The following is a 108,035-nucleotide window of genomic DNA, read 5'->3' on the forward strand; positions in this document are numbered from 1 at the left end:
TTCCACTCTTTCACCCATACGCTATCGCCAGCCTGGAACTGATGAATCGGCTCGGCAATGCTGCACGGCGTGCGCTCGAGGGCCCACCTGTTAAGAGAAACAAAAACACGGGAGAGAGATTGCACTTGTCCCTGTGTCACATAGTCTCCTATTTGTTTGAGGTCAGCTGGAATATCCTGAACAAAGGAGGGCGGCCTCCCATACAGGAGCTCAAAAGGTGACAACTTAAGTCTTTTTGTGGGTGCGCACCGAACACGAAACAGTGTTATGGGTAACACATCTACCCATCCCAATCCTGTTTCCTGGGTTAATTTTGCCAATTGGGTTTTCAGAGTCCGATTCATTCTTTCAGTTTTCCCTGAACTCTGAGGCCTATATGCTGCATGCAGTCTCCACTTCACTTGTAGGACTCGACATACTTCTTGTACTACTTGATCAATGAACGCTGGCCCATTATCACTTCCAATGCATCTAGGTAATCCAAACCTTGGGATCAGTTCAGTGAGGAGTCTCTTAGTTACCTCTCGTGCCTTTTCAGTTCTGGTGGGAAAAGCTTCAACCCATCCAGTAAGAGTATCTACAAACACAAGGAGATACTTGAATCCCTTAGAAGGGACCAGCTCTGTGAAGTCCACAATTAGGCTTTCCATGGGGACGTATCCCACATGTTGGATTCCAGGAGGTTGTACCGGTCCCTGCCTGGGATTGTTTTTAGCACAAAGAACACATTTCTGGGAAATGCAAGTTGCTAATTGTGATAGGTTAATAATATACAACTTCCGACTGAGACTCTCTCTGGTTGCAGTACCGCCAAGGTGAGTAGATTCATGATAATTTCTTACAATTGTACCTGCTAGGTGATGAGGTACATAAATCCTATTGTCTGGCAGGATCATCCAACCGTCCTTCACAATCGCCCCTTCCTGTTCAGCCCACTTCCTCTCTTCTGGGGTATAGTGAGGTTTAACTTCTTCTGGAACTACCTCTGGTATGAGGGCTGCTATAAATCCTCCCACAGGCTTTTGGGCTGCCTCTCGGGCTGCTTTGTCAGCAGCATGATTTCCTCTGGTTATTGGATCCCTTCCACGTCCATGACCTTTGCAGTGCATTACAGCAATCTGTTCTGGAGCCCATACTGCTTCCAACAGGATTTCTACTTCAGGTCCATATTTCAAGGCCTTCCCGTGGGCTCCGATTAGACCTCTTTCTTTCCATAGAGCTCCATGTGCATGCAGGGTTAAGAAGGCATATTTAGAATCAGTATAGATGTTTGCCTTACATCCGGCTGCCAATTGCAGAGCTCTAGTTAAACCTATAAGTTCAGCTTTTTGTGCTGAGGTGCCAGCAGGCAAAGCTTCAGCTTCCACAACTTCCTCATTAGTGACCACAGCATATCCTGCTCGTCTGGCACCCTCATGCAGGTAACTGCTACCATCAGTATAATATACAACATCTGGATTTTTCAATGGTTCATCTTTCAGATCGGGTCTACTGGAATAAACTTCATCCATTATTTGGAGACAATCATGTGATTCTTCATCATCTACCTCTGGTAGGGGCAGCAAAGTTGCTGGATTGAGCATATTCACTACTCGTAGATGAATCCTGGGATTTTCACACAACAGGCCTTGGTATCTAGCCATCCTTGGGTTTGTTAGCCAATAACTACCCTTATATTCCATAAGTGTCAGAACAGCATGAGGTACATTCACATACATCGTCTGGCCAAAGGTAAATTTATCAGCTTCTTTGACAAGGCTTGCAGTGGCCGCTACTGCCCTTAGGCATGGAGGCCATCCTTTTGCTACTGAGTCCAATTGTTTTGACAAATAAGCTACTGGACGGTTCCAACTTCCTAATCTCTGGGTCAGGACTGCCGCTGCAATCCCATTCTGTTCATGTACATACAGCTGAAAGGGTTTTTCCGAATTAGGCAGTCCAAGGGCTGGGGCCTCCATAAGTCGTTGTTTGATAGCTAAAAAGGCTTGTTGCTGCTCAGGTCCCCATACGAATGGGTCCTTTTCTGCACCTCGAGTGCTTTCATGTAAGGGCTTGGCCAGACTGCTGAAATCAGGTATCCATAGTCTACAAAACCCTGCTGTTCCCAGGAATCCTCTGAGTTGTTTCCTTGTGGTAGGTTCCTTAATAAGGCAAATAGCTTCTTTCCTCTCTGGTCTCAATGCTCGTTGTTGGTGTGAGATGTCAAAGCCCAAATATTTGACCTTTTCTAAACATAACTGTGCCTTTTTCTGGGAAACTCGGTAGCCAGCTTCCCAGAGCAAGTGGAGCAGTTCCTCTGTCCCTTCTTTACAGGTATCAAAATCCTTTGCCGCTAGTATAAGGTCATCTACATATTGCAGAACCACCTTTTCTCCAGGTATTGAGGGGTAACTTGTTAAATCTTTCGCCAAGGCAGTACCAAATAAAGTTGGGGAATTTTTGAATCCCTGGGGCAATCTTGTCCAGGTTAGCTGGCCTTTTGTTCCTGTCAAAGGGTCTTCCCACTGGAAGGCAAATATAGGTTGGCTCTGTGGTGCCAGCCGGCAACAGAAGAATGCATCTTTCAAGTCCAATACAGTAAAAAATGTTGCTTCTGGTGGGATCAAACTCAGCAGGGTATATGGGTTTGGTACATTTGGGTGCAAGGTCTCGATAGCCTGGTTTACGAGCCTCAAGTCCTGTACTGGCCTGTATTCATCTGTCCCAGGTTTCCGAACAGGCAAAAGGGGTGTGTTCCATTCTGATTGGCAGGGCTTAAGCAGACCATATTTTAATAGGCGGTCCAAATGTTTCTGGATGCCCTCTGCTGCTCGCCGGGGTAAAGGATATTGTTTTACAGATACAGGGGTAGCCATAGGTTTTAGGGTTACTACAATTGGAGCTATATTCTTAGCCATTCCTGGTGGGCTATTTTCGGCCCATACTCCTGGTGGCACCTGTAGGGTTTGGAGGAGCTTGTTTAATTCTGTATCCAATGTGGGTTGGACTTGCAGGGCTGACATTAGGCGCCATGATTGTTCCTTAGGTACTGAGAGGGTAATTATTCCTGCTGCCTTTGATGGCAGTTTCATTTCTGGACCTTGAGGAGTGAAGGTGATTTGGGCCTGCAATTTGGACAGCATATCTCTACCTAAGAGAGGTATTGGACACTCAGGTATATACAAAAACTGATGGGTTAAACGATGTCCCCCAATCTGGCATTCCAAAGGTTGGAGGAAAGACCTCTTAGCTGACTGACCAGTGGCACTTTTAATGACTACACTTTTGGATGCCTTTTTCTGCAATAGTTCTGGGAGTACTGAGTATTCAGCCCCAGTATCAATCATAAAGTCTATTAAATGGCTCCCTAATTGAATCGTGACCGTGGGCTCCTGGAAGCCTAACTTTATGGAGTCCGGTCGTTCCTAGTCTTGGGTAAAATCCTCCTCTGCCAGTCCAATGAAATTGTCTCTACTCTGTCCTTGTCCAGGTCTCTGATATCTTCCATTTCGGATCATTCCCCGTCCCCGTCCCTGGTTTCTTGGGCCGGAGCCTGGGCCTGGACCTGGGCGTACTTCTTCCAACCTCAGGGGTTCAGGACACTCCCGCTTCCAATGACCCTCCTTCTTGCAATTCGCACATTGATTCCTTCCCAGTGGTGGATTCCTTCCCCGCCCTCTCCCTCCATTTAAAGGGCGGTAGTCTTGCTTCACTGCTGTGGCTAGCATCACCATCTTTTCCTTCTGCCACTTCTTCTTCTCTTGTTTCTCAGCCTCATCCCTATTCCGATAAACTCGACGTGCAATGGCCATGATTTGGCTCATCAGCATCCCTTCCCATCCTTCTGATTTCTGAATTTTCTTACGAATATCAGAAGCACACTGGGCCACAAATGTAGCAGTAATCATTCTGCTGTTTTCAGGGGCTTCAGGGTCAAAAGGAGTCCATATACGATAGGCTTCCTGCAGCCTCTCTAAAAAGTCTCCCGGACTCTCATTTGGTTTCTGTTCTACTTCTGAGACTTTAGACATATTAGTGGGCTTCTGGCATGCCCTGCGGATACCTTGCACAAGCGTCTGGCGGTAGGTGGTAAGCCTGGCCAGGTGAATTGCATTGTTTGGATCCCAATTAGGATCTTCCAAAGGAAAGTTATCCTGGAGATGACGGTCAATATTAAAAATATTTCCCATTCTGGCCTGCTCACGCAAATATATCTGTGCCTTTTCAATTATATCTCTTCTTTCCTCAGTGGTGAACAGAGTATTCAGGAGTTGGCGGCAATCTGTCCAAGTAGGACTATGAGTATTTACTATTGAAGTCACCAAGTCCATCATAGCCTGAGGTTTTTCTGCGAAAGATGGGGTGTGTGTTTTCCAATTCATCAGATCCGTAGTTGTGAATGGAATATACTGGAGGGTCGAAGTTCGAGGTGGCCGTGGTCCGGGTTGCCCGTTAACCAGCACAGGCTCCTCAAGTGCATCAAATACTCTTCTAAGAGGGGCTACTACGTGACCTTTCTCTTCGCTTTGCTCTAGGGGCCTCAAATCATAGGGGATGGTATCTGTCCCAAGGCGTTCTTTTAGCAGCTTTATACGCCTTGCTGTATTGCTTGCTGACCGATCAAGGTCTTCCTGTAACTTCTGTAATAGTTCTCTAGGATTTGGATGTACAGGGGTTTGGGGTGGGCAATTGGTTGTTCCACTAAAGGAGACTGTAGATGGAGTTCTACTGGGACTCACAGGTGGAATAACCACTTCTGCTTGGGCTTTATTATAGGACTCCAAGGCCTCCTGAAGATATTTATCATAATCTATCAAGGAATCAAGTTCTGTGACTCCACCCCCATTATTCGTTCCACTTTCTTGCCTTGGGGTTACAACTGGTGGAGTATTTGGATTAGGCTCCCTTCGATGTGGAGCATAGGGTGGAGGTGGAAGCACCTCTTCCTCTGGTCCCTCAAAAATGGGTTTGAGTTTATTTGGCAAGATTCCTTTCCTAGCTTCGGCTTTTACAGCCAATAATTTGCATCGTTGGACTTTGCATTCCCTTATCCATGGAGGATTTTTATTTAATGTGCTCAGCCAAGAATCTATATATGAAAATTGTTCTGGGCATCCTCCCGTTTCTTTGGCGATGTTAGTCCAAAGTTTGCTTACTAAATTTATATCAAAGGTTCCCTGAGATGGCCATTCAGCATTTTGTTTCGGCCACTCTAATTCACATAACGTTCTCAAGCGCTCTGGCGTCATTTTGACTCCATATGCCCCTGAGAAGGCTTTCTTAAAATTATTTAACATACATTCAAGAGGTGTATTTTCCCCCTTTGAACCTCCAACTCCCATTGTATGGCCCTGTGAAGTATCCACTCAGTCACTTACACACTCGCTTCGTGGGGTTCCTTGCCCAGTGAAGTCGCCTTACTGGGAACCGAAGTACTACCCACTCCACACTCAGGTTGTACTTTCTCACACATACAATGCGCTGGATACTTCACCACACTCTACCTCCCAACCTTTCCCTTTTCCCTACACCAGATCACCATCTGATGTACCCAGCCATGTAGCGTACTCAGTTTCCCCTTACTGAGACGCAGAAGTTTGATCAAGACTTCTCTTCCTCCCAATTAATTGGAGGGCCAAAACCCCTTTGTGCACTTACCCTTAGCGGATCCCTCTTTATTTCTCTGGTTCCCCCCGGTCCGTCGCCGTCGGTGAGCAGGGTATCAGACAGACGAGACTTCTGCGTTCCCCTGGAAAAAATGTTCCAGTGCGCGCTGGGTAAGCAGTTAGTGGTCCTCCCTCTTGTACCCTGCCCAGTAAGGCGAAGGGGCTGCGTTCCAGCAGACCACTTATCCGAGTCACAGAGGCACCATAAAATGTAGCACCCTGCTTGTGGTTAACGCTTAGCTGGAATGAAATATTCAACGCAGCAATAGAGAAATTAAAATAATAATTTATTTGTCAGACAAATAAATGAGAGGCACAGTGGTATATGGTTACCAAGCTCTGGCCTGCCTTCCTGCCCTTATGGCCAGCACTTATATTCCCTCAGCTCAGCCCCCTTGCTCCTCCTTTGGCTGCCTCTGTCCAATCAGCCTGGTTAAAATTCCTATTGGCTGTTTGCTAGAACCAATCATAAAAGATACACCCATTTCCTATTACCTTTTATGGGAGACAAAGAGCTATATTTCCTTCTATTTATAATTGGCAAATAAATAGCCATTAACCTCTACAAGGCACCTTAATTACCAAATAACCTTTTGCCCTAGACTAGGCGCCTTAACTAACATTTCATCTTTTGCCCTATTGCCCTATTCACTCCAAAACAGATGGTGGCTAATTTTATCTTTGGAGGTCATTAAGCAGAGGCTTGACAACCATATATCAGGAGTGCTCCGATGGCATCTCTCTGTCTGGCAGGGGTCCGGACTCAATGGCCCTCATGGTCTATTCCAACTTCTTCTATGATTCTATAATTTCTTACTTTCTAAATCCTTTGCATAATTACATTTAAGCCAATATATTTCATACATATATAGTTTTTTTAGAAGAAAGGGAACTTAGTAAAAGCTAAGCTAAATTCTAAAGATTCAAAGCAGTTTCAGAGAGAGAGAGAGACCTCTTCCCTTGGCCAGCTGCTGTTTGTATTAGCTCTTGCCCTTTTAACCTTAGGAAGATGTGGCTCAAGTTTAATGGGAGGCATCATAATTAATTACTATTTTTGCAACCTTGATTGTATTCTATAATTTGTATGGTCAGTGTGACCTTTTGTTCCCAGGCTTTAATTTCCTTTTACAACCCTGAGACACTGCTATAAATCAGGGGGCCCTTGATCAAGAAGATAAACAGCTGCCAGAGTATGGTTTCTGCCTGGCATGAGAGATACAAACATTTACAAATATATATTTCTTTAAGGTCATTTTTAGAATACAGGAATCTGATCAAAATATAAGCCTTGATTAAAAATGCAGGCTATGATCAGATGCCTCAATGCCACACTCTGGGCTTAGGTCTCAGGTATTTTGGCTGCAGGCGGGTAGAGGTCTTTACTGAATGAGGCTGGACTTTGCGTGGGGGTGGAGTCACAAGAACAGCTTCTCAGCAGGGAGGAGAGGTGGGCAAGTGGCCCTGTCTTTTGGGGACGAGGGAGGGGCAGGTGGCTTCCTCTGGGCACAGTGGGGTGAGCCTGCGTGTGGGTCACTTGGCTCCACGGAGTCTCCCTCACAGGGGCTGAGGGAGCAATGGATGGGTGGCTGTTCTCCTCTGGGATTGGGCTGGACCCCCAGGCTGAGATTTATGGCCCAGAACCAGTGCTAGAAACTCAGATAGATAAGCGAGGCGCCAAATGGCTCCTGAAACCAGGGTTTGTTGTTGTTGTTTAGTTGTGTCTGCCTCTTTGTGACCCCCTGGACCAGAGCACGCCAGGCCCTCCTGTCTTCCACTGCCTCCCGCAGTTTGGTCAGACTCATGTTCGTACCTTCGAGAACACTGTCCAACCATCTCGTCCTCATCTCCTCTTCTTGTGCCCTCCATCTTTCCCAACATCAGGGTCTTTTCCAGGGAGTCTTCTCTTCTCCTGAGGTGGCCAAAGTCTTGGAGCCTCAGCTTCAGGATCTGTCCTTCCAGTGAGCACTCAGGGCTGATTTCCTTCAGAATGGAGAGGTTGGATCTTCTTGCAGTCCATGGGACTCTCAAGAGTCTCCTCCAGCACCATAATTCAAAAGCATCCATTCTTTGGCGATCAGCCTTCTTGATGGTCCAGCTCTCACTTAAACCAGGGTTACAGTCGCCAAAACAAAACGCCCCTGGTTGCCATTTGGGGGCCGGACGGCTCAAAAGTCATGTTTTTCGATAAGACTTTTCCACCCCTGAAATTCATTCTGATTGTGCAGATAAAATACAACTGATAGAATTCGTCAGGGTGTGCTGTGAGTATGTGTGAAACAGTCAAGAACCAAGGATCGCCAGGGATGCACCTCCAGGTGGTGGAGACGTCGGGCATCATCCTGGCGCCTGGACATCTTCACTGGGTCGCAAGAGGCCGATAGCCAGGTGCAAAATGTGCCTGGTGAATTTCAAACCCTGCCCAGGACCCTCTGATGATGATGTCAGACACCAACCGCTTGTTCGTGAGTTACAGAAAGAGACAGGGGCAGGATTTGATCTCCTTCCTCAGTGAAGGTGGCCTTCCACTCCAGTCTTCTGGCCATGGGAGGGTTGAGAATCAGCGTTGGGGAAGTTGATACCCAACTTAAAACAGTTAATTTTAAACTGTTATTTCACCAGCCACCCACCTCTTGCGTTTCTGCTCTTCCCACCGGCGAACAAGGCAACACCTCCCTCAGACGGCCTCCAGGACATTTAAATGCCATCGCAACTTTGGCCTGATGCAAAGGATCCTTATTTCATTCCTTCCCTACCTTCATATCCCACCTTCCTTCTGGGGGTGGAACCCAGGGAGGCGCAGACCGGGGTGGGGGGCTTGGTGGAGGTCTCCCATCCAGGCACTGACCAGACTCAGACCTGCTTAGCTTCAGAGAGGTGCTGGCTCTCCCTTCAGAAAAACAGGTGGTCCTTTGACTCCCCTGCATTGGAGCTTTTTATACAGAGGTTGGGGGGGTAAATATTAGGGATCCATTCACTGTGGTACCTGCATTGCAGGGGGTTGGGCTGAATGACCTTTGGGGGGTCCCTTCCACCTCTGCCATTCTGATTCAGACATGCCACTCTCTCCCCTATTCACAGCCTCACGTATATAACCCCCAAAGCCCTCTGGGGCCTTGCCTGCCGAGACCTGACTTTTCTCCCCTGCCCTTTGACCTCCCTCCTTGCCCCCCCCAATGCCACCCAAAGCACCTGTGTCCAGCCCTCTTCTCCCCTCCCAGCTCCCCTTTTCTGTGAAGTCCTTGCCCCAAGGCCCCTATCCATGCACTGGCTCCTGGTGGAGTACAGAATCAGGTTTAAGGTGCTGGTTTTGACCTTTAAAGCCCTATACGGCCTAGGACCCTCGTACCTACAGGACGGCCTCTCCTGGTATGCCCCGCGGAGGAACTTACGGTCTTCAAACAAAAACATCTTGGAGCCACAGAGAGGTTAGGCTGGCCTCAACCAGAGCCAGGGCTTTTTCGGCTGCGGCTCAAATCTGGTGGAACGCTCTGTCCCAAGAGACTAGGGCCCTGCGGGACTTGACATCTTTCCGCAGGGCCTGCAAGACAGAGCTGTTCCACCAGGCCTTTGGCCAAGGCACAGTCTGACCCCCTCCTTTGGCAATCCTCACAGAACTCTAGCCCAATGGTTGCCATTAATATGATTTGAGCTGATTTTATAATGAATTGATTTTAGAATGCTGTGTTACTTTTATTGTTGATAGCGGCTCTGAGCTTGGCTTCAGCTGGGGAGGGTGGGATATAAATAAAATATTATTATTATTATTATTATTATTATTATTATTATTATCATCATCATCATCATCATCATCATCATCCAGAAACGCGGCAGACCCTGCCCTGCCCTGCTCCCGACACCCCTTGCACTTGGCACCTCAAGAGTTGCGCCCGCGTGGCTGTCAGGCCGTCCCCGGGTACGAGCCACGGAAGGGGGCGCAAGGGAAGAGAAAGCCTTGCTGCCCAGACAGAACAAAGACCCCCCCCCCGCCTCTCTCTTGGTGCGGGTCCTGCGTCCTCAAGAGACAGAGGGGCAGAGATGGAGGGAGCGGACGGAGCTGGAAACTCAGTTCTAGGGGGAGGCACTTGGGGGGTTTGCCTGCAAGGAGGGGGCTGGGGAGCTGCAGCCAGGCTTCCCTGTCAGGCTTCAAGAGGAGCCCCCGCCCCGTCGACACGATTCACAGTTTACCTTGGAAACCAGGAGTGACTAAGATGCTCAATCTTTTCAGAGGCGCTGCAGCCCTTGTCGTCTCTCTTTCAGAGCAGGTGGAACATGCATTGTTTGTTCCCCGAGGCAATTTCAGCTCCGCAAAAGCTATTCTTCTCGGGGGTTTTAAAAAAAAATTTGATTGAAGTGCTTTGCTTTCAAGCTGTGTTTGAAGTCGTGGTTCTCCAAGCAGCCGCGAACGCAGCCGGAACGGAGGCAGGAGTGGCCGCCGGCTTGGTGGCACGGAGACGGATTAGTGCGCCCTGGATGGCACGCAAGGACCCACCCATCCCCAGCAGCCCGGCTTGGGGGGCTCCTCAGATGGTGCCCCCTTCCACAGCTGTCAACTTTTCCCTTTTCTTGCGAGGAATCCTATTCGGAATAAGGGGATTTCCCTTTAAAAAAGGGGAACGTGGACAGCTATGCTCTTCCCTGCCTGTCCTGGAGGGGTGAATCTTGAGCACTTGTTCGCTAAAACGCAGCAATGTGGCCCTTTCAGATCGAGCCATTGGGCGCTTTTCAAAACCACTGTCTTACTTCATCTATTTTTCTTGAGGTGACAGAGGCCCCCTTAAAAAGAAAAAGGAAGAACTAGACTAAAAGCTCCCCCCGCAACCCGTTTTGTGGAGCATAAGTTATGTTATTTATTCATATTCTTTAAATGGTTCTTGTAAGAGGATCAGGGCTACTTACTCCCGAGAAAGAGAATAATATTAATAATCTATTATTTGTATCTCACCCATCTGGCTGGGTTTCTCCAGCCACTCTGGGCAGCTTCCAAAGAGGAAGAAGAAATGGTCTCTTATGACCAGTGTTTTTTTCCGGGGGGGCGGCATACCCCTAAACATTTTGTGAATCTTTGTACTTTTGTCCATTTACTGTATTTATTTTTCCTGATTTGAACTATAAAATGGTGATTTCCTTGAGTCAAAATGGGAGTACCCTAAACATTTTTTACTAGGAAAAAAGCACTGCTTATGACCAGATGGAACCTGAAGCCACAGCAGAGTCTAAGTTGGGGAACCTGGTGTGTACCCTCCAACATTTCTCTGATGCCATTCCTCTAGCAAAAGAGGTGCTGGGACTCGCCATGAATGCTTCTCTCATTCTCTTAGAGCAGGGCTAGGCAAACTAAGGCCCAGGGGCAGGATGCGGCCCAATCACCTTCTCAATCTGGCCCACAGACAGTCCGGGAATCAGTGTGTTTTTACATGAGTAGAATGTGTCCTTTTATTTAAAATGCATCTTTGGGTTATTTGTGGGGCATAGGAATTCGTTCACCCCCCAAAAAAATATAGTCCAGCCCCCCCACAAGGTCTGAGGGACGGTGGACTGGCCCCCTGCTGAAAAAGGTTGCTGACCCCGTCTTAGAGGGAGGTGCCGCAACAGAGCTCCTGTGAGCTCCAGCTGGGGAAAAAAAGCCCTGGGGATGTCCTCTTCCACACCCTCCAACATTTCTCCCATGAAAGGGGGGGGGAGCAGAGACATCACCTTGCCAACAAAGGTCCGTATAGTTAAAGCTCTGGTTTTCCCAGTAGTGATGTATGGAAGTGAGAGCTGGACCATCAAGAATGGATGCTTTTGAATTCTGGTGCTGGAGGAGACTCTTGAGAGTCCCATGGACTGCAAGAAGATCAAACGCATCCATTCTTAAGGAACACAGCCCTGAGTGCTCACTGGAAGGACTGAAACTGAGGCTGCAAGACTTTGGCCACCTCATGAGAAGAGAAGACTCCCTGGAAAAGACCCTGATGTTGGGAAAGATGGAGGGCGCAAGGAGAAGGGGAAAACAGAGGACGAGATGGTGGGACAGTGTTCTCGAAGCTACGAACATGAGTTTGACCAAACCGCGGGAGGCAGTGGAAGACAGGAGTGCCTGGCGTGCTCTGGTCCAGGGGGTCATGAAGAGGCGGACACGACAAAACGACTCAACAACAACAACAAAGGGAAAATGGGACAATCTGGGATCAAACCAGAAAAAGGGTCAGTTTCTGTAAATCTGGGGTGGTGGGGAGAGACACACCTGGGGTAGGGGCCTGCTGGTGCCCCTGTGGTATTGCTGGGCTCCAATTCCCATCAGCCCTAATCACTGGTCTGCTGGCTGCAGAGACTGCTGGGAGATGGAGTCCAGCAACATCTGGAAGGCCCCTGCCTTAGGTGGAGAATGCAAGAACATAAGAAGAGCCTTTAGCTGGATCAGGCCAGTGGCTCATCTAGTCTGGCACCCTCTTCTCACAGTGCCAGCCAGATGCCCTTTGTGGGAAACCAGCAAGCAGGATTCAAACACGGGAGCTCTCTCTTGCTGACTCTGACTGTGGAGGGCCTTGAATTGGTCTCATTCTCTTTTAAAACCATCCAGCTTGGTGGCCATCACTGCCTCCTGTGGCAGGGAGTTCCCCAGCTTAACTCTGTGCTGTGTGACGAAGGGCTTCCTTATATCTCTCCTGAATCTCCCCGCCTTCAGCTTCACTCAATATCCAAGTTCCAGCATTATGAGAGTGGAAGAAAAAACATTTCTGTAGCTACTTCCTGGCCTTTTCTCTAAACCAAAAAGTCCCAAAAGCTGCAGCTTTTGCTCTGTCCCCTCAGTCACTTTGAACCTTTTCCAAATCTACAATCTCCTGTTCATAGCTGTCAACTTACAGATTTGAAAATAAGGGACCAGCAGCCTTGAAAATAAGGGATCAGCAGCCAAAATAAGGGATTTTCTGGGCACAGGTATGTTCGACTTCTGAGCCCCTCCGAGCCAAAGGCAGAAAGCCCAGCCAGCAGCCAAACGAAGCCTCATCAATGAGGGACAGCAGCAGGACTGTCCCGCCAAATAAGGGACACTTGACAGCTATGCTCCTGTCTGAGGTGAGGTGACCAGAACGGCACACAGTGTATTCCAAATGTTGTTGCACCTGGTGAGCTGGGGGAGACAGAATACAGACCAGCAGCAGCAGCCCCCCCCCGCATGCCCAAATCGCAGAGGAGGAGGCAGGGGCCAGACTGTTCCCTGAACTAATTTTATTTTCCACATTGAGCAGGACGAGACAAGGCAGATTGGAGGTTTCCCCCTTTCACAGTGACTCTGCCCACTGCAGCCATCAGCTCCCAGACAAGGCAGTTGTGGGGGGAGAGGAAGGGGCACACGAGAGCCTTGGCCAAGCACTGGGGGCAGGGGGCTGAGGACACCCAGGCTGGGGGGCCCCTGCTGAAAAGCATTTCGAGGGGAGAGAGAGGCTGCGGGGGCTCCCTCTCAGCTGCGGCTCCAGTCTGTGGGGTCAGAGGAAGGGTCTTCCTGCCCTCCCCCCTCAGCGGTTCCAGGAGCTTAGAAGTCTTCGTCCCAGCCAGAAAACTCCTCTTCGGGCTGCTGCTGCCGGGAGACCGAGAAGCGCTTGAAGTTGACGTAGGGGGAGCCCTGGAGGAGGAGGGGGAAAAGGAGGCAGTTGTGAGGGTGGACGGAAGCTGGAGGGGAGTCCTTGCTGCCCCAAATGAGCCCCTCGCTCCCACCCAATACCTGCTTGAGCAGAACGGTGGTGGGGGCCTCGATCTGACGCAGCGCCAGCTTTTTCCAGGAGAGGGAGCTGAACCACCTGCGGAGGGAAGGCAGGGCAAGGGTCAGCCGGGTGGAAGATTCAGATCAATGAAAATCCTTCTTCACCCAACACAGTCAAAACTGGACAAATGGTCTGTTAAGTATACAGTGGACGCTTGGGTCGCGAACATGATCCGTACGGGATGCACATTCGCAACCCACAGCGTTCGCAACCCACAGTGGTGCAGGTTGCAATTCGGCACTACTGCGCATGCACAAAGCACGATTTAGCGCTTCTGCTAAAACCTGGAAGTAACCCCTTCCAGTACGTCCAGGTTTTGGTGGGTCCGTAACCCAAAAAAACTCAACCTGAAGCATCTGTAAACCGAGGTATGACTGTAATTGTTTAATTGTTCATTGAAATGGAAAAATAACTCTGTATGTTTACGGTGGTACCTTGGTAGTCAAACGGCTTGCCTCCCGAACAAATCGACTCCCGAACGCCGCAAAAGTGAGTGTTCCGGTTTGTGAACTTTTTCGGAAGCCAAACATCTGACGCGGCTTCTGCAGCTTCCAATTGAGTGCAGCAAGTTCCTACAGCCAATCAGAAGCCGCGTCTTGGTTTTTGAATGGTTTTGGGAGTCGAACGGACTCCTGGAATGGATTAAGTTTGAGAAGCAAGGTACCACTGTACTGCTAAAAGCATAGCATGGTATGGAAAGTTCCATGGAGCTGAACTAAACCTCTCAGAGTGTCTAACAAGTTAATCATCAGGTGACAATGTGTCTCTGCTAGCTCTCAGGAGGTGTTTAACTTAGGTCACATGAAGTATTCAGTTACAAGTCTCCCTTTTGGGTGTGTTGGTCTTCGTTCTGAAAGCAGCTAAGGATCCTCTCTGTTTAGGCACACAGCCTCTGGCTAATGCAAACTGGGTTTGGAGAGGCGGAGCTTTGATTTCAGCTCTGGAGGGAGATATTTCATATTTCTAAGATGTTCTATCTGTGCTAGGATCAGCACACGATATTATGCAACTATCCGGATGTAACGTTATCAATTTAAGTTTGTTTTGCTGTGAGTTCTGTTAGTCAAGCTTTTGAACCATATTTTTTACCTGGACAATTTTTATTTCAAGAACAGTCAGTTTTGATTCATCCTATGGCTTCCAAATGTGCCATAATCACAGCTTCCTATGTCCCCGCCCCTCGCCCTGGTGCTGGCTGGGGCTGATGGGAGTTGTAGTTCAAAACAGCTGGAAGGCGCCAGGTGCAGGAAGGCCAAAGGCGGGAAGAGAAACCCTCGGCCTCTCCTGCGCCTCCTGCTGGCGGAGACAGGCACTGCAGCTTCTGCCCTGTGGACTCACCTGTGCTTACGGATGCCACGGATGCCGCTGCTGGTATTGCCCAGGCGCTGCCCTGGCCGGCGCCTGCCATAAAGACCGGGAGGGGAGAAGAAGAGGAGGTTCAGCTTCATTCCTTTGCGCATGGCGCATGCACTTTCCATGCGCTAAGAGGGGAGGCCCCCCTGAAGCTGGTGGGGAGACGCACCTGCACAGCTTGGCCACGAGGGAGCAGGCAGACTCGCTCACAAACACCGGGAAGGAGAAGATGCCGTCCATGATCTTGCTGTAGATTTTCTGAGGCTCAGCGCTGTGGAAGGGGGGCCTTGGGGTTGGGGAGACGGGGGAAGCCGGCGTGAATTTTCTTCTATCAACTACACCGTTGCAGAATCTAAGGGGGCTTTTACTTGGGCAGCAGCCTCTGGGAACCCCTAAAAGCAGAGATCAGGGGCAGCGGCGGAGCAAGCCGGTGCAGGACGCTCCGTGGGGCCTCCAAGGAGTCTGCCTGACCCCTTCCAGTCAGCTGCCCTCCAGCTAAGGGGGAGGCAGCGGGCGGACCGTTTGGGGAGTGCGGAGCCTGCAAGCACCACAACCACTGCGTCTCTCCCAGGAGAGATGCGTGGCCTGCGCCGCGGTGAGTGGTACCCAGCATTCTGTCAGCCCCCTCTGTGGTGACACCCAGGGCGGACTGCCCCCACCGCACCCCCTTTCTCCACCCTGTCCAGGGGTCTCCGAGCCACAGTGAGGCAGGCATTCTCTCACCTTCTCTGCGCTTCACACATGCAGAGAAATTAAGTCGCCTTCCCAGAGGAGGAAGACAGAGCTGGGTGCCTGGTTCTGAGAGAAGAACATCGTGTCTCGTTTCTCTCTAGCTCAAGGCTAAGAGTTTGTCCTTTGCAAACTTTCTCAGCTCATCGTTAATACAGTTCTCAGAAGGAGATTCTCCAAATCCCTGTTTTCACATTTCTTCCTATCTAGGTTGCCTCTCTGTGTATGTACAGGGCTGGCCTGCCCCATTTCACTGTTTTGGTCCAGCCCATGGGTAGGCAAACTAAGGCCTGGGGGCTGGATCCGGCCCAATCACCTTCTCAATCCGGCCCACGGACAGTCTGGGAATCAGCATGTTTTTACATAAGTAGAATGTGTCCTTTTATTTAAAATGCATCTCTGGGTTATTTGTGGGCCATAGGAATTCGTTCATTACTTTTCCCCAAAAAAGATAGTCTGGCCCCCCACAAGGTCTGAGGGACAGTGGACCGGCCCCCTGCTGAAAAAGTTTGCTGACCCCTGGTCAAAACTGAAGCGGGTGGGTTCTAGCGAGATCTCACAAGATTTCAAGGAGATCTTGTGAGGTTTTGGCAAGATCCTACGGAGCGCACAAGATGGAGCAAGACTTCTGCAGCCTCTCGCCAGGAGCTGTTATCGCAGTGGGGCTGCCCTTGGGGTTGCTGCCTCTTGGGGTTCCCCACCTGCAGTGGCTGCCTCAGCCTGCCCCATGGGGGGGGGGTCAGCCCTGAATATGTTGATGCACCAAAAAGCCAGGAGGTGATGCTGAGCACCTCTGTGGTCCCCAAAGCCACTCCCTGACCACCCAAGGTTTCTCCTTCCTCGCAGCTGGCTCCCATCCCTCCCCCAAACCACAAGAGATCCCTCTGCACCAACTAGAAGGAGCTGAGCGAGAGGGTGCTATGGCCTTCCTTGAGGCAATCTGGGGTGCCCCCCCTGCAGCACTGTAGCCCCTTCCCCTGCTGGGCTCCAGCTTTGTCCTTCCTGTGTTTTCTCCCCACTGCCCCGCCCCACAGCTGCTGGAGGTAGTGAGGAGAACACAGCACAAGGGGACCCCCCATAATCTTGTGCATATGGGGGGGGGGTTCCATGTCTCACCGCCCGACAAGCATCTCAAAGATGAGCACGCCCAGGGTCCAAAAGTCCACGGCAAAGTCGTGCCCCTCGTGGCGGAGGATCTCAGGAGCCAGGTACTCGGGGGTCCCGCAGAAGGAGTAGGTCTTCTCCCCCCGCCTCAGCGCCTTGGCAAAGCCAAAGTCCACCTGCAGAGAAACGGGGTGAAGAAGAAAGCGGCTGGATCAGGCCCAGGAGTCCAGCATCCTGTTCTCACAGTTGCTGACCAGATGCCCCAAGGGGAAACCCGCAAGCACTCTCCTGTTGTGCCCCCACTGTCTGGTATTCAGAGGTAGACTGCACCTGGGTATGGAGGTTCTGCTATCGCAGTAGTTGTCCTGATGGATCATGCCAACGATCCTTTCTCTCAGTGGCCGACGAGGGGCCCCAATGGGACACCAATAATGCACAGAGAGAGAGTTATGCTGACACACACACCCCGTCGCCGCCCGGACTGAAGGAATGGGTTTCTGTGCAGTCAGTTTAAAACTGACTCGAACCCCCCCTTTTCTTCTTAGCATTCCTAAAATGCATAAACTTGAGCTCTTGAGCCAAAACCCAGCTGTATAAACAAGTGCTCAGAGCCCTCTCCTTTATCAGTTTGTGACGGCAGGGATGGCCTTGACTGTACCAGTAGAACAGAGAAGACACATCAGTGCCTTATCTTACGTCCTGACCACAAAGACGCACAGACCCAGTCTGGGAACAGCGCCAGAGTGTGTTCTTGGAGATGGTGACCTCTTGCTCCAAGATAAGAGTAGGAACAGGAAGATCCTTTTATGGTCAGAAGTACAGGAAGGAATATCCTTTTATGGTTAAGAATACCAGAGCAGGAACATATGTGATGTCAACCTGCGTACATAGGCTGACGTGGTTGGATTCCTGGGGTAGGAGGGAGAGGGTGCCTGGAGGATATATATACTGCATGAAACTTCTCATTTCTTTGGACTTGCTGTGCACTGACCACACAAGTGTCTTCTGCTATCTGGAGAGCAGAAATAAAGAACTCTTTCCCTGAACCAAACCTCGGTGTCATTTGACTTCCTTCCTCCCGTCCGGGAGCAACGCAGAGCCCACCAATCGGTAAAGTCTAATAAGGCTACAGGACCTCTTACTTGAAGACGGTTGGACTTATTTCCAAATAAATGTGCAGAAGGATGCACTGTTACTGGGTAATGTCAAAACCAATTTTATTGGAGCTGAAGCTGCCCACTCGGCCAGACGCAGGAAGGGTTTATCCTCAACTGACAGGTGTGTCCACGCACAGGTGTAGGGGAGAAAATGGCAAGCTGTGAGGTCAGATTTGCATACATGAATGGAGGTGCCACATTTGACCTCACCGCTTCCCACAGGTAAGGAGGACACAGCGACCATTAACTGTGGCTAATGCCACCACCCTTCCATTGCCAAGCAAGTTGGGCATCGCTGTCCCTGCCCTTTCTCCCTGCTGGCATCAGTGTCGCACTTCCCAAGCGGGTGCTCTGCCCCATGGAGGGTGGCGGCGTTACCTGTGGGGACCGAAAAGGGGGCAGGGGGCTGCGGCAGGTGTAAATGACTATCAGGCATTGGAAAAGCTGGTATCGCTGGATCAAGATGATCAGTTAAACTAAATGGTTTTAATTGGATTTTTGAATAAAGGTGGGATTCATTGTTACGGTTTTGAATTTTGCTGTGCTCTTATTTTCCTTAATGGGTCATGCAAACCCACTATTCTGAATCATAGAGTTGAAAGGGACCTCCAAAGTTCTTCTAGACCAACCCCTTGCAATACAGGAATCTCAACTAAAGCACATATAACACTTTTTATAGGGGAGGGGGCACTGGAGCCAAGTGAAAAGTTTGGGAGTCACTGATCTAGAGGGCATTTTCTTCCTGCAGAGCTTCATTATTTCACATGGAATGTTTGACTGGTGAAAAGCACCTCTGAGCACATGCAGAGTGTGCTCCCCTTTGCCACCGCCAATGGCCCATCCCTCCACCCTCAGAGGTCAGGGGTTGGGGGGGGCTTGTTCTGAGGTGGGGTGGCTGCCCCCACCCACCTGTCCAGAAACCCCTCTGGGTCGCCCTCCCCGCCCCCCCTCTCTGTTACCAGCTTGACGTAGCCCTTGGCGTCCAGCATCAAGTTCTCTGGCTTCAGGTCGCGATACACAACCCCCTGGGCATGCAGGTAGTCCAGGGCCTCGACCACGCAGGCGGAGCAGAAGACGGCCACCGGCTCCGAGAAGCAGCGGCTGGAGGGGCGAGAGGAGGCGGAGCCACGCTCAGAGGCAGGACAGCTGCTTGACATGCAGAAGGCCTCAGGCTCCGTCCCCAGAGGCCCTGGGCAGGCTGGGGTCCCAGGAAGACCATTGCTGCCAGACCGTGAAGGCAATACTGAGCTTGGTGGACTTGGAGTAAAGCAGCTTTCTTGTTCCTGCTTAAACCAACCCTTTAATTCAGAACGAGGAGGACTAGAATCTTGCTTTGCCTTTAGCTGAATAGGCCAGCGACAGGACAGCTGCTTTAGCATGCAGAAGGTCTGCCTGCGGCTCAGTCTCCTGCAGCTGCAGGCAGGGCTGGGAAAGGATCTCGGAGTGAAGCTGCTGCAGATACTGAACTGGAGGGACTCAGAGTCTCGTAGAATTGTAGAGATGGGAGGTACCCAAAGGTCATCTATGCCAACCCCCTGAAATGCAAAGGGTCTCCAATGGTGGAAGGTCGGTTCTTAGGATCAGGCATGATCAGTGTGGGATGTAATTCACTGGGAGCAGTCAAGTACAACATTCCTTGTTTTCCTAGAGTGGACATGCGAAGGAATGTTTGGTCCAGCCAGTCAAAACTTCCTCTTCCTCCTGGCTGGATCATCCTTCCTTTGCATGTTGGTGCCGACCTTTAAAGCCCTAAACGGCCTTGGCCCAGTAGACCTGAAGGAGCGTCTCCACCCCCATTGCTCTGCCCGGACACTGAGGTCCAGCTCCGAGGGCCTTCTGGCGGTTCCCTTCCTGTGAGAAGCCAAGTTACAGGGAACCAGGCAGAGGGCCTTCTTGGTGGTGGCACCAGCCCTGTGGAATGCCTCTCATCAGATGTCAAAGAGAAAAATAACTACCAAACTTTTAGAAGACATCTGAAGGCAGCCCTGTTTAGGGAAGGTTTTAATGTTTGATGTATTACGGTATTTTAATATTTGGTTGGAAGCTGCCCAGAGTGGCTGGGGAAGCCCAACCAGATGGGCGGGGTATAAATAATAAATTATTATTATTATTATTATTATTATTATTATTATTATTGAAGGTGGGCGTGACCTAACCTGTCCAGGTAACAAAAGGACAAGTCACACAGCACTCTCACTCTTTTCCTTCTTTTCCATCTTCCTTTCGTCGGATGAACTGCTGGCTGCCAGCCAAGCAGTCCCTCAGATCATCTCCCTTATGGGGTAAACCTGTTTTTATACGTTTCTAACTTTAAGCCTAAAGGCTGCCTTCAGGGATCAGACTGCTCTGCCTGATTGTGAGTAAACTATCTTTTTATTGCTTACGAATAAGATTGTGGCGTCTTTATTCTTTTAAGAGGGAGTCAAAGGGAACTTACCCGGAACATACAGTTCAATCTGAGGCAGACTGTATACTAGTGAGAGGCTCACAGGAGCCTGCAACCAGCTATCTGCTGTGCATGTAAAAAGGGGAATGTAACTCTGCTACATAAAGAAACTTGCTAGCACAGGTTTGGAAGGATATAAATAAAGAATATATCCTCTCCTGCCACCCTGAACGTTCCCACAATCAGGAGAGGTTAATAACCCTTAGCTTCATTATTGGGGCCACCAGGACTCCCTGCAAGGGTGCTTTGCTCTCCTCCCCAAACCCCTGCAAGAAACTCCCAGGGTTAAATCCAGGACTGTAATGCACCCCCAGGGCCCCTCCTGCCAATGGGGACAGCTTGGGCTTGGGGGGCCTGGCCTTCTCCCCTGGGGGCGGGGCTTCTAGTGGCCAGGACCCCCTTCTGCCATCTATGGTTCCATTCTATGATGTGTCCCAAGCAGCCTCCTTTCCGGGTCACAGCCCCCACCCGCCTGTTGGCACAGCCTGCCCCACATCCCCACCCCTCCCTCCACCCCCACTTACGCCTCGCGCAGCTTGGCCCACAACTCGCCCCCCTGGCAGAACTCCAGCAGCAGGTAGACGTGGCGGCTGTCCCGGAAGGTGGCAAAGAGCCTGCAGGGGAGAGAACAATAGAAAAAAGACAGACGCGGAACTGAGATATTGCACAAAACAAATGAAATACCATGAAACGAGAAGTAATCGACTAGAAATATTATTTTGTGGAAATAAACTAAATAAGAAGAAAAATCAAAAAGCTTAGGGAAAAAATTAGAAAAACCTAAAATTGAACAAAGCCTTAACGGGATGCCGGCTACAAACCTCGTTCCACTGAACTATTCAGTTTCCTCAGAAGGAAATAGAGAAATCATAAACTTTAAATGACAAAAATTCAAAAAAAGGGTAGAACCCCCCTAAAATTCTGAAGTATTATAATTCTAGCTCAGCCTAGGTAAAGCAAAGCGCAGTAATAAAGGATTGAGGACTCAAAAGTACAAATACTGAATTTACAAAAAGGGTTTGGAAACCTAAATGGCAAGTTTTAAACAAAGCCCAGCTTGAAGAAAGCAAAGCACAGTAAAAAAGGGTTGAGGAGTCAGCTGTGAAAATTCTAGTGCTGCCCCAGGAACCGGCAGATATAAAACACAATAAAACAGCAACAGCTTCCCTAGACAGGGCTGCCTCCTAAAAGTTGTACAGTTGTTCATCTCCTTGACGTCATTTGATGGGAGGACCTCCTTGGGCCTGATCCAGCAGCCAGGCCCTTCCTATGTTCCTGTGGAACCTCCAGCTCCAGGGACAGTCTACCTGGATCCCAAGGTCCTTAGGGGTATTTGGCCACTGCGAGAACAGGAGGCTGGACTGCTGCCGCTGCAGGGATTGCCTGACGTCCATCTCTGTGGACTCCGGGCCCCAGACCCCCACCCCTTGCCCCACACTGGAGATGGGGAGTGGGAAGAGGAAGAGGAAGGCGCCAGACCTGACGATGAAGGGGCAGCGGCTCTGCCGGAGGACCTTCTTCTCCATCAGGACGTGCTCCTGCTGCCGCTTCTGCACCACGTGGTCCTTCCGCAGGCGCTTGAGGGCGAAGAAGAGCTCCTGGCCCTCCTCCACACGACGGACCTGCGAGGTAGGCAGGGAGGGGAGAGAGGGAGAAGTGGGGGGCCACTGGCACAGCGCAGGCCGAGAAAGCTCCGTCGGCAGAGCGCGAGACTCTTAAATCCAGGGTTCAAGCCCCACGGAGGGCAAAAGATTCCTGCATTGGACCAGATTGCCCTCGTGGGGTCATCTAGAACGTTACAATTCGAGGATCCCATAGATCCCCTGCTGGTGAGGCTCGCTGACCTCCCAGAAAAGCAAAAAATTGACCTTTTCCTGTTAGGCAAAGATCAGAAGACGACCCGGATGGTCGCCAGATTCTGTGCAGGCACAGACCATCCCCTGACCCAAACTAGTTTGTTCAGAAAATCCCAAAACTCGGTTCCATGGGTGACTCTGGTTCATCTCTCTGCGGTAACTTATCTTAAAGTTTTAAGTGTCTATATGCTTATTGCATTTATAAATTGTAAATTTATTGTTGTACATTGTTTTAAATGTTTGCTTTCCTTCTGGGATTGTACCCCCAAGTGTGTTTTATAAGCTGGTCTCCGACCGTCATAAATTATCAAAAAATTCTAGGATTCTTCAAGCCTTGTTGGAAGATTCAGGATAGATGAAAGGAAGTCCTTCTTCACATGTCGATCTAGAGAACTCCCCGCTGCAGGAGGCAGGGAGGACCAGCAACCTGGATGGCTTGGGAGGAGGATGGGATAAATTCATAGAGGAAGAGAAGGCTATCGATGGCCAGTAGCCAGGAGGGAGCCATGCTTCTGAATCCCAGTTGCTGGAAACCCCAGGAGGGCAGAGCAGCTCTTGCACCCAGGTCCAGCTGGCAGGTGTCTGGTCGGCCCCTGAGAGAACAGGGTGCTGGACCAGATGGGCCCCTGGCTGGATCCATCAAGCCCTTCTTAGGTTCTTTCTCTTGTCCCCACCCTGGTGGTGCTACAGCCAGACCCCAGCAGGGCACTGAAGGTGGCATTGCCCAGGACGGGCATTTGATGGAAGGATAAAGGAAGGAGCAGAACCAAAGATCTGTAGAGTCGGAAGGACCCTGAGGGTCATCCAGTCCAATAAGCAGGAGTCACAGCTGGAGAACCACTGGCCAGATGGCCTCCCAACCTCTGCTGGAACCCCTCCGAGGAAGGAGAACACGTCCCAAGTGAGCCCATTCCTCCCCCAGCCCTTTGTATATAATTCTCTTTTACAATTTAGAATACTCACTTTTACATCCTTAAGATATCAGTGACTTCCCTTCTTCTCTTCTGTGGTTCATTTTACATATAATAAATCCCTGCATATTTTACATAAACTATACCGTTCACTATTCCATTATTGCACCCGTCAAAACTTATTTATGCTGTTGAATTTATCTTAATGCTGTCAACCTTTTCAGCTATATTATTTCCTATATAGTACATTCAAAAACGTTTTCCAATCTTCTCTGAACGTTATGTTCTTCTTGTTCTCTTATTCTATATGTTAAGCCTGCAAGCTGCACATATTCCATCAGTTTAAGCTGCCATTCTTCTTTAGTTGGGCTAACTCCATTCTCCATTTCTGGGCTAACAAAACACGGGCCGCAGGAGCAGCATACATAAACAACCTTTTTTGACACCTGGGAATTTCAGTCTGAATTATCCCCAACAGAAAAGACTCAGTTTTTTGGAGGGCAGTACTTTTAAACATTTTTTTTCAATTCATTCTTGATCATTGCCCAATACTCTTTTACCCGCATTCCTCCCCCAGACCTTACCAGCTCCACGGTGCCAAAGCCCCCAGTGCCCAAGATGACTGGCTTCCCTCGCTGATCCCCATCTTCGTAGAAAACAGGGAGGAGGTCCTGAAGCTGCAGGGGGTTCTGAGCTCCCTCTAGGAAGGACCCCCTGGAGAGAGGGAGAGGGAGAGAGAGAGAGAGAGAGAGAGAGAGAGAGAGAGAGAGAGACTGGGTGCCCAGCAGCCATGAAATCTTGCTGGAGGCTTTCCCTCCCTGGGGGGTGAAGATTCAGGTCCCTCTTCTGCGTGGGAAATGAGGTCCCTCGCTCTCGTTGCCACCATGGCTAGCTGGAACAGCTGCCTTCTTTAGGCTGTGCGTATGCCCCTGATGCCCAGACCCTGGGAAGGGCAGTTGCAGTGCCCCTGCTGTGGGCCCATCGCTGGCCCCTTGCCAAGCCCCTCCCCACGTCTGCCGCCAGCCCTGCAGTGGCGCCCCAGAGTCAGAAGAGACACAGGAGCAGAGACAGCTCGGCAGAGCCAGGTCCCTCGAGCGCAATAGTGCTGACACCGGCTGGCAGCAATGCCACTCCAGGGCTTCAAGGTGTCTGTCCGCCCAGCCTGACCCGCAGATGCCGAGCTTGGCTGGAGGTCAGGATGAAAAACAGCTGCTCTGTCGCTTCCCTCCAGCAAGGGATCCCACCTCTCTGTGGAGGGGGTCTTTCAAAAACAGGGAACCCCAGAGGACTGGCCACTACCCAGGCAAGGTGAGGCACCTGCCCAGGCTCAGGAACGCAGGGAGAGAGTGGTCAGGCAGGGGGAAGGCTGCCCTGGCGCTCCCCACCTGGACAGAGGGCAAAGGGCCTGGCTGCTGTCAGGTAGAGTTGGAAGGGGTCCAAGGGGTCAATCTAGTCCAAAATGGGGGCTTCTTTCTTTCTCCACATCTGGGCTCCCTGGACCACCACAGCGGCCCCCATCAGCCCCAATGCCCCCACCCAAACCGCAGGAGTGTGAGCACTGACCGTCCGGGCTCAGAGAAGGGGGGAGCCTCCTGCACCGCCGTTTCCCTGCGGGGAGGGGGAAGAAAAGGCGAAATCAGCAAAGTGAAAGGTCCCTTCCCATCCCTCCCAGCTCTTCCCAAACATGCGCCCACAAACACCCCCAGGGCTGAAGAAGCCCCACCCCACCCCAAACCACCCTTCCTAACTATTGGCGACTCTCTTCCCACAGCCTCTTCCCGGGTCAAGGGAGTTGTCCTCCTCTAGGGCTCCAAAGAGCCCACTCTGTCCCAAAGGGGGTGAATTGAGTACACAGGCAAAGTGCAGAAAGCGGGTCACAGAATCATAGGATTGCAGAGTTGGGAGGGACCGTGGGGGGGTCATCTAGTCCAGCCCCCTGCAATGCAGGAATGGGGCTCAAATCCGCGCCCCTGAGATTAAGAGTCTCGTGCTCTACCGACTGAGGGTCACTTAAGCAGTTCTCCGGTGGAGACTTGAAGCCAACTCTACCTCTTGGCAACATTCACCAAAGGGACTGAGCCCATTCGTCTTGACAGCGTGGTGTAGCGGTCAGAGCGCCAGACTAGAAGCTGGGAGAAACCAGGGTTCAAATCCCCATGAAGCTCGCTGGGGGCGACTTGGGCCAGTCGCTGCCTCTCTCAGCCTAACCTCCCTCACAGGGTCGTTGTGAGGATAAAATGAGGAAGGGGAGAGCCATGCGTGGCTCCTTGGAAGGACATTGAGGAAGAGGAAGGACCTTGATGGGACCCCACAGGCAGAGCCCACCCAGTTCCGTAGGAAGAACCCCCATCCCAGGTCCTGCCTGAAGGACGGGGCAACCGGAAAGGGGTCAGAGGCCCCAAACACCCCCTTGCAGGGTATCGGAAGACCCTAAATGCAGACCCCACAACCTCCACCACCTGAGGGAGTTCAACAGCCCAAGCCCCATTCCCGTCCACCTGACAGAGTTGTATTAGATTCCGCAAGAACAACAGAACATGGCGATGGCCCTCCCAGGACACATGGCAACTTGTGGAACGAGGCCTTTGTTTGAAAACCACATCGATTTGGAAATTAAACGCAATCAAACAGACATTTGGTGCTTCTGCTGGGAGTGGATGGGATTGCTGAATATTGATTGTTGCTTCTTGTATAAATAAGGGAAAACAATAAAATACGTTTTGGGGGGGAGAACGAAGAGCATGCAGGCAAGACCAAGAGCCCGCTGGAGGAGAGGGACTGGGAGCCACATCCTGCCAGCCCTCTTTCCGTCTCTCAAGCCCCCTTATTATTTTGCCTATTGAATGCTGGATGTTGCTTATGTAACCTTGGTATATTTCTAGTATTGAAACATGTTTTTTCGTATGCTATTGTATTTGCCATTGTGTTGTTTTGCTGTGTTATTAAGGAATGGCTTCTTGCCTTGTTTCCTTGTGTTCCTGAATCACACTTTGAGCATGATTTTCAGCATATAAAGAAAATGAATGAATGACAGAAAGGAAGGAAGGAAGGAAGGAAGGAAGGAAGGAAGGAAGGAAGGAAGGAAGTGGGGCCAGAATCTCCTCCTGCAAAGTCTTGCTGAACCCCAAAGACAGCTTGTGTTTGCCTGCAGCTTCTCCACACCCAGGGCCAGGGAACCCCAGATTTGGGTGGGGAGTGGTCTTGATACGGAGAGAGGAAGGAGGACAGGAATGCGACTCCTTCCACATGGAAGCCCCTTTAAAGGGGAGCCAAATACTTACGTCTCTTGGCTGCACATGGGGCTCAGTTCCTGAAAGTCCCTGTGGGGAAAGGCAGGAGAGAGGGGAGATGTCAGTTTGAGATCCCACTTGGAGACCCACCAGGGCTCAGGTGCAGACCTGCCCCCAGGAAGGCCAAAGGTGGCGCTGGTTCTCAGCTCCTTCCTGGCAGTCAGGATTGAAGGCAAACTCTGATTTGGGAGTCCAGAGACCTTTGACCTTCAGTTTTCTGAATGAGCTAGGCTTCAAACACCCATCCATGCAAAGAGCTGAGAGCTGCGCCATTTGGAGAACTGCTATAAGCTCAGAGGCTCCCGAAACTTTCAAGCCCCCGTCCCCGGGGCTCCATAAACTCATCCCCAGTGCCTCCGACCCTATTAAAAAGCATTATTCAGAAGAACAGCAGTTTGCACGGCCCACTAAGGAAGGTACTAGCACAGCAGAATTCACAGCAGTAACAATTAATTGCGCATTTATCGAAATCCCAATTAAAAGTACTTAGTTTAACTCGACAAAATGGATGAACTCAACTCCGTGATACCAGTTTTGCAAAGCGTGGTACTCATTTAAACCTCCAGTGCCCGCCTGCTGCCCCCTTCCCTCCCAGCACCCCCTAGGGAATCCCCAGGGCGTGAGACCATCCACTTTGGTGCACATGGATGGGGAACCCTCCTGAAATGTGAGGATGACCCCAAGCAGCCCCCTCGGCCCCTCCCCTCCTCCCCACAGACAGGCTCAACCGGATCCTGGCTTACTCCTTGGCAATTGCAATGCAGGTGACCTCCTCCTGGGCCCGGCAGCTGGCTGTCCGGCGGATGTTGCTGCAAGCGAGGAGAAGAAGCAGAGAAGGCCGTTCCCATGGAGAGAAAAAGACAGAAGAATTAAGTCTACGCCAGGGATATTTTTTTGGGGGGGGGGCGCTGTAGGTTAAACCACAGAGCCTAGGGCTTGCCGATCAGAAGGTTGGCGGTTCGAATCCCCGCGATGGGTGAGCTCCTGTTGCTCGGTCCCTGCTCCTGCCAACCTAGCAGTTCAAAAGCACGTCAAAGTGCAAGTAGATCAATAGGTACCGCTCCGGCGGGAAGGTAAACGGCGTTTCCGTGCGCTGCTCTGGTTTGCCAGAAACGGCTTAGTCCTGCTGGTCACATGACCCGGAAGCTGTACGCCGGCTCCCTCGGCCACTAAAGCGAGATGAGCGCCGCAACCCCAGAGTCGTCCATGACTGGACCTAATGGTCAGGGGTCTCTTTACCTTTACCTGTGGCTTTATTGACGACTGCCTGCCAGGAAGGTGGGTCCTCTCCAAAACAGAGGGCCACCAACCCCCCTGCTTGACCACTTACTGCAAAAGTTTTCAACCTTTTTGAGCCCCGGCTGCCTTGACCAACTAAGTTCTTTCTGCGGCACCCCTGGGTTGCGCCATCCCTCACCCTTTTTCGAACACCCTCCCTTGGGGCGTGTTCTCTCTCCTTGGGAGTCCTCTGGGCAGCCGCAGCCACCATCCCTCGTCTCTGAGGTGCACCCCCCTGCCCCAAAGAGAGGTGCCTCCTCACACTGCCCCACAGGGACCTGGGAAGCACCCCCTGGCCAGCCCCAGAGGCACCCTTCGCCTGGGGAGCTTGCAGCCAGGGCTGCTGCAACAAACAGCCGTGCAAGTCTTGGGGAGGCAGAGATGCGAGAGGGCATCAGAGGAGGGAGGGAGGGAAAGAGGGGCAGAGTGTGGGGGTGCAAATGTCCAGAGTGTGGGGGTCGGGGGGGATTGCTATGAGGAATTATGAAATATGGAGCAAGCCATTGTGTCAGCAATGAAAGCATGGCGTTGACTGGGTTTGACTCATTGACAATAATTTCTGATCGAATCCCACAGGCCTCCGCATCTCTGCTATTTGCTTTCTCTGCACCTGACAGGCACGTATAAGCCTTCTAAAACACAGGCCAGTTGCTGCATCAGGCATCCTGGGTCATCAAGATAGAAGGTAGGTTTGATGTTTAGGTAGTTTAATCTTTAGGTAGATCTTAAGGGCCAGGAAGAGAGTTCACAAAGAGATGGTAAATATTGCCATTCTGCCTCTCCTGTTTATGACCTCTGGGTTTGCTAAAAGCATTCCTCCTTGTTTCCTATTTTATTTACTCTGAACTACATATATGCATGCTCAAGTAGGAAATAGTTTCTTTGTAGTTAAAATAATTTCTTCTGATCTGACTTTGGCCCAGTGGGGTTTTTGAAATGCTCAGAGGAAATCTGATTGATTCTTATGAACACTGTGTAAAAAGTTCTTTGTGAATAAAACGACCTGGGCCGAGGGGTGGAGAGGATTATTATTGGCACCTCCTCCCAGAGTCTTGCTGGTCAAGCCTCGTGTGTATTCTGTTAATCAGAGTCCAATCCTTCCTTGCTTTGGGAACACTACCACAGAGGCCAGAGGATATTTCACCAGGGTTGCCCGCAGCACCCCTGACCATCATTCAGGGCCCCCCAGGGTGCCAAGAAGGCACACGGGTTGCAAACCACTGGCTTACCGGATGAGGGACAGCTCCCCAAAGTGGTCCCCGGCCTTCAGGACTCGGATGTGCTCCTCTTTCCCCTCCACGCTCCTTGTCACCTCCACCTGTGGGTCCCAAAGAGGGCATGAAGCAGACTGGGCAGGTGCATGGCTGGCCTCCCCAGCTCCCCTCTGCCCCATGGCCGGGGAGGGGGGCAGTCGTCTCCCCGCCTGTCAGTGGCCCTGGCATGGGTGTGGCTGGCCAGGGACTGCCCTGGAGGTCACTGCAGGAGGCCTGCCTATCCTGCTGCTCTTTGGAAGGGACCCCCGAGGGTCATCCAGTCCAGCCCAGGAAATGCAGAGAGACTCTTGACCCTGCCAGAGCACACATGCAAGAGCCCAGCTGGGGCAGAGGGCGGGGGAGAGGCACACCCTCAGCCCCACACATGTGGAAGGCTGTCAGTGAAGTTGTGGGGGGCGACACTGGGCATGGAGCGGGGAGGGGGCAAGGATGAACTGGGACCCACCTGTCCACTGAGAATGAAGAAAAAGGTCCTGCCCTCGTCTCCTTCCTGGATGATCATTTCATCCTGGGCGAAGGTGCGCTGGAGGGGGCAGAGAAAGGGACGCTGCGACTGGGCACCAGTTTACCCACAAGGTCGCCTCAACCCACTTGTGAGCCCCACTTGGCTGCTTCAATCGGCGGCACTGGAGCTGCCTCAGGTGCCGCGGAATACCCATCCCACCTTCATAAGAACCTCCGGAACTCCCTGCCCCTTGACGCTAAACAGACGGCTTCACTGTACTCCTTTTGGCGCCCGACATTCTTGTTTAGACAAACCCACCCAGATGCAAGATCAAAATAAAGAGCAAAAATAGAACAAATCAATAACTCCTGGTCCCCCACACACTTTAAAAAGCATATCGGATGTCAGTCAGCCCAAGGCCTGGTTGAAGAGGAACGGTTTTGCCTGGTGCCTGTATCATGAAGGTGCCAAGCGAGCATTTCACAAATGGGGAGCCACTGCAAAAAAGGCCCTGTTCTCCTGTTGCTGTGAACTTTTGTTCTTTAAGTGTTTTAACTTTTTTGTATTTTAAAGTATTGTTGTAGATTTTTCTGGATTTTTAAAAATCTTTTTGTAAACCGCTCTGAGGTTGTTTTATCCCCTTATTTCTTTTATGAAATGAAGAAACAGGCATGTACAGAGGGAGGGGATGTAGAAGTGGAGTCTGTGTGCCCACTGCCCATCCGTCTAGGTACTGGAGATCACAACTTTGGCAAGCTGCAGAGCAGGGCACTGACCTCCCATGCCAGGCCAGTACCAGAGGCCAGAGGGGGGAGCATGGCTACCCAGGCCATATCATTTTCCTGCCCCCACACCCTACATTTGATTCCCAGAGCCAGATGGAGCAGCAGCTGAATCCTACTGGGCATTTGACAGCGGCAAAGGAGGCCCTGGGCGTGCCAAGGCCCAGGACCTCTGTGCCACCCCCCCGCCTGCCCCCTGAAGCAGCAGGCTCCTCCTGCCCAAGAGAAGGACCGGCCCTTGTTACCTCCTCCGCAGAGTCCAGCAGCTGGGACAAGGCAGCATCTGACAGGCCTTGGAGAGGCTTCACCCTGGAAGAGAAAACAGAAATGCCCCGGATATCCCAGACGTGGAATCATAGAGTCAGAAGGGTCCCCCAGGGGTCATCTAGTCCAACCCGCTAGGACTCAGGGATCGCAACGAAAGAACCCCCCAGACCAAAGGCAGCCTGCAAGCCCCAACACCAGGTGGGGTTGCTCAACTGTGGCGAGGAAACGCACTCGCCACATGCTCAGAGGTACCCTCTCTTCACTGGGCAGTCAGTTCTCAAGCCCTGAAGGGAGCCCGTCTGCCCTCAGGCCACTTGCTTGTCCTCTGTCCCCACACCATCCCAGGCAGGCAGCAACCAGACGCCATGATGGGCGCTGCGGAAGGAGGAGGTGTGCGATTGTGTTTGAGAGAGAGAGAGAGAGAGGTTTCACAACAGGTTTTCCCAAAGAAGGGAGCACCAGATTCCTGCTTGGAACAGCCAAGGGGTGGGGGGTGTCCAGCCGCTTTAGGGGGTCCCTGGCCACCCTCACCTCCGCAGGCCAGCCAGCACCTCTGCCCTCTGCCGCTTGGCATTCTCAGTGATGATGGTGCGGTACGTCTGGCGGTCGATGGCCCATAACTCCACCAGGGTGAGCGCTGGGGGGGAGAAAAACAGGACTGGGGTTGCACTGAGGAGACAGGAGACCCTGACCCCCCCCCCCGGACATCTAAGCCCCTCCCTGCCAGGCAACTCTGCACTGGCCCCGTTTGGAAAACAAGAAGAGGCAAACCGCCCCCTGAAGAAAATGTGCGGCTGAATAGCTTAAGAAGAGCCTGTTGGTTCTAGGAATCTTGGTAGACTGCCTCTGGAGCTGGAGGTTAATAATAATAATAATAATAATAATAATAATAATAATAATAATAATATATTTATATCCCACCCTCCCCAGCCAAAGCCAGGCTCAGAGCACCTAACAACAGTAAAATAATACAGCATTCTAAAATCAATTTATTATGAAATCAGTTCAAAGCAAATTAATGGCAACCATTGGGCTGGAGTTCTGTGAGGATTACAGAAGGAGGGGGTCAGGCTGTGCCTTGGCCAAAGGCCTGGTGGAACAGCTCTGTCTTGCAGGCCCTGCGGAAAGATGTCAAGTCCCACAGTGCCCTAGTCTCTTGTGACAGAGCGTTCCACCACGTCGGGGCCAGTACTGAAAAGGCCCTGGCTCTGGTTGAGGCCAGCCTAACCTCCCTGTGGCCTGGGACCTCCAAGATGTTTTTGTTTGAAGACTGTAAGGTCCTCCGTGGGACATACCAGGAGAGGCGGTCCCATAGGTACGAGGGTCCCAGGCCGTATAGGGCTATGAAGGTTTAAACCAGCACCCTGAACCTGATCCTGTACTGCACCAGGAGCCAGTGCAAAGAGGCCCCCATCTAGTCCATCACCCTGTTCTCACTGTGGCCGACCAGATGCCACAAAGGGAAACCTGCGAGCAGCATCTGAGCACAAGAGCATCTCTCCTCTCCTGCAACTCTGCACTGGCCCCGTTCGGAAAGCAAGAAGAGGCAAGCCGGCTGTCAAGGAGTGTGGCGGTTGCTCGAGAGTAACCAGGCAAGACTCTGTCTTTTACAGGCTTTATTCTTGGTGCAAACTATTTACAGTGCAGAGCACCATAAGTTCATGTCTGGCTCAATGGCTAGCAGTATCCGGGAGTGGTCGGTTTTTGTACCTCCCCCAGCATAAAAGTCGCGTCACCCCCAGCCTTTTCCGCCCCTCCCTGCGCCGCAGACTACTGCGCAGGGTGGGCGCTGGCAAGGGCACGCTTCCCGCCTCTCCGGCTTGCTCAGGCTCAGTGTTAAGGCTCTCCCTAGCCTCCTCTGGCCCTGCACTTCTTCCCCACTGCAGGTGGGGCTTCCCTCCTCGCCGGAAGAGATATTTTCGAAAGCTCCCTATAACACAACTGCCCTTCCACCTCTTGCCTCTGAGTTGATGGCAGTTCCCTGACACCGTCCCCTGAAGAAAATGTCTGGCTGAATAGCTTAAGAAGAGCCTGCTGGTTCTAGGAATCTTGGTAGACTGCCGCTGGAGCTGGAGGTTCCATTAGACCCTCAGAAGGGCCCTGTTGGATCAGGGCAAAGGGGGCCCCATCTAGTCCATCGCCCTGTTCTCACTGTGGCTGACCAGATGCCACAAAGGGAAACCTGCAAAAAGCATCTGAGCACAAGATCATCTCTTCTCTCCTGCAGTTTCCAGAAACTGGGATTCGGAAGCACGGCTGCCTTTCAGAGGTGCCTCCATGACCCACACGCCAGTGAGCCAAGGGGCCTGGCTGCCCACATCCCTTGCCCCGATACCTGCCCTTGATGGGGGCCTCCCCTGCGCAAGAATGCCCCCTGCTTCACCATGCGCCTCTCCCCACTCCTCACAAAGCGCAACTGTCACATGCCGATGTCATAAATGCGCGGGAGGGTGTTGCGGAAGGGAACGGCAATTTCCAAGACGCGGCGTGGGCAGCTCTATTGCCATTAACTTTCTCAAAAAAAAACCCACCACCGTTGCATCTCGACTGGCAGCACGCGGCATTGCAAGAGGCCTGCCGCGCTTCAGATGGATGATAAACATGGCACCGGAAAGTCTTCGTTCCGGAACTAAAGCCAAGGGCTGGAACTTAAAAAGCAGGGCCCCCCAATGTTTCTGATGCCCCCCCCCAGCAATCTTCCGGAGACACGAGGGACGGGAGAAACAGGGGAGACTGATGCAGCCTCTGTTCAATAGGTAGAGGATGCCATTGTATCATCGCCATGGCAACACGAGAAGGATGCCCCAGTCGGCTTGGCTGGCAAAGGCAGGACCCACGGAGGAATTTGCTGCCTCCTGGGCCCCAAACAGGCAAGGAAGCCGACACTCGTGGGCAGGGATGGCTGCCCAGGGCAGAGCCCCACTTGGGACAGGCCCACCGCTAATGTGGGGGGCGGGGGGCTTGCTAAGTGGGTCAAGTCTTACCCAACACTTGGTTCCCTCCCGGCTCTCAGCCTCATTATTTCAGATAAGTGGAAACCGCTTCCCCAGCTGCTCCGTCTTATGAGTAGCTGCTACCGTCAAGTTATTACATAAAAGCTCACACTCCCCCTTTTGTAGTGCATTAAAAAACTTGAGTGGTATCTGGGGCACAAAAGCTTCTGCCTCAATATATTTGTTCATTTTTTAAGGCGCCGCAGGAGCCGGGATGACGTGCCGTGTTTGGGTTATTATTCTGGTTATTATTCTCTTAATTAAACCTTTTCAGGGAAGAGCAGCTGCGGCCACGGATGATGCCCTCGGCACCACACATCCCCTGCTCTACTCGGGGGATCCGACAAAAGAAACGACTTGTTCCTGCAGCGCGGAGTGAAACTGCGGAACTCCCTCCCAATGGGGGCAGCCATGCGCTCCAGCCGGGACGACTGTAAGAGAGGATCGGGCAAATTCATGGAGGAGGAGAGAGCGGCCCATGGCTAGTAGCCAGGATTACTACTATTATTTACAGTGGTGCCCCGCAAGACAAATGCCTCACAAGACGAAAAACTCGCTAGACGAAAGGGTTTTCCGTTTTTTGAGTCGTTCCGCAAGACGAATTTCCCTATGGGCTTGCTTTCCAAGACGAAACGTCTTGCGAGTTCTTGCGACTTTGTTTCCTTTTTCTTAAAGCCGCTAAGCCGTTAATAGCCGTTAATAGCCGCTAAGCCGCTAATAGCCGTGCTTCGCAAGACGAAAAAACCGCAAGACGAAGAGACTCGCGGAACGGATTAATTTCGTCTTGCGAGGCACCACTGTATTAAATTTGTATTCTGCCCTGTACCCGGGCAGGTCTCAGGGCGCTTCACAACATCCGGTACGCAGGATGAGACCCTCCCTGCCTGCAGACTGTCTGGCCAGAGTGGTGCATGCTCTGGTTATCTCCCGCTTGGACTACTGCAATGCACTCTACGTGGGGCTACCTTTGAACTTGACCTGGAAACTACAACTAATCCAGAATGCAGCAGCCAGACTGGGGACTGGGACCACATAACACCGGTCTTGAAAGACCTAGATTGGCTCCCAGGACGTTTCTGAGCACAATTCAAAGTGTTGGTGCTGACCTTTAAAGCCCTAAACGGCCTCAAAGGCCCAGTAGACCTGAAGGAGCATCTCCACCCCCATCGTCCAGCCAGGACACTGAGGTCCAGCACCAAGGGCCTTCTGGCAGTTCCCTCCCTGCGAGAAGCCAAGTTACAGGGAACCAGGCAGAGGGCCTTCTCGGTGGTGGCGCCCGCCCTGTGGAACGCCCTCCCACCAGATGTCAAAGAGAACAACAACTACCAGACTTTTAGACGGCATCTGAAGGCAGCCCTGTTTAGGGAAGCTTTTAATGTTTGATCCATTACTGTATTTTAATATTGTGTTGGAAGCCGCCTTACCTGTGACGGTGGCCGTGCGCCGGCAGTTGTACAGCACAGCCAGCTCCCCAAAGACGTCCCCCGGGAGCAGGCGGCGGAGTTGGCGTCCTTTCTGCGTCACGCTCAGCTCCCCTTCTGCAACGGGAGAACAAGGGCGGGTTCACACATGCACACACAACACGCCTGTTCTTGCCACTTTGGAAGCTCAGCACTTGTAGAAGCCGCTGCTGGGTGCCAGGTGGTTGGAAAATGTCTTGGGGGGGCTGGGCAAAGGGTGGGAAAGAACCACAGAATGGTAGAGTTGGAAGGGACCCTGAAGGTCATCTAGTCCAACCCCCTGCAATGCAGGAATCACGGCCTGGGTCCAGTATACCTGAAAGAGCGTCTCCACCCCCATCGTTCTGCCCGGACACTGAGATCCAGCGCCGAGGGCCTTCTGGCGGTTCCCTCGCTGCAAGACGCCAAGTTACAGTGAACTAGGCAGAGGGCCTTCTCGGTGGTGGCAACTGCCCTGTGGAAACCCTCCCAGCAGATGTCAAGGAAATAAGCAACTATCTGACTTTTAGAAGACATCTGAAGGCAGCCCTGTTTAGGGAAGCTTTTAATAGCTGATAAATTATTGTATTTTAATCATAGAATCATAAGAGTTGGAAGAGACCACAAGGGCCATCGAGTCCAACCCCCTGCCAAGCAGGAAACACCATCAGAGCACTCCTGACATATGGTTGTCAAGCCTCTGCTTAAAGACCTCCAAAGAAGGAGACTCCACCACACTCCTTGGCAGCAAATTCCACTGTTGAACAGCTCTTACTGTCAGGAAGTTCTTCCTAATGTTTAGGCGGAATCTTCTTTCTTGTAGTTTGGATCCATTGCTCCGTGTCCGCTTCTCTGGAGCAGCAGAAAACAACCTTTCTCCCTCCTCTATGTGACATCCTTTTATATATTTGAACATGGCTATCATATCACCCCTTAACCTCCTCTTCTCCAGGCTAAACATGCCCAGCTCCCTTAGCCGTTCCTCATAAGGCATCGTTTCCAGGCCTTTGACCATTTTGGTTGCCCTCCTCTGGACACGTTCCAGTTTGTCAGTGTCCTTCTTGAACTGTGGTGCCCAGAACTGGACACAGTACTCCAGGTGAGGTCTGACCAGAGCAGAATACAGTGGCACTATTACTTCCCTTGATCTAGATGCTATACTCCTATTGATGCAGCCCAGAATTGCATTAATGTTTAGTTTGAAGCCACCCAGGGTGGCTGGAGAAACCCAGCCAGATGGGTGGGGTACAAATATATTATTATTATTATTATTATTATTATTATTATTATTATTATTATTATTATAATAATAATAATAAATAATCTCTGACAGGTGGCCAGTCAACCTCTGCTTAAAACCCTGCAAGGAAGGAGAGGCCACCAACTCTCAAAGGAGCCCATTCCACTGCCAAATGGGTTTTACTGCCAGGAAGTTCTTCCTGATGTTTAGTTCAAATTTTTCTTGTAAGTTGAATCCATTGGTTCAAGTCCTCCCCTCTGGAGCGGGAGAAAACCAGTTTGCTCCATGTGGCAACCCTTGAGATATTTGAAGATAACTCTCATATCTCCCAAGAAAAGACCCCGGGAACTTTGGTTTCCCTTTGCTGAGCTACAATCAGAATCACAGAATTGCAGGGACCCCCAAGGGTCATCCAGACCTACCCCACTGCAATGCAGGAATCCCAGCTGAAGAACCCCTGACAGGTGGCCATCCAACCTCAGCACCCTAAACAAAGTACAGTTCCCAGGATTCTCTGGGGGAAGCCAGGTGCTTAAGGGAAAGCACTCTGCAGCAGCTCAGTGGCACTCTCTCCTCTTCTTTTCCATCCACGGAGAAGGGCCTCGGAAGAGGAGCACTGTAGCTGCTCTGGTTTCCCAGCAGAGCCAGGAAATTGCTGCTGGTGTTCTTGTTCTTGTTAATTAAATGCGTATACGGCCCTATTCCCATAGATCTCTGGGCGGTTCACAACATAAAATCACAATATAAAAACCACAAAACACAGAATAAAAATAAGAACAAAAACAGACACAAAAGAATCCCCCAAATACATTTTAAAAGGGCAACAAGACTTCCATCAGCAAAAGGAACTTTTTCACCTAAAGGTGTCTAATGAAGGCGATTCCCCTTTAGAAAATCAAATGGAGCCCCTCTCCCTTTGGGGTGCTTCCGAACTCTAAAATTCTGTGATTTTATTGGTTTTAGGCAGGCAGAAAAAACCTCTTTGGCCCTGGGTGCGAGGAGGTGCAGCCAAGAATTTAGTGTGTGGAAGGGCCATCCCAAGGCAGGTGCCCGGGGGGTGGGGGTGGCGCTGCCTGCGGATCATCAGTCCTCCTTTGGGTCTGGGGTCTTCCAAGCCAAGGAGGGCGCTGGGCTCCGGAGTGGGGCCCTCTGCCGCCTGCTCACCAGCCACGATGTACATGGTGTGCCCGTCGTCCCCCTCGGCCACCACGGTGCCCCCAGGCTGGTGCTGCTCGGGCACAAAGCTCTCCACCAGGGGCTGGCTCTTCCCGTCCCCCAGGCACCGCAGGAATTCGCTGCGCTTGACCGCGTCCAGGATCAGGCCGGTGTCCCTGGGGAGGGAAGAGGAGGGAGTTGGTGGCCATCCCATAATCGCAAACTCGCCTCTTGCCCTCCATGCTTCTGAATCCCAGTTTCTGGAAAACACGCTTGCGGGTTTCCCCCAATGGGCATCAGGTTGGCCCACGGTGAAAACAGGATTCTGGACTCCTTGGGCCTCATCCATGCACCAATTCTCATGTCCTTCTCATCTCCAGCTCGGCCGCCACCTGCCTGAGCAGAGCAGCCCCACCTGGCCAGGCCACCCAAGCCTTACCTGGGGGACTTGGGAATGCAGGGCAGCTGCCAGTCGCCATCAGAGTCCAGGGGCTCGGGGACGATGCCATGGCCTCGGCTGCCCCTGCGGGCGTCTTCCACCAGGGACTGGTCCAGAGCGCTCTCGCCCGCGGGGTCCCTGGCCTCCTCCAAGTCCTCAGCTGCGGCCAAAGAGGAAGCAAGAAATGATAAAATTTTTAACTTATCTTAAGGTAAAGGTAAAGGGACCCCTGGTCATTAGGTCCAGTCATGGCCGACTCTGGGGTTGCGGCGCTCATCTCGCTTTACTGGCTGAGGGAGCCGGCGTACAGCTTCCGGGTCAAGTGGCCAGCATGACTAAGCTGCTTCTGGCGAACCAGAGCAGCGCACGGAAACGCCGTTTACCTTCCCGCCGGAGTGGTACCTATTTATCTACTTGCACTTTGAGGTTCTTTCGAACTGCTAGGTTGGCAGGAGCAGGGACCGAGCAACGGGAGCTCACCCCGTTGCGGGGATTCGAACCGCCGACCTTCTGATTGGCAAGTCCTAGGCTCTGTGGTTTAACCCACAGCGCCACCCGCGTCCCCACTTATCTTAAAGACCATTGTAAACAAGTGAAAATTGTTAGTAGGGTTGGAATATCACTTGTAGTTTGATTCTGGACACAATGGAAGAGATAAAGGGTTTGGATTATCATAAAAGATGTGGCAGGAACTGATTAATAATTAGGACCCACACAGGGGAGGATGGAAGTCCAGGAGATTCCTTGGAATCTTGTTTTTATGATTTATGTTTGATATATCTATGTAAAATTGTGCATTGAAAAATCAAATAAATAAATTAAAAAATAAGAATAAAAGTCTGTGCAAAGCAAAAGAAAGAAGGAGGAAGCAGAAATAAGCCTTACTGTGCTCCCCCCACCAAGAAAAACACCCCATTCCAGATCTCTCCTTTGTTCCCCCAGAGGGGCTCCAGGGTCCTTTTATTTATAACTGGATATGGCTCTTTCCCATAATGGTCACACACACACTGCATTGCCTGAAAGCACACTGGGAACCGTAGCAGGGGAAAGGGACCTCCAGGGGTCTTCTAGTCGAACCCCCCACAGTGCAGGAATTGCAGCTAAAGGATCCCTGGCCGTCTGAGCTCTGCTTTCAAACCTCCAGCGGAGGAGAGCCCATCTCCTTCTGATCCCCACCCCACGCTCCGAGAGCCCCATTTCAGAGCCAGCAACGGACAGCCACAAAAACCACACTTGGGCCGGTAACAATCTCTCAGCCAAAGCCTCTACCTCGCAGGGATGTTGTGTAGGGATAAAACAGGGGTGGGAGCAGAGGAACCCTTTGCATCCTTCTTGAAAGAAGCTGCTGGAAGGGCCACCCTGGCTTGAGGGGGACACACCACCTGCCTTGCAAGGCCCCAGGTCCAGCCCCACCCCCAGGACATCGCCTGCAGGGTTGGGAGGGGCCTGAGTGCGAAAGCCTGGACAGCCGAGGCTTCCCATCACTGTGGACAACATGGAGCCGAACAGACTGAGGATCTGACTCAGTGCAAGGTGGCTTCCCGTGCTTCTAAAATCATAGAATTGCAGAGCTGGAAGAGACCCCCAAAGGTCATCCATTCCAACCCCCTGCAATGCAGGAATCTCAGCTAAAGCATCCATGATAGGTGGCCATCCAATCTCTGCTTAGAAACCTCCGAGGAAGGAGAGACCACAACCTCCTGAGGGAGACTGATCCACTATTGAACAGCTCTTACTGTCAGAAAGTTCTTCCTGATGTTGAGTCGGAATCTCCTTTCTTGCAACCTGAAGCCATGGGTTCGAGTCCTGCCCTCCAGAGCAGGAGAAAACAGGCTTGTTCCCTTTTCTCTGTGACAGCCCTTGAGATATCTGAAGATGGCTCTCCTCTCTCCTCTCAGCCTCCTCTTTCCCAGGCTTAACATACTCAGCTCCTTCAACCACTCCTCATCAGGCTTGGATTCTGTGCCTCTCCTAGGTGTGCCATTGAGGGGAGTTCTGCTTCTGAAGATGGGGGGGGGGCATTTGGGCAGCCTCAGTAGGGGCTCCTATGCCTTAAAGACCTATGGGACAGGAAGAGCTGGGGCCAGGCACCTGTTGAACTTACTGCTCCAAAGAACATCAGAAGAGTCCAAAGGGGGCAGCCCCTATGAGAGAGGACAAAAAAAGGTCTCTGCCCCAAAGCGGAGGCAGCCTAGAAATCCAGACAAAGGAGCCAAAGGCATTCAAGACAGTTGCTGCTTTGACTACAAGGCAAGGTCTGGGGTGGGCAGATTACGTGGGGCACCCCCTAGGCGACAGGCTGGGTGATGGACAGATCTGACCCACAGGAAGAGCTTTAAGAGCCACTGGGCAGCAGAAGGGGCTCCCTTGGAAGGTGGTGGCTTCTCCTTCCTTGGTCGGTAGCCCATCTGCATCGCAGGGGGTTGGGCTAGATGACCTTTGGAGATCCCTTCCAATTATCAGTTCCACGGTTCTGCAATCCATTGCAGATCTTTAAACAGACACCTGTCAGTCAGGGATTCTTGAGCTGCGATTCTTGAATTGCAAGGGGTTGGGCGAGATGGCGCTTGAGGGTCCCGTTAGAGCCTGAGACATGCCCATCTCCCCCCCCCCCCCAGGGAACCCTCCTGCACAAGCCCCATTGAGATGAACGCGAGCCCATGACGGCGTGCTTGTGCAGGAGAACTTCCCGGCAGATCATGTCCCATTGCGATGAACGGGAAGGCGCAAAGGTGCCGCCCGAGGTTTTTGCCTGCGGAGCTGGAGGTCTCGGAATCCCAGAATGATCTTCCGCGACTCTGTGCAGAGGGCGGGATTCCTCCACAACCTGTTGCTCTTTCAGTGGAACTCCAGAGAGAGAGGCAGAAAGGGGGCACCCCCACCTCTTTCTGGGGCCCCCTCTCCTCTGACCCACACAAACCCCGCCACCACCCTCTGCCCCAGGGTCTCCTTACCAGCCGGGGGCAGTGCCACGCTCTCCAGGAATTCCTTCTCCTCTTGCAAGCGCAGATCCCTCAGGCGGAGATCCATCTCCTTTTTTCAGGGGGGGGGGCAGATTTCAAGAGGCGTCAACTCCGTTTTCTTCGAGGCTGTCAAGAAACAGAAGAGTGCTGGGGAGGGTGAAGAAAGACGCCCCCCATAGTTCCCCACTGCCATTGATGCCAGCTGGGGGGGCCAGTGGCACCATTTATGCCAGGGACCCTCATTTCCCCCAGAATCTCTGGGACACCCAGCCAGGTATGGGGTATGGGAGTCTCCAGCAGCAGCGCCCCACAGGCTCTCTCGGTCCTGCCAGCATCCAGAGCGCCCCACACAGTCCTGAGCCCCACACTCCTTGCCACCCTTCCCAAGGCGGCACCTGTAGCCCAGCTCTCAAGCGCTGCCAAGCGCCCGGGTGCCTCCGCTCTGCCGCCGCTCCAGCTGCCGAGTGAGGGGCTGGTGGGCGAATGAGTCACCCCAGTTTCTGGGGGAGGGGGGAGGGGGCAGGGGGGCGTGCCAACATCCTCGCTTGGGCATGGCTGCCGCGCCGCTAGGTCCCTGCCCTGGCTCCTCCGCCAAACATGATGCCAACCTGTTGCCAGGGCAACCAGCCCAATTCCAGCGCCTTTCACTCAAGCGCAGGATTCTCCCCAGAGAATGCGGGGGGGGGGGGAGGGGAGGGGGAGGGCAAAGCAAAGTGGGGGGAGCTGGGGGAGGGGCTGGGCGAGGGGGGCATCTGTCCTGGACCGGGGGTTGGGGCAGGGGGGGCAAACTCCATCGCTGATGGAATAGGAGTGGGGAGGGAAGGGAGCGTCGAGCAGAGCCAAACACTGTGCCCATTCAGTCATATCGCAGAATCAGAGCACTGTGGAGTGGAAAGGGACCCTAGGGGGTCATCTAGTCCAACCCCCTAACTTATCCTAAACCACCCAGCTCCGCAGAGAGAAAGGCAAGGCAGGGGGGACCCAGGAGACACAGCAAATCCTCTCTTCTCCCCAGCAGGTGGGGTGAGGCAACCCTGAGGCAAGTGGCAGATGCCAGGCTGACGTGCCAGGGCCACAGAGGCAGCCACGATTCGTGGTCTCAGCCTGGCCAGCTCCTCCAGGGTTTATTCTGAGACAGAAAATGGTGCAGGAGACTTCCACAAGTCAGCCCAAAGGAAGGGCCAGCGGTCACTCAGGCGCAGAGCACCTGCTTGGCATCCAGAAGGTTGCCAGGTGTGCAGGACCAGGAACTGCCCCCACCTGGAACCCTGCCTGGGAGAGCTGTTGCTGCTCCGGTCAGTGCGGACAAGACTGAGCTACGCGGACCAAGAGGCTTGACTTGGTTGAAGGCAGCTGGTAGCGAAGGAGAAGAGGGTGCCTCTGAGCATGTCAGAAGCACGAGAGCCATGGGGCAACCAGGTGGCAGCTTCCAAAGATCTGGAAGGGGCTTTACGGGGGGGGGGAGGCTAAGTCCCAGCACCTCCTGCCAGAAACAGATCTGGCCCTGGCTGGGCAGGCAGATGAAACTCCCCTTGGGGCCAGCTGGATGCCCTCAAAGGAGCCCTCAAAGCTCTGCTCAGCTCTGGGCAAGGGGTCCTTCCAGAGGGCCAGGCCAGGAGTGGGCACCAGCCACGGGGTGAGGGGGCACCTCCATGCCCTCCAACCTTTCTCCAGTGAAAACAGGGACATCCCATAATATTCAACATCAGGAAGCATCTTCTACCTTTGATCATATACACACAGACACCTGTCGCCTCTCTGCCTCCTCGCAGGATTGTTGTAAAGGAAAAATGTGCGAGCGAAGGGAACGTGTACAAGACCTTCCACAGATAAATGGAATGAAATAAAAACGTAGTGGTGAGCTGCCTTGAGGCTGCCAGGGGAAAAGGTGGACTATATTAATAATACTAATACTAATGGAAACTGTGAGAATGAGCGTTTCCTTCATCTGGAGCACGGAAGTTATTTTCAGGAGAAACAGGACTCCACTTTCCCACCTACACACCCAGCCACCACTTTGAATTGTTCTCTGTGGAGGAGGAGGAGGAAAAAAGGAAAACCAAGATATTCCGGGATCAAATCAGAAACTGGGACAGCTTCTGTAATTCCGGGGCTGTCCCTGGAAAATTGGGACATTTGGAGGGTCTGCACCCCCCCACAAGAACATGAGGAGACCCTGCTGGATCAGGCCAGGGTCCCATCTAGTCCCACAACCTGGTGTCACAGTGGCTGATGGGATGCCTATTAAAAAGGTCAAGGACCCCTGGACGGTGAAGTCCAGTCAAAGGCGATTATGGGATGCAGCACTCATTTCGCTTTCAGGCTGAAGGAGCCGGCGTTTGTCCACAGACATCTTTCTGGGTCATGTGGCCAACAGGACTAAACCACTTCTGGTGCAACGGGACACCGTGACGGAAACCAGATCATACAGAAACGCCATTTACCTTCCCACCACAGTGGTACCTATTTATCTACTTGAACTGGTATGCTTTCAAACTGCTAGATCTCTCAGCGGCCTTTGACACCATCAACCATAACATCCTTCTGGGCCGTCTAGAGGGGCTGGGAGCTGGGGGAACTGTTACACAGTGGTTTCGCTCCTTCCTCCTGGGCCGTGTTCAGAAAGTGGTGGTGGGGGTTGAGTGTTCAGACCCCTGGGCTCTCACTTGTGGGGTGCCTCAGGGTTCTGTCCTCTCCCCCATGCTTTTCAACATTTACATGCAGCCGCTGGGAGAGATCATCAGGAGGTTTGGGCTGGGTGTTCATCAGTATGCAGATGATACCCAGCTCTACCTCTCTTTTAAATCAGAACCAGTGAGGGCGGTGAAGGTCCTGTGTGAGTGCCTGGAGGCGGTTGGAGGATGGATGGCGGCTAATGGATTGAGGTTGAATCCTGACAAGACAGAAGTACTGTTTTTGGGGAACAGGGTGGGCAGGTGTGGGGGACTCCCTGGTCCTGAATGGGGTAACTGTGCCCCTGAAGGACCAGGTGCGCAGCCTGGGAGTCATTTTGGACTTACAGCTGTCCATGGAGGCACAGGTTAATTCTGTGTCCAGGGCAGATGTCTACCAGCTCCATCTGGTACGTAGGATGAGACCCTATCTGCCTGCAGACTGTCTGGCCAGAGTGGTGCATGCTCTAGTTATCCCTCTTGGACTACTGCAATGCGTTCTACGTGGGACTACCTTTGAAGGTGACCCAGAAACTACAACTAATCCAGAATGTGGCAGCTAAACTGGGGACTGGGAGTGAACGCCGAGACCACATAACACCGGTCCTGAAAGACCTGCATAGGCTCCCAGTACGTTTCCGAGCACAATTCAAAGTGTTGGTGCTGACCTTGAAAGCCTTAAATGGCCTCGGTCCAGTATCCCTGAAGGAGCGTCTCCACCTCCATCATTCTGCCCGGACGCTGAGGTCCAGCGCCGAGGGCCTTCTTGCAGTTCCCTCATTGTGAGAAGCAAAGCTACAGGGAACCAGGCAGAGGGCTTTCTCGGTAGTGGCACCCGCCCTGTGGAACGCCCTCCCACTAGATGCCAAGGAAATGAGCACCAGAGTCCTCTCCTCCCTTGTGGTTTCCAGCAACTGGCATTCAGAAACACTGCTGTCTCTTTTAAAGCCATCTAGCTTGTTGGTTATCACTGTCTCCTGAGGCGGCGAGTTCCATAGGTTAACACTGTACTGCATAGAGAAGCAATTTCTTTCACCTTTCCTCCATCTTCAGCTTCATTGGATGTCTGTAAGTTTCAGCGTTAGGCGAGAGGAGGGAGAACAACTTTCCTCTGTCCACGCCTTGTGTAATTTTAAAGACTTCTAACATGTCTGACTGAGAGCTTGACCAAATTCAGGATGGCTGGGGCTTGGTTTTGAGGATGCCCAGCTGGGCAGGGGGCTGGAAGCTGCCCAGTGTGCGTTGTGCCCTGAGAGAGCAGCGCTGGGTCTCCTCCTCTGGGCGTGAGCTTGCTAAGCAGGCTCCGAGTTCTAGTTCTCCGTCAGGAGGACTAAAATGCCCCTCTGGCCCCTATAGGCGTTCTAGGAAATGGTATATGATGAGTTAAAGAAAATGTTTAGAAGGACTTTTGTTAAAAAACCAGAAGCCTTTTTATTGGGTGAAGAGATACCAAGGGAAGCTAAAAGACAGTTTATGTATGCAGCAACCGCAGCAAGAATTCTTTTAGCCCAAAAATTGAAACAACAAGACGTACCAAGGAAAGAAGAGGGGCAGAGGAAGATGATGGACTTTGCGGAACTGGCAAAGCTGACGAGAAAAATCCGAAACCGGCAGGATCAAGTATTCCAAAAGGACTGGAGTAAATTTATACGATATTTGAAAGATTGTTGTAAGCAATTAACATCGCTAGCAGGGTTGTCTGAAGACTTGTAATGAGAAATTTTCTACCTTTCTACATCTGTTTAAATTTTGAGTCATTCTGTAATGAGTGCAATTAGAATTGGAAAACGTACAAAATGCAATGATATAAATTTAATTTTGAAAGCCACGAGGAGGGAGGGAAGGAAGTTGATAGAGCCAGGGTGGTAAAGTGGATAATGATGATGTGAATGTATATAATTAAATGGAAAATAAATAAAAATTATTTAGAGAGAAATGCCCCTCTGTCCCCTCCCCAGGCTCCCAGCTGCTTGCCTTCTGTTGCCTGGACCAGGGCAGAGACCTTTTAAAGGCAGGCTCTTGGCTGAGACTCCCAGCCCCTGAGAAAACCAAGCTGTGGGGGCACCCCCCCATACACATAAGGGCTCTCCTGCACATCTAAGGAGAATGTCTCAGAGACACACAGGGGAGACCCCAGGACCCCTGGACCAATTGGGGAGGGGACACCTGCCCCCCACCCAAGAGACCACCAGCCACTTCTGGGAATTTCAGCTCCAAAGCCTGAGCCACATGCGCCTCTGAGGAGCCCTGCAGCAGGGGCTGGATCAGGCCCAAAGGGGCCCCTCTAGTCCAGCCTCCCAGCCCGCCAGGTGCCCCTTTGGAAGCCCAGAAGCGGGGTGCAAAGGCAACAGGCCTCCCCTCCCCGCCTAGTCACCCCCAGTCTCCTGCCTCGGACCCTGGAGGGCGAGAGTCTGCCCTGGGGTGGAAGTGGGGTGCCCTCTCTCCCCCCTGCGCCCACCCCTCCCTCTTCCTCCAGCCCCCCAGCCCCATTCCCTGCCCTGAGCAAACCTGGGGGGGTGCCATGTCAGCGCTGGAATCTTCCAAGTGTCCCTGAGCTCCTGGCCAGACACACCCTGCCTGCAAGTTAGGCATTAACTCAGGAGGTGGACGGCCTCTCCTCCCTCTCAGAGATGCCTCTGCAGGAAGAGCTGCCTTCTCTGCTCCCCACTGGCGGCAAGGAAAGGGGGCAGGTGCCAGGAGCATGGCGGGACCCCCCCCCACAAATGGCAGAACCAGGAAGGGCTGCCATGGCCAAGCCCAGAGGGGGTGGCTCAGGCTGGGGAGGGGGGAAGGGGTCCCAGCTCCCTTCTGACTGCAGCAAGTTGGGGGTCCTGCCCCACAGCTCCACTGCCATCGTCCAGCCTGCCCTGCGCTCCAGAGGAGAACCTGGTGTGTCCAGTCCAACAGTCTCCTCTCACCGTGGACAACCAAACGCCCATTGCAGGAAATTCGAACACAAGACCAACTCTCCCGTCCTGCCATTTCCAGCAAGCGAAATTCCAGAAGCATCGCTGCCTCCGACCGCAAAGGGCTTTACTACACACTGCATGAAAAAGTCCTTCCCTTTACCTGTCTTGAATCTTCCAATGTGCTTTACCGGCTTGTGAAAGGGTCTTTTCTGTGGTGGCTCCTCAAATGTGCAACTCCCTTCTGACTGAGGTGTGTCTGGCCCAAATCTCTCTGCTACTTAAGTCACCTCTTTTTCCGCAGGTGCCGGCAGGAAGGGAGGCCTGATTGCTGCTGCAACGGCTGCTGTTTGCAATTGCTCTTCAGTGAATTGCCCTTCCTGGCTGTTAAGGATTTCATGGATTCTACGTATTTTTTATTTGCTTGCCTGTTGTAACTCTGAGGCTTGGGCAGCGGGGGATATAAAATAACTAAACAAACAAATACAAAGGGCAGGCAGCCCAAAACACACAGGTAATATAATCAAGTGTCCAATATAAACAAATAGCATCCTAAAAAGGTGCTGGCTACTCTTTCAGTTACGAGCATTTTTGGTAATACAATATATTTTCATTTGCCCCACAGCCTTGCAGGACGTCTCCAGAAGAAGAAAAGGCTCAGGAGTGAACCCTAGAGTGAACAAGTCCAGAGTGGAGTCCCTAAGGCATAGCTGTCAACGTTTCCCTTTTTTTAAGGGAAATCCCCTTATTCCGAATGGGACTCCTCGCAAGAAAAGGGAAAAGTTGACAGCTATGCCCTAAGGCGGTTGGGTGGCGCCTTGTGCACCTCCTTCCGGCAATTCATGCAGCCAAACTGGTGCCAAATATCTGGCTCTGCTTTCCTTTGGACCACATCAGCGAGGCCGAGAGGGGGGTCTTGTCGCCTGAGCAGCCCAGGACCTCCCGACACACAGCCCAGGTCCCTTGGGTGCTGCCATTTCTCCCTTCTCTCTCAGGACAGACAGCTGCCAGCAAACATATTCTCATCACCATGATATATTATGCATGCCGTTCTTCTGCATTCTGTTATTAAACGAGTTCATCTGTCTCCATGTGTGTTTTCTAACGTTCTGAGATTCAAAAGCCCAAATTGCTTCCGTTACTCATTTCAGTGGGGAGAAAGAACAGGGAAAGGATGGGTGCCACTGCCGCTTTCTAGAAATCCCAAAACGGTGCACAGATCTCTCAGGCAACTGTTCCTTTTCCAACCTCCCTCTTCTTTCTTGTAGGGGAAATCACTCTGTTAGTTTCACCAGGGTTGCCACAAGACACCCAGAGGGCTCAGCATCAGTGGGTCGGACTACAGGACCCTTCAGATTTAGGATTCTCTTTTTCTCTGCTCCCTTCCTGAAATATACTCAGAGTCGCAAAGTGATTTCATGCTCTTTATTCAGCTCATAGTGGTGAGGAGGAATGAATGAAAGTCCCTTCAAAGTATCTGCTTTATATACATTATTTACACAATGGGCTGCACATGATTGGCTAATTCCGGAATTCTACTGTAAGCCAATCAGGTTGTGGATTCACTTCTATCTGGAGCATGATTGGGTAGTTCCTGCCAACCAATCATACTGCTGCATTGTTCTAGGACCAATCAGACTGCTGCATTCTGAATCCTATTGTTCTAGGACCAATCAGACTGCTGCAGTTTGGATCCTATTCAACTCAGTACATAGCATTTCCTCAAAGGGAGGGAGGCACCTGAGTTTTCTGGATCAGGCACAGAGATGTCTATGGCCGACCGAGATGCCCCTGGGCCTGTCTCTCAGCACACGCAGAGACGGCACACAGCAATGTCTGGTGAGTTTAATGCCAATTTCCCCCCTTTAAGAAGTAGCCAATGGACTATTATGTATGACTTTTGTGCAATGGCACTAGATGCTCAGGGTTACTTGAATATGCAAAGAGTTTCCAGTTTCAGATAACCGGACTTGAGCTTTTGACCAAGGATGCTCAAGGAATGAAGACTTAATTAACAGCTCACGGCTGATTTGATGGTGCAAAACTGTTTTGCTCCTTTTTGCTTTGGTTTTGTACATGAGCTGGACTTTGTGATAACAAACTTCCAATATAATAATGGTTGAACGTTTTGTATGTAATAAAGTTTTATAGTTGAAATTTAACTAGTATTTCTAATAGTTTCTAAAAATGAGAATTGTATTGGATACTTCATTTTATATAATCTTTAGAGAAGCTCTCAAGCCAAGTGAAAACTAATAAAAGTGTAAAAGGAAAAAAAAAAGCAATGTCTGGTGAGCTTTCCTACCTGAACAAAACTCTGGTCTTCAGGCTCTCCTGCAGATCCAGTTCATTTCCATGGGGCTTGCTTTTCCCCCTCAGATTTTGGGCATCTTGGGAGGCAGTTCTGGAATGGGGGGCGGGGAGGTGTGAGGTGTGCTTACATTTTTATTGTTGAGTAACTAAACTCTGTATAGTTAAAGCTATGGTTTTCCCAGTCGTGATGTATGGAAGTGAGAGCTGGACCATCAAGAAGGCTGATCGCCGAAGAATGGATGCTTTTGAATTCTGGTGCTGGAGGAGACTCTTGAGAGTCCCATGGACTGCAAGAAGATCCAACCTCTCCATTCTGAATGAAATCAGCCCTGAGTGCTCCCTGGAAGGACAGATCGTGAAGCTGAGGCTCCAAGACTTTGGCCACCTCATGAGAAGAGAAGACTCCCTGGAAAAGACCCTGATGTTGGGAAAGATGGAGGGCACAAGGAGAAGGGGACGACAGAGGACGAGATGGTCGGACAGTGTTCTCGAAGGAGGCAGTGGAAGACAGGAGGGCCTGGCGTGCTCTGGTCCAGGGGGTCATGAAGAGTCGGACACGACTAAAGGACTGAACAACAACAAACCCTATACAAAAATGAACATTAAAACAAAACAGAGAGGAGCAGGTGTGTGCCTAGAGGCTGGCGCAGTCACTGTGTCCACAGACAAGAAGATGCAGAACAGGAGCTTTTCTTCCACGGTTGAAGAGAGTTTTAAAAGGTGTTGATTGCCATCCTTTTCATTTCTGCAAGTTATGCAGCCGTGCCGCACAGAGCAGAAATCTAAATTAGCCGCCGCTCTCTTGGAGGAGAGGATCTTGCGGGTCAATTTTTCAGCAATTGCTCCTTGCCATAATTTCTGGTGCCAGGGAGCCAAAGTCAAGTAGGCAGCCACCCTCTCATTCTCCACTGAGACCTCCTGAGCATCAGAAAGTCTTGGGATTTAGCATCAGCCCTGACCCTTTCTGAGTTGCCGATTCCAAGAAACGGGATCTCATTCCTGTACGTTAACAACCCCTTTTTATTGCCAGGGTCTGTCTGCATAGCTAGTTGTTTGAATAAGTTAATAATAATAATAATAATAATAATAATAATAATAATAATAATGGCTAGTTGCTTGTTTGCATGCAACTATGGGAGCAGAGCTAAGCTCCTTTTTGCCCTTAAACACAATTTGATGGAGCCAGAAGACCAAAAAAACTGCACTTATTCTTTATTTTTATTTTATTTTAATTTCTATACCACTTAAAACCTTTAAGCGGTTTACAAAAGCATAAAGCATTAACATAAAGAGGTGTTTAAAACCATTCAAAATATTATTAAAATCAAATAATAATAATAATTTATTATTTCTTCCCTGCCCATCTGACTGGGTTGCCACTCTGGGCAACTTCCAGCATATATAAAAGCACAGTAAAACATTAACCCTGAAAAAGCTTCCCTATATAGGGCTGCCTTCAGATGTTTCCCAAATGTTATAAAAATATTATACCCAGAACAAACTTAGTTAATCTCTAAGGTGCTATTGGACAATTTTTTAGTTTATTTCGACTGCGTCAGACCAACATGGGTACCTGTTGTTGTTATTTAGACATTTAGTGGTGTCCGCCTCTTCGTGACCCCCTGGACCAGAGCATGCCAGGCCCTCCTGTCTTCCACTGCCTCCCGCAGTTTGGTCAGACTCATGTTAGTAGCTTCAAGAACACTGTCCCACCATCTTGTCCTCTGTCGTCCCCTTCTCCTTGTGCCCTCCATCTTTCCCAACATCAGGGTCTTTTCCAGGGAGTCTTCTCTTCTTAACATGGCTACCTACCTGAATCCTAAATGTTATATTACTCATCTCCTTAACATCTGATTGGAGGGCATTCCACAGGGTGGGCGCCACTACCGAGAAGGCCCACTACCGAGAAGATAAAACACGCGTATTATTATTATTATTATTATTATTATTATTATTATTATTATTTTATCTGTACCCTGCCCACCTGACTGCGTTGCCCCAACCACTCTGGGCTGCTTCTACATGTAACTTCTACATGTGTGGATAGACTTTTCTAAACAGAAAAGTTTTTAGCAGGTGCGGAAACAGTGAAGGCACCTGCTTGAGGTCAACAGGCAGGGAGTTCCCAAGTGCAGTTGCTGCGCTATCAGAAGATCCATTTCTTACAAGTGCAAAGTGGATCTGATGTTGTACCTGTTACCAGTGCCAGCTCAAAGCACTGGAGGGGGCTCGTGGGGAGTAAGGCGACCTCCCAAAGGCTATATAAACCGACCTTGAACTTGACTCAGCTGCAAATGGGAAGCCGGTGCAGATCTCTGAGCGCTGAGCTGCGTGCTGATTGGCTCTCTCTCCCATCAGCGATCCTGCTGCAGGTTTCTGCACTGACCGCAGCTCTTTTACCCAGTGCAAGGGAGGCCTCCCATAGGGTGCACTGCAGATTTATACTGTTTAGTATAAATAAATATTTTGCATCATTATTCCTGCACTGCAGCGGGTTGGGCTAGATGACCCTTGGAACCCCTTCTCTCATTTTTTCTCCGCCTGCTCTAGAGAGAGACAGCAGAGGCGGGCAGTTGGCGCATGACTGGCCTGAGCTGCTGGCCCTGCGACAGGCTGGCAAGGGAGAGAGAGAGCCTTCCCTGCGCCCTTTGGATAGGAACAAGGTCCCCTCGGGTCATGCAAAAGCCTCTGTGCCGAGATGCTGGAAAGTCGAGAGCTCCCCCTAGGGAGGAAAGAGAAGCAGCAGAGAGATCAGCTTCTGGCCATCGCATTTGCAGAAGACCCGCTGCAGCAGGAAATCCAGTTTTGTGTTTCCTGTGGCGATCCCTCGTAGCCAAGTAAGATGGTCTTAACAGTGAATCTGTAAGTGACTGTGGAGGCCAATTCTGGATCCACACGTCCTTCCACAGTGGGGACATTGGTTCCCGGGCAGGAGTTGATCACGGTGAGGGTTTGCCAAGCCTGCCTTCCTCTTAGCATGTTTCTCCCTTCCGTCCTGCGTTCGAGTGTCTTCTAAGCCCACGACACCTTTGGTAAAGGCTGTTCTCCAATTGGAGCACTCGCAGGCCAGTGTTTCCCCATTGTCGGTGTTTATACTACATTTTTTAAAAATTTGCCTTGAGACAGTCTTTAAACCTCTTTTGCTGACCACCAGCATTTATGCTTTCCATTTTTAAGTTTGGAGTAGAGTAGAGTAGCGGCATGAGGTTGACCAAACTGCGGGAGGCAGTGGGAGACAGGAGTGCCTGGCGTGCTCTGGTCCACGGGGTCACAAAGAGTCAGACACGACTAAACGACTAAACAACGACACTTGCTTTGGAAGACAATAATCATGCATCCACACAACATGACCAGTTCAACAAAGTTGATGTTGAAGAATCGTTGCTTCTTCCAGTACACTGGTATTAGTTCGCCTGTCTTCCCAAGTGATGTGTAAAAATTTTTGGAGACACTGTTGATGGAATCTTTTGAGGAGTTGGAGATGGTGTTTGTAACAATAGCTTTGAAAACAAGCATTTTGGTTCTGCAAATGTCCAGGACCACAAACACTCTGCACTTCATTCGGGAAAAAGCCACACTCACAGAGCTCAGGAGATGCTGGATTTTGGCATCAATGCTGTCCCTTGTGGAAAGATAACTGCCCAGGTAGGAGAAGCGATTGACATTTTCCAGCATTACACCACTGAGTTGGATTTGTGGCGCTGCAGAGGGGTTATTTTGTACTTGTTAGTGCAGCACTTTGGTTTTTTGGATGTTGAGCGATCAGCCAAGCTTTTTGTAAGCTTCTGTGAAGATATTTAGGATGGTTTAGAGGTCATCCTCTGAGCGTGCGCACACTACGTTGTCACCAGCATACTGAAGCTCTATGACAGAAGTTACGGTAACCTTACTCTTTGCTTTCAGCCTGCGCAGATTAAAGAGCTTTCCATCTGTTCGATATATGATTTCTACTCCTGAAGGGGGTTTCCCTTCGACAAAGTGTAGGATCATGGCAATGAACATAATGAATAGAGTAGGGGCAATAACACAACCCTGTTTAACACCTGATCCCACTCTCCCACTTTGTGAGCCACTGTTATCTGTGATTGTTGCTGTCATATTATCATGGAGGAGCCGAATGATGTTCACAAATTTATCTGGGCAGCCAGTTTTCAGAAGGACAGTCCACAGGGCATTACGATCTACAGTGTTGAAGGCCTTAGTCAGGTCAATAAACGCCATATACAGGGGTTGGTTTTGCTCTCTGCATTTTTATTGAAGCTGTCGAGCAGTGAAAATCATGTCCACTGTCCCCCTAGAAGGCCGAAAACCATTTTGGGATTCAGGAAGGGGCACCTCGGATATAGTTAAGAGATGGTTTGCTAAGATCCTTGCAAGTATTTTGCCGGGCTCAGTCAAAGTAGAAGAAGAAGAATAGAGAGATGCCTCAATAGTTTCTGCAATCAATTCTGACACCTTCGTTAACGGAGAACTCTGAGGGCTCCCTCGGACAAAAAACAAGGACACCAGCCAGGAAGACCAGAGCAAAACAGCAGCCAGTAGGCTTGGTCTTGATTGAAGACTGTGGCGACAGGACTCCCACCTGCCACCAGGTGGAACAAGATGGAAGCCCCCAACAAAAGAGCCCCCAAACCTTTATTAGCTGCTAATCCCCATGTTACACCCCCGCAAACTACATCACGGTTACATCGTGAAAGGGGAGGTCTGCTGGCAGTAATCTGAGCATCCTGGACCCTGCCCCATGGTTCCCCTTCCCTCCACCAAACACCCATCAAGTGGAACAAAAGAGAAATTTACCTTTCCCTGTTTCCCAGCCAAGTGAATCACACCCTTTTGTCTTCATCTGGGTTTGTTATTTCTGGAATGGCTACCTGGTATCAGGTATCAGGATGCCAGGAATTATCCCTCAGGCAGAGGGGCTGCTGAATAGCTGAGCTCACAGGTCTATAGGAATTTCTGAAGTTTGACTTCCGGGTTGGTGCCTCTGGGCAATGGCGGATTTCCTCTGACCGGGAGGAATCTGCTCCGTGGAAATTTGGGTCTGGCCGCTACGGCGAAAGCGGAGACCCGTTAAAATCACAGGCGGGAGAAGCCTGTGAGCGTGGGATTCAGTGGGCACCTTTTGCGCCTCCCCTACTCGTGGGGAAACCCGGTTTTGGGGATCCGGAGTGACGTGGGGTGAGCGGCGCGGTGCTTCGAATCGTCTGCTTCTTCCACGGAGCGAAGCCGCATAGCTGTTGCCGGAGAGCACTGACTTTTTCCTGTGGACAATTTGGACTCTAAAGTAATTACCTGTGAGTAGAGCTGATACGGGAGAATTGGATTTTAAACGTTTAATTTGGCATCGGAACGGGGAGGTTCAAAACAGGAAGTCCGCCTTCCCTATTTGTAAATAGACTGAGGCAAGGAGTCTCTAAGCTGAAGTCTTGGAAAGCCCTTTGTAAAAGATTAAATTTCCATCGGCAAAGAGTATAAAACCCCCCTTGGAGGCAGGAGAAGAGGGGGGGAAGTTGTGGACTAAGTATGCCTGCAGGAGAGAGTAAAGAGAGGTAAAGGACTGCCGCTCTGACCCTGGAAACGGGCTGCTAGTAGGACTGACGTTTTGGAATGTCCATTGACAGCACTTAGAACGTCCCTTGACAGCTAGCAAAATAAGAGAGATATATTGTTTCCACTGTCTCCGGCTGCTTCTAAAAAGGAGTAATAAAGTAACTGAAAACTGAAACTAACTTTGGATTGCGCTTAAAGGTGATATCGTTGATTATTATAAATAGAAACTGTTTCCCCCTAGTGGAAATTTCTGAAATTGGTTACTTTTTAAGAGCTGGGCTAGGGGAGTTTCCAGCTGCAAGATAAGAACTGTGTGACTCAGGGACTGACCTTGAATCTTTTAAGTATATGGCAAATGGAAAGGAAAGAGCAGATGAAATGTCAACAGAAGAGGCCTTAGTGGTCGCATTATTGAAAATAAATGATTCGCTGGAACAGCTTCATAAGAAAACAGATTTGATGAATGAAAGGCTGGTGAAAGTAAATGCTGCAAATATTAAAATCGACTTAATTGTAGAAAGTTTAAATAATCTGGGACAAAATGTGAACATCAACACAGAAGCCACCCAGAAATTGACACAGGAATCTACCTTAACATGGCAAACTGTGGATGAAGTCAGGGAAACCTTTGCTGCTGAATGTAAAACAACACAATTGGAGTGTGAGAGAGCCCCACACATTCAAAAGCAACTTGACGAATATAAGCTGACCCCACCAGAACTGGGGAAGGAAAGTTTGACAGAGCTTCAGGAGGAGACAGGATCAACATCGGCTGAGAAAGAGAGATTTTTGGGGGTCAGTAGGACCGCCAAAAATGTAAATTTACTTAAGGGTAACTGTGAAGGACGTTGGATTGAAGAGAAGGGGGATTGGGAAATATGGATAAATCTGAAGTTGTTATGGTCGGGCCGAGCTGTTGTGGTGGGGATGAGGGTTGCTGTGTTGCCGGGGATGTTGCCTTTGTATCAAAAAGTGCAGGTTTTGGATGGGAGGGATTGTTTCAGGAGGTGGCAGAGGGATGTTCCTGGATTTGTTTGGCAGGGCAGGAAGCCTCGAGTAAAACTTAAGATATTGACAGATGTTAAAGAAGGAGGTGGACCTGCCCTGCCAGACACCTAAACTTTGTTGTGAATCATCTGCTTTTTGCTGGCTGAGAGAATGGCTGTCTCTTAAAAGCACTGAAGTGTTGGATAATGGCAGATGAAGTCGATGGACTAGACGGAATTGGCAGAAGAGACTGGCAAGATCCGAGACCAGGGAGAAGAGTCGGTGGAAGAAGACTGGGAAAAGTTTAAAGACTATTTATAGAAATATTGTAAAATCAATGAATGTTAGAAGAATGTTGGAATGAAGTTATATGGCTTCAGTTGAAATGTTATAAGGAATTAAGTATAAATAGATTAATAGAGTATTAAAGGAAAATAAGGTTAAAATGTGTTAAGATAATTATAGGATAGAAAACAGGGGAAGATGGTAAGGAATTGCTGAAATAATTAATAGAAGTGGAACACAAAAAGGGAGGTGTGAGGAGGCCGTGGAAATATGGGAAAGAAAGATAAGATATTGGAAGTTTGTCCTTTTTCTTCTTTTTTTTCTTCTATCTTTTGATGTGTTTTTAAATTGTTTCTGTTTTGTTTTGTTAATTTTTATGTAGTGTTTGTGTATTATTGTTAGGATATTTCCGTTCCACCTTAAAAGGGAGCAGGATGTTTGTGTCACAGCCTGCGTATTTCCTGTTTCACAGGATGTTTCTGTTGTGTCTTTGCTTTCGTTCTCTTCTTCGTGCCTGAATGCTGAAGCAGGCAGTCATGTTTTTCTCTGTTCTGACTAACGCAGAATAAACTTATAAGTAATGCTCTCCTGCGTGCATCTTTTGCTGTGCATTATCTGCTGATAAGAGTGTGCACCAGCCCTGGAATGTGGCAAGCTATTTCCTGGAGCTCGTGTCGCTAATTGCTGATACTGCGTGTCTACGGGAGGAATTGATGGACGCTCCGGAGGCGACATGGGGCCATGATGGACTTTGTCTCCCTGGCAGTATCCCAACAATTATAATGTATTGTGTATTGTTTTTTCTTTGTTTTTTCTTCTGTAAGTGTTTAAATTGTTGTAAAAGCAATAAATATTATTTTTTTTAAAAAAAAGAATTTCTGAAGTTTGCCCAGTGAGCCAGTACAGAGATACATTGATCAGTGAATTGTTACATTTGGTACAAAGGCCCTTTGAATAGAGAGGAAGAAACTGCAATGAAGGGTTTGGGGGGACAAATCACAAAAGTGATTGTGCTGATTTTGGTAGTGGACTGCATGTGCAGGATATCTGCTGGAGGGGCAACCCCCCCCAACCTATACATAAATTCCTGCAACACCTTTCTCAAAGAGATTGATAATTTTGGCATCCCTAACGTCTGCTGGGATCTCCTCTCTCGCCCACATTTTTTTGATGAGCGTGTGAAGTTGTTGTGTAAGTTCAATTCCGCCCACTTTGAAGACTTCAGCAAGTATCCCATCAGGTCTGCTGGCTTTGTTGTTTTTCATTTGATGAATGTTGTTGTTTAGTCATTTAGTCATGTCCGCCTCTTCGTGACCCCCTGGACCAGAACATGCCAGGCCCTCCTGTCTTCCACTGCCTCCCACAGTTTGGTCAAACTCATGTTTGTAGCTTCGAGAACACTGTCCCACCATCTCATGCTCTGTCGCCCCCTTCTCCTTGGGCCCTCCATCTTTCCCAACATCAGGGTCTTTTCCAGGGAGTCTTCTCTTCTCATGAGGTGGCCAAAGTCTTGGAGCCTCAGCTTCAGGATCTGTCCTTCCAGTGAGCACTCAGGGCTGATTTCCTTCAGAATGGAGAGGTTGGATCTTCTTGCAGTCCATGGGACTCTCAAGCGTCTCCTCCAGCACCAGAATTCAAAAGCATCCACTCTTCGGCAATCAGCCTTCTTTATGGTCCAGCTCTCACTTCCATACATCACTACTGGGAAAACCATAGCTTTAACTATACGCATTTGCTGAATAGCTGTGCACAACTGTTGCAGGAAACCCCCCCCCCCAATCATTCAGTTTGTACAAACACGTCACACACACACACTCACACATGACATACGTGATGTTCTGTTATAAATTCATAGTAAATCAACCATACATTGGATTTACACCGGTCCACTTTTATTTTACTCCATGAAGGAAGGACAATCAAAGGGGGATGGTTTAATACAGGACGGCCATAATCCCTTCACCATCCCAGCACATACTCAGGAGCCCTACCCAGTTGGCATGACAACCTTGATGGTCCCAGACAGAAGACAATCAAGATCACAAAGAACTTGCATATGGGAGTGGATTCAACATGGCCTGGAACAAAGGACAATGATCAGCTCTTCTCTCTGGGGGCAGGAAACTGCAAACTCCCCTTTGTCTCCTGGAAGTGACTCATGGGGAGGGGGGAAAGGAGGAACTAGCCAGGTGACAGGACACTCAGGTGACCTCCACAACTCCTCCCTCAACCTCTCCTTTTTTGTGATGTGTCAATGATGTAGTCATGATGTAGTTCCAGGGGTGTAGTTTGGGGGATTGGCAGCTAATAAAAGTTGGAACAAAAAATTTTTTTCCTTCCAGTAGCACCTTAAAGACCAACTAAGTTAGTTCTTGGTATGAGCTTTCATGTGCATGCACACTTCTTCAGATACACATGCATGCACACGAAAGCTCATACCAAGAACTAACTTAGTTGGTCTTTAAGGTGCTACTGGAAGGAAAAAAATTTTTTTGTTTTGACTATGGCAGACCAACACGGCTACCTATCTGTAATAAAAGTTGGGTTCTCTTTTGTTTGGGGCTTCCATCTTGTTCCACCTGGTGGCAGGTGGGAGTCCTGTCGCGACAGTCTTCAATCAAGACCAAGCCGACTGGCTGCTGTTTTGCTCTGGGATTCCTGGCTGGGCTCCTTCTTTTTGGTCCAAGGGAGCCCTCGGAGTTCTCCCTTAACACAACTCTCCCAGATTTGGAGATACTGCGAGCTCATCTCTAACTTGGTTTCGCAGACGCAGGAATCCCCTCCTTTGTTCCCAATGTACATCTTTGCCCCCCCCTCCTCCTGATTGGCGGCCCCCACATCCCGGGGCGGGGCTGGCGAGAGAAGGGGCGTTGCCCCGCCCGGCCAATAGGGAGGCGGCGATTTGCATGAGCCCGGGAGGCGGGCGGGGCGCGGGCCGGCCAATGGCTGCCGAGTGCGCTGCCTGCCTGCGCTGGGCGAGCGGGCCGGGCTGGCAGCAGCGGCGCCCATGGGCGAGAAGCGGGTGTTGTGCGTGGGGCTGGTGTGCCTCGACATCATCAGCGTGGTGGAGAGATACCCGGCCGAGGACTCGGACACCAGGTACCCCCTGGCAGAGGTGCCAGCTCCCGGGGTGCTCGGGCACCCACCAAATGCCACTTTGGGTGCCAGGGGCATGCACGCTGCATGGCACCAGGGCCCTGGGCACTCATGGTCTCGTGGCCGAGCTGGCACTGGGGAAAGATGCCAGGCTCTGCCTTGGCACCCGGGATCTGGAAGGCGCCCGGCCTGGGGACGCGCCTGGTGCCAGGGCGGGCGGTGGGCGCGCGGCTTCCCTGTCCCCGCTGAGCTGCCGGCTTGGCACAGTTGGAAGGGACCCCCGGGGGTCATCTAGTCCCGCCCGCTGCAATGCACCCGGGACAAACGGCCTTCCTTCCTTCCTTCCTCCCCGGCTGGCAGGTGCCTGTCGCAGCGATGGCAGCGCGGGGGCAACGCTTCCAACACCTGCACCGTCCTGGCCCTGCTGGGCGCCCCCTGCGCCTTCATGGGCTCCCTGGCGCCCGGCCACGCCGCAGAGTAAGTGTACGGGGGGGGGAGGGTTGTGGGTCTCCTTCAGGGGAGGGTGGGCGAGGCCACGGGCCCTTTGCCCAGCACCTTGGCAAAGGAGGCAGCCGGGTGTCCTTTGGACTGGGGTCAGACTAGATGACCCGCTGGGGTCCCTTTCAGCGCCTCAAATCTGTGATGGGCTCCTTGCAGGATCCATCCATCCTCCTCCTCCTGGGAAGTCAGGGGCCCCAGGGTGGAAGCCAGCCTGGCACGCGGCTCTGGCATGGGCAGGACTTGGGTGCTGGTCCCATCCTCACCCCTGGTGCCCTTTCCAAGAGGGGAGGGGAGGGGAGGGCTGGGGAATTTCCACTCCTAGATTTTTCCCAGGACTCTCTCCCTACTTTTAGTAATACATTGTCTTCTTACATTAATAAGTAGCACGACAAATGAATAGCCAAGTCTTACTTTAATGAGTAAGTGGAGCCATTTAAGGCTCAGCAGCTGGCAGGTGTTGGGGCAGAGGGGCGGAGTCAAAGAAGGGACCCCGAGGGTCATCTAGTCCAACCCCCTGCAATGCAGGAATTTCAGCATCCATGAGAGTGGAGAATATACGTTGCTGAGTCAAACGGCAGTGAAATTCAATAAGGGCAGTGTGTGACAATTCTGTATCAATGTCTAGGACTGACAAGTGTTGAGTAGTGGTTAGAGCAGCGGTTCTCCACCTGTGGGTCCCCAGATGTCGTCGGACTACAACTCCCATCATCCCTAGCTAGCAAGGCCAGAGCTCAGGGATAATGGGAGTTGTAGTCTAACAACATCTGGGGACCCACAAGTTGAGAGCCGCTGGGTTAGAGTATCAAACCATGACCTTGCGGAGCAGGGTTCGAATCCCCACTCAGGCATGAAGGTCACTGGGTGACCTTTAGCCAGCTTAACCGACCTCACTGTTATGAGCAGTCCTTTTTTTCTAAAAAAAATAATAATTTAGGCGTACTCTCATTCTCCTGCTTATATTGAAATCCTGCCACTTTAATGAGGCCAGACTTAGATCCACAAAATATTTAGTGGTATGCGTCACCCCCAGATAAAAAGCACTGGTTATGAGGATGAAATGGGGGAGGGAGGAGAACCATGGGGGCCACCTTGAGGTCCTCTGGAGAGAAAGGGGGCATAAATATGGTGAGCCCAGCAGTGGCCCCTTTCCAGCAGCAGAATCATCCTGCAATTGCATTTGGGCCTTCAGGGAGAGAGGACCCTTTGTGCATGGACAGAGATGCTCGATTCGCTTGGCAAGGAAAGGCTGGTTGCATTAGCAGCAACTGCTTCTGTGTAAATGGTCACTCTGCTTACCTGAGGTCAAATGTGTCCACTCCCTTCAGGTGTCCCAGGCATGTCCACTATGGGGGGAAAACTGGCAGTCATCTAACAAAGTTGTTAAGCTTATTTGGAAAGTCAAAATTCTAGAGCTTTTTTTTGGGGGGGTGTCCCACAGATACCTGCCAGTAGATACATTACTGTATTTTAATATTTTGTTGGAAGCCGCCCAGAGCAGCTGGGGAAGCCCAGTCAGATGGGCAGGGTATAAATAATATTTTTTATTATTATCTACCCGTTGGACATCCCTGATGTATGCAAATTGGACCTCACAGTTTGCCATTTTTTTCTACACCTGGGTGTGAACCCACCTGCATCAGACAGAGTGGGCTCTTGCCCACAAAATCTTTCTCTACAATAAAATGTGTTTCAACGGCATAGTCTATCCCCCTGCACGTTTATTTGGAAGTAAGTCGAATTGTATTTTATTAGGGTTACTCCCAAGTAAAAGGCAGCCTGAGCTTCTGTCTGCTTCCTCGGTTCTTTCCTTCACTCGCCTGGCCTCAAATTTCATTTCCTAGAACCAAAGAATTGGAGAGTGGAAGGGGCCCCCAACGGTCATCCAAACACCCTTCGATTTGAACCACTTTCGACAATTAGAAATACTTTTAAGATACTTATATAGCACCAAGACTTTTTTACAATATGTAAAGTTAACACTACATACTTGTGAGTTTTGTTTAAGAAATATATGTCAGCTGTACATGCTGGAATCAGATCTCTGTAGATTCAGGGGAACAGAAAGTTTCTCAAATCAAAACATGCCAGGAAAAAAAAACCCATTGGTGATTTCTGACCCCATCATCCATTACTGGTTTTGAGGAGCAGGGTCAGATCCTGGTGCTGTGCTGGGCGGCTGAGGGAGAGGCACAAACCCCCAGGGGGCTCCAGGGCCTGCAGTTTTCTTCCAGGCAGTGGCTGGATTTCCCTAAGAAGTTAGTCGGCTGAATTCAGCTCTGAGAACCAGTTTGAATGGTAGGACTCCAGTCTGCAAAATGGGGAGAGAATCAGCCTGGGAGAAGGAGGCCTCATCCTGTTACAGGGGGTTGGACTAGATGTCTCCTTGGGTCCCTTCCAGCTCTACAATTTTGTGATTCTGTGAGATGTGGCAGGGAAGTCTTATTTAAGAAAGGATCCATTAAGGCTCCTGGGACTCTGCTCTGGGTAGGTGAAATCTAAAGGCCCACACACCTTTCCTGGTCCTTCTGAGCATGTGCAGAGTTCCTTTAGTCACCCCACAGCTGGATTAAAGGGCAAGGGGCAGCTGCTTCCCAGGGGTGGAACATCAGCCAAGAATCATGAGCCCTGGCGCCTCTTGCGTTGAAAAGCTGAATGTAAGTATTTGGGTCTTGCAGATCTTGAGAACTCCCTCAATCCCTGCCTGCTTGGACCCAGATTTTTATGGGAAGGTGAAGCTCATGCTCCCCTCATGAAAAAGACAAAGGCTTTGCCCCCATGTGCCTGCAGGAATCCAATTCCCACCTTCTCTGTGAGACACTTCTGCTCCCCAAGCAGAGATTTGCACTCCGGGCTCAGGGTGGATTTGGGGGCCTCTTTCGTGGACGCGGGTGGCGCTGTGGGTTGAACCACGGAGCCTAGGGCTTGCCGATCAGAAGGTCAGCAGTTCGAATCCCCACGGCGGGATGAGCTCTCGATGCTCGGTCCCTGCTCCTGCCCACCTAGCAGTTCAAAAGCACGTCAAGTGCAAGTAGATAAATAGGTACCGCTCCGGCTGGAAGGTGAACGGCATTTCCGTGCCCTGCTCTGCTTCGCCAGAGCTTAGTCCTGCTGGCCACATGACCCGGAAGCTGTACGCCGGCTCCCTCGGCCACTAAAGCGAGATGAGCACCGCAACCCCAGAGTCATCTGTGACTGGACCTAATGGTCAGGGGTCCCTTGACCTTTACCTTCATGGGCAAATGGCGCCTGCAGCTCCTAGCACTCTCTATCATGGGTAGGCAAACTAAGGCCTGGAGGCTGGATCCGGCCCAATTGCCTTCTAAATCCAGCCCACAGACAGTCCGGGAACCGGCGTGTTTTTACATGAGTAGAATGTGCCCTTTTATTTAAAACGCATTTCTGGGTTATTTGTGGGACATAGGAATTCGTTCATTTCCACCCCAAAAATATAGTCCGGCCCCCCCACAAGGTCTGAGGGACAGTGGACCGGCCCCCTGCTGAAAACGTTTGCTGACCCTGCAAGTCTAGGCACCAACTCCTGTTCCCAAGGAGTGGGAGAGGAGGGTCCTTAATAATAAATAATAATAATATTTTTATTTATACCCCACCGTCCCTGGCCAGAGCCGGGCTCAGGGCGGCTAACACCAATAAAATCACAGTAAAAACATAATGGAGGGGGGGACCAATTTAAAATACAGGTTAAAATGCAATTTAAAATGCAGCCTCATTTAAAAAGTCAAAACCATATGGGGAGGGAAACATAAGGGTCAGACTGAGTCCAAACCAAAGGCCAGGCGGAACAGCTCTGTCTTGCAGGCCCTGCAGAAAGATATCAAGTCCCGCAGGGCCCTGGTCTCTTGGGACAGAGCGTTCCACCACGTCGGGGCCAGTACTGAAAAGGCCCTGGCCCTAGTTGAGACCAATCTAACCACCTTGCGACTTGGGACCTCCAAAGTATTGTCATTTGTGGACCTTAAGGTCCTCCGTGGGACATACCAGGAGAGGTGGTCCCGTAGGTACGAGGGTCTTAGGCCACAGAGGGCTTTAAAGGTCAAAACCAGCACCTTAAACCTGATCCTGTACTCCATGGGGAACCAGTGCAGTTGGTACAGCACTGGATGAATGTGCTCCCGTGGCAAGGACCCTGTAAGGAGTCTCGCCGCGGCATTCTGCACCCGCTGGAGTTTCTGGGACAGCTTCAAGGGCAGCCCCGCATAGAGTGAATTACAGTAGTCAAGCCTGGAGGTGCCCGTTGCATGGATCCCTGTGGCCAGATGGGGTGAGAAAGGGGGTCTCCAGCCCCTCTCGCCCTCCCCACCCCTAAGGGGGCTCCTCTTCTCTGCCCACCCAGCTTCGTCCGTGAGGATTTCCAGCGCTACGAGGTGGACCTCGCCCACGTGGTGCCACGCCCGGCGCGCGCCCTGCCCACCTCCATGGTGATCAGCAACTCCACGACGGGCACCCGGACCATCCTGCACGCTGCGAGGTGCTTAGGGTGAGGGGTCCCCCTGCCTGGGCCACAGCCTCTAACCTCCTCTTTCTCTCCCCTCCGCTGCCCCCAAGATTCATCCTCTCCGACTTCCACCGCTGCAACGTGGACGTCTCTCACCTGGTGAGGCAAAGCCGGGGGGAGATGCCCTGCGCCATCTGTCTCGTCAACTGCCACAACGGCTCTCGGACGGTCACTCTCTATGACATGTAAGGCCAGGCGGGCAGCTGCTGCCCCCACCCACCAACTCCCCACCCTGCCACTGGGTGGCGCCACAGGGCTCCCTCTCTTTATTATTGCCGACTAATATTTATTGAATTGGCACCGCACCCTTTGCCCAAAGACCTCAGGGCAGTTCGGGGCATAAAGATACAAGATGGGGGGGGGGCATTGACCCAGCTTTCTTTAGAAACCATCCCAACCCTTTTATCAATTCAATAAGATTTGTATGGTGCTTACTTTTGTAAACCGCTTTGAGGGTGCCATTTTTACAATCCAGCAGTGGATGCTCGGGTCGCGAACGTGATCCGTGCGGGATGCACGTGAGCAACCTGCAACGTTTGCAATCCGCAGCAGCGCATCTGCGCATGTGCAGGTTTGCAATTCGGTGTTTCTGTGCATGTGCAAAGTGTGATTTAGCGCTTCTGCACATGCGCAACCGGTACTTCCGAGCGGGTGGCGCTGTGGGTTAAACCACAGAGCCTAGGGCTTGCCGATCAGAAGGTTGGGGGTTTGAATTGCCACGACAGGGTGAGCTTCTGATGCTCGGTCCCTGCTCCCGCCAACCTAGCAGTTTGAAAGCATACCAGCGCAAGTAGATAAATAGGTACCGCTCCAGCGGGAAGGTAAACGGCATTTCCGTGCGCTGCTCTGGTTCTCCAAAAGTGGCTTAGTCCTGCTGGCCACATGAACCGGAAGCTGTACGCCGGCTCCCTTGGCCAGTAAAGCAAGATGAGCGCCACAGCCCCGGAGTCGGACACATCTGGACCTAATGGTCAGGGGTCCCCTTTACCTAACCCAAAAAAATGCAGCCTGAAGCGTCTGTAACCCGAGTAATGACTGTACCGTATTTTCCTGTGTGTAAGACTAGGTTTCCCCCCTAAAAACTAATGTCAAAAATTAGATGGCGTCTTATACACGGATGCATCTCCCCCCATTTTCTTAAATCTGAGTCCCCAAAAATAAGGGGCGTCTTATACATGGGGGGGGGCATCTTATAGACGGAAAAGTACGGTAAATGAGAAATAAATTGTCAAGAGATCTAGGCAAGGTGCGTGAGAGCAAAGGGGAACCTGAAGGTCACCTTCTCTCTTTCTGCCCCCTCCCCCTTCTTCTTATTCCTAATATTAATCATTAAGCTCGGACTATTAATGTGCAAAGTGCATTTCATCATTAATAGTAGAAAGGTTACTTCCTTCCACTTTTCACCCTAGCAAGCCTTTTTCTTGAGCTTTTAACAGCTACACCACAAGCAAAAGGATCTCAGTTTTGCAAGCCGATCTGCTCGGGTGCAAAGCCACAGGGGCTGGATTTCTGCTTGCCACACAGTTCCCCAAGGCAAGCTGCCCGGCCCCCCCCCCAGCCCCCTCGCTCAAATCCTCTCTTCCCATTTTACAGACTGGAAGCACTGAGGCTGGCAGGCCTCTGAGGAAGTTGGCGGCTGAGCTGCCAAGACCTCCAGCTTCCCTCTCACTGACTTTATTTATTTTAAAACTACTTTTAAAAAATGAACCAATTACAGTGAGGGGGGAAACTATTTGATCCGCTGCTAAATTTGCCCATTTGCCCTCTGACGAAGAAATGACCAGTCCGTAATTTTAACGGTAGGTTTATTGTAGCTGTGAGAGACAGAAGAACAACAGGAAAACTGGACATAGGAAAAGTACTGGTAAATAAAATGGTCTAAAAGCCTCCCCTGTCCCCCCCTTTACCCCCCCCAAAATACACATCAAAGTGATCATAAATGGAACTTCATTTAATTCCGATCCCTTGAGCCACACCTGTGGCCAAGCGGCCTGAGGCTTGTCTGCACCCTCTGGCTTACGGTCCGGTTCAGAGAGTAGTGGTTTGCTTGAGAAGCCTGAACCATAGCTGTCAACGTTTCCCTTCTTTTAAGGGAAATTCCCTTATTCTGAATAGGATTCCTCGCAAGAAAAGGGAAAAGTTGACAGCTATGGCCTGAAATATAGGGACGCGGGTGGCGCTGTGGGTTAAACCACAGAGCCTAGGACTTGCCGATCAGAAGGTCAGCGGTTCGAATCCCCGTGACGGGGTGAGCTCCTGTTGCTCTGTCCCTGCTCCTGCCAACCTAGCAGTTCGAAAGCACATCAAGTGCAAGTAGGTAAATAGGTACCACTCCGGCGGGAAGGTAAATGGCATTTCCGTGCGCTGCTCTGGTTCGCCAGAAGCGGCTTAGTCCTGCTGGCCACATGACCCGGAAGCTGTACGCCGGCTCCCTCGGCCAATAAAGCGAGATGAGCGCCACAACCCCAGAGTCGGCCACGACTGGACCTAATGGTCAGGGGTCCCTTTACCTTTACCTTATGGCTTGAATTGGAGTTGGAATGCCGCCCCGCCCCCGCATTCCCTGAGTGGCGCCACCCAGTGGGAGAAGAGGGGAAAGCACAGCCATGCATGCCCAATAATTCTCGGCAGATTCACCTGATAATTCAGCCCAGATGCAGCAGCCAATCATCTCCCTCAATCCGTCCCTGATCTGCCTTCCTGGTCATTGCCTGGTCTGGAGGAGGGAGCAAATGGGGGCTCTTAGGGGCAGGTGGGGACAGAGGAAGGCGGGGGGGGGTGTTGGGAGGGGGCAGGGGCTGTGTTGGGGAGAGAAGAGGGCTGGGAGGGGTCCCTCCTCCTTCCCCCTGGCACCCCCTCCCCAGATGGAGACATCCGCTGGACTTGATCCTTGCCCCCTCTCAGCCAGGGGGAGAAATGGCAGCTGAGCCCTGGAGGGGGTTCTGGCCGGCCTTTGCTCAGGGGGCAGGATCCGCTGCTCCTGCTCTGCCAGTTAATCATTGAGAAGGTTCCTCTTTGAGGCTAGAGGTCAGGGGGCTTAGAGCCAAGCGTTAACCCTTTGCAGGAGGTGCCTCTCCACCCACAGCACACACACACACACCCCGTTTTAAGTGCAAGGGACTCATGCAGCAAAGAGTTCAGAATGTGGGAAGCGTTTGGCTGCTGCAGACGGATCAGGCCCAAGGAAAGTCCTCCTCCAGGGACCTCCCAGATCCCCCAACAGGAAGCCTGCTGGGGGGGGGCACACACAGTCCTTTCCTGCTGGGATCTTGTGGCAGGAAGAATTTTCTGATGTATGAGAGTGGAACAGACTCCCTCCCAAGGTGCTTGGGCAGCCATCTGTCAGGGGATCCTTGAGCTGTGATTCCTGCATTGCAGGGGGTTGGACTAGACGGCCCCTGGAGGTCCCTTCCAACTGGACAGTTCTGTGAATCTGCAGGCACTTGTAGCTCTTGAACTTCACGTTGTTGGCCTGCTCCCCTTTTGAAGTTGGTGGCCATCGCTGCCTCTACAATCTCCTCCCTGCTCTTTGGTTAACCTCTGTGTTTGCAGGTTTCCCACAGATCCTGGACTAGATGGGTCCCTGGCCTGATCCTGCAGGCTTTTGTTATGTTCTTATGATGATGATGCTTCTTCTAGTTGTTCAAATGTGTCGTGTTCAAAGGGCCAGCTAGCTCATCCCCCTGCAATACAGGAACCGCAGGCTCAGAGGCAGCCCTTGAATAATAATAATAATAATAATAATAATAATAATAATAATAGTAATAATAATTTATTTATACCCCGCCCATCTGGCTGGGCTTCCAGCTCTTTTGGGGCTGTGCAGCACCTTGGATGGTTCCCAGCATACAGTGGTACAGTGGTACTTTGTTTCTCAAACTTAATCCATTCCGGAAGTCCGTTCCAAAACCAAAGCATTCCAAAACTAAGGCGTGCTTTCCCATGGAACATAATGCAAAATGGATTAATCTGTTCCAGACTTTTAAAACAACCTCCAAAACAGCAATTTTAACATGAATTTTGCTATCTGACAATACCATTGATCCATAAAATGAAAGCAATAATCAATACACTGTACTATAAAATACAGTCAATAAGACAGTATTGTAGATGATAAAAATGAAAATTATTATTTTTCCTCACCTGCACTGATGATAGTCATTGCTTGCTTTTATCACACAACCAATCAATCAGTAGCTGAACTGGATTCCACACAGTCACAAAAACAAATTAACCAGAAAAACCTCAACAACAAAAACACAAAATAAATAGCAAAAACAAAAGCGCCAAACTCAATCCATTCTGGAACTCTAGTTGACTTCCGAAATGTTCAAAAACCAAGGTGCAGCTTCTGATTGGTGCAGGCGCCCCGGAAACAATAGCCGACAGCCGCATCAGATGTTCAACTTCCAAAAAACATTCGAAAGCCAGAACGCTTACTTCCGGGTTTTCGGCATTTGGGAACCAACGCACTACTGTACGTAGAAGGGGATCAAAGTGGACATACCGCTTTGCAAGATCAGCCTTGCGTCTGAGACACAGATGGACCCTTTGAGCTTTTGAGGCAGTGGGCTTCTTGGGGGGGACTATTGCCTTGATGCCCCCTCCTCACATACTTTGCGGGGCACCTGGGGGGCCCGTAGGGAGAGGGTGTCTGGCTGCATGGACCCCACCAGTTGGGCCTGGCTTGTGCTACAGTGGTCGGCCAAGACAGCAACACTCTGCTTTGTGCTTTGTAATCAATGACCAGATTGGGGTCTTCAAGTTGTTCAAATGAATAATCTCGGGGGGAGAGGAGGCTCTGAAGGCATTTCATCTCATAGACCTTTGTACCCCCCCATCCCACCCTTCCGCCTTCTCCCTGCCACCCCCAACCAGCAACCTGCCGGACGTGACAGCTGCTGACTTTGAGCAGGTCAACCTGTCTCAATACAAGTGGATCCACTGGGAGGTGAGTGAAGGAAGCCCTTGCTGGGGAGTGGGGGGGGGCAAGAGGGAGGAAGGGTCTTCCTGAGGTGCAGGTGCCACGAGGAGTTGCCATCAGCAGGAAATGAAGACGGAAAAGTATAGGTGAAAGACCTACATTGGCTCCCAGGACGTTTCCGAGCACAATTCACAGTGTTGGTGCTGACCTTTGAAGCCCTAAATGGCCTCAGCCCAGTAGACCTGAAGGAGCGTCTCCACCCCCATCGTTCTGCCCGGACGCTGAGGTCCAGCTCTGAGGGCCTTCTGGCGGTTCCCTCACTCGGAGAAGCCAAGTTACAGGCAACCAGGCAGAGGGCCTTCTTGGTGGTGGCACCCGCCCTGTGGAACGCCCTCCCACCAGATGTCAAAGAGAAGAACAACTACCAGACTTAGAAGACATCTGAAGGCAGCCCTGTTTAGGGAAGTTTTTAATGTTGAACAGACCATTGTATTTTAACACTTTGTTGGAAACTGCCTAGAATGGCTGGGGAAGCCCAGACAGATGGGCGGGGTATAAATTATTATTATTATTATTATTATTATTATTATTATTATTAGCCATTGATAAGTTCTCAACACTGGCCATTCGCATACAGAAACAGCTCTTGGGAACAAGACATCCTGTGAGCCAGTAAACACATGCAAGGATTTTGAAAACAAGGCCACTCACTCCGCAGGCGACAGGCCAGACCTCTTTGTGAAGGGGGCTTCGTGTCGCATTTGCAGGGCCTTGATTCAGGGATGGCCCCCTTTAAAGTCTGTTGTTACCGGATCTTAGAGTTGTGGGATTAGCGGGAGGGCGGCACTAAGAGGCAAGGAGGGGCTCCATGGTGCTGGAGCTATCCATGACCTATCAGACTTCACTGGCATCACTGGATCAAGTTGATCAGTTTTGTCGAGCTAATTAAACTAAATAGTTCTTAACTGGATTTTGAATAAACGTACAATCATTCCCGTTTTGAATTTTATTGGGTTTTTCTCCCCTGTGGTGACTGAATAATGCTTTTTATAGGGTGGGGGTCGCTGGGAGTGACTTTATGGAATCAAGGAGGCAGGGGCCCAGAAAAGTTTGGGAGCCACTGCCTATAAGTCACTGCCCTTGAGGATGCCAGCTGTTGGCCATTAACCCTCTGGTGCCCGGAGGGGAGCATTTCCAGGCAGTCTTCATGGGCAGCCCCACAGGGAGTGCATTGCAGTAATCTAGAGCTCAGCAGAGCATGAATGCCAGGACTGTTGTGGCCACCTTCTGGCTGTGGGTGCAGCTGTCCTGGCCACGGAAGCTCCCTGGGATGCCAGGGTGAGCTCCTGCCTCCCTCTGAGACCCACCTTCTCCCTCCCCCAGGGCAGGAATGCCTCTGAGCAGGTGAAGATGATCCAGCGTGTGGAGGCGTATAACAAGACCTGCCCGCCGTCCGACCGAGTGACCACGTCCGTGGAGGTGGAGAAGACGCGGCCAGAGATATACCAGCTCTTCGGCTACGGAGACGTGGTAGGAAAGGCTCTGTCTGGGGGGGAAGCCAGGATGACGGGGCAGAAACGATACGATAATCTTTATTGTCATTGTCCCATACAGAACAACGAAACTGAAAAATCTACATAAGACATTCAAAACCCAACAAGCCAGCTATCCCAGCCTGGTTAGCCCCCTAAAAACTCTGGTACCCCATAATTAAATACAATATACTCCCGTAGAGACTACCTTAAAGGTAAAGGGCCCCTGACCGTTAGGTCCAGTCACAGATGACTCTGGGGTTGCGGCGCTCATCTCAGTTTATTGGCCAAGAGAGCCAGCGTACAGCTTCCGGGTCATGTGGCCAGCAGGACTAAGCCGCTTCTGGCGAACCAGAGCAGCACATGGAAACGCCGTTTACCTTCCTGCTGGAATGGTACCTATTTATCTACTTGCACTTTGATGTGCTAGGTGGGCAGGAGCAGGGACTGAGCAACGGGGATTCGAACTGCCGACCTTCTGATTGGCAAGTCCTAGGCTCTTTGGTTTAACCCACAGCGCCACCTGTGTCCCAGAGACTACCTTACACTGCATTTAAAACCAAAATCGCATTTGGATAGAAACTGTTTCTCAGGCAGCTAGTCCTAGTCTTTATAACCCTGGACCTTCTTCCAGAAGGCAGAAGCTGAAAGAGATCATTTCCGGGGTGCGCACTATCCTGCGCTATCTCTGCCGCTTTCTTATGGCACCTGGAAGCATAGATTTGATCCAAGGTGGGAAGAGGGCACCCAATTATTTTTTCTGCAGTCTTGACAACCCTGGACAGCATTGGTTTTTCCCTGGCCGTGCAGCTCCCAAACCACACACAGAGACCACAAACAGGCCCCTGACTTCAGAGCAGGAGCCCCCATTCAGGGTCAGGGCTTGGCTGCACCTCCCTGGCACTGCCCAACGTTGCCCAGGTCCTTTGCCCCGCAGCCTCCTCTGCGCAAGGGCAAAAGCCTCTGAGCCCAGCAGCTGCTGCTCTTACGACTCTCAGAAGAGGCCCTTGGCTGTGGAAGAGGCCTTTGCGCGGCTCCGAAGAGCCACAGGCTGGACCAGGCAGCCCTCGTAGCCGGGTGGTCCTGGGGGGCAGGCTCCTCCATACTTGGGACTTCCTCCTTACATGGAACGGACTCCCTTGGAGATTTTTAAGATGGGTGGCAGGGATTCTTCAGTTGTGGTTCCTGCATGGCCGGGGGTTGGGCTTGTAAAAGTTTGTGGGTCGTAAATCCTTTGACCCACGGGGTCTGCTGCATTGGCACTGCAATAAATCTGATTTACGAGCACTCCGACACTTCAGTGGCGCCCACACGCTTCCACTCGCGCGCTGCCACTCTTCTCAGTTGCCGGATAGTAGCAGAGTTCACACACAATGTAAAATGGCTTAGTCTGTGTCTGTGTGGTGTCTTCAATAACTCGGCTCGACACCAGTGATTCTATTCTATCACTCTTTACAGTGGTACCTCGGGTTACATATGCTTCAGGTTACACACTCCGCTAACCCAGAAATAGTGCTTCAGATTAAGAACTTTGCTTCAGGATGAGAACAGAAATTGTGGTCCGGCGGCGCGGCAACAGCAGGCGGCCCCATTAGCTAAAGTGGTGCTTCAGGTTAAGAACAGTTTCAGGTTAAGAACGGACCTCTGGAACGAATTAAGTACTTAACCTGAGGTACCACTGTATTTAGAAGCATACAAAACAGAAAAGAAAACCTACAGAAAAGCAAACCTTTCTGTCTCTAACAGAACTGAAACTATCTTGCTCACATTCTCAGACACTCTGCACTCAGAGAGAGCTCAGCCCACAGGAAAATGCCCGGATTATATGGGCAGTGCGCCCAGTTAAGAAGAAGGCCTCCTTGGAGTGTTAACTCTCAACTGTCCAGAACCACAGCAGGGCTGGATGACCCCTGGGGGTCCCTTCCAACTCTCCCTTCTTCGAGTCTAAGTTCTGCTTGTGAAGCCCTGCCTGGGCTGAGCAGGACTGACCTCAGAACATGAAAGGAGCTCTGCTGGACCGGCCAAAGGGGCCCATTGTGCCCAGCAGCCTGTTCTCCTCACAGTGGCCAAATACCCCTTAGAACCCAGGAGTCCAGATAGACTGCCTCTGGAACGGGAGGCTTTATCCGACCAGCCTAGCCGCTGGTCAGTGGGGATCCCACCTAATCTAGCCTCCTGTTCTCACCATGGCTGACCAGATGCCCATTACAGGAAACCCACAAGCAGGATCCGAGCACGAGAGCAACCCTCTCCCTTGCTGCCCCTGGCATTCCGAAGCATCGCTGCATCCTGGCGAGTGGCCACGGAGAGCCACTTTCTCCCCCATAAGTTTAGCCAATCCTCTTTTAAAGCAATCCAGGTAGGTGGCCATCTTGTGGGAGGGAGTTCCACCGTCTTAACACTTTGCTGCAGGAACGAGTCCTTTCTGCATCTTCCAACATTCATCTTCCTTGGGCACCTGGGAATTCTAGTGTTATGAGAGAGGGAGACCAAGAGGAGAAGGTGACTCTGACTTCTCTCCCCCCCCCCCAGGTCTTTGTCAGCAAGGATGTGGCCAAGGCGAGGGGCTTCTACTCGGCCGCCGAAGCTGTCAAGGGGCTCCGCAGATATCTGAAGCCGGGGTAGGTGGAGACCCCCCAAGGAGAAGGGGCCAGGCTGGATGGCCTCTGGGGTGCCCCTCAGCCCCCCTGCCCATCCTCTGGCATGGGAGGGGCACTCGCGCCAACTCCAGCAGCTAGATTGAATGCGCAGCTGGCCACTGGCCCTTCGGTGCTCTGTGGGAAATGCCAAGGGGGCTGCAAAGAAATTAGGGGAGTCGCTGGAGCATGAGGCTCTTCACCTCAGGGTCGTGGGGTCAAACCCCATGTTGGGCAAAAAGATTCCTGCCTTGCAGGGGTTGGACTAGATGACCCTTACAGTCCCTCCCAACTCTACAGTTCTATGCAACGCTCCAGAACTGCACCCTAGTCTTCCCTCCATCTTTTCTTTACAGAATGTTTTCATTTAACAAAATTTATCTACGCCGCTTGCCCTAAACCTTGAAGGCTCCCAAGCGGTTTGTAAAAAGATGATCTTGAAATGTTCATTTAAAATATCCATAAGTTACAGGGAACCAGGGAGAGGGCCTTCTCGGTGGTGGTGCCCTCCCTGTGGAACGCCCTGCCACCAGATGTCAAAGGAAAAAACAACTACCAGACTTTTAGGAGATATCTGAAGGCAGCCCTCTTTAGGGAAGCTTTTAATATCTGAAGGACTATTGTATTTTAATATTTTGTTAGAAGCTGCTCAGAGTGTCTGAAGTAACCCAGCCAGATGGGTGGGGTATAAATAATATATTATTATTATTATTATTATTATTATTATTATTATTATTATTATTATTAGAGCAAACATTAAAAATGAGTAATATTTGTTTAAAAAATAATTACAAAGCAACTTCTGACACTTGGGGTTTCTGTTTTTTCGGAGCCACCTTGTTTAAAGTGGTTGTAAGTTGTTTTACGTAGTGCTTAATCTGTTTTCCAATGCTGCAACCTGCCCTGGAACCTTAGGGTGAAGGCTGGATATTATTATTATTATTATTATTATTATTATTATTATTATTATTAAGCAATTCTACTTGCTAAAATGACCTGTGAAGCTGGTCTGCAGGATGGGACTTCATCATCCTGGCTGCTGGGCCTTGGCGGACCCCTCCCCAAAGTTCCCCCTCCCTGGGTTGAACCCAACAGGCCCTGTTGAGCCCAGCTCCCTTGGGAGAAAGAACCAGGACTTTGGGAGGTGGGGAGGGTGTTTTGGGGTGCCCCCATTTTCTGGCTGCCCCCTGGGCCTCCCCATCCCTGCACCTGCGGGGTCTCTGTCCCAAGGCTAAAGGCTCCTTCCTCTTTCTCCCCCCCCCCCCAGAGCCACCCTGGTCTGTGCCTGGGCTGAGGAGGGGGCCGACGCCATGGGACCGGACGGGGTGCTGGTTCACTCGGACGCCTTCTCCCCCGAGGTGGTGGTGGACACCTTGGGTGCTGGGGACACCTTCAACGCGGCCGTGATCCTGGCCCTCAGCAGGGGTGAGTGGCGGGGGCTTCTCGCCTCCTCCCTGTCGCTTGCATGTCCATATCTCCCCTTTTGGATCTGTTCTGCAACCTGCTCATCAGACATGGGATCTACGGAGAGATCTCTGGGGGTCTGCAATAGATCACCATCGCTTCGGACTTTCTGTCAGTTTTAACTGTAGGAGCAACAAAGAAGATTGCCCAAACTTGCTTCTAGATTAGGCTCTGCAAAGAAGGAAGGGGGTTTTTTGGTGAGGGGAGACCGGGACCAAAGTTGGGGGAGGAAATGAGTCTCTTGCATTGCAGGGGGTGAGACTAGATGGCGTTGAGGGTCCCCACTTACAATTCTATGATTCTATGAACCGTGTGATGAGCAGCAAGAAAAGCAAATGCAGATCTAGTGCCCAGATGAAGGGAATTCATAGTACCCAGTGGCACCAACTTGGACCCCAGATTATGGGTGCCCAGCGACATGCGCAACATAACATGACATCGTGAGGTCATGATGCAGCGCTTGGGAGCCCCAGAAGACTTCCAAGGCCCGGCGAGGCCTCAGACATAACTTCCAGTTCCTTGCGAGGCCCCAGACGTCATGGAGGCCCTGCCATGCGGGCGCTGAGCACCCACAAGAAAATTGTAGGTGCCCAGGGCCCCCTGGAGTTGGCACCAGTGATAGCCCCACTGTTCTGCCTTGGTCAGAGTCCTGTGCCCGATTCTGGGTGCCACAATTTAAGAAGGATGTTGGCAAGCTGGAAGGTGGGCAGAGATGTGGAAACCAAGCCTGATGAGGAACAGCTGGAGTTGGGTATGTTTGGCCTGGAAAAGAGGAGACTGAGAGGAGAGCCATCTTCAAATATCTCAAGGGCTGTCACATGGAAGATGGTGCAAACTTGTTTTCTCCTGCTCTGGAGGGCAGGACTCGAACCCATGGCTTCAGTGACAAGAAAGGAGTAAGTCAGGTGGGGTGGGAGGGGCGGAGGTGGGGGCTGATCCTTCCATCTGCTCCCCGCGGGATGGGCCCAGCAGAACCCAGACTCTAGGCCCCGGGGCCCCTGGCCTTAGAGCCACGGGTGCAGATCCTTCCCTTTACACTACACCTCTGCGCAAGGAAAGCACCTGGGGAAAGGATCGAGGGGTCTTGGTGGACCCCAAGCTGAACCCGAGCCCAGAGGGTGATGCAGCAGCAAAAAAGACCAGTGCTGTCCCAGGCTGCATCTGCAGAAGTCGAGGGTCCGGATCAGGGGAAATCAGAGTCCCGCTTGATTCTGGAATATTGTGTCCAGTTCTGGGCACCACAATTTAGGACGGATGTTGACAAGCTGGGAGGCGGGCAGAGGAGGGAGACCAAGATGATCAAGGGTCTGGAAACAAAGCCTTATTAAGAATGGTTGAAGGAGCTGGGGATGTTTAGTCTGGAAAAGAGGAGACTGAGAGGAGATAGGAGAGCCATCTTCAAATATCTGAAGGGCTGCCCCATGGTTCCTGCATTGCAGCAGGTTGGCCTAGAGAAGCCCTCTTGAATTCTATGATTCTGGGACTGTGAGTTCAGTTCTGGTAGCCCAAATTCCTGGGGCAGCTGAGCATGGACAGAGCATGTCCCTTCGTTCTTTGCTCTTCCCCCTCCCTCCTCTGACCACAACTTTGCGCTTGGTGGATCTTTGGCTTCTTAGCAGAAAAACAAGTAAATCTCGCAAGCCCTGAATTCTGCCCGCCCCTAAATGGAGTCTGGGGTGAGGGGTCTTGGTGGGGAGAGTTCTCGCCGCCTGAACCCCAGGGCACCTCTCTGCCTCAGAGCTCAACTGACCCCTCTCTCCCCCCCCCCCTCCAGGGAGACCCCTGGCCGAGGCAATCACCTACGGGTGCCAGGTGGCCGGCCGGAAGTGCGGTGTGCACGGCTACGATGGGATCGTGTGAGCGGCAAGCGGCAAGCCATGTCTGCCCATCTTTTCTGGGGACCTTCATCAAGCCGTGGACCAAAATCACACAACCCCCCTGACTCAGCGAGGAACAAGCGTGCTGCTTCTCTGAAAGGTCCGGAGGGGCTGGGCAGCCAAAGCCGGTTCTCTGCTCTGCCCGGGCCGCCCTGTATGTCCTGGCTGGGCCTGGATCTGGAGAGAGAGACAGAGAGACTTGCCCGCGTTGCCTCTTTGCAAAGGCCAATCAATAAAACGCTTGGACCAGTGGCCTCTGTGTGGAAGCCCCACCTGTGTGGGCTAGGGTGGGGGGCAGGATGGAAAGGGCTGGCCTGCCCCAGATATTTTATTTACCTCTTGCATTTATCTTCTGAGCTCTGGGGGGCATGCATGGGTCTCCCCCTCAATTAATCCCTGTAAAGTAAATTAGGCTAAGAGTCGGGGCCAGTCGGCTTCGTGGCTGAGGGGGGATTTGAACCCGGGTCATAATCTGACACTCCAATCACAGTATCCCACTGGAGGCAGAAGCCCAGGCTGTGGGGGTTGCAGAAGAAGGAGGCCAAGGGAGCAAGGATGGAGCAATTGGGGGGGGTCTCTCTTCTGCAGCTGCAGCAGCACTCAAGACCGTTTCCCCCGAGGGTGACCCACAGCAAGGGGGGAGGGAAGGAGCTCTGTCCTGCCGGGCTGGAGAAGAGATTGCATAAATCGAGAGAGCTGAGGAGGGGGGCACCAGGTCCTGCAAAGAACTGCTGGTGGGTCATTTGATCTTGTGAGGCATTGTATGGCAAGGGGGCACCAGGTAGCTAATGCCATAATCCCAATTCAAAATGACCTTAACAGATTGGAGAACTGGGCCAAAATTATAAAATGAATTACAACAAGAACAAAAGTCAGGTTCTGCTCTTAGGCAGGAAGAACCAGATGCACAAATATAGGATGGGGGACGCCTGGCTCACGAGTAGAACATGAGAAAAGTATGTGTGCCATGAGGCAACAGTGTGATGCAGCAGCAAAAAAGGCTAATGCTATTCTAGGCTGCATCCACAGAAGTCTAGTATGCAGGTCAAATGAAGGAATAGTCCCACTCGATTCTGCCTTGGTCAGGCGCCCAGCTAGGATCCTGTGTCCAATTCTGGGCACCACAATTTGAGAAGGATATTGACAAGCTGGGAGGTGTGCAGAGGAGGGCAACCAAAATGATCAAGGGTCTGGAAACTGAGCCTGATGAGGAGCAGTTGATGGAACTTGGTTATGTTTAACCTGGAAAAGAGGAGACTGAGAGGAGATAGGAGAGCCATCTTCAACTATCTGAAAGGTAAAGGGACCCCTGATCAATAGGTCCAGTCGCGGACGACTCTGGGGTTGCGGCGCTCATCTCGCTTTACTGGCCGAGGGAGCCGGCGTACATCTTCCGGGCCATGTGGCCAGCAGGACTAAGCCGCTTCTGGCGAACCAGAGCAGCACACGGAAACGCCATTTACCTTCCCGCCAGAGTGGTACCTATTTATCTACTTGCACTTTGACGTGCTTTCGAACTGCTAGGTTGGCAGGAGCTGGGACCGAGCAACAGGAGCTCACCCCGTCAAGGGGATTCGAACCATCAACCTTCTGATCGGCAAGTCCTAGGCTCTGTGGTTTAACCCACAGCGCCACCCGCATCCCTCAAATATTTTAACGGCTGTCAAGTGGGAGAGAGAACAAGCTTGCTTTCTCCTGCTCTGGAGGGGAGGACTCAAACCCATGGATTCAAATGGCAATAAATGTATTTCTGACAAAAACAACAGGAAGAACTTTATGTCAGTAAAAACTGCTCAACAGTGGAAGAGACTCCCTCCGAAGGCGATGGACTCTCCATCCTTGGAGATTTTTAAGCAGAAGGTGGACGGCCATCTGCCAAGGAGTCTTTAGTTGTGATTCCTGCGTTGCCAGAAGTTGGCCCTCAGTGCCCCTTCCAACAGTGGTTTTAGGTGATGGGTGGCCGGGCATCACTTTGCCACCCTGTGCAGCCTCTGCTTTTCAGTCCTCCTCCGCTGGGCCCCCTTTCTCTCGGGGGGGGGGTGTTTCAGTCTCCTGGCACGAGAGGCTCCCCAGGCTCCTGGGGCTGAGGTGCCTCAGCTGCTTCTCCTTGCCCCGGTTCCCCCTCCTGATTCTGTGCCGGGGGGCTCAGCGAGGGGGCCTCCATCACGCCCTGGTCCTGAGCCGCCTCTGACGCAGCCGGGGACTCAGCAGTGCCTTGCTGGCCAAGAGGATCCGGGTGGCCGACGCCTTGCCCATCAGGTCCAGGGGGTGCCTGCAGCACGCCACCCTCTTCTCCATTGGGGGCAGCGAGGAGGGTGGGGGTCTGGCTGTGCCAGGGCCCCTGAAGCAGCTCTGAGGGCTCCAGCAGCCCATCGTGGTTCAGGTCCTGAGTCGCCAGGATGTTGTCCACCATCAGCACTACCTGCAGGGGTCAAGGGGGGTATTTCCATTTATTTCATAACATTTATCCACCCCTTGATTGGAAAAATAAAACCTCAAGGAGAATAAAACCAGAAAATTGTGAGTAAGAACAGAAGCCCACTAAGAGGACATGAGGGTCCCTGCAAGGCCTCTGCCCCACTGCCCCCCACCCCCAGGAAAAGGTCTTGCACAGGCAAGGCGCCTCTGGTTCTGCAGGTGGCAGGTGCCCATCAGGGTTGGCATGCAGTGATGAGCCACCTGGAATTTGCACTTCTCTCTTAAAGAGTTGAAGAAGTTTCAGGAAAGGACCAATGGATTGAGGCAATGGAGCCCTTGCCTTGTGAGGAAAGGAGACAGCATTTGGGACTCTGTAATTCAGAGAGGAGGCAAGGAAGAGGCGACAGGACAGAAGTTTATAAAATTATGCCTGGAGAAAAGTTTTCCTCCCTCTCTCATCACACTGGAGCTCGTGAATGTCCATTGAAGCTAAATGTTGGAAGAGTCAGGACAGATTTAAAAAGGAACTTTTTCATGCAGTGTATAATTAAACTTTGGAACTCACTGCCACAAGGAGCAGAGATAGCCACCAACTGGGATGGCTTTAGAAGAGAGTTAGACAAGTTCATGGAGGGGGCTGGGAGGAGAGGGCCGCTGGATCAGGCCAATGGCCCGTCTAGTCTAGCATCATGTCCTCCCAGTGGCCGACCAGATCCCCCAAGGGGAAACCAGCAAGCAAGATTTGAGCGCAAGAGGAACTCTTCCCCTCTGTGGTCTCCAGCAATGGTCCTTCAGAAGCCCAGCTGCCTCTGACCGTGGACTCCAGACACTTTTCTGCTTGTCCAGTGTATGCAGAAATGGGGGGCTGGAGAGCTTCCTTCCTCGGAGGTCTCAAAGCAGAGGTTGGCTGGCCCTCTGCCACGGATGCTTTGGCTGAGGTTCCTGCATTGGCGGGGGCTGGTCTAGATGACTCTAGGGGTCTCCTTCCAACTCTACAATAATATGATTCTAAGCCAGGCAGAGGCAGAGGCAGCCATAGCAGGGAAGGCACTCAGATTCACAGCCCCTGCAGCCTGGGCAGAGATGCGCCCTCTGCCTGGCACACCAAAGGCCAAGGAGTGAAAGCGGCACCTACCGAGTCCGGCACCGAACTGTCTTTCTGGGAGGGCATCTCGCTCAGCAGCCTCATGAACTCCAGACCGTCCAGCCGTCCGCTCTTGTCGTAGTCGTGGAGGGTGAAGAGGAGCAACAGAGCTGTAAACACCAGAAGGGGTGAGGTATTGGGGGCGCTGAGCCAGAGGGCACTGGAGCCCCTGCCCAGAGCAAGAGCCAGTGGGGTGACTCCAGCGGTGGGGCTGAGGTTTTCCTGCGGCCTGGGACTCCCACCCACCCTCTCACCTCTCCTTCCTGACCCACAGAGCCCTCCCCACCACAACACGGCCCCTATTTTCCAGGTGTCCCCAGCACTCAGACCAGAGCTGCTGGGCAGATGTTGCAGCTGCTTCACTGGGAATCTCCTTTCTTGCATTTCTTTTTAAAAAAATAATAATTAAATTTATTTGGTTTTTCAGATTAAAATTTCACAGTCACATATTCAACATGCAACATAAAAACAAGATTCCAAGGAATCTCCTGGACTTCCATCCTCCCCTATGTGGGTCCAATTGTTAATCATTTCCTCCTGCATCTTTTATAACAATCCACATATTTTACCTCTCCGCTGTATCCAAAATTCACCATTAAGCTACAAGTGATATTCCATTCCTACTAACTAACCCCGTAACTAACTAACTGTTTACAATGGTCTTTAAGATAAGTTATAAATTTCCCCCATTCCTTATTAAAATTTTGATCTTCCTGATTTCTGATTCTTCCGGTCATTTTAGCCATTTCGGCATAATCCATCAACTTGATCTGCCGTTATTCTAGCATTTCAATCCATTCTTTTGGGTTCTCACCTCTGGAGCAACAAAAAAACAAGCTTGCTCCATCTTCCATGATTCAGCCCTTGAGATCTTTGAAGATGGCTCTCCTATCTCCCCGGAGTCTCCTCTTTCCCAGGCCAAACACCCCACCTGTCTCAACCATTCCTCATCCGGCTGGGTTTCCAGGCCCTTGACCATCTTGGCTGCCCTCCTCTGGGTGTCCAAAGGAAATTCTCCCTTCCTTCCGCTCCCTTGGGGAAAGGAGAGCAAAGCCGGCTGGGCTGTGTGGGCAGCCAGGGACTTATTTTAGGCTCTGCATAATCACAGGCTTCAGTGGGAAGATGCTGGCCATCTGCGGGGGCCACGACTCTGGAGCAAGGAGGCCCCTTTCCCAGCATCCTTGTAAAAAGGGTGGTTTTAAAAGTGACACCTTGTTACCTGAAGGTCTTTTTCTGTTTATTGAGTGGTTTAACTTTGTTGCAGGAATTTAGGTACAGGTTGGGGGGGGTTGCCCCTCCAGCAGATCTCACGCACATGCAGCCCACTACCAAAACCAGCACAATCACGTTTGTGACTTTTGTGATTTGTCCCCACAAAACACTTCATCACAGTTTCTTCCTATCTGTTCAAAGGGCCTCTGCTGCACAATACCAAATGTAAGAATTCACTGATCGATGTATCTCTGTACTGGCTCACTGGGGAAACTTCAGAAATTCCTATAGACCTGTGAGCTCAGCTACTCAGCAGCCCCTCTGCCTGAGGGATAATCCCTGGCCTCCTGATACCTGAGTGCCAGACAGGTAGCCATTCCAGAAAGAACAAACCCAGATGAAGACAAAAGGGTGGGATGAACTTGGCTGGGAAAGAGGGAAATGTAAAGATCTCTTTTGTGACACTTGAGGGGTGTTTGGTGGAGGGCAAGGAGAACCATGGGGCAGGGTCCAGGATACTCAGATTACTGCCACCAGACCTCCCCTTTCATGATGTAACCATGATGTATGAGTGATGTAGTTTGGGGGGGTGTAACATGGGGATTAGGTAAAGGTAAAGGTACCCCTGCCCGTATGGGCCAGTCGTGTCCGACTCTAGGGTTGTGCGCCCATCTCACTTAAGAGGCCGGGGACCAGCACTGTCCGGAGACACTTCCGGGTCACGTGGCCAGTGTGACGAAGCTGCATCTGGCGAGCCAGCGCAGCACACGGAACGCCGTTTACCTTCCCGCTGGTAAGCGGTCCCTATTTATCTACTTGCACCCGGGAGTGCTTTCGATCTGCTAGGTTGGCAGGCACTGGGACCGAAAGACGGGAGCGCACCCCAACAAGGGGATTCAAACCGCCAACCATGCGATCGGCAAGTCCTAGGCGCTGAGGTTTTACCCACAGCGCCACCCACAACATGGGGATAGCAGCTAATACAAGTTTGGGTTCTCTTTTGTTGGGGGCTTCCATCTTGTTCCACCTGGTGGCAGGTGGGAGTCCTGTCGCGACAGGCTTCAATCAAGACCAAGCCTCCTGGCTGCTGTTTTGCTCTGGGATTCCTGGCTGGGGTCCTTGTTTTTTGCCCAAGGGATCCTCAGATTTCTCCATTAACAACTTCAAAAGGGGTGTGGAGGTTGCTGGTTTGGCTCAGAGAGAGGCTTCTTTCCCCCTCCTCCAGCAAAATGATCAGCCCCCACCCTTTCTCTCTTCAAGACCCAAAGCACCTATTTCCCTGTTTGACTTCCCTTCTCCTGCCATACACAGACAGGCTCCCTGCTTCCCCTCCCCTCGCTCTGTTTACATCCTGCTCTGGAGGGCAGCACCCGAATTCGAATTACAGGGAAGGAGATTCCGACTAAACCTTAGGAAGAACTTTCTGGCTGCAAGAGCTCTTTGAGGGTGGAAGAGGGTGGAGACACTCCTTGGTTAGAAGTTTTCAAGCAGAGGTTGGATTGCCATTTGTCAGGGGTGTGTGTGTGATGAGTTGTGACTCCTCCATTGCAGGGGGTTGGACTAGATGACCCCACGGGGTCCCTTCCAACTCTACAGTTCTATGATTCTTCTTTTTTCCTCTCGTCAAAATCAGCTGCTGCTCCAGCTGTCCTGTCCCCCCCCCCACTTTTTGCCTCACACACCTGTGCTTGTTCTGAGGTTTGCTCAGCTCCTCCAGCAGAATTTGTTCTTTTTTACCCATTTCTTCCCCAAAGCATTTATTCCCAACCCAAATAAAGTGACCCAAATAAAGTCACCTGCCCCGGGGGATTCCCTGAGGCCCCTCTTGGAAGAAAGCCCCCCCCCCCCCGGCACTCAGGGCCAGCCTTCTACCCTCGCCCCCAGCACAGCTGTCAACTTTCCCCTTTTCTTGCAAGGAATCCTACTCGGAATAAGGGAACTTCCCTTAAAAAAAGGAAAATGTTGACAGCTATGGCCCCCAGCTCACGCTCCCCGCCCTGCCAGGCCCTGGCACTCAGGCCCCGAGGTGCCATCTAAGGCCATCCTGGCCCTGGGACCCCATTGCAACTTACCCTGCCTCCTGCTCATGGCGCTGGCCTTGCCATCCTCTTGCCCGACGTTCTTCAGGTACTCCTGTATCAACCTACACCAGGCCAAGCCACAGGTCAGCAAACCAGGGGGCAGCGGAGGGTTGTGGGGCTTGGCAAGGGCAGGGGGCAGCAGGGAGCCTCTGGGCCTGGGCAACGGGCGCAATGGTCAGGAAGGAGCCAAGGTCTGCCCATTCCAGGGACCGGCAGACTGAGGCATTTGCAGACAAAGAATTTTGGGCCGCTCCTGTTTGCTCAGGATCAAAATGCCTGATGGGGAAACTGCGCCTTGAAGGGGTGGGGAGGGACACCTGCAGTTCCTCATTGGGGAAGGTGCATATTCTGCACATGCTCAGAGGCCCTCTTACTATATGCCAGGAATGAACTACCTGTATATGTTCAGAAGCTGCCTTACTAGATGCCTGGTTTGGGGGCTTGTGTGAGCTCCAGGCCTAATTGAAAACTGACTGCTAAATAAACTAAAAAAGATATTAAAATATAATTTCAGCAAAAAAACCAGAGGCATTCTTATTGGGGTTAATTAGCAAAGAAATTCATTTTTAAAAATGTAAATTTGTTCATGTACGCCACAACGGCAGCAAGAGTCCTTCTGGTCCGAAGATGGAAACAGCAAGAACTCCAGCCAGCGCTGGAGGACTGGCAGATAACGGTGGCAGGATTTGTGGAGTTGGTGAAGTTGACAGGGAGAATCAGGAATCGACCCGATGAAAGATTTCAAAAGGAATGGAGCAAATTTATTTATTATTTGAAAGAAAATTGTAAATATTTGAAAACGTTTATAGCTTTAACATGAAATGTTTGGTAATGTGAAATTAAGATGCTAATTTACAAATGAGAGAGTGATTCTTAAATGTTGATATAAGACAAAGAAGTGATTATGGAAATGCGATAGATATGTTAAAGTTATAGGGAAGTCAGAAAAGAGGGAGGGAAGGAGGTCGATGCTCCGTCTGAGCAAATAATAGAAGCTGTGTTATGTGAAATGAAATGAAATATGGAAAACTCAATAAAAATCATGTTTTTTTAAAAAATAAAACTGACTGCTGGGGGGGAGGCAGAAGTAGAGGGGAGGGGGCCCATTCTCTGCCTGGAGAGGGACAAGGACTGAGCTGCGAGGGGTGGACTAGAAGACCTTTGGGGTCCCTTCCATTTCTACAATCCAATATTTCTATGGTTCTATGGGGGGTGTTCCTCAGCTTCAAGCCCCTTTGGGGCCCTTTGAGGGTAACAATGGAGTGGGAATTGGACTGGGTCAGAGGCAGAGAGACCTTGCCTCCCTCTCTGCCAGTCTCCCCCCCCAGTGCGCCCTCCCCAGGGGCAAAGGGGTGGGGACAAGGAGTGCGATGGGCAAGGAACTCACCTGGCAGACTCCTGCGCTGGGTCGAGGGGGTTCGGGATGGGGGGCTCCCTGGCACTGGGGAGGGGCTCAGACCTAAAGGGCACAAAGAGAAGGTGTTGTTGGAGGGGGCACCAAGGACCCCCTCCCCAGCCCCCCCATCTTCAAACCCCACCGTGCCTCCTTCCCCACCCCAGGTTCCCACCTGGTACCTGTTAGCGCCCTCCTTGGGGGCCGCCCAGCTGGCTGGCACCGCGAGGAGCATCGCGGCCAGAAGCATTTCCTTCATCCTGGCACCGTGCAGAGCTTGGCACAGGAACCCGCCGTCCGCTCATGCCCTGCCAAGGCGGCGGGCTGCCCGCTTCGTCGCTTCGGTGGGCACCGGGGCTTTGCCAACCAGCCGCCGGAGGTGGCGAGGGCCCACGGGGACGCGTTCCCACGGGCAGGCAAGCCGGGGGACAACCCAGAACACGGATTCCGACAGCGGACAGACAGAACCCGTTCACACGCAAGCACGCGCCTCCCCCGGGGACGCCCCAAGATGCGAGGATGCGCGCGGCCGCGGCAGAATGGACTGTACCACTGCAGCGTGGGGGGGGGGGGGAGATCGCCTTGCCTGCCTGCCTAATATTCTGCACGTGGGAAAGGAGGACCTGGGTCCGGGGAGAGGGGGAACTGGAGCTTCCCAGGAGATGCCTTCTTCCTCCTCGCCCTGCCCGGCTGCTGCACAACACGAGGAATCTTCCTCTCCCCGCGTGGATCGTGGGGATGACAGGCAGACCGAGGGACCCACCAGCGACCGGCGCTGATCCCCGGCTGCTGGCGGCCGTCCTGGGTCCACGTGGCGGGGAGGCGGGCGCTGCCAGCCGCGCCCCTGGCGCCCTCCCTCGGGAACTGCCTGCCAGGCGCTCCGACCATTGGGCCTCGCAGCCGGTCTGGGCGGCCGGCGGCTCCGACGTGGCGCTCTCGGAGGGAGGGGACTTTCCTGCGCCAAGGAACCCTCGGGAGATGATGCCAAGGCACCAGACACGCAGGCAGAGAGAGATATCTAGTTGTTTCCAAGATGGAAAGGCTCCGTGCAGCAGCTTTTATGGGAACTTGGGATTGTAGAACTTGGAAGGCGCCCAGGGGTCATCTAGTCCAACCCCCTCCACGCAGGACGAATTTCTGCCAGGAGGACACCTGGAATAAACGGAAATCCGCCCTTGTTCCCTTATGGGGGATACAAGAGCCCTAATACAGTGGTACCTCGGGTTACATACGCTTCAGGTTACATATGCTTCAGGTTACAGACTCCGCTAACCCAGAAATGTTACCTCGGGTTAATAACTTTGCTTCAGGATGAGAACAGAAATCGTGGTCTGGTGGTGCGGCAGCAGCAGGAGGCCCCATTAGCTAAAGTGGTGCTTCAGGTTAAGAACACTTTCAGGTTAAGAACGGACCTCCGGAACGAATTAAGTACTTAACCCAAGGTACCGCTGTAGAGTCCTTTGCAGGTTCTCCATCGGTCGGAGGAAAAGAACAGAGGCCAAGCAGAGAATATTGAGAAGCAAAGCAGCTCATAAGCCTGATCTTTATTGAACTGTTGCAACAGGGTGCTCCTCTCACACGCAGGAAAGGAGGAGGACCCAGAACCAAGGTGTGCCCGCCCTCATATAGACATTTTAAATTCCCTGCCCTACAGCTCAAGACCACCCCTCAGATACATCATACCTACATCACAGAAAGGGTGGTCTACAACAGAAATCTGAGTGTGTTGTTTATCTCCTGTCTGGAAGGTTACCTGTTAATGGTCACTTGATTGGATACCCTGGGTAGCCTGGCCAGTCTTTTGTAATGATAAATACTTAGTTCCTGGGCCAGGTCACAGGCTCACCCTATTCATACACAGACATACCCTCAAGACAGGATTTGTGAAGGAAAAGACAGCCGCTGGGAGAGATCATCAGGGGGTTTGGGCTGGGTGTTCATCAGTATGCAGATGATACCCAGCTCTACCTCTCTTTCAAATCAGAACCAGTGAAGGCAGTGAAGGTCCTGTGTGAGTGCCTGGAGGCGGTTGGAGGTTGGATGGCGGCTAACAGATTGAGGTTGAATCCTGACAAGACAGAAGTACTGTTTTGGGGGGACAGGGGGCAGGTGGGTGTGGAGGACTCCCTGGTCCTGAGTGGGGTCACTGTGCCGCTGAAGGACCAGGTACGCAGCCTGGGAGTCATTTTGGACTCACAGCTGTCCATGGAGGCGCAGGTCAGTTCTGTGTCCAGGGCGGCTGTCTCCCAGCTCCATCTGGTACGCAGGATGAGACCCTATCTGCCTGCAGACTGTCTTACCAGAGTGGTGCATGCTCTAGTTATCTCCCGCTTGGACTACTGCAATGCACTCTACGTGGGGCTACCTTGGAAGGTGACCCGGAAATTACAACTAATCCAGAATGCGGCAGCCAGACTGGGGACTGGGACCACATAACACCGGTCATGAAAGACCTAGATTGGCTCCCAGTACGTTTCCGAGCACAATTCAAAGTGTTGGTGCTGACCTTGAAAGCCCTAAACGGCCTCAAAGGCCCAGTAGACCTGAAGGAGCGTCTCCACCCCCATTGTTCAGCCTGGACACTGAGGTCCAGCGCTGAGGGCCTTCTGGCGGTTCCCTCCCTGCAAGATGCAAAACTACAGGGAACCAGGCAGAGGGCCTTCTCGGTGGTGGCACCCGCCCTGTGGAACGCCCTCCCACCAGATGTCCAAGAGAAAAATAGCTACCAGACTTTTAGAAGACATCTGAAGGCAGCCCTGTTTAGGGAAGCTTTTAATGTTTGATGTATTACTGTATTTTAATATTTTGTTGGAAGCCGCCCAGAGTGGCTGGGGAAACTCAGCTAGATGGGCGGGGAATAAATTGTTGTTGCTGCTGTTGTTGTCTGTCCTTCCCTCTCTCCACTGCTCAGCCTGGGAGGGAGGGAAGGAAGAGTGCCTCTGAGCATGCACAGAGCTCTCAGAGGGGGACCCTTGTGCCGCTTTCTTTCTGGGTCCGGCCAGCTCCTCCTTCAGAAACTGGGCTAAGGAGCCTCCCTCCCTTTGGGCTCCTTCATGGCTTCATGCCCGCCCCAAAGATGGCCGCGGGTGGGCCGGGCGCGGCTTCATGCCCGCCCCAAAGATGGCCTCCCCGGTGAGGCCGGGCGAGCGTGTGCGCCTGCGCGAGCGCCTGCCCGTCCGGGGCCACTTTCTGGGCGCCTCCTTCGCCGCAGCAGCACCTGCCCGACGGCGCGGACGGCGGAGAGATGCTGGGACTGTCGCTGCTGCTGGGCTTCAGCACCGGCTGGCTGGCCTATTACTGGGCGCGCGTCCCCAAGGTCAGGCGGGGAAGCGGGCGCTGCTCCGGGCAGCCTCGACGGGGCGGGCGGAGGCTGAGCCCTTGGCCAGGGGCATCCTTGGCACCCCTCTTGCGGGCGAGGGGCGAGGCTGGGGGACCCTTCTCTTCCCACCCCCACCAGCCCAGCTCCCCCGACGTGACCCCTGGCCAGGTTCCGAGGTGGAGGCAAGGGAAACCGGGAGGGTCACGGGGATGGGGGGGGATCTCTGCTCCAGAGGCTGCAGCTGCCTCGCTCCTCGCCTCGGGGGTCTCGGGGCCAAGCCTGGCATTTGCCCCAGACGGCGGGGTGGGCAGCCTGCCTCCGGCTGGCATGTGAGGGTGACACACGTGCAGCAAACCCCCGCTTTGGAAAACAGGCTCCGAAGTATTCATTAGGCATTTGCCACAACAATAATCAGGGACAGAAACTAGATTCCTCCCAGCCTGGTGGCCACGCCTGGTTTTGGCTCTCCCTGGCAGAGAAGCACCTTCTGAGGTTCAGGGCAGCTCAGTTTCAGGAGGGTATCGAGAAGCTGGAAGGCGGGCGGAAGACGGTGAAGGGTCTGGAAAACAGCCTTGTGAGGAACGGAGGAGGAAGTTGGGGTGTTTAGGAAGGAAAAGAGAGGCCAAGAGGCAATGTGATCAAAGGCAGGTTTAGGGAAGCGCAACTGGCGCAAATATTAGTGTTGCACACATGGTACCCCTGAAATTGGAGACCCCCAAATCCGCCACTGATATGGCAGTTCCCTCCCTGTGAGAAGCCAAGTTACAGGGAACCAGGCAGAGGGCCTTCTCGGTGGTGGCGCCCGCCCTGTGGAACGCCCTCCCACCAGATGTCAAAGAGAAAAACAACTACCAGACTTTTAGAAGACATCTGAAGGCAGCCCTGTTGAGGGAAGCTTTTAATGTTCAGTGCATTACTGTACAGTGGTACCTTGGGATGTGAACGGGATCCATTCCGGAGCACCATTCGCATCCTGAATGGAACGTAGATGCGACTGCGCATGCGGGGGTTGTGTTTTGCCACTTCCGCGCATGCGTGAGATGTCATTTTGAGCGTCTGTGCATGCGCGACAGGCGAAACCCAGAAGTAACGCACTCCGTTACTTCTGGGTTGCCGCGGAGCGCAACCCGAAAGCACTCAACCTGAAGTACATTCAACCCGAGGTATGACTGTATTTTAATATTTTGTTGGAAGCCGCCCAGAGTGGCTGTGGAAACCGAGACAGATGGGCGGGGTATAAATAATAAATTATGATTATGATTATGATAGCCATCTTCCAATATCTCAAGGGCTGTCACGTGGATCGTGTTTCCTTCTGCTCTGGAGGGTAGGGCCCAAACGAATGGATTCCAACGACAAGGAAGGAGATCCCAATCAACATTAGGAAGGACTTTGGGGCAGCAAGAGGTGTCTGACTGTGAAAGGCCTTTGGCAGGAGGCGGGAAAGCAACCTCTGTGTGGGCAGCAGCAGCAGCAGAGGCAGCTTAGAAGCGTAGAGTTAGAAGGGACCCCTAGAAGTGTTGTTGTTGTTGTTGTTTAGTCGTTTAGTCGTGTCCGACTCTTCGTGACCCCATGGACCAGAGCACGCCAGGCACCTCTGTCCTCCACTACCTCCCGCAGTTTGGTCAGACTCATGTTTGTGGCTTCGAGAACACTAGAACCCCTAGAAGTCATCTAGTCCAACCCCGCAATGCAGGACTATTGAACTCCAAGGAAGGAGAGCTCTGGGGCAGCGCTGAGCTTCAGCTCCCTGTGACCTTTCTCTCCCCCCCCCCCGCAGCCCCCGCTGCTGGTGGCGTGCCAGCCCTTCCGCTCCTTCCTGGAGAAATATTGCCCCATCGTGAACGAGACCTTCTACCCCACGCCCTGGTGCTTCGAAGGACGGCTCCAGACCATCGTCCGCGTCTTCCTCAAGTCCAGCCCGCCCGTCTCCTACCGCAGGTCAGCCGTACGGGGGGGGGCCAAGGTGGGGGCCGGTGCCAGTCCGCTTGGGAGATGGTGAGCATGGGGCTGTGATGCCAGGGGGCCCGTCTCACCCGCCGCCTCCTCTTTGCCCTTTCCATCCAGTGAGGTGCTGAGGACCGCAGACGGAGGCCAGCTGCTGCTGGATTGGGCTGACGGCGAGAGTGGGCAGCACCCTGACCCAGAGAGCTGCCCCATTGTCCTGTTCCTGCCAGGCCTGACGGGCAACAGCCAGGAGACCTACATTCTGCACATGGTCCTTGGCGTCCAGCAACGGGGCTACAGGTGGGAAAGGGCGCCCTGGTTGGGGGGGGGTCCTGGCATTGGCGGTGCTATTACTTGTTGCGTTAAGACCCCACCTTTCTCTCCACGGAGCTCAAGGTGGCGCACGGCAACCCTGTGAGGTAGGGTAGGCTGAGAGGCAAGTTTCATGGCCTGGGGGGGATTTGAACCCTGCTCCCCTAGGTCCTGGGACGCGGGTGGCACTGTGGGTTAAACCACAGAGCCTAGGGCTTGCTGATCAGAAGGTTGGCAGTTCAAATCCCGTTGCCCAGTCCCTGCTCCTGCCAACCTAGCAGTTCCAAAGCACATCAAAGTGCAAGTAGATAAATAGGTACCGCTCCAGCGGGAAGGTAAACGGCGTTTCCGTGCGCTGCTCTGGTTCGCCAGAAGCAGCCACATGACCCGGCCACATGACCCGGAAGCTGTACGCCGGCTCCCTCGGCCAATAAAGCGAGATGAGCACCGCAACCCCAGAGTCGTCCGCGACTGGACCTAATGGTCAGGGGTCCCTTTACCTTTACCCCAGGTCCTAGTCCAACACTCTACCCATTACACACCACTGCCTTTTCCCATTCTTGTTTACTACCCTAAGGACCCTCTGGAGCGCCAGGGCAGGAGGGTCTTGGCCCTCTCCCCACAGCTGCTGTTTCGCAGCAACAGGCATAGCATGTAGCCATCGTGACTTGCAGCCACAACGACCCTTCTCCTGGGTTCTCACTCTCTTCCCGTCTCCCTCGCAGGGCTGTTGTGTTCAACAACCGAGGCTGCAAAGGAGAGGAGCTGCTGGTGAGTGGGGCCACAGCTGGGGGAGGGTGCTCTGGGACTGCAAGGCGAAGGCAGGATGGGCACCCCGGCTCCGTCTCTGCATCTCCCCTCTCTCCTCCTCCTCCCTCCACAGACCCACAGGGCTTTCTGCGCCAACGACACCGAAGACCTGGAGCTGGTGGTGGGGCACATCAAGAGCCGCTTCCCCCGGGCCCCCCTGATGGCGGTGGGCGTTTCGCTGGGCGGGTGAGGCTGCGGCAGGGCAAGGGGGGAGGCGGGTGGGAAACGGGAGTTGCGCTGCAGAGAAGCGGCTCCGTTGCCCCACGATGGGGAGTCCCATTGCCTCCCATCTTGGGCCTCCTTCTCATAGGAAGGAAAGAGCACCAGGAGTGCCTGCAGGATCAGGCCCCTGAACTTTCTAGCCCAGGATTCTGACCTCACAGAGGCCGACCAGGTGCCCATTGTGTGAAACCCAAAAGCGGGAGTTGAGCACAAGAGTAACTCTCCCTTCCTGCGGTTTCCAGAAACTGAGATTCAGAAATATTGCTGAGCTGAGCTAGGAGGTACCTGCTGAAAGAAGCCTGCCCCCCCCCCCGCCTGAGGCCAGGTTTCCTTCTGCCCCCCAGGCAATGCCAAGGTGCCCCCCCTGAATCCTGGCTGCTGGGCATTTCAGGAAGGAGACAGGGGGCTCTGGGGTTCAGCTCCCGCTTGCTTCTGGGCATCTGGGTGCCCCCTGTGAGAGCCGGGGGCTGGACTCAAAGGGCCCCTTTGGTCAGATCCTGCTGTTCTCTTGCCAGCCTCACTCCAGGGCCCACCCACAAGGCAGGAGCTGGAGAATGACCTCTGCCTCCTGCTAGGACTCTGTTTATCAGCCAAGCTGCCTCTCCCCTAAAACAAATTTCCAGGGTGGCAGTGCAAAGGGCACAGAAAGAGCTCCTGGCAGCGCCTAAGTCCTGGGTGAGGACACTCTGGAGCGGAGTCTCCTGCCAGTGGGTCTCCTTCCCAACGACTCCTCCTGCCCCTTCTCTTAAGCCAGTTAGGGGCGAGGGAAGGCGGAAGGCTCCCCTTGCTCAAGGGCCCCACAGCCCTGACCTCCTGTGTCCCTGAATCCAGCCATGGTGGGAGGGGAAAGGAACTGAAAGGCTGGAGAGGCTTTTGCGCCCACACAACTGGGACTCGGCTGGGTGAAGGGAAGGCAGAGCCCAGCTTGCCCGGTTGCGGTGTTTACGGGAGCCGGTGAGTCAGCCTTCCTGCTCCTGTGACTCAGGCGTTTGCTCCCAGCAGCGTCAGTCTCTGCTTGATGCTACAGAAAGGTTTCCCTTACTAGCAAGAGCACGTTTGCCAGCTGGGGTGCAGGGAAGCCCCTGGGCAACCTCCCAGAGGTTCAGATGATTTGTTGTTTAGTGGTGTCCGCCTCTTGGTGACCGCCTGGACCAGAGCACGCCAGGCCCTCCTGTCTTCCACTGCCTCCCGCACTTTGGTCAAACTCATGCTGGTAGTTTCGAGAACACTGTCCCACCATCTCGTCCTCTGTCTCCCCTTCTCCTTGTGCCCTCCATCTTTCCCAACATCAGGGTCTTTTCCAGGGAGTCTTCGCTTCTCCTGAGGTGGCCAAAGTCTTGGAGCCTCAGCTTCAGGATCTGTCCTTCCAGTGAGCACTCAGGGCTGATTTCCTTCAGAATGGAGAGGTTTGATCTTCTTGCAGTCCATGGGACTCTCAAGAGTCTCCTCCAGCACCAGAATTCAAAAGCATCAATTCTTCGGCCACCAGCCTTCTTTATGGTCCAGCTCTCACTTCCATACATCACTACTGGGAAAACCATAGTTTTAACTATACGGACCTTTGTTGGCAAGGTGATGTCTTTGCTTTATAAGATGGTTTGTCATTGCTTTTCTCCCAAGAAGCAGGCATCTTTTAATTCAGCTGATAACCTTGACCCAAAGGAGCAAGGGGCTCAGTCCAGCTCTGGGCTGCCAGGGGACTGTACCCCTCTTCCACCACCAGATCCAGTCTGCTTGAGAAAGGGATCCCCCGGACTGCTAGGAATCCCAGAGGAATGCTCCAGTGTGACCCCGGAAGTGGCCTGTGGCAGCCATTGGTGTTCGTTTCCTGTAAGCCACGGTGTGGCAGATCTGATGGCTCCAGATGTTCCAGGTCTGCCCCGTTTGCCCCTCTGGACTTGCAGGCCTCCTCCTCTAGAACTTGCCCACACTCTCTTGCCAGTGCGGAAAATGTGAAACCAGGACCCGGAAGTGCAAAATGGAAGTGGCTCAAGGGTGACACTCCAGAATGGGGGTGGGTGGCCTTTTACTGGAGCAGCTCCCTTGGAGGGGTGCCAGCCTTTGGCCTGCAGCTGTTTGGACCTGACAAAATGTTCTGAGTAGCCTGTAAACTGCCCTGAGTCCTGGCCCCAAAGAGGAGTGTGCGGGTGCCGTTCGCAGTTCACTGCACGGAAGCGCAAGAAGGGCCTGCAGGATCAAGCCGCTGGCCCCTCTAGTCCAGCATCCTGTTCACCCAGTGGCTCTAAAGGGCAGGATTTGAGCCCACGACCTCCAGTGACGGGAATTCCTGCATTGCAGGGGGGTGGACTAGATGACCCTTGGCTCCCTTTCCACTCTATGGTTCTATGAATCCAGAAGCATCGCTGCCTCTCAGTGTTGAGCATAGCCATCGTGGTTAGGAGCCAGTGATGGCCCTCTCCTCCTCCTCCATGAATTTGGCTCCTCCTCTTTTAAAGCCACCCCAGTTGGTGGCCAGCACTGCCTCCTGTGGCAGGGAGTTCCACAGTTTAACTTCATGCCGTGTGAAGAAGTCCTTTTTTTAAATCCATCCTGAATCTTGCAGTGTTCCACACTTTAACCATGTGCTACATAAAGGACTCCCCCCCCCCATTTTATAAACTTATATTGTGCTGCCTTTTCTCCAAACTGAGAGGGCTTCCCAGAGAGCGGCTGGCCAATCACAGGGGCAGCCTGCAATATAGAGGGGCTCTGGGGGGGGCAGGGCAGGGGTTGATGGTCCAGCTGTGCCCAGAACGTACCTGGGGCAAAGCCACCCCTCCATCCATTTGAAGCATCCCTCTGGAGAGCCAGTGTGGTGTGGTGGTTAAGAGCGGTGGACTCGTAATCTGGGGAACCGGGTTCGCTTCCCTGCTCCTCCACATGCAGCTGCTGGGTGACCTTGGGCCAGTCACACTTCTCTCTTAAGTCTCTTAGCCCCACTCACCCCACTGAGTGTTTGATGTGGGGGACGAAGGGAAAAGGAGAATGTGAGCCGCTTTGAGACTCCTGAAGGGGAGTGATAAAGCAGGATATCAAATCCAAACTCCTCTTCCTGCCCCCAGGATCCTGGTGCTGAACTACCTGGGGCGCAAGGGCCCGGAAGCCGGACTGGTGGCCGCCATGACGTGCTCCGTCACCTGGGACTCCTTCGAGACCACCCACTCCCTCGAAAGCCCCCTCAACCAGGTGCTCTTCAACCAGCACCTGACGGCCAACCTGCGCAAGCTCATCCAGCGGTGCGTTGCTGTTGTGGGGGGGGGGCAGAGGCAGGCCTGGCATTCCGGCCCCCTTCCGGGAGGGAGGGGCCCCAAGACCCCCCTGCCCTTCGGCTCTTCCTTCCCAGAACCCCCCTCCCCCCTTTTCCATTCCCTGCTCACACCTCAACCCTGTTTTCAGGCACAGGAAGGTCATTGCTGAGCGAATTGACGTGGACCACGTGCTGAAGGTACTGCCCCCTCCCTGGAAGAGTTGGAAGGGACCCCCGAGGGTCATCCAGCCCAACCCCCCTGCAACACTGCAACAAACGCTTTGGCACTTGTGCTCTCTCTTTGCAGGCGCGCAGCATCCGGGAGTTTGACGAGCGCTACACGGCCGTGGCCTTTGGCTACAGCTCCTGCGAGGAATACTACCAGGCCGCCAGCCCCTGCCAGAAGGTGCACAGCTTCCGGGTCCCGGTGCTGTGCCTCAACGCCTCCGACGACCCCTTTTCCCCACTTCACGGTGAGTCCCCCGGCCTCCTCCCAGGCGGGCGCCCCTCTCCCCCCCAGGGCTCCTACTCTCGACTGACCCCCATCCGCCTTCCTTCCAGCCATCCCCGTGAAGGAAGCCCAGAGCGTCTCCACCCTGGCGCTGCTGGTGACGGCGCGAGGAGGGCACATCGGCTTCCTGGAGGGGCTCCTGCCACGCCACCAGAGCTACATGGACCGCGTCTTCGCCCAGTTTGCGGGGGCCGTCTTTGAGCACCAGGAGGAGCTGGCAGCCGCCGTGGCAGCCGAGCAGGAGCAGCAGCTGCAGCAGTGCCACGAACAGGGGCCGGGCACCCAGGTGGCAACCTCCTAAGCAGAACCAGGGAGGAGGAGGAGGGTCCCTGTGGCCCCCAGCGCAGGCCCTGTGAGCCCCAAAGGTGGAGGGTCTGAGCCTGTTGCCCTGCTGGGACCAGGACCGCGCAGAATACAAGATGGCTTTTCCAGTACCTTGGCATGAGGCTGCTTCCATTCTGGGCACAAAGAAAGCTGCACTTCTCTCGCCCAGAAACTTGCTTCCACTCCCCGGGAAGGAGCCCTTTCCCCTCTTTCTTTGGGGGGGGGGGGCAGAGCAGCTGCTCTGCCTGCAGAAGGCCTTGGGTTCAAACCCCTTTGGCAGCGTCTCCAGGGAGAGCTGGAGCCCTGGAGAGCGGCTGCCAGTTAAAGAACTATAGAACAGCTGGCAAAGGACACCCATCTAAAATGGTCGCAAGCCGCTTTGGGCTGCCCTAAGTGACTAACAATTTAATCATTAATAAAGACCCAAGAGAGCCACTCCCAGCCAGCAGCGACCACAGGAGGCCGAACTGGTGAAAGGAGAGAAAGGGCTGAGATCTTTGATTCTGTTGGGTTGATTTCCTGTAAAATAAACACACACAAATGTGGACATTCTACTCCCACCTACCGCACAAAAATCTGTCCGTGCCACTCAGAGCCAGGCTGCATGTTGGGCAGCAGGTGTGGGCTTGTGGGGAGATGGACCCACAGAAGACCATTCATTGTCCTTTCCACAACTGCTCTGGGCCTTGTCGCCCTCCAGCCTCTGATTTCCTGGTTCACTCCCTCAGGGGGTGATGGGCAGCCAGCTCAGAGCACACCTGGGCTGCCGCTGAGCCAGGTAAGACTTGCTTGCACCTCAATGAGGGCAGAGGCTGGCATGCAAAGGCTGTTCGTAAGACAACTTCATTGCTGGGAAAATAAAGGGCCGGCATCATTTCAGGACGAGGCAACTGGGAGCCAAAGGCATCGGTAGCAGGATCCTCACAGCTGATCTGCGGAAATGTGAGCTACCTGGAGGAACCCAGCAGCAGCTGAGAGATTCCTGACAGGCTTTGCACATGGCGGAGCAAAGGATCGTCTCAGCTGCAGGAAGGGAGGGGTTTAGAGTTACACGGAGGAAAAACAGATTCTGGAGTTGAGCAAGAGGAAGGAGGTCAGATTACAGCTTAGGGGAATTTTTAGTGGCTTAGTTGGGTCATCGCATAAGTCGTGGGTCATCTAAGTCCAACCTGCTTGAAGGCAAGAATCTGAGCTCTGATCAGCATTTCCACAGCTTGATGGCACATGCAACCCCTAAAAAGCGCATGTACCCACAAAAGGCACAAGCCCCATCCACCTCGTGCCCTGACCCCCGTGCCTGGACACCCATGGGCACAAGGCCAGGTGAGGGCTGCCACTGCTCCAAGCCCTGCCACAAAACAGCCCCTCGCGCACCTGCGGGGTGCTCCAGCCCCGCCCCAGCCAGGAGGGGACAGATGAGGCAGGCAGGGAGCAGAGCTCTTGCTCCATCATCTCGTTTAATGGCAACTTGCAAGACCCCCGTCGTGGGGCTGGGAGGGGCCTCGCTTGCCCAACGCAGCCGAGGCTGGAATGTTTCAACGTAGCAGTCCAAAAACGGAGGAGTGGGGCTGCCCCACCCTGTAGTCACCAGCAGGGGGGACGGGGGACGAGGAGAGTTCATGCCCCACCCCAAGACTTCATCTGTGGGGGTTCTGCCCCCCTGGCTCAGCCAAGCACACCTGTCCACAGGCTCTGAGGGGGCAGCCTTCGCCCCGGACCCCGGGGCCTTCTGCAGTCTGTGGGATGAGGAAGGGGTGGGCGCCCCCCCAGCGCAGGTAGGGCAGAGCCGAGGCCTAGAGGAAGCCGGGGAAGGCCAGCTGGAGCAGCAGGACCGAGGCCACGATGAGTCCAGCGCACAAGAGCAGCATCAGCCACACGGGGAAGCTCCCTGCGAGGAGAGAGGGGAGACGACTGAGCAAAGCAGGGGAGGGGGCCCCCCAAGCCCCCCTGTGGCAGGGCAGGGGCCCCACCCCTGACCTACGTCGGCAAGGGATGCGGTGCAGGCGGCAGCGGCTGTCCACGGCCACGCTGAGCAGGGCCGCCTCGTTGTCCTGGAGCAGCTCAGGGGTGTCTGGCAGGAAAGCCAACGCCGTCACCACAATGCCGTGCGCCTCTCGCACGTAGTACAGCCTCTGCGGGAGAGAAGAGCCGGCCGGGTCAGGCCAGGGGCCCCTCACGCCCCACAGCCTGTTCTCACTGTCGCCAACCATATTCCCCAGTGGGAAACACATGAGAGGATCAAGTAGTGCGAGAGCTACTTTCCAGTAGTTTCCAGAAACTGGAATCAAATTGATTCCAAGCCAAAGGCCAGCTGGAACAACTCTGTCTTACAGGCCCTGTGGAAAGAAATCAGACCCCGCAGGGCCCTCGTCTCATGAGACAGAGCGCTCCACCAGGCCGGAGCCATCACTGAAAAGGCCCTGGCTCTGGTTGAGGCTAATCTAACTTCCTTAGGGCCCGGGACCTCTAGGGTGTTGCTATTTATGGACCTTAAGGTTCTCCGTGTGGCATATCGGGAGAGGCGAACCCCTAGGTATGAGGGTCCTAGGCCTCACGTGAAGGTCTTCCAGAGAGGGAGTGGGGGGTGGAGGAACAGCGATGGGACTCTCAGGATCCGCCATTTAGGCCCCCAGCCCTTGGAGGGAGGCAGCTGGCCATGCCTGCAGCTTCCTGTCCTTAGGCTCAGCCCCACCCCTGCCCAGCCGGCTTAGGGGGGCTTTTCTTTTCTGACACCAGCACCGCCCGGTGGATGCCTCCCAGCTGGACTCCAGCCCTCTCTGTGCTCCAGCCCCAGGACCTGCCCAGGGCCTTTGCTGGCTCTCTCCTGCCCTTGGGCTAGCAGTGTCAGGCTGCCCACGAGGCCAGGAGTCGCCTGGGAAGGAGCGGGAAGTTGCCTACCTGCAAGGAGAAGGCCACGAAGATGGCCACGGAGCCCGTGACGGTGCCCAGCCCCAGGAATGTGCCCGTGTCACTGCAAGCACAGACAGACAGCCGTCAGCTTCAGAACAAGGCAAGCAGGTTTGTGGGGGACCCCACCCCAAAATTGCACGGGAAATATAAAGGTGGCATAAAACACAACCAAAACAGGAGAGCGGGAGCATTGGCACATCTTCAGAAATCTTACGTCAGGGGGAGGCAAAGTCACTGCAAATGCAAAAACAAGCTGGACCTCAATGGGGAGAAGATCGCGCAAGGCAAATTGTCCTGCATTTTCAGACAGGTGCTCTTTGCGTGATCCGGAGGCAGATAAAATAAACTCCCTTTAACCTACAGCAAACGTGGGTTGTGGGCGCTTGCAGTGTCGCAAGGGCTCTGACGCCAGGCCCGCCAGGCTACATTGCGCAACGGCTTCTTGGGCTGCGCTTCTGTGTTTGCCTAACAGCAATCGGCAAGTATGTCAAAAGTTCTTTAGCGTATATACGGAGAGCCCTTTCAAGGCCAGACACATCTCACCCCCAGAGCGCATGAAAAACCCCTCACTGGAGGTGTTTACGCAGAGGTCGGAGGACCAGCCACCAGGGACCCTTTAGTTGTGGTTCCTGCCTTGCAGGGGGTTGGACTAGATGGCCCACGAGGGCCCTTCCAATCCTACAGTTCTGTGATTGTACGGTTCCTAAGAAAGGCAGTCTCCCTCCCTGAGGACTTCCAAGCGGCCTCTCATGGAATTGTGGAGTTGGAAGGGACCCCGAGAGTTCTCGGTCCAGTATACCTGAAGGAGCGTCTCCACCCCCATTGCTCAGCCCAGACACTGAGGTCCAGCGCCGAGGGCCTTCTGGCGGTTCCCTCGCTGCGAGAAGCCAAGTTACAGGGAACCAGGCAGAGGGCCTTCTCGGTGGTGGCGCCTCCTCCCAGCAGGTGTCAAGGAAATAAAGAACTATCTGACTTTTAGAAGGCATCAGAAGGCAGCCCTCTTTAGGGAAGCTTTTAATGTTTAATAGGTTATTGTATCTTAGTGTTTTGTTGGAAACCACCCAGAGTGGCTGGGGAAACCCAGTCAGATGGGCAGGGTATAAATAAATAAATAAATTATTAATTATTATTAATATTACAGTGGTGCCTCGCAAGACGAAAAGAATCCGTTCCGCGAGTCTCTTCGTCTTGCGGTTTTTTTGTCTTGCGAAGCAAGCCCATTAGCGGATTAGCGCTATTAGCGGCTTAGCGGGCTTAGCAGATCAGCTGATAAGCGACTTAGCGATCAGCTGTTAAGCGGCTTAGCGGCTTGGGAAAAGGGGGGGGGGAGGAAAAAAACCCTGCAGGAACTCGCAAGACATTTTCGTCTTGCGAAGCAAGCCCATAGAAAATTCGTTTTGCGAAGCACCTCCAAAACGGAAAACCCTTTCATCTAGCGAGTTTTCCGTCTTGTGAGGCATTCATCTTGCGGGGCACCACTGTATTATTATTATTATTATTATTATTATTATTATTATTATTATTATTATTATTTAGCCCAACCCAGCAAGGCAGGAATCTCAACTACAGCATCCACCTGGGATTAAAGGAGAAAGGGCTCAACCCAAGACAGCCGGGAGCTTCAGTATCAGTCTTGCTCCAGCAGCCGGCCAAGGGGACCGGCCCCTCTTCCGACACCATCAGCTTCCAACCCCCAACGGTCAGCAAGGCCAGTGGTCAGGGACGGGGGGAGTGGAGCCCCTCAGTGCCAGGAGGACCCCGAAAGGAGGAAAGTGAGAGAGGCGTGGCCCTACCTGACGGAGAGGCAGGAGACGACCTCGTTGCCGCAGGGCCTGGTGAGCAGCGGGAGGAAGCTGTGCCCGTCCCACTTGGTGATGTAGCAGGGGGGCGGGCGCCGCTCCCGCTTGTGGGGGATCTGCACCGTGTAGAGACGCAGCGCCTGAGCCTGGTCCTCCACCGTCCCGAACCTGCGCCAGAAGGGGGAGGAGGCGTCAGGGGACGGACAGCCCACGCAGGGGCCCCGCCTGCCCGCCTGCCCAGCCCGTTACCTGCAGGCCTGGTAGCGGTAGGCCTTTTCCGGGATGCCCGGGAGGTTCTCGTTCCAGTGCAGCCCCGTCACCATCTGGTCCCGCTGCCAGACGCAGCACTGGAAGTCCCGGCCCACCGTCACCACCTGCGGAGGGGCAAGAGGGCAGGGCTCAGGGAGGACGAGGGACCCCAGGAACACCCCCACACACACACACACACAACAACCCCCAGCCCTCGTCAAGAAGCCCACCGGCCTTTGCTCAGGGGAGGAAGGCCCTCCGGAGTCCGTCACTTTCCTTGCTGGAGGAAGAAGGAAGGCAAAGCGATGGCTGCTTCCTGCGTTTCCCCCCTTCTGCACCCAGACCTTGAAAGGTCTGGATTGGAACTCAGAGCTTCATTTCCACAAGCCGGGACTTTGGCCCGTATTCACAGCACGCTGCCCCAGGGGGAGCATTTTGCAAGAAGCCCAATGGCCTCAAGGAAGGGCTGGAAAAGGCCTAGCGACCCAACGGCGGAGGGGACCACGTGGGCTCAGAACCACGCGTTCATTTATCTCCCTGGGCCTGGCTGTGCAGCGCAGACCCATTGCCTGCCCCACTTTTAAAAAGGGGGCCGTTTGCTTTGAGCCCCTGGGCGGAGAGACAAGGATGCAAAGCCCTCCCCAACCAAAATAAAAAACGCATTTCCTTGACTTATGAAGAGCCTGGCTGCTAGATTTGGTCCTGCATCCTGGTCTCACAGTGGACGATCGGAAGTCCCCATGGGAACCCAGCGAGCAGGATCTGTGCGCACGATCTCTCCACCCTCCGGTGGTTTCAAGCAACTGGAATTCAGAAGCATCGCTGGCTGCGCCTGGCGGGGGGGGGGGGCACAGCATAGCCAGGAGCCACCAACAGGCCTTTTCTCCATGAGCTGGTCAAATCCATTGCTCAGCTTGCCTTTCTGGGGGTCTCTGGAGCCCCCCTCCCTTGCTCCAGGAAGTAATATGCTGGAGACCCTCTGCACAGTCACAAGAGGAACAACCCCCAGGCCCCATGGACCCCCCAAGGGCACCTGCCTTGGCATCGCCCTTCCCTCCTCCTGCTCAAAAAAGTCGTGGTCAGACAGCGAAGGAGCCTCTTCCCTTTGCAAGCTAGTGACTCTTCCAAGGACCACCAGGCGGGGGTCTCGGGGGCTCCTGCGGTGCCCCCTAAGAGACCCCCAGGGACCAGACCAGCACCCCTCACCTTGTTGTCTGGGCTCAGCGCTATGTCCTCAATCTCCCCCTTGTGGGCCTGGAACTCCAGGGATTTCTTCATGCTGGGGAACTGCAGGCAAAAGGAGATATTTGGCCCCCCTGGCACCAGAGCACCCCCTCTTGCCCTCCCCACCATCACAACACCCGTTCAGGCGCCCTCCCCTTACCTCCCAGACGCGCAAGAAGCCGTCCACGCCCCCCGTGGCCAGGAGAGTGTGGTCGTGGTTGAAGCAGACGGCCTTCTGCAGGGCGTCTGGGCTGGTGTCCGTCTGGACACAGTGCAGCGTCTCCACGGCCACCTCGCTCGTCTCGCTGCGCATGCCGCCGTTGCTGCCCGACCCGCTGGGGGTGGGGGCCTTGCGCCTGCGGGGGCCCTTGTCGCCAGCACCTGGGGGCGCAACGGAAGAGATCGATCGAGGGCTGTGGCCAACTCTGCCCACTTGCCGCCCACCATGCCCCTTCCCCCAGGGAAGAGGGAGCCAGACTGCAACGGAGGATGCCGCCAGCTGGCATTCCGCTGCTCCGGAAGGGACCCAAACCAAGAAAGGAGATTCCGGTGAAGTATTAGAAAGAACTTTCTGACGGAAAGAATGGACTCCCCTGGAATCGATTCTGCTTCCTTGGGGGTTTATAAACAGAGACCAAACGGGATCTTTGAGCTGTGATTCCTGTACGGCAGGCGGTTGGACTAGATGTCCCTCAGGGATCCCTTCCAACTCTACCAGCCCAACCAGTGGATCCCCCTCTCTCCAGGGGGCCGGCCCCCACCTGCTTTGTCGGGAGCCCCTTCGGCCCCCGCCTCCCCTTTCTTCCCGCTGGGCTTCTGCAGGCGGAAGCTGAGGATGTGGCAGGAGGCGTCCTGTCCAGCCGCGATGAGGTCCCCCGCCAGCGCCATGGTCATGGTGGCACGGGTCTCCGTGTCGTGGGCATGGAGCAGCGAGGCACACAGCTCCCCCCCTCGCCAGTCCAGCTGCAGGAAATGCTGGGGGGGTGAGAGAGAAAAGGGGGGGCAGGTCAGCCATTGCTCAGAAGATTAACCCCTTCGTGCCTCTCTCCCCCGGGACAGGGCTCCCCCTCTTCCCCCTCGCCCCCCCCCCGTGCCAAGGGGGCACTCAAGGGTGCCAAGGAGAGGGGGGGCAGGTCAGCCATTGCTCAGAAGATTAACCCCTTCGCGCCTCCCCCCCCCCCCGGGGACAGGGTTCCCCCTCTTCCCCCCCGTGCCAAGGGGGCACCCGAGGGTGCCAAGGAGAGGGGGGCAGGTCAGCCATTGCTCAGAAGATTAACCCCTTCGTGCCTCTCTCCCCCGGGACAGGGCTCCCCCTCTTCCCCCTCGCCCCCCCCCCGTGCCAAGGGGGCACTCAAGGGTGCCAAGGAGAGGGGGGGCAGGTCAGCCATTGCTCAGAAGATTAACCCCTTCGCGCCTCCCCCCCCCCCCGGGGACAGGGTTCCCCCTCTTCCCCCCCGTGCCAAGGGGGCACCCGAGGGTGCCAAGGAGAGGGGGGCAGGTCAGCCATTGCTCAGAAGATTAACCCCTTCGTGCCTCTCTCCCCCGGGACAGGGCTCCCCCTCTTCCCCCGGCCCTGGGGGGGCTTCCAGGCCCTCCTCCCCCTCGCCCACCGTGCCAAGGGGGCACCCGAGGGTGCCAAGGAGAGGGGGGGCAGGTCAGCCATTGCTCAGAAGATTAACCCCTTCGCGCCTTCCTCCCCTCCGCCCGGGGACCGGGCTCCCCCCCGTGCCCTCACCAGCCCGTTCTTGATGCCCGTCTTGGCCGCGCCTCCTCCGCCCGCGATGAGCGCCAGGCGGGCCCCGCGGTGCACGCGCAGGGCGTAGAGCGGGAAGGGCGCCCGGTAGAGCTCCGGGGGCCGCCGGGGGGCCATGGCGGGCGGGTCAAAGGTCAGCTCATGCCCGCGCCGCCCCCTCCTCGGCTCCTCTTCCTCCTCCTCCTCCTCTTCCTCCTCCGCAGCCCCTCTCGGCGGCGGCAGAGCTCAGGTCCCGAGTGGGCATGCGCGGACTCCCGGCCCACGTCAGCGCCCAGCCCGGCCGGCGCGAGAGGCGTCGCGCGTCCCGCGTCAGCCCCGTCCCTCCGTCGCGCGGCGCGCCATCTTTGGGAAGGGCGGAAGCCCGGAGTTCTTAAAGAGACAGCGGCCTCCGCGACGGAAGCCGAGATGCTTGCTGCTTAATTGGGGCTTCCGAGATGCTTCGTTATTTGCAGGGCGTGGACTGGGGCCGACCCGCGGCTGCTGCTTCTCCTGGGTCCCAGCCAGGGCCGGATTGAGGTTTGATGTGGCCCTCAGCTCCTGAAGGGAATGGGGCCCTTTCTATGTCCAGCTGTCCTTTGTCAGCAACAAACGGTCGCTGTTTTTGGTGTTGAATAGATGCTAGATGGTCATTTAGGGACCTCATAGTATCTCAAGCCATTTGCACATGTTTCCCTGCAACCAGTCCATGCAGAATGTAAGCTAAAGGGACCCCTGACCGTTAGGTCCAGTCGTGGCCGACTCTGGGGTTGCGGCGCTCATCTCGCTTTACCGGCCAAGGGAGCCGGCGTTCAGCTTCCGGGCAACAGGGAGGGAAGAGGAAAACTCAAAACTCAGGCACTGATTTTGAAACAGTTGTTCCTATTACAATCAGCTGGCCCAGATCAGAGGCAGGAGGGGCCCGACAGAGCGGCAGGGCTCCTCTCGCTCCTTCTCCCCCTCACCCCCCATCTCACCTTCCTCTCTTGCAGAAGTGGCCCCTGCGCTGCGCCCTCCAAATGGGCTCCTGGCCTGGAGGCTGCCCTTCCGCAGAAGCAGCAGTCGCACCCTTGCCTGCCCCCGGCGGGTGGGCTCAGATGGGTCCTGATGCCCGGGGGGCACAGCCAGGACCCGTCTCTCTCCGTGAAGCAAGATCTCCCTTGGAAGGGAGACGATTCTCTAGCTGAGATTCCTGCACTGCAGCGGGTTGGGCTGGATGACCTTTGGGGTTCCCTCCAACTTTACAGTTCTCTGATTCTCCCAGGGGTGATGGCGCCATGGGGTGCTTCCTGCCTCGTGGAAAAGCCTGGATGCCCCCAAACCCTCCTCTGCCCTCTGGGGCTGCATGTGGAGGGGCAGTCGAGTCCCAGGCTGCGCTCTTCCCAGAGCGGTTACAGGACCCCTCTGGACCCCTTAAAAGCCGTCTGTAGGGCGGACTGGAGTCCACCTCATCTAATGCAGGAGGTCTTAGGTGGGTCAGAGGGAGGCGACCTGGTGCCAGACCACTTCCAGCATTTCACAGAATCCTCGAGTCGGAAGGGACACCTGAGGTCATCTAGTCCAACCCCCTGAAATGCAGGAATTTGTTCAGAAACATCTTTTACAACTGTTCTATATAAGCAGCTTGCCTTTGTGTGGGGCTCCCCCTCCTGCAATGTGTGCTCAGGCTTGCTGCCTGCTGGAGCCCTAGAGGTGGAAGGGACTCCAAAGGTCCTCTAGTCCACCCCTGGCACTGAGCTTATGGCCCCCTGCTATGCCACCCCCCAGTCTGTTTCCAGGGCTAATGGAAAGGGCTGGTTTTGGCTGCTAAAGCCCTTCAGGGTTTGGGACCAGCAGGCCGTGGGGCTGGCCTGCCTCTTCCTGCGGGATCATCTCGGCCTGGAGCCCAGAGGACGGGCCTTTCCTTGCCAAAGACCCTCCCCCAGAAAGGCCTTCCTGAATTTTGGGGGGTTTGGCACGGACAAAACCCTTTTATCTCCCCAGGCCTTTGAAACTTGCTGCAGCTCTGTCTGGACAGCTGTTCTTCTTTGAGTCTTCCATCTTGTGCATCTTTGGGTCCCAAACCTTTTTGGGGGCCTGCCCCCTATGTTCCCTCCATGCACCCCCAGTGCCCCCAACCCTACAGAAAACCCTATTCAGAATGGCGGGTTGCATGTCTCACTATGAGGAAGAGAACTCCCTCAAATCCAAACCAGTCACGATCAGTTTATTCAGATTCCAGTTCAAACCAGTTGAATTTGATCTGGGGAGACCAGCTGACTGTCATCTCCCTCTCAGCGCCCCCTAGGCAACCCCACCCCCTACTTAGGGACCCCCTGACCTAGTGCTTAAATCTTGATCTTGCACCATGCTTTTACTGCACTGAATTTTGCCAGCTCCCGAAACGCACGCAATCTGTGGCCGCTATTAACAAAACTGCATCCTTTGCACAGTGTGGCTCTGAGCATGTGCAGAGTGTGTTTCTACGGCTGCAAGAAGATTGGGGTGGATCCCCTGGGTCCCTGAGGAGGGGGTCTGGGCAGCCTGGGGCCATCTCTTCTTCTGGAAGAACCCCATGGGCTGGGGAGAAAAACCCACATTTGGCCGGGGCTGCCTGTGGGGCTAAGAGGAGCTGAGGCTTCCAGTTCCTGCTTGTGGGGCGATGGGGGGAGAGGGAAGGGAGCCTCCTCCGTTCTTCTCTGGGAAAGGGGGCTGGGGCCAAGGCCGAACTCATAAATCCACCCTGGCCCCGGACCAAAGCCTGCCCTAACGAGCGAGCTAACGAGCTTTCCTCCTCCTCCTGCAGGCAGGACCCTCAAAGGTCCGTGGAAAGAGGGGTCACCCAGCCCTGCAAAAGTCCAGCTGCTCCCAGGCAAGAGATATTTCTAGGGGGTGAATTGGCGTTGACGTTCCCAGGAAAAGTTGGCTCAGTCACTCATCAGCTGGGCCCCCCCTCCCTCCCCACGGCTTAAGGGCCTGGAGCAGGACCCAGGGAGAGTGGCTTATGGGGCAGAGGAGCATGGGGGAAGGGGGTGGCATGTGGGGCACCGAGGCAAGGCCTCCAGAGCTGCTAGGACTTCTTCGTGCAGTTAGCCTACGGAACTCACTGCCACTGGAGGCAGCAAGACTCTTGAATGCCAGTTGCTGGAAAGCAGGGGGGGGGGGACACAGTCACGGAACGGAGAAATTACACAAAACAAATGAAATACCGTGAAAATCCCTGAAACGAGAAGTAATCGACTAGAAATAAACTAAATAATAAAAATCAAAAAGTTTTAAGGAAAGAATTAGGAAAACCTCTAATTGTACAAAGCCTTAACGAGGTTTGTGGCCGGCATCCCGTTAAGGCTTTGTACAATTTTCCAATTTCTTCCTTAACCTTTTTGATTTTGATTTTTTCGTTTATTTCTGTAAGATAATATTTCTAGTCGATTACTTCTCGTTTCAGGCATTTCTGCAGTATTTCATTTGTTCTGTGTAGTTGCTGGAAAGGACAGGAGAGGGGAAGGCTCTCGCGTTCGAATCCTGATTGTGGGTTTCCCAGAATGGGCACCGGGGAGGAAGTTCCAGTTTCAAAGAATCTCAGTTGAAGGGACCCCAGGGGTCATCTAGTCCAACCCCATGAAATGCAGCAATCTCAGCTAGATCAGACGGCCGTTCAATCTGCTTAGAAAACCACTTCCCAAGGGAGTCTGTTCCACTGTTGAACAGCTCTTTCCATCAGAAAGTTCTTCCTGATGTTTAGTCGGAATCTCCTTTGTTGTCACTTGGAAGCCATGGGTTCGAGTCTTACCCTCTACAGCAGGAGAAAACAAGCTTGGTTCCCTCTTCCATGGGAAAACCCATGAGATATTTGAAAATGGCTCTCATATCTCTTTTCCAGCCCAAATATACCCAGCTCCTTCAACCGCTCCGCATCAGGCTTGGCTTCTTTCTCATTCTGGCTGCCCTCTTTGAACTCTGAAGGCGACGGGCCAAGCAGGAGATGGACCAAATTTGGGAGCTGAAGCCCCGCAAAGGTGTTAAACGAGGGCAACCATGGCTGCAGGAAAAGCCAGAGGGTCACAGGGAGCTCCTGTCCTCTCTGCAAAGCTGGGAAGACCCCATTGCTGCTGCGCTGCCTCCCCAATTCCCCCCCACTGTTGACCTCTTTTGTGGGCAAGGACACCAGGGACCCACCAACCCGAGTTCCCCGAAGATGGAAGCCCCGCCAGGGACCCCCAAACCCAGAGGAAAGAGCAGCAGCTTGTCTCCTGGCCCAGAAGGGCCTGGCTGCTGGATCCGGCCCAAGGGGACCCCTCTAGACACAGAATCCTAGAACTGCAGAGTGGAAGGGAGCCTGCGGTCATCTAGTCCCACCCGCTGCAGTGCGGCGATCCTGTTCTCGCAGAGGCCAGCCAGGGGGCTGTGGGAGGCGGGCAAGAAGGATTCGAGCTCCCTGGGGAGTTTCCGCCCAGAGCCGCCGCTGCCTCCATGCCTCCATCTCACCTTCTTCCCAAGGTGCTGGCCACCACGTCCTCCTGTTTTCCAGGGTCCATCCAGCCTGTCATTTCCAGGTTCCCCCCTCCGCCTGCATCCCTGACTGTGGTTTGCATGAGGCAGTATGGAGTAGTGGTTAGAGTGTTGGACTGGGATCTGAGAGAAAAGGGTTCAAATCACTGGGTGACCTTGGGGGCCAGTCTCTGTCTTTTTCGGAGCCTGGCCTGCCCCACAGGGTTGCTGTGGGGATTGGGAGGAGAGGGGGAGGAACGGTGGGCTCCACGTTGAGCTCCTGGGGAGCAAAGGTGAGCTATAATAATAATAATAATAAAAAATTTTATTTATACCCTGCCCTGCCCGGCCAGAGCTGGGCTCAGGGCGGCTAACACCAATAAAAATTTCACTGAAAACATAAGGGGAAAAGGGGAAATTAAAATACAGGTTAAAATGCAATTTAAAATGCAGCCTCATTTTAAAAGTAGCCCATAAATCAAAACCATAAGGGGAAGGAAACATAAGGGTCAGACTGAGTCCAAACCAAAGGCCAGGCGGAACAGCTCCGTCTTGCAGGCCCTGCGGAAAGACGTCAAGTCCTGCAGGGCCCTGGTCTCTTGTAACTGAGCGTTCCACCACGTCGGGGCCAGTACTGAAAAGGCCCTGGCCCTAGTTGAAACCAATCTAACCACCTTGCGAATTGGGACCTCCAAAGTGTTGTCATTTGTGGACCTTAAGGTCCTCCGTGGGGCAGACCAGGAGAGGCGGGCCCGTATTGTAAACGAAATAAATAAGTTCCAGCGGACACAACGAGGGGCCCCACATACGCGGCGGTGCCCCTTGAGCAGAGCCCCAGAGGTCTCCCAAGAGCAGCCCAGCGAGGCAGGATTTAAACCCGTCTCCCCCAGCCCCCCGTTTCCACCCACAAAGCAGCCAGCAGCAACAAGAACCATTTTTATTAACAG

At 52.9% G+C, this 108,035-nt stretch overlaps 5 protein-coding genes across 12 annotated transcripts; 2 read left to right on the top strand and 3 right to left on the bottom strand.

Moving 5' to 3' along the window:
• Positions 1-12,842: 12,842 nt before the first annotated feature.
• Positions 12,843-48,510, bottom strand: LOC128411526 (cGMP-dependent protein kinase 1-like). Of its 3 annotated transcripts, none has more exons than XM_053383911.1 (21): positions 48,395-48,510; positions 40,503-40,637; positions 37,549-37,708; positions 37,119-37,285; positions 34,700-34,813; positions 30,814-30,919; positions 30,261-30,324; positions 29,234-29,311; positions 28,744-28,832; positions 26,980-27,045; positions 26,228-26,266; positions 24,510-24,554; positions 23,531-23,660; positions 21,659-21,801; positions 20,704-20,793; positions 18,693-18,834; positions 16,589-16,752; positions 14,913-15,029; positions 14,729-14,791; positions 13,351-13,426; positions 12,843-13,251 (listed from the first exon to the last, which is right to left on the bottom strand). In XM_053383911.1, exons 2-21 carry the CDS (start codon positions 40,576-40,578, stop codon positions 13,162-13,164), a joined length of 2,019 nt encoding a protein of 672 aa, XP_053239886.1. In that variant the 5' UTR covers positions 40,579-40,637; positions 48,395-48,510; the 3' UTR covers positions 12,843-13,161. The 3 variants fall into 3 exon arrangements, with proteins under 3 accessions (XP_053239886.1, XP_053239885.1, XP_053239884.1); XM_053383910.1 differs by lacking the exon at positions 48,395-48,510 and adding an exon at positions 45,692-45,812; XM_053383909.1 differs by lacking the exon at positions 48,395-48,510 and adding an exon at positions 40,907-41,075.
• Positions 48,511-58,170: 9,660 nt separating this feature from the next.
• On the top strand, positions 58,171-76,019 carry KHK (ketohexokinase). 6 transcript variants are annotated; one of them, XM_053383912.1, is made up of 8 exons: positions 58,176-58,323; positions 58,681-58,797; positions 63,173-63,316; positions 68,213-68,285; positions 69,642-69,788; positions 72,323-72,411; positions 73,694-73,851; positions 75,665-76,019. In XM_053383912.1, the coding sequence occupies exons 1-8, from the start codon at positions 58,232-58,234 to the stop codon at positions 75,748-75,750; spliced, it is 906 nt and encodes a 301-aa protein (XP_053239887.1). In that variant the 5' UTR covers positions 58,176-58,231; the 3' UTR covers positions 75,751-76,019. The 6 variants fall into 6 exon arrangements, with proteins under 6 accessions (XP_053239893.1, XP_053239891.1, XP_053239887.1 ...); XM_053383915.1 differs by having other exon boundaries at positions 63,173-63,307; XM_053383914.1 differs by lacking the exon at positions 63,173-63,316 and adding an exon at positions 63,385-63,519 and having other exon boundaries at positions 58,177-58,323.
• A 1,475-nt stretch (positions 76,020-77,494) lies between these two features.
• CGREF1 (cell growth regulator with EF-hand domain 1) lies at positions 77,495-84,665 on the bottom strand. The gene is made up of 5 exons (XM_053383919.1): positions 84,198-84,665; positions 84,010-84,081; positions 82,614-82,684; positions 79,317-79,439; positions 77,495-78,185 (listed from the first exon to the last, which is right to left on the bottom strand). The coding sequence occupies exons 1-5, from the start codon at positions 84,272-84,274 to the stop codon at positions 77,812-77,814; spliced, it is 717 nt and encodes a 238-aa protein (XP_053239894.1). The 5' UTR covers positions 84,275-84,665; the 3' UTR covers positions 77,495-77,811.
• Positions 84,666-87,195: 2,530 nt separating this feature from the next.
• On the top strand, positions 87,196-94,932 carry ABHD1 (abhydrolase domain containing 1). Its single transcript, XM_053383921.1, has 9 exons — positions 87,196-87,331; positions 89,115-89,275; positions 89,402-89,581; positions 90,319-90,364; positions 90,477-90,589; positions 93,688-93,861; positions 94,022-94,070; positions 94,180-94,345; positions 94,434-94,932. The coding sequence occupies exons 1-9, from the start codon at positions 87,260-87,262 to the stop codon at positions 94,682-94,684; spliced, it is 1,212 nt and encodes a 403-aa protein (XP_053239896.1). The 5' UTR covers positions 87,196-87,259; the 3' UTR covers positions 94,685-94,932.
• A 1,213-nt stretch (positions 94,933-96,145) lies between these two features.
• PREB (prolactin regulatory element binding) lies at positions 96,146-102,838 on the bottom strand. The gene is made up of 9 exons (XM_053383920.1): positions 102,625-102,838; positions 101,651-101,864; positions 101,050-101,270; positions 100,872-100,952; positions 99,666-99,790; positions 99,411-99,584; positions 97,606-97,678; positions 96,689-96,839; positions 96,146-96,595 (listed from the first exon to the last, which is right to left on the bottom strand). The coding sequence occupies exons 1-9, from the start codon at positions 102,757-102,759 to the stop codon at positions 96,501-96,503; spliced, it is 1,269 nt and encodes a 422-aa protein (XP_053239895.1). The 5' UTR covers positions 102,760-102,838; the 3' UTR covers positions 96,146-96,500.
• Positions 102,839-108,035: the final 5,197 nt, after the last annotated feature.

Source organism: Podarcis raffonei, chromosome 3, assembly GCF_027172205.1.
Source record: "Podarcis raffonei isolate rPodRaf1 chromosome 3, rPodRaf1.pri, whole genome shotgun sequence".
Lineage (NCBI taxonomy): Eukaryota > Metazoa > Chordata > Lepidosauria > Squamata > Lacertidae > Podarcis > Podarcis raffonei.

Bases quoted from the DNA above. Each gene is read 5' to 3' on its own strand.
- LOC128411526 (XM_053383911.1), bottom strand. From the start codon at position 40,578: ATGGATCTCCGCCTGAGGGATCTGCGCTTGCAAGAGGAGAAGGAATTC. The intron at 30,325-30,813 runs GTGAGGGTGGCC...TTTCTCTTCCAG, and splicing joins GTGCTGGCTGGCCTGCGGAG to GGTGAAGCCTCTCCAAGGCC. The intron at 26,267-26,979 runs GTAAGCCAGGAT...CTTTCCCCACAG, and splicing joins TGCATTGCAATTGCCAAGGA to GGACTTTCAGGAACTGAGCC.
- CGREF1 (XM_053383919.1), bottom strand. From the start codon at position 84,274: ATGAAGGAAATGCTTCTGGCCGCGATGCTCCTCGCGGTGCCAGCCAGC. The intron at 82,685-84,009 runs GTGAGTTCCTTG...GGCCTGGTGTAG, and splicing joins CCAGCGCAGGAGTCTGCCAG to GTTGATACAGGAGTACCTGA. The intron at 78,186-79,316 runs GTGCCGCTTTCA...CCCTGCAGGTAG, and splicing joins TTCGGTGCCGGACTCGGTAG to TGCTGATGGTGGACAACATC.
- PREB (XM_053383920.1), bottom strand. From the start codon at position 102,759: ATGGCCCCCCGGCGGCCCCCGGAGCTCTACCGGGCGCCCTTCCCGCTC. The intron at 100,953-101,049 runs GTAAGGGGAGGG...TTTTGCCTGCAG, and splicing joins GCTTCTTGCGCGTCTGGGAG to TTCCCCAGCATGAAGAAATC. The intron at 96,596-96,688 runs GTAGGTCAGGGG...CTCTCCTCGCAG, and splicing joins GCACCGCATCCCTTGCCGAC to GGAGCTTCCCCGTGTGGCTG.
- ABHD1 (XM_053383921.1), top strand. From the start codon at position 87,260: ATGCTGGGACTGTCGCTGCTGCTGGGCTTCAGCACCGGCTGGCTGGCC. The intron at 89,276-89,401 runs GTCAGCCGTACG...CTTTCCATCCAG, and splicing joins CCGCCCGTCTCCTACCGCAG to TGAGGTGCTGAGGACCGCAG. The intron at 93,862-94,021 runs GTGCGTTGCTGT...CCCTGTTTTCAG, and splicing joins CTGCGCAAGCTCATCCAGCG to GCACAGGAAGGTCATTGCTG.
- KHK (XM_053383912.1), top strand. From the start codon at position 58,232: ATGGGCGAGAAGCGGGTGTTGTGCGTGGGGCTGGTGTGCCTCGACATC. The intron at 58,324-58,680 runs GTACCCCCTGGC...CCCGGCTGGCAG, and splicing joins GCCGAGGACTCGGACACCAG to GTGCCTGTCGCAGCGATGGC. The intron at 73,852-75,664 runs GTGAGTGGCGGG...CCCCCCCTCCAG, and splicing joins GATCCTGGCCCTCAGCAGGG to GGAGACCCCTGGCCGAGGCA.